Raw genomic sequence first — 109,809 nt, forward strand, 5'->3', positions numbered from 1 at the left:
CTAGTAAAAGCGCACTGTTAGCATTAGCATCTCCACCACACAGCACAACTCCTCCAGGCTTGTTATTTGTAGAGATAAAACAACGCTGCAGAGCAAACAGTCAGTGGTAGTCATGTTGCTGTTATCCAATCAGAAGAGATGTACAAATATCAGGAAATAAGATTCCAGATCCTGTCCTGCTTCGCTCAGCACTGATCTGGCTCCTCTTTCATTCCTGGAACAAGCACACCGGAGGGAAGCTACAGTATTTCTTTTAGCGGTAGGCCTATATATAATAGTAGTAGGTTGTTTAGTTTAGTTTTAACTATTTGGTTTTAAAAAGTAGCCAAAAGTTATTTTCTCCCAAAAGTTAGAGTGAAGTCGACCATCCCTAAAAACGAACATCCTCGTGGGTAACCTGAACACCAAAGTAATATCTAATTTAAATGATTATGGAGTCAATGACAGGACAATTTCTATTGTGTTTTAATAACTGAGGCTAAAACAGGAAAAAGTTTTGTCCTGATATAAACTCAAACTTCGCCCAGAACCCCCAAACTCTAGTCTAGTAACATAAAATAGATTCTGCAACATACTTGTGTGACTAAAAAACCCAGAATGTAATAGTTGTCCTCAGTCAGCAGGAATCATCCGGAAAGCTTCTCTGCTCTGAGGGAATCCTGATTTCAGACACCCGTGCTCCGGCTCTGCTCCGATTTCCTGGAGTGCACTGGGATGGAGGAGCAGATGGGAGGTCTTTCTGTGCAAACCCGTTAATTCAAGGTGTGAAGGTTCTTACATCAGTGTTATTTATGTGAGCTCACACGTGTCCCTGCTGCTAAATCTGGGAACAAAAAAACATGTTTGAGTCAAATAAAGAGTAAAACACCAGAAAAATCCTTTCATTTCAGTTAATTCATGTTTTCTGGCTCTAAATACAAGATGGTTAATATAAATTCAACCTTTTATGGATGGAATCAGTGGAAAATGTTGAATTTGAATAGAAATAAAATGATTAGGATTTTCAGAACTCCTTTTACAGAATGGTAACTTTTCCTGTTTAAAGTTCAGCTGAGAGGACTCAACCAGCTGTGAAATAAAGGACAAAACCCAACACCAGTACTCAAAGGTTTCAGACATTTCTGCTGAATATAACCATGCCTGCATTTTTATTAATGTTTAAGCTGTAAATGAAGTTGAATAAAGTGACCGTATATGGCTTAGTTCCTGTCTGTAGGTAAAATCAGTTCCGTTTTTATTTTCATGAGTTTTTATGAGAAAATATAAGGAAAAATACAGATGAAAAACTGAAGCTCTTCAATTGTTGAAGTTACCAAATATAATAAATATGTAAATAAAGAGTTAAAGTTATTTCTGCACCTGAATCCGTTTCAGTGGGTGACTCAGAGTTTGATGTCTAAACAAACCAGCATCAGAACAGAGGAAACGAGCAGTTTCTGTCCAACGGCAGGCACACATCCATCTGCTGCACATCAACATTACGCCGCAAACCTTCCTCACATCACTCACATGTATTTATGCGTTTATATTGATGTTATTTACACATGTTTGTTGTCTCCTGCACCAAACACCAAAACAAATTCCATGAGTGGAACGAAGGACCTGGTGATAAACCTGAATCTGAAAATATTTTATAATGATTTTACATGTAAACATAGTCCCTTTAACAGCCTGTGTCTGTGGGATGAACCTGGTAAACACAGTGGCTTCAGGCATGGAGCTCTGTGAATTATGAGATTGTAATCCCACCAGATTACACTGTTCCAGCTTTGTTCAGGGATGAAAGAATCCCCAAAGTCAGTTAGGAAAGGGGAAGCAAGCGTGGAAAATCGTGTGTGTGTGTGTGTGTGTGTGTGTGTGTGTGTGTGTGTGTGTGTGTACTTCTCATTGATCTCTAGCGCCACCTACTGTTTAAACCAAAGTTGTGCAATAATCATCTCATGACTTCTTGTTGACTGAACGTTTGTCATAATCAAGAACTTGGTTTACATGTTTACATTTAGGATTCTGATTTCCAATAGAGCAACAAAGGTGGAAACACACAAGTTATTTTAGCTGGACTTTATCTGAAGTACTGATGGACGTTATTTCCTTATTTGTCTTTGTTGTTCCAGCTGAAGATAATATAAAGTCTCATTCATTAAGCTGTTTGCTCGGGGTGGAAGAATCAAACATGTGTTCAGTTCCCCTGCTGCAGAGCAAACACAGAAATATTTAGCAGTTAGGTGTCTGACTTCAAAGAACACTTTCTACCTGGTGACACGCTCACTAGCAGAGAAAACATCACTTCATGTTCATGCAGAGATTTTTACACATGTGTGAAATGACCAGTGAAACTGGAACTGGACCCATTTTAAAGGTTTAACCCCTAAAGGTAAAATTATCAAATGTGTTTTTTTCTGCCACTATAAAGAGGATTTTAAAGATGTTCCTGCATAATTAAACTCGGTTACATTTTTAAAGGATTTTAAGTTCTTAAATGAATCCTGGATCTTATTTACACTCGTTATCAATCTGTTTAGATTATTTATTCCGTCAAAAAGAAAAATCCAACAGCTTACACACAGAATTGACAGTTTTCACTCAAACTTATTAATTTCAACCTCGGATGAAGAAAGGTTGATAAAATAAAAACAATTTAAATGCTGAAAAATTAATTCACAGTAATCGATTTAAACCAATATTTTAGTGAAATTCAAAAAAGATGTTTTTTGTTGGGAAATACATTCAAACAACAACCGGCAGCGTTTTTCAGACGGAAAATCACAAAGGATCCAAAATCACCCAGATTCGAAACTGAAATATAAGACTACTTCACTAGCAGGCTGTCGTTAAGTAGATTTACTCACAAATAATTGTCTTTCAAGAGCAAGTCACCCCCCTAGAAGAACCTTACTCCACTCCCACTTCATGTGTGAAAACTGCATCAAACGCTGTTGCCGGGCAGATGGAGAGGGCGGAGCCGCTGACAAATACAAATAGGCTCACAACAGCAATAGGCTCTTTTCAGACCAAGGAACCTTCTGTAAAACCTTCCCGGGAACTAGCCCCCTTTTGCACGTGTTCGGTCAGATAGGAACCGTAGGAACCTTTTAGCTCCTACTCTGAGGCCGGGACTTCCTGTGGCTCCTATGGAACTAACGTGACGTCGGCGCTTGGTGAGCTTCACCCCTTGTTTGATTTCTACATCTTTTCTGTTCTGAACCGTGTTTGTTTATTTAAAAACAGACTGGACTGCATCCCGGATACTTCTGCTGCCACCAGCACACCACGCCAAAACCGAACCAGACAAACTAAACAGTCCTAATGCATTTATGAATGTTTCGTCCCTTCTCTTGATATAACGGAAGGAAATTGTTCATTTTGGGATTAAATTTCTGCGCGAAAGCCGCCGATAGCGAGCATGTGTTTGTACCAAATTAATAAGTAGTCATTTAGCTTTCTTTTCAGTGAATGTCAGCTTTGTTCTTGATCTTTGCCCATGTGAACCACGTGTGCGAACACATACAACACAAACACACACACACAGTTAAATATTGTGTGCATTAATCTTATAGTATAAACAGAACAGAGTTGCTATCATCTATATTACGTTTTTATGGTGGGCTTGTTTGATTAATATGTGTGGTTTATAACTTATCTGAGTCAATGAGTTAGTTTAGGACACTGTGTGTTACTGATAAAGGTACTTTTATAACTTGTTTTATTCTGAAATGTTCATCCATCCAGCTGCTACACCAGAACCAGCATCTAGAGGCATCAGCTTCTTTCAGCCAGCTGCTGGCAGCCTCTGCCACCCTACACCAGGTACAGAACTGTCTTATTGCAAATGTGCAATCTCTGTGGTCATTAAAATGGTTTAATTCTAAAATATTTATTCCTTCAGCATCTACACTGCACCTACACCCTATTACCCACCAGCAGCGCTGCCACCCCAAACCTGGAACACACATCTCATTCCACAGAATTGGAATTTAGTGTATTATTTGGCACTTGTGTGTCATTTCCATCTCCACACTCCATGTATTTTCCAGGAAGGAGAAAAAGGGGTGACACGTCTGGCTACTGTGCTGGAGATGCTCGGGTCAGAGGCCGAACAGGAGGCAGAGAGATGAACGGTTTAAGACTGTGATGCAGTTCTCCTGTGAGCTGACAGAGAGGGAGTCTAAAAACATCTAGCTCAGCAGGACAAAGCAACCACCAGCAGAAGCTCACAGAGGGTCTCTTGTCTGCAGATAAAAAGAAGTGAACTTGTGACTCCACATGCACAAAGCATATCATGCATGTGTGAACAGTTATTTTTACACTGAAATACTTGAGTTTGTATCAGGCATGTTTTTAGTAAATGACTAAGAGTCAGAAGTACTCTTTGTCTCTGAGTGATGTCAGTTAGATGTAGTTTGGTCACTCTAAATATGAACTATTAGCTCACATTAAGCCTTATCCTCAGGTGAGTAATCTACTCCAGGTACGCAGCTCTATAATAGCCCAGGTTACAGCAGGAAGTGAATGACATGTAACAAAGGTCACACATTCAGAGATTTTTGGCAGCTTGAAACACACACACACACACACACACCACTTTCTACATTTTAACCTCACATGTGACACATTATAGAATGTCTCATCCTTTTTCTAACCCATCAGTCACAGACAACACCTTCCGTGATGCTCTGTCACCTTAGGAGCTTGCTGCAGATTTCCTAGTGACTTCAATATTCACACAAAGCTTAGTCAGGTAAAGGGATATTTATTTAGCATGTGAACATCACTTTAAACAGTGTGACAACCAACAAAAGAACATTTAGTCTTTAATAGTGTGAAATGATGTCTACACGCATGTTCTCTCTGTCAAACGTCCAACGTGGCTGTGGCTGTTGGTTGTTTTCACTCTTGTCTGGACTCTCGCTGAGGTTAGGAAGCACACAGCAGTTGTTTTTAAACTACAGCAGAGATACGTTGTGTCCATTCTCTCCAGGGCAGGCTTCAGGAAGACGTATAAGGTCTGTCTGGACATACGGAAATTCTCCTTCAGTCATCAGTAAAACTTGGAAAAACCTTTTCCCACCAGTCATCAGCTTTGTTCTGGACCCAGATGGACCTTGAAGTCCGTCATCGCAATCACCTAAAATGCAAACAGAACGCGAGTTAAAATATAATCCGAGATATTCACTTATTGGTAATCTGCTGAATAAAAATGAGAATACAGTTAAAATGTAAAACCATACAGACACATACAATCAGAGTGTTTAATGGGGTAACTTACACATGGTGTCGTTTATCTACGGCGCTGTTTTCCTTTCTTTCTCCATTACGGTGCATCACTCTCGCTGGATTCTTCATCTCCCGACTCTGCGTGCTCTAGCAGCCTTGATGTGATACCTGTTATCAGAGGTGTGGACTCGAGTCACATGACTTGGACTCGAGTCAGACTTGAGTCACTATTTTAATAACTTCTGACTTGACTTGATAAAATCTATTAAGACTTGCGACTTGAATCGACTTGCATCTATTGACTTGATGATGACTTGAGCATATTTGATATTTTAGCACTAAAGTGGCACGACGTGGACAAAAATCATAAATCATTCTTCGTTCTGGGTTTGATTTACTGCTAAACGCAGCAGCACTTGGTTTATAATCAGTTTCAGTTGCACTTCCTGCTTGTTTGAGCAAATTAATGAAGCTTTAATTCTGGAATTTATTTATAATCATTATCATTGAATTGAAGTTGAACAGATTACTTGATTATGACTTAAAAATTCAAAGTTAAGGACTTGGACTTGACTTGGACTTCCACATCATTGACTTTGGACTCGACTTGGACTTGACTCGAGACTCGACTGGAAAAACTTGTGACTTACTCGTGACTTGCAAAGCAGTGACTTGGTCACACCTCTGCCTGTCATTTGATCGCTCATCAAAAGTATTCTCGCAAAGCAGGTAATGAGCACTGTCGTCTCCTGAGTCCCATTAGGTTAGCCGTGAGCTTAGCTTCGTGGTATTGTTATTCCGGCACTTAATTAACTCGTTACACTGTTGCAGGCGGTTTCATCATGCCCACCTCCAAAAGGTTCCTGAGCGCTGTGCAAACGCAATCTGAAAAGGTTCCTATGGGAAGGATAGTTCTAGGAACTAAAATCAAGGAGGATGGTTTTAGTAACTTAGTTCCTAGATCTATGCAGTCCAAAAGCACCTATTGTGACATAATGTACCAGCTAACGTCACTGTGTACATTTTAGCCAGTAGCGATGGTTGATTTAAATTCTAATGTTTCGCAGTTTTTACCTGACGACGGCGCAACACTGACAGTTGTAGGCAGCGTATTTAAATTTTTAACTAAGATGCACTAAAGTACCAAACTATTGACTACACATGTCTACAGCACAATTAGACTCTCATTTATATAGTTTATCAGCAAAAAAAAGCTGATTTGGGGTGACTTGCACTTTAAGAACCCTGCTGATCACACGGGTCTCTAAACATCTGATAAAAACCAACAAGAAAAGAGAGATGACTTTAAACAAGACAATCGCAGCATACTGTTATCAACATTTACTTAAAATCTCAAACGTAAACATTTTTATTAAACATTCAGACGTGAGTAAAAATAATAATAAGATACATAAACTAAATTTGGTCAAAATTATGTCAACGCAGAGCTGCCACCCACTCAAAATAAAGTTAGAGCAATATTCCGTACAGGGATAGATTAGTTTTTCACATTCTTACAATATGCATGTGTGTCACATTCATACAATAAAATAATATTGTACAAAGTGACTTGTATGTACATTGTTAGAATGATATTTTTTAAGGTTAGGGTGAAAATGTGAAAGAACAATAAAATTAACCTGTTTTAAAATGTTGCTCAAATTTTATTTCGCTTGGGTGACTGCTCTACGCCTTCATACAATATCACTCTTAGTAAACGTTATTTATCAGAAACATTTACAGTGTTAAAAACATTTTACTACCTCTCAGTTTCAGTTCTGGTACCAAGAGCTCCGTCTTTGAGTCACATTTAAAGAAAAAGATGAAAAACAAATAACTAAACGAAGAACACCAGTCAGCAGCGGCTTTTAAAGCTGCAATGGCAAATCTGCAAAACAAGCTAGCTTTTAAACACACAGTAACCCCTCCAGTCAGCTACCATTGCTAGGCCACGCCCCCGATACCAGAACCCACATTGACAGAGGAAACTAAGATAGTGCTAAACATCAGTCACTGTTTGTAAGTCGTATTTAGCTGCCCGTGACTTCAAATTATGCTTTGGTTTTTGGGATAAAAAGTGAGCGTGTCATGAATGGAGGACCCAGGGAAGTGCGGCGGTTCAGTGAGACCGACAACCGGTTGGTCCAATTGTTGGTTTCGGGCACAGCTGCGTTACTGGCGGAAGTTTTTAGACAAATGCATAAGAACCACTTAATTCAATTTTTTTATTTCGCTTTAATCTGCACAAAATATTTATAGCTATACTAAGATGGAATATTAGGAGGCATGAAAATTATATTGTAAGCTAGCTTGTTTTCCAGATTTGCTATTGTAGCTTTGAAGCTCTCGTTCGCTCTTTTTTCAGTTAATCTGCTGTGATCTCTGGTGGTAATAAAGGCCTTTTGAGTCATTTTCTGTGAGGAAAAAAAACTCGTGAACGTTTTCACATTCAGCATGCATAAACGACTCGGACTGATGGGTCTCATTTTGAAAAGAACAAGTATCACAGTTTCTCAGTGAATGAGGCCTTTAAATGTCACTAAGAGGGACCAACTTTCCAGGGTCACCTCGGGTCACATTTGTACAGGTACGTGTGCTTTAATTATTTATATTTAATTATAAAGTTCATAATTGGTCAGAGCTAAATAAGTATTTTTAAAAATAGAGAAAAAAGCATAACCTATTTTAGCTGAACTTTAAAGATGTGGCGGTAAAATAAACTGATTTCTTTCTAGTCTAGAAGTCCTACTCCTCAGATCCGGTTGGACATCATCCTTGTGTTCATTTTCAGAAAGAAGGATTTCAGTTTGCACAGTCGGCATTGATTCTTCTTTTTTTTGCTCTTTCCTTTCTTATAAACACCATGATATTTTTCCTCTTCGTCGTCATTGGCCCAGGGAACCCAGGCTCCCCCGTGTCTGCTCGGATCAGCCCGCGGGTCATCCGGTGGGAAGTAGACCGGCACAGTAGTTTGATTGTAATAGGCGAGGCGGTCCAGCAGTTGTTTGACCACATCTGTCCGTTGGTCTGCCAGGTCATACCTCTCGTAAGGATCACCTGTGATGTTGAAGAGCCAGACCGTTTTTTTGTGGGTCAAGGATTTGTTGTCAAACGATAAGGATCGCTCGAGGTTCCACCAGCGACCCGGAAGGCTGGGAAGCATCTAGAGAATAAGAGTTTAGGGTTATTTCAGCTAATTTAAACCAGAACATTTAAAAAAAATGTAGCTGTACCTGAAGTGGGACCCAGTCTCCGTGTCCGGGATCTCCTGTCAGCAGCTTCCAGTCTCCGACTCGGATCGCAGCTTGCACCGACGTGTCCCACACTGGAGATGATTTAAACCCAGATTTGGCTTGAAGTGTTTCTGTTTGGGACGTGGTTTTGTACTGGCCTATCTGTCTGGACTTTGACTGTAACTGTTTAAGCAGCTTTTTTGATTTGTTCTGAGTTTGTCTGGACTGAGACAGGTTCTGGTTCTGTGATGTAGTCCGCTTGGATTTGGATTTGTGATGGGATGTACTTGATACAGACGGAGAACTACTCGAGTGAATCTTTGAATGTGGTCTGTAATGGAGCTGGGACTGCTGCTGGGATTGGACTTTGGTTTTGGGCTTGGGCTTTGGAGCGGGCTTCAGCTTAATTTTGGGAGGGGTCTTGGGCTGTTTGGACTTAGCAGCAGAACGTGGAAACATCTGAGGTCTCTTTGTGGTCTTTAACTTGAACGTTGATTTTTTATTCAGTTTCTGTTTCAGAACTTTCTTCTTCTTTGGTATTTTGAATGCTGCTCCTTTTGATTTGCTTGTTACTAAAAAAAAAAAGTACAAAGAAATGAGCCAAAACATTACAACCACTGACATGTCCTGCAGGTAAACTTAGATTCTTGGGTTGTAGGTTTGGACCCAGTCAATCCCTCAGGTCAGGATCAGTAATAATTTGGTAATTGGTGGTTTGATAGAGAATAAAAAGTCCAACCAACATTGAATAGAAAAGGAAGTCTCACCCTCTCATGTTTAACTCTCTGAAACAGATCCATGTACAGTTTCACTGGAAACTTTCAGAACACCAACGATCCCGCGCCTCGTTTCTACTGCGTGGCACGGTTTGAATCATTACATTATTTTCTCTGTTTCCATGGTAAAGCAACTCAGACAACTGACCGTTCGCCCGTCTGACATCCAGCCAACAAACACAGTCCCAAGCATTAGGGGCAGCAGTAGCTCAAGAGGTAGAGCGGGTTGTCCAGTAATTAGAAGGTTGCGGGGTCTATCATGACTCCCGCCAGAGAATGCTGCTGTGTCCTTGGGCAAGGCACTCAACTTGACTTGCCTGCTGCTGGTGGTTGGAGGGACTGGTGGTGCCGGTGTTCAAAAGTCTCCCTTCCGTCCGTGCACCCCAAGGCAGCTGTGGCTACATTGTAGCTCATTATTACCAGTGTGTGTGAATGGTTGGATGACTGATTGTGTTTTGAAGTGCCTTGGGGGTTGGAAAAACCTTAAAAATACAGATCATTTACCAGCCTGTCCTCTGTCTTCCTTTTGGTCTCGTCCCAGTTGGAAGTGCTCGGAAAACCTCACTAGGAAGGCATCCTGACCAGATGCCTGAGCCACCTCAGTTGGCTCCTCTCGATGTGGAGGAGCAGCGGATCTACTCTGAGCCCCTCCCAGATGACCGAGCTTCTCACCCTATCTCTAAGGGAGAGCCCAGACACCATGCTCTAAGTTCCCTCTGGGTTCTCTAATTTCCCTCTGGGATTAATAAAGTATCTTTGATTTGATGCAGAGAATACTCATTTTGGGAGCTTGAATCCACAATCTCAGTCTTTTGGTCACTACCCAAAACCTGTGGCCATAGGTGAAGGTAGGATCGTAGCTCGACCGGTAAATCGAGAGCTTCGCCTCCCAGCTCAGCTCTCTCTTCACCACGACAGGCCGGTACAATGCCTGCATCACTGCAGATGCAGCACCAATTCAACACATAATGTGACAACCCCTGAGCCCCCTTCAGTTGTTCAATTGTCTGGTTAGGGCAGAGCTACGGGTGTCACACAACACAGTCCATCGATTGTGGGACATAAAACATGACTGCTTGCGACAAACACGAGATAAAACCATAGTGATGATGATTCACGTCACGCCATTGTACACAAATGTGTGAGCTCCTTTGTTGGTAGATTACTTACTTTGCCACGGTACGCTTTTAGGTGTAACCTAGTCTGCTCAGTGAGAGCTCTTTAAAAACTCGTTAGAAACTCTCTCCTGAACATGCCAGAAAAATGGCGTACCAACCTGTGCCGTTTCACTTGGAGAAAGGATGCATAAACTACCTTCAGGAAGGAAACTAGCTTGTATTAACAAAGTTCCCATTCCAATTTAAAGGTCTGGTCCTCCATGTTTCTCTGTGGGAACTGAGTAAGCTCCCCAGATTTATTTGGTGTCATCAAGGACAAAAAGCTGTGCAGTTACACTTTTCCTCTGGTGTTTAACCTTAATTCCAATCAGGTACAACACCAACGCCATTCCACACATTAGTGAGGATTAGCTGTTTCATTTCCTCTTTTAGGAGTGAAACAATGCCCAAAGCAGAGCAAAAACCTGCGGTAATTCTAGAAAAATATTGGTAAAGAATTCATTAGTTATACACTGCAGCTGCTGAAGTATGGTGAGGTACATTTTTCTGTCTGCAGGTTTTACCAGAAGATTTCTTGGTGGTGGTGGTGGTGTCATCCCAGCTCATGGTGGCTGTAGGGGATCTGAACAGAGGGTCGATGTTGTGAAGGATCTCCTGTCGAGGAGACTCCTTCCCCTCGCTGATGGTGGGCCAGACATCAAAACCGTCCAGGCCTTGGCTCTGAGCCACAGACAAACACAGACACGTAAATCCTGCATGGCCTAATGAAAGGTTGTTTATGGGAACCGTTAAGTATTACAACAGTTTTGCCAAGAAAAATATTCCTAAATTTACCTGAAAGGATAAATAATGTTTTCCTGTGCGTTTATAAATCTTTGCTTAAGCAAAGGAAATGTGCTGGCATAATTAAAAAATACTTCTGAGTAAAAGAACGTTTTTATATTGGAATAAAATCAGTAACACGCTAAATAAATTACTTTAGGTGGGTCATTTCAAACTTTATCATCCTTCTTTTAGACAATTAGATGTTAGAAATATATGTAATAAATCTTTCTGAAGTACTAAAATTGGTATCAAACATTCCTAAAAACAGGAATCCTGACCTGGCTTAGGTTCCCACCGCCCAGTCGCACCAGTGTAGGGAACCAGTCGGTGATGTGGAGGAGGGCTTTAGAGACCCGTCTCCTTCTTTTCAGCAGCGGGCTGTGCACAAACGCCACTCCACGGACTCCGCCCTCCCAGTAGGTGCCCTGAAACAGAAGCAGTATATTTAACTCCTAGCAGCTCTGAAAATGTTAAAGAAACAATGTTCTGTCCGTCCGTCTGTCCGACAGACGCTCGGACGGACGTTTATAACTTTTCAACAGAAACACACTTTTAGAAGAAGAAAGAAAGAAAATATCATTTCCATAGCGCCTCTCAAGATAAAAATCACGAGGCGCTTCACAAAAACAAAAAAAAGTAAAAATATAAAAAAGCATTTAGAAAATGTTTAAAAATGTATTTAAAATGAGCAAAAATAGGCAATTGGGATTTAAAAGAAAAAATGTTAAGACAGAGAGTGAATAGGAAAGAGGGAAATCAGTGGATCCTGAGGAAGGTGGAATAGGTGGGGAGAGCAGAATAAAGAGAGAGTGGTTGAAGAAGGTCATACAAAAGCCAGCTTGAACAAGTGAGTCTTCAGCTGCTTTTTAAAGGAGTCCACTGAGTCCACTGATCTCAGGCTCAGGGGGAGAGAGTTCCAGAGTCTGGGGACCACAGCAGCAAATGATCTGTCACCTTTGGTCTTTAGCCTGGTGCTGCACAACCAGTAGGCTTTGGTCACTGGACCTCAGGGACCTGCTGGGGGTGTAGGGACTAAGAAGATCACCAATGTATGATGGTGCTTGTCCATGTAAGGCCCTATAGACCAGAACCAGGATCTTGAAATGAACCCTGAAGTTGACTGGCAGCCAGTGAAGCTGGAGGAGAAGCGGGGTGATGTGGGTGTGTTTGGAGGACTTGGTCAGAAGCCGAGCACAGGCATTCTGAACCACCTGTAGACGGTTCAGGGAGGTTCTGCTCAGACACGTGAAAAGAGAGTTACAGTAGTCTAAGCGTGAGGAGATGAAGGTGTGGAGAACTGTCTCATGTTCAGAGAGTTCAGAGTTTTAAAATGTCTTCTATTATTTCATTTGGTTGTACCTTTCGACCTCGTAGAGGCCAGTTGCTACCGCCTGTAAAGGGCTGAGCTCCGTTGTCAGTGGAGTAGATGATCACGCTATTCTTGTAGTATCCGTACTTTCTGAGAGCATAGGTGACGTTTCGAACCGCCTCGTCTACGGTCGAAACCATGGCTGCAAATTTCCTTCTGGCAACATTGGTCATGTCCCGGTAGGGGTAGATGTAGGACTTAGGGGGCTGTAGAGGAGTGTGGACTGCCTGTTGGAAATTATTTAACAAACTCACTTTAGAGGATAAGGATAGACCCAACCCAAACTCTTCCTTCTGATATCGAACCTGAAGGGAAAGCAGCAAGAAGAGTGGCCGCTTTGTCGGGTTATGGCTCTCTAGGATTTTGCGAGCTCTCTGTGTGAAAAGCATGGTGGAGTATTTTCCTTCATGACCCCAGGCAACGCTCTCATTGTCCTGGAGATCGTACCCGCACAGCGCAGGACCATCACAAGACCCATAACTGGGCAAAAACAAAGAAGAAACAAAACATAAACAGGAATTCATCCCCAGCCTCCACCCAAAATAAATAAATAAACACTTAATTTACCTGTAATAATCTACACTTCCTGTTAGGGAACCAAAGAATGAGTCGAAACCCTTTCTGGTGGGCAGACACGTTCTCCTAGAGAACAAGTCAAACAGCCTGTAAATATCTGAAACTAGACTCGGCAAGTTCAATAGTTAAAAAAGATGTCTGTACTTCCACATTAATGCTTCAGAAACTTCTGGTGAGCACACGTTCACCTGTGGAGGCTCACCTGTAGAAGCCCAGGTGCCATTTGCCCACCATGTGTGTGGCGTAGCCAGCCTCATGGAGCCTCTCGGGAAGAGTGTCCATGTGTGAGGGCAAACAGCTGGGCTGTCTGGGTCTGATGATGGAGTGCTGCAGACCTGTGTGGATCTGATACCTCAAAGGAAAAGCAACCGGCGGTAAACCCTAAAACCAGCACCAGGGACTGTTTCTCTGCACAGTTGTTAGACATATCCGTACCTGCCGGTCATCAGCTGGCTGCGTGACGGAGTACAGATGGGCTGAACGTAGTAGTTTTCCAGTATCACTCCTTCTGCTGCCAGTTTGTCTAGCGTTGGTGTCTTGATGGTCGGGTTGTGGTAGCCGATGTCGTTGAATCCCTGTTACACAACGCCAAAGAGCTCTTTGTTCTGTCCATTGTGCTGTCGTCACATTTTCATGTTTTGTTCAACTGTCTGTAGTTTTACAGTATATCATTTTTTTAATAGGGGTCCACAGATGCTGCGAGCCTTTATTTATGCCCACAGTTCAGATTTAAGTCCTAAAAAACGTTTTGATAGATAATAAAGATTTTCTGATCCAAGTTTCTGAAAAAATAAATAAATAAATAAAAATAAATAAACAATTCCATGTCTGAGCCAGCTCTTTTGAATGAACTCGGTTTGGAGAAGTAGAGATTAGTTCTGATTGAATTGATAAATCAACAGCTGGTCACAAAAGCTATTTTTACTAAACTGCTGTTAATTTGCTACAACGCTGTGGCGCCATCAGGGACACTTAGGTCGTTTATAAGTGGTCAGACCGTGGCAGTAATGTGACATAATCATGTCCTTTTATAAAAATTTAGGCGATGGCGTTTCGATTATCTTGGACATAACTCGCTTTTTATTGCGATTGAAGCTGCGATCCTTAAAAAAACATCACAAGCCGCTCCTAAAGGTGTCTGTCCCCATCAGTCCCTGTGCCGTCTCTGATGATCTGAGCTTCAATTCAATTTAATTCAATTCAAAAATACTTTATTAATCCCAGAGGGAAATTGATAAGCTTCAGCTCTAACGGAGAGTTGCGGCGCTCCAGTTTGCCGTCTCAGTTGATTTTGTACAAAAAGCAAAACATATTGCCCATTTACTTTCATTTTCAATATATTTGCCGGCCGGAGCTCGGCATCAACTCCCCACGTCATCATGACACCTCCCTCTGTTGCACCACGGCGCAATAGCCGTTTATAAGACAGACCGTTACCGCAATACCACTACCAAGCGAGGTGGAACAAATGCAACAGAAGTCATGCAACGCCATGCCAGCATGGCACGTTTATAAGACACACCGTTACGGTAATATTACGGCGATTTGCCAGCATGGTGTGTCTTATCAAAAGGGCTAGAGAAGCCAAAAAAAAAAAAAAAACACCTTAAAACAGCTCTAAGCAGCAGGGGTGGGTGGGGACATGGCAGAGCAGTAATGGAACCAAAACACGGCGGCATGTTGGATGCCAGCTTTTAATGAGCATTCACATTTGTTCTTCTTTCAGCATTTTTTCCCTCTGGTTGGTGGCTACAGCCAGTGGGATTTATGCATGCACATACTGGGTACCCCTAACTTCAACACTCAATGTCACATTCATACTAGCTGTTAGCCTGTCGATCCAGTCCAGAACTCATCTTTGTTTCTACACCAGCTAAAAATGCATTTTCGTAGCCCAACTTCAGAGAATCTGAACCTCAACAGGACTCAGGAGTGTTTCACAAACTCACCTGATCATCAGTCAGAATAAATATGATGTGTGGCTGATTCTTCTTATTCTGTCCTTTTTCACTAATTTGAACTTCTCTGTCCATCAAGTCTGATTTGGACTGACGAGCTGACAGGAAGTCCAGACTGAGGAATGTAATCAGGACAGTCAAAGCAGCAGACACAGCCTTCATTGTTACAGCACGACTCCTGCAAGACACCCAAAAATGTTAGAAGAGGACAAGGACAGGGGAAGTAGGCATTGTTTCACTCAAATACACAGCTGGAGGACTGATCGCAGATCATAAAACCACATTTGAGACGGACTGGCCAAGTTGGCTGCAGATGTGAGCTGAAACACATCCATGTGGTGGAGTGAGAGCTAAACCTCGGAGGAGGACTTCTTAACCGTTTACGATGGCTGAAACTGAGTCACTCCAATAAAAAGTGATGAAAATATTAGGTGGGACTGTGAGCTGAAACCGGAGAGTCTGAATGTGCAGAGTGAGGAGTTCAAACCATGTCTTTGATCATTACCCTGCAGGAATGTGAAATCCTTTTAAGGATTTATACAAGTCGACTTTTAGCGGTGGATATAGGAAATCTGAGGGGGGAGGGGGTGCTAAAGGTCTAGGTGTTCCACAAAATATGTACAGAAAAAATAGTAAAAGTCAGAAAAAGTATTTAGATTCCAAGACTGATTAAATTTTAAGAGAGCGTAGAGAACATTTTTAATGACATAAAAGTAGGGGGGGGGGGCATCTTGGTGGGGGGAAAGGCTCTGCAGGAGAGGGGCGGTTACCACCACTTTCCCTCTACTGTAGAACAGCCCCTGGTAAATATAAAGTGTATGAAGCCCTTGCTACAACAGTGTTAACATTTCACTGCAACTGTAGTTTTATAAAAATACAAGGTTGTAAAAATACAATGTTTTAGTTGCATTCTATAGTTTTGAATAAACTTCTAATTATGCAAAATCTTATTTTAGGAAATGATTTTAAACATTCTTGCTGTCATCAGGTGATTTTGTTTATTGAAAAAGAAAGTATGTAAAATCAATTTTAACCTAAAAATCTCAACAAAGAGAAAAATGCATTTTATAAGAAGTGACATTAAAACCCGTTTGTAGAGAGTAGGGGGGAAGCGATCTGACTTGTTTAAAGAGTCCGAGCAGGATGTGAAGTTGATTTTATACACAAAACATGATGAAAAGCAGCTGCTGGTGAGATACTGGTGGACAATGGGACAGCTCACGTCCCATGTAGGACAGACCAGGAGGAGAAGCCAGAGCTGGTTTATGCATCATGGGAGTAAAAATCACACCATTGACACAAACGAGAACACAATTATCATCAGCGGTTGTTTTTGAGGCAGGCCTGGATCAATACCTTGGTAAAGGATCGATGGATGTGATCGGCTCTCCCCCTCCGCTCCGCTCCTCTCCTCCTCCTCCTCGCTTTAGTCCATTCTCCTCCTCGTTCCTCTTTTCAGCTCTGGTCGGAGGTCAGTTTGGAAGAGACGCCGCATGTCCTGAACTTTTCACCGAACCTTCCTTCTTCCAGCCTGCGCGTCTTCGCTGCCGAGTAACCGGAGCGACGATGAGCTGGAGACAAAATCACACACAACACCGGGGCGGCCTTTCGAAATAAAAGACTCTAGCGCCTCAGACCACTCCATCAGTGTAATCCAGCCCTCAGTGTGCCAACTGTAGTTTATTGTCTCCACACACAATAATGTGTTAAAGGTGTTATTTTTAATACAATGTTTTATAAATAAATAAATAAATATTTAATTGTATTTAGCAAAAATCAGACATGGTTTAACAATTTTCAGCAACAGTTGCGGCAAACAAGCATTGACTATCCTGCAGCCCATTTGTTTCTTACAAAAATTGGATTTATTATGCAGTGATGACAAAACTGTTGGCTTACAACTTATTTCAAATTGTTCTATATTTAATAACATATTTATTCATTTATTATTTTTAAGCTCTTATCTATGCCATTAATTCTCAACACAGTCAGTTATATTCTATAATATTATATAGCCTATTTGGAGTTGCTGTAGTTTTATTTATATTGTAAGAATGAAGTGCAGTTGAAAACTGTTAATGTGGAAAAATAATTATTTGTAAAAAAGTATTTTGTATTAAAATATTCTTGAAGATGTAGCACCCCAAACATCACCATTATCGTTATCTGTTATAACGTATAAAGTAATGTTGACTTGAAAGAAAAAAAATCATTTATTTGTCATAGCACAAAAGCGTAAAGTTTTCATATTTTTAGTTTTATTTTGAAATTTGAATTACTCAACATCCGGTATCCTCACGCAACTTAACAGGGGAAACGCTAATAAAACTACAGCAGAGTTCACTCGACGCTAATTAAGAAGCGCTTTTATCTGCGGAGGTCCGCAGCGCGGCTCCCCGTCGGAGGCAGCGGGACCGCGGACGGAACACCAGCCGAGTTCGAGTCGGTGCTAGCAAGCTTGGGCTGCTCCAGGAGAGCCAGCTGGCGCTCCGGAGGAAACCAGGAATGTCTGCTGCTGGCAGCTGACTGCACAGATGCAAAAACATCCCAGAGCACTCAGGATGAGGCAGAAGATGTGAGATTAAGCAGGGAAAACACGCGCAGAACTTCAGGATAGGCGAGTAAGTTATAGCAATAAAAATAACAAAGATGCTCGTGAATAAACATGAGCAGAAATAGTTGGAAGTGGTGTTTTATTTTAATGTTTTAACTGATGCATGAGTGGAGAAATGTTTCAAAAATAAAAGTCTTGAAGGGATTTTTGTCTGGTTTTGTTTAATTGGTCCACACATATAAATGCCTTGGTGTCTGGCTCCATGACTCCCTCTCCTTTAAGCCCTATGTAGATACTCTTGTGAAGAAACGCAAACTCAGGGTTTCTTTCTTTTTTTTTTTTTAGAAATAAACTGTTTTTCTTTTTAAGCAAAAAACGACTACAGTTACATTTCTGTTTATTCTGGATTATGGAGCCTCAGCGCAGTGTCTTGGTAAGATTGATGTGGTTTATCACGCCTCGCTGAGGTTAATTACCAACTGTAGACCACTGACCCATCATTGTGAGTTGTATTCTCCAGTGGGATGGCCTTCTTTGGCCACCAGGAGGTTGGGACATTTGGTACACCTTCATTTTTAAAGCCATGCTTGGATTACTACCCACCTCTGTAACTAATTTTACAGAGAAGTGTAACTTCTCACAGCCTGCGTACAAATGATCAGCTGTTACGTTGTGTTTCGTTTGCTCACACCGAATGGGGCAAAGGGGCTTTCGTTCACTCTGCCCCTTCTGCATGGAACCGGCTGCAGGAAAACTGGACATTAACCGAGTTAATCTCCTTGATTACCTTTAAAACCAGACTGAGAGCCCTTGAGACGGACTCCCTGTGTCGTAACTGCCTTCTGTAATTTTTGTACATAACAGTATGTGTAACTGAAACATTAGTAGCTGTAACTTCTGCTGCCTCTTGGCCAGGACTCCCTAGAAAATGAGGTTTTTAACCTCCATGGTACCTTCCTGGTTGAATAAATAAATCATTCCAACACTTTGTGCTCTAAGGGTCTGGCTGTGTTTAATCTGATTGTCTGAGCTGCTGTAGGATCTGCTAGAGGTCCCACTGGCAGGGAGCAGGAACGTTGTCATGGTTCCCTACGTCGTTTCCTGACGTTCTGGTTCAGAATGGGGCTGTTTTTAGGAGGATGAGCCTCTTTGGTCTGCATTTGTCTGTTGAGGTTTTATTACCAAACAAGTCTCTCTAATTTGTCATCTTAATCTTACAAGCAAGGGCGTCAGTTTGTTTTCAGAATTGCTGGGGACAATAACCATACACTTGAGTGGGGTTTAAAAATTGCTGGGGACAATATAGGCTAGCACAGGGGTCGGCGGCTCTGTAGCCGCATGCGGCTCTTCCATCCATCTGATGCGGCTCTCTGTGCTTGTAAAATAATGAATGGATATTTAAATAAAAACCCAGCGCTTTGGGCTTCCTGACAGGGTTGCGGAAGGCGCTTTATAAATAAAGCTTTGATTGATTGATTGATTGATTAAAAAAGCTTTATATTTTACTTCATTAATTTTACAGCTGCATGCTAATTCTAAATGTAAGGATTGTCTGCGTAAACCTGAACAGTTCCAACCCGGTCTTACTGTGAGACCAGGTTGACGCGTCACGCTTGTGCGTAATCATATGCGCTTCCTGAGCTGGAGGATGTCAGATTCTGGGATTCTCCTCAGACGGCTCCTGGATGCGTCGCCACATTGGAGACAGGAACAAGCACTATTCAGCCAAAGTTTCATAATCAGGGAACATTTTCTAAGTGACAAGTCTCTGAGAGACAGGGTTTGGAAAACACTCGCTTCAGTGGGAGGAACCTTCTCACATGCGCTCTGGTTCTGAGAGCCTGGATTTGTATTCTGAACAGTCTAAACATGTTTTTAAAAGAAACGTATGACAAAAGTGGCACCTGCTCAGTAAAACCACCAACAGGGTGAAAAATGTCAAAATATCGTAGGCAGAGACGGGCTACAACTTCTGGATCATCTTTATATAAATCGTTTTATTGATTATCTTCTTATGAAAGATAACTTTGACGTACACCAGCGACCAGGCGCGTTGCAAGATTTTCAAAAGTGTGGGAGATGTTGTCTGTGCCTAAAATAATTTGATGTTGTTCATCTTGTTAGTTTAATTTCCATAATAGCGGAGCAGGTGCGAATTTTAGACGCGTCACTCATGTCTCCGTTTTAAACATGTTTAAACTGTTCAGAATACAAATTCAGGCTCTGTCTCGTTAGATTGGTGTAACTAAAGGTTGTACTGAATGAAACTACATTAAACCATGTTGAAAAGAAAAGGATCCCATTAAATCATTTCCCCTCATTTACAGTCACGACGTACAGCGCAGTGCGCGTGGCTCTGGGGTTAATCAAGTTTAGTTGTTTCTCTTTGCAACAATCTTCACAAGAAGGCAAAACAGTTAAATGGCAGCTTACAGATATTTCCATTTGACTGTATTTTGATGGATAAACTCAAGGATGCTGGCTGTTTTGAAAGAATTACCCCGACGCACACTGATGCGCATGGATGAGCTTGGAAAAATGTTCTTTTTATGAAATTATTCAACTTTGGCTGAACAGCGCTTTTTCCCGTCTCTAATATGGAGATGCATGACGCATCCAGTCTGAGGCAGAATAGCAGCTCAGAAAGCACCTGTAGAGACATTTGATTACGCACAAAGTTTATGTGGAGCAGAAGCGGTCGGGCCACGGCAGGTGAAATGTTCCTAGCCTACATGAAGTGAAACTGTTTAATTGTAACATTAATATGTTACTGGACATGCTGGTCTGGTTGGTTAGACCAGTGTTGGAAGTGGAAAACACACACACACACACACACACACACCAATTAAAATAATGCTGATAGCATGGACTAGAAGACAGGTGATGGTTTTATTTAAATGATGATCAGGCTGCTGTAAAATGTAATCTCCATCCACATCCAGACAGAATGATCCTCTATTCTATTTGCTCTGCTCTTGTCTGGACTGATGTAGCTGATGGTGCGCGCGGCGCGCCTAACGGCTGTGGTGCGCATTTTACGCATTTGGAGAGGTGGGCTGGATGCTTTGCTTTTACTGGAAGATGGTCCACTTAACGCACGGGTGTAGACTACATATTAATGACAAATGAATGAAAATTAAATTGGGAGTTTTTACTTCATATTTTAGAAATAAAAATGACGGGGTAAAACATTTATGACATATTTTTAAACGAAAATTTCTAGAGCGACCTGCCTGCTTCACTTAAGTCACTGCTTATTAAGGTTCGTCCAATATTACCGTGGCCCACCCAAAAATGAAAACCTGGCACCGCGCCTGTTATAAACCTCTGCAAATGGTTGTTCTTCACTTTATCAAACTCAGACTTTGTACAGCTAATGTCAAGATGTAAAATTATGAATTCAGTCGAGCTCTTCCGTCCCTCCCTCTCCTGCTCTCCTGGAAACCCGACATTGGCTGTCAGAAGCGGGAGGTGAAGAAGGAGATGAGGCAAACAGAGTGAGTATGCGGCGGCATAAAGAAACCAGACTGGTGTGGAGGTGAGCAAAACAGCTGGAAAAGTGTGGGTGTTGAATCCCCACGGTGCGATGTCCATGCGAGCGACCGGTACCTGCTGCTGTCACCTGGTTGTGAGCAGCTCTCTGCTGTCTGAGGGTAGGCTCCGCCCACAACGCTGCGGCTACTGCTGTGTTTTCTTTACTGTGGGAAACGGGTAATAATGGCTCTTTGATGGGAATAGGTTGCCGACCCCTGGTATAAGATCTGAGCTGGTAAAACAAAAATCCTCATCAGCAGGCTTTTTTGAAAGTGGGGGGGACACAGCTGCCAATCACAAATTTTGCCGGGGACATGTCCCCGGCGTCCCCGGTTAAAATGACGCCTATGCTTACAAGTCCTCTCAAACGGAGTCCTGTGTTTCCTCTTGTGTTTGTTCTGTAGTTAAAAACTTATATTTTCTAAGATTTTGTCCCAATTTTTATCATCTATGTCATCCTGCTGGATTTTGGCCACGGTCCTCATAGATCTACAGTCTTAGATCTTTTGTTTAGAAGCTCCCAAGTGTTGTGCTCTGATTGGTCACCTTGGTTTTTAGGGTGTTGTTTTGGGACTCTGACCAACTTAACCCTGACCCTGGTCCTGTCTCACTTTGGGTTTATTCTTCTTAAATCATCTACTGTGTATTTATTATTGTGTCTGTTGGAGCTATTTATACTTTATTAGTGTTATTTTTGTGTATTTTCTTTAAATTTGTGATTAGTTCACTTTATATTTTTGAAGCATTTATAAAGTTTATTTGTAGATTAATATTTGTTTATTTTTGTAGTTCATTTTGTTGTTTACCTTTGTTAGTCAGCCAGGAAAAATCACCGGGTCATTTTGTACAAGTAGGCACTGGTATAGGACCAGCATGCACTGGGGTGGGTGTAGTTTTTTTTTTTTTTTTTTTTACCAGAGCAGGAGAAGCAGCAGGAAACAATGGAAAACAGGATCTGTGTTTTATTGCTTGCCAACCTGGAAAATTAACCTTGAAGAAAACGCAGCTTTCAAGTTTGGACATTGAACTTCTTCTGCCTGCATACAAAACGTTACCACAGCGCAGCAGTGGCTTTTGAAGCTGGAAAATATGAAGTGAGTTGACAAACAAAGGAACTGCCACTACATAAAGTAAAAAAAAACCCAGCCCGTGGAACAGAAGGAATGTTTCCTCCCTGATGGACATGTTGCAAAGGTGGATCTTGAGGATCGTCATCAAACAAAAGATTGGATCTGATCCTTTTTGAGGAATTCAATTAAGACTTCCTGCTTCAGGCCTGGGTCATCATGTCGCTGACTCATCAAAGCTGGTGAGTGAAAAATGTTGTTTAAACCGTAAAGGAAAACGGTAAAAGAAGATTAAAGACAATATTTTACTACAAACAAAGACTGATGATGTGCCAAGCCGATGCATAATTGGATGTTTGAAAGGTGACAACGCCCTTTGTGGAAATGTTTGCTTGCTGCAATCTACACAATCCTAGACAAAGAAAAGCATCTGTGCTTTATGCTAAGGATTCTCTGAGTTCTGTACAGTTTTAAGTGACAGAAATAATTAATAAAACTGCTAAAATGTCTGATGTCAAAAGTAAACAAGAGGATGACACTCAAATGCTGAAAGAGAAAAGAAATATAAAATTCACACCAAAAGGTTTGGAGCTTTACTTTAAAACATGCCAAGAAAAACAGTTCAATATGTAAACAAAGCGCAAAGTACATGGAGAAAATATCCAATTTAATGACGTCACATGAAAATGTTGAAGTGTCATCTGATTTTGCCAAATTTATTAAATGCTATCAAGACGCAGCAGATGTGCATGAATCATTTTAAGTTTGCCATTGTCAGAAGAGGAACTGAAAAGACAAGCTGTGTACTTCAAACCCAAGGTGAAAGCGTTCTCTGAATTTAAAGAGCAAGTCACCCCTACCAGATTCTCACTCAACTCCCACTTCCTGTTTGAAAAATGCAACAAATGCTGTTGCCTAGCAGACTGAGAGGGTGGAGCCGCTAACAAATACACACACTCACGACATTGTGACATCATAATGTACCATCTAACATCATAGTGTACCTCTTAGCCAATAGCGACGGCAGATTTAAATTCAAATGCAGAGCTGAGTTTTTACCTGACGACGGTGCAACACCGACAGTTTTAGGCAGAATATTTAAATTTTAACTAAGATGCACTTAAGTGCCGAATTATTGACTGCACGTGTCTGTAGCACGATCAGACACTCATTTATATAGTTTATCAGCAAAAAAAAAGTTAATTTGGAGTGACTTGCTCTTTAAGGACACAGTAAAGGTTTGGTTGCAGGAAGCAGGCAATCCCTTCAGAACAAAACAGATGTTTCTGTTGATCAAGTTGCTGAAAGTCCAGATGAAATAAACCCCGAAGACAGTGTCTCCAATATTTCAAGTGTAAAACTTCGATCAAAAGCCTCTTCTCAATCCAGAAGATCATCTACGTCTTCTGCATGCATCAAGGCTGCAGCTGATCAGGCAGCGAGTAGCTGCGTTAAAGAAAAAACATTTGATTGAAGATTAAGAGGAAAGGCTGAGAAAGAAAACAGAGAAATTAGCTTTGGAAACAGAGTTGGCAGCAACCAATGCAAAGCTTCACATTTTGGAAATAAACTCAGTTTGCGGTTCAAAACGATCGGATGGAATGAACTCTTATTTTGAAGGAGGCCACATACAGAAGCTGACTCAGCTAAATCCTAATGCAGACACATTTACTCCAAAAGAACAAGATCATTCTGTTATAAATCCTGCTTTTTAACCATGAGTAGTCCAACCCAAACAAAAACAACATCAACCTCAAGTGGAAGTAAAAATGAAAAAGGTTGATGCTCCAGCTCAAGCAACGCAGCAAACTTTGCGTCCATGTTCACCTTTGGCCGAAGACTGTCAGAAGGATATCGTGAACATAATGCAGAAGCAAAATGATGATGATGCAGTTTTTTCTATTGTTGCAGTTCAAGTTAAGAGTCAAAAGAGCAAAACATTGTACAAACGTGTGCATTTCTGGATCCTGGAAGTTCAGGTACATTTTGCACAGAAACTAAGGCAACATTGTACAAGGTAAAAGGACAAATATTCTGCTGAGAACAATGAGTCAAAATAAAATCATTAATGCACAAGTTGTATCTGGTTTGGAAGTGTCTGGGTTGGAGGTAAAGGAGTTCATTGAGTTACCAGATGTTTTGACTCAAAAGTCCATGCCAGTTTCCACAGTGAATATTCCCAAACAGGAAGATATTGATCAGTGGCCTCATCTGAAACTCTTCAAGCTCCATCACATTGATGCAGATGTGGAGCTACTGATTGAACTGATGCTTCAAATGCTCTACAGCCATGGGAGCTGATCAACAGTGTGGATGGTGGACCTTATGCTGTAAAGACCAAAGTTGGTTGGGTCATGGATGGTCTTTTGCGCATTGGAGTTAACAGCAGAAACAAAAATGAGTGCACTGTTACAACGGCCAATAGGATCTGTGTGGAGCATCTTAAAGAAATGCTGGTTCAGCAATACAATCATGATTTTAATGAACGATCCTCAGAGGAGCAGACTGAAATGTCCAGAGAAGATCTGCATTTCATGGACATTGTTAGTAGCTCAATAAAGCTGATTGAAAATCATTGCCACATGCATTTACCTTTCAAGAAAAAAGGTCCTAACTTGCCAAATAACCTCTGTGTTGCACATCAGCGTTTTCAGAGCCTAAAAAGGAATTTCGAAAAGGATGCTGTCTACATGAAGGATTGCGCTGCATGTGTGAAAACCATGCTAGAAAAGGAACATGCTGAAGCTGTGCCGGCAGATGAGCTGCAGAAAAGTGATGGAAATGTGTGGTACATTCCTCATCATGGAGTGTACCATCCCACAAAAGGCAAGCAGAGTTGTATTTGACTGTGGAACAACTTACAAAGGAGCATCATTGAACTGTCAGCTTCTACAGGGGCCTGACCTCACAAACTCATTGGTGGGGTTTCTCCTTCAATTTAGGCTTGAACCTGTTGCAATAATGGCTGACATCAACACCATGCTTTACCAAGTATATGTCTCAGGAAAGCATGTTGACTTTCTAAGATTCCTCTGGTAGCCTCAAGGTGACACTGCAGAGCCTGCACAGGAGTACAGGATGAAGGTGCACCTGTTTGGAGCAGTATCTTCACCCAGCTGTGCAAACTATGCACTGCAGAGGTCTGCAGATGACAATGCACAGCAGTATCCAGCTGAAGTGGTCAAAACAGTCAAAAGGAATGTTTATGTGGATGACTGTTTAAAATCTGTTGCTTCAGAGGAAGATGCAATGCAGATAGTGAAGCAACTGACTGATATTTGCATTAAAGGAGGATTCCAGCTTTCCAAATGGATCAGCAGCAGTCACACTGTGCTCATGTCAATCCCAGAGGAAAGAAAAGCAACTGAAGTTGAGAATCTGGACTTGGACAACAATCAACTTCCAGTTGAGAGAGCACTAGGCTTACAGTGGTGCACAGAAACAGATCAGTTCAAGCTCAGAACCTCTGTGCAGGATCGTCCACAAACCAGAAGAGGCATGTTGTCTGTGGTTAGCTCTCTTCACGATCCGTTGGGAATCTTGGCTCCCATCATTATGCCAGCTAAGCTGCTGCTTCAAGAACTTTGTCAACAGAATTTGAAGTAGGATGAAGCTGTTCCCCACTTTCTCTCCAAGCGATGGCGTAATTGGCTGGGCGATTTTCAGCTGATTTCAACCTTTGAAGTGGAACATTGCATCAAACCAAGTTCCATTGGAAAACCAGACAAAGCTCAACTTCATTAAATTTTCAGATGCAAGTCAAGACGGATATGGAACAGTGTCCTATTTAAGACTGGAAAAGGATAACATCTCACATGTGGCCTTTATTCTGGGAAAAGCTAGAGTTGCTCCTCTGAAGCAAACTACAATCCCCAGGATGGAGTTTGCTGCAGTTCTTGCAGCCCGAGTAAACAAATTGCTGCAAAAGGAGCTGGAAATACAGCTGGAGAAATCTCTTTTCTGGACTGATAGTACCACTGTACTGAAGTACAACTCCAATGAAACCAGAAGATTTAACACCTTTGTTGCAAACAGAATTTCTGTTATTAGAGAAGCAACAGATGTGAACCGATGGAGATAATTTCCTCAGAGGAAAACCCTGCAGATGACGGATCCAGAGGCCTGAGAGCGGAGGACTTCCTTAAAGGTGGAAGATGGATACATGGTCCAGAATTTCTCTACAAGTCAGAGGACGAATGGCCTAAACGGGATGTCGATCACAGTGCAATTTCTGTAGATGACCCTGAGGTCAAAAAAGACCTGACTATGAGTGTTATTGAAGAAGCTGCAAACCAACTGATTCATTACTTCTCATCTTGGACAAAACTTAAAACCTCTGTGGCCTGGATTTTAAAGCTGAAAAGGATCCTGCTGCTGTTGGGACGGAAGAGAAAGGAGTTTGTTGCTGTTGCTACCGACATAAATAAAGCCAGTCTGGAGACTCAAAAGACAGAGGTAGAAAAGAACATGGAAAGATTTAAGTCCACTCTGAAGCAAGAAAATCTAACTCCAGAAGATTTGGACAAGGCAAAACAGCAAAGGTCTTAAGCGTGAACCAAGACACAAAAGGATTGGTCCGTTCGGTGCGACTACAAACGAAGACCAGCATTTTGGAAAGACCTGTTGCAAAACTTGTTTTGCTACTGGAAGCATCTTCCTGAAAACCAAGATATCAGCAAGGTCTAAGAGCATGTTTTGAGGAAAAAGCTCCTTATTTTGAGAACTTTAATTGTGATTCCATGCACAATTAGGGGCCGGAGTGTTGGAGCTATTTATTTGTGTTATTTTTGTGTATTTTCTTTAAATTTGTGATTAGTTCACTTTATATGTTTGAAGCATTTTATATGTTTGAAGCATTTATGAAGTTTTTTTGTAGATTGATATTTGTTTATTTTTGTAGTTTGTTTTGTTGTTTACCTTTGTTAGTCAGCCAGGAAAAATCATCGGGTCATTTTGTACGAGTAGGCACTGGTATAGGACCAGCATACACTGGGGTGGGCGTATGTTTTTTTTTTTTTTTTTTTTTTTTACCAGAGCAGGAGAAGCAGCAGGAAACAATGGAAAACAGGATCTGTGTTTTATTGCTTGCCAACCTGGAAAATAAACCTTGAAGAAAACGCAGCTTTCAAGTTTGGACATTGAACTTCTTCTGCCTGCGTACAAAACGTTACCACAGTGCAGCAGTGGCTTTTGAAGCTGGAAAATATGAAGTGAGTTGACAATGGAACTGCCACTACAGTGTCCAAACATCAACTGTTGTATTTCTAATCAATTAGCTAAAAATGTTATTGTTCAAAGACAACAGGCAGTAATTTATGTTGTTTAGAAATAAAACTTAAAGAGCAAGTCAACCTCTACCAGAGTCTAACTCCACTCTCAATTCATGTTTGAAAAATGCAACAAACGCTGTTGCCTGGCAAACCGAGAAGGTGGAGCTGCTAACAAATACACACACACAGGCTCACGACAGCATTGTGAGATCATAATGTACCAGTTTACATCATAGCATACCTCTTAGCCAATAGCAGTGGCAGATTTAAATTAAATAAAATACAGTGCAGAGTTTTTACCTGACAATGGCACAACACTACCAGTTTTAGGTAGAATATTTAAATTTTAACTAAGATGCACTGAAGTGCCAAATTATTGACTACACGTGTCTGCAGCACGATTAGACACTCGTTTATTTAGTTTATCAGCAAAAAAAAAGTTTATTTGGGGGTGACTTGCTCTTTAAATGAACTGAAAAAGAAAGATAATGTTATTTAAAAGACACAACATCCAGATTAATCTATTAATTTAATTAACTAAAAGCTTGCTTTGATTGTTGAACAGTGACTGATTTATATTCACCCAGATGTTTAAAAATATATTAATTATATTTACATAAAAATACAAAATAGCTGATGAAGTGTGTTTAAAAGACTAAATCTGTGGTCAGTTAGTTTAAAGTTGGCCTTTAATCAACAACAAAAGATGTTTGTTTTTGTCGAACATAACTTTTAGCTCAGGTTGAGGCTTTTGTGATGTTTAGAAGTAAACTCCACCTCCCATGATGCATTTCGTGTGTGTTTATGTCGATGGTACCACCTCTGCACGTGCGCCCGCTGCTGCTGGATAGCGAGCGTGAAGCGGACTGTGACTAACTGGGATAATTTCGTGTTTCTGCAGCCGGTTTTCCACTCGGTGCAGCGGGACGACATGGCCTCGGAGGACGACGACGCGCTTCTGTTTTTAATCTACCAACACCTGAAGGTTAACGGCTACCGGAGAGCCGCCAAGGCGCTGGAAAAACACGTGACTCAGGTGAGAAGTTTGCTGTGGGAAGCCCACTGGTACCATTGGTCTGACTTAGGGAAGTTTTAATTTAGTTTGATGATTTTACACTAAAATTCGAAGGTTTTACAGATTATATAATCCCATGAATTAAGCAGGAAGGAGCTTGATGTTTGACATCAGCTGCTTCAGGTGTTCTGAGACCAGAAGAAATGTTCCAGGAGCTGCTTGGTCATTAAAACCAGCAGGTCTGCTGCTACAGACCAACATAGTAAAATACATATAAACGTATTTGTCAGGCTGCTTAAAGATCACCTTAATCTCAGGGTGTTTTTTTGTTCCCCACATGTGGTTATTTATTTTTAGAGATGCATCGCTTTAGTTTACAAGAGCCGATACCAGTTTCTGATACAGTTCCAGCTCTGACATGTTCTATATCTGTTCTAATTCATCTCAAAGATCTATAATTAATAGAGTACTTAAATTAAAAATAATCAGACGAGCTAGAAAAATGTTATTCTGAAGTAAAAGCACCCGTCCATATGGATGATTCGTTGTTGTTGGCATCAAAGAGCAGTGAAGGTGAGTCCACAGACTGGGAAAATTGGCCTGTTTCCTCTAAGGTAACTTACGGGTAATTTTATCAGACCTTCGGTTATTTTAGAAATGTGCCCAAAATGGTCGCTGGGCGGGAGTTGCCGTTACCCCATGCTGATTGGTTGCAACTCGGTAGGAAAGGATGTCACTAAACAACCAACATTTGTAAAATGTTCTGGTGCTGGTAAAATATCAGAGATCCCTCCACAACGTCTCTTTACATCACACCGTTTCTCTTTTAACATGTCCTCTGAACAACGTAAAGTATGGTGAACTTTGACCATTTCAATGTCATTAATGTTTCTGTGATGTAACAGTCGCCGTATATTCTTTAAAGGGTTTTTGTTGTACGTTTAAGAGGACAGAGCCATCGTATCTCACCTTTACCTCTACCAGAAACGTCCCTGAACTCGCCTACCAAAAAACACAAATGGTTCGGCAACCACCCCCCCCCCCCCAAAAATAACGATTCAAAATAAAATGTTGCACCCAAAATTAAAAGTTTTTTTTTAACTTTCATGATTGATTTGGTTCAATAGCTTCTGACCCACACAGAACTACCAACGTGGGAAATAGTCTGAACTGCAAAGTTAAATGAACAAACTCCTGTCTGTTTACAGCCTTTTAGTTTGAACTTTGACATAAAATCTAGTGGAACTTCTTTTTATCAGGGATTTTTAAATTTACTTAAATAATCAAAACCCCCAAAATGAGTGTTTTCATAACTCCAACTTTTATTGTTGGTGTGCAGATGCAACACTCGTCTTTAAACCATGAGTCCTGCTTCATTCTTCTTGCACACACACGTTGAAAGAATGTGATGAATAAGTATTTTAGTTTTGCCCCGAGGAACCTTCAACTCCAGTCAACCAAGATTCAGCCATTCATAAATGTGTCCTCATTAAAAGGTTCTGACAGAATCACAGCAGCATCACTAACCTATATAACCAAACCTGTCTGACTGCTGCTGTGAGCTCCTTACACACACACACACACACACACACACACACACACACACACACACACACACACACACACACACACACACACACACACACACACACACACACACACACACACACACACACACCCTGTTGTGTGTGTGTTATGTAAGGAGTCACATCTGGTGTCGTAGAAGCGGCACTCATGGGGCACATAGAGCTTCTCTCTGTTTATGTAATACTTGGGTTACATAAATGTTAGTATTTGATTTAATTATTTATATACACTCACTGCCTACTTTATTAGGTACACCTGTCCAACTGCTCATTAATACAACTTACTAATCAGCCAATCACATGATGGCTCTCATGCATTTCGGCATGTTGACCTGGTCAAGACGATCCGCTGTAGTTCAAACCGAGCTTCAGAACAGGGAAGAAAGGTGATTTAAGTGACTTTGAACGTGGTATGGTTGTTGGTGCCAGACGGGCTACAAACTTCTGATCTTCTGGGAGTGTCCCACACAACCATCTCTAGGGTTTACAGAGAATGGTCCGAAAAAGAGAAAGCATCCAGTGAGCGGCGGTTCTGTGGGTGAAAATGCCTTGTTGATGTCAGAGGAGAATGTCCAGACTGGTTGGAGCAACAGTAACTCACATAACCACTCGTTACAACCAAGGTAAGCAGAAGAGCATCTCTGAATGCACAACACATGGAACCTTGGGGCAGATGGTCTACAGCAGCAGAAGACCACACCAGGCACCACTCCTATCAGCGAAGAACAGGAAACTGAGGCTACAATTACACAGGCTCACCAAGATTGGACAATAGAGGATTGGAAAAATGTTGCCTGGTCTGAGTCTCAATATCTGCTGCGACATTTGGATAGTAGGGTCAGAATTATCAACAACACAAAAGCACAGATCCATCCTGCCTTGTTTCAATGGTTCAGGCTGGTGGTGGTGGTGTAATGGTGTGGGGGACATTTTCTTGGCACACTTTAAGCCCCTTAGCACTAACCGATCATCATTGCAACGCCACAGCCTACCTGAGTATTGTTGCTGACCATGTCCATCCCTTTATGACCACAGTGCACCCATCTTCTGATGGCTACTTCCACCACGTCATAAAGCTCCAATCAGCTCAGACTGGTTTCTTGAACATAACAATGAGTTCACTGTACTCAAATGTCCTCCACAATCACCAGATCTCAGTCCAATAGAGCACCTTTGGGATGTGGTGGAATGGGAGATTCACATCATGGATGTGCATCCAACACATCCGCAGCAACTGTGTAATGCTATTATGTCAACATGGACCAAAATCTCTGAGGAACATTTCCAGTAGGTTGTTGAATCTTTGTCACGAAGGATTAAGGCAGTTCTGAAGGCATAAGGGGGTCCAACCCGGTACTAGCGAGGTGTACCCAATAAAGTGGCCAGTGAGTGTGTGTAATATAATATTTATTCAGGTGAGTTTAAAAGGGAAATATGGAAATAAATAACAGAATGGTAATGTTGAAAGCTGCTGTGTGTTTTTTTTAGTCGGAGACAGAGGAGAGTACCAACCTGCATGACATGTACGCTGGATGGATGAAGTAAGTCAGATGAGCTAACCGTACCGATCTGAGCACACAGGAACTTTCTAGTATTTCACAGTATGGATTGTGTTGTCAGACCGAAGCTCGAGTTAACATAAAGAGCCCGTCTGTGAAGCCAAAATAAATAAAAACAGACCCAGACAGCTCAGGCTGGATAAACTGTGTCTGAGCAGCAGTGAGAGTCCTCTGGTGAACCAAACCTAGCCCCCCAGTGCATTCTGGGATTGACCTACACTCCAGTCATCCTGGGGATTAAACAGGCAGCGATAAATGACATCAGTCTTGTTAAAATTAAGTTTCTCTGTGAATTGAGATAAAATATTTTTATAGGCCTGAAGATGTGATTTAAAAGGTCCTTTCTGAATTAACTTTGAAGTATATTAATATTCCTCAATAAATATTACAGTATTCATCATTTAATTATAGAAAACCAGCTGTTAACACTCATCAGAGGGAATTAAAACGTGTTTGTTTTGTAGGACTCAGGAGTCAGAAGAAACAGAAGATTTAAAGAAAAGGAGCATCAAGCAGGAAGCTGTTGGCGGCGAAGACGAGTCTGCAGAAACCAAACGGATCACCGTGACAGAAGACGCAGACATCAAGCCTCTGATTGGTGTGTATCGCTGGATCCCTTACATCTTTATTCATCCTTATTGGTCTGAGCTCCGTTACTCGGATTAAAACATTAATTTCTTCTTCCAGAATGTCAGACGGGTGATGTTGAGTCATCCAGTCAAACCGATGCTGCTAATGAAACCCAAAAAGAGACGACTGACAGCGAGAAGATCGACTCTTCTGTCGATGACGTTGAAGAAGAGAAGGAAGAGATGAACTCAGAGAAAGAGGTGAGATCTTTTATACAGAATGAGTCTGGAGGATCAAACAACACAGGCCACTGTAGGACCGGTCAAGGCAGACATGTTTGTTTTATTTTGGTGGCTCGAGATTAGAGGTCGACCGATATGTAGGAGACATGGTCAGCTGATGGCCAATGTGTGCTGCTGGTTTTCAGACAAAGATTCATGGCTGATATCCAGACAATTTCCACCTTATTTTCATGCCAAAATCGGACTAATAACATAACTGTTAAATCTGAACTTTGAGCATTGGGGCTGAGGGATCTATCGTTTTTGGACTGAAATTTTAATTGTAAGTCGTTCATGTTCACCATTTTTTATCACAATTGTCCAAAAATGATTTCCTAATCCCTGGATTGTCTGCATCCTGATCACGTGACGCGTGACACACATGGATGGAAATCAACTAGCCGTGATGTTTACTCAAGGTGTGCAAGCTCGTCCCCAGGCCCGCCCTGTAAAAACGCAACCGACAACTTTAGTGATCAGTGGCAGTGAATGAGTTAAGAGAAACTTCATGGGATGGACCGAACCCTGGGTCTTATCAGTATTTAGCACCAAATCAGATAAAAATCTGAGATCTGATTCAAAAACTCAGTAAGGGCCTGGTGGGCGAAACCACAAACGAGTGGTTTTAGAGTTTTGCAATCTGGATTAGGAAAACCAAGAATACAATGTTAAAAAGAACTGTAACTATTAATTGATTAATAGGTCTGAAGGAAAAATGGTCGCTACTCCTCCTCGTCCTGTACTTCGAGCAGTATGATGATTTTAATAATTAGGAGTTGACTTGTTTAAGCTAACATCCTCTTGCTGCAGCCAGGATTATCACAAATCAAGTCATTAACAAACAAAGTCTTTGAAAAAACACTTAAAACACCTAAATTCTTCTTCTGGCACTCGCAGAGTACAGACGCTTCTGCTCTTGCTCCCTTATCTTTTTTCCCAAGGCTCTTTGTCCTGTCTGCCTACAGAGCGCTTCTCTGCATTTCTTCTGGAAGTCCCTATTTTTTGGAAGATGGACTTAATTAACTGGTCATTCAACGCGATTGATAAAATTTTTTCTACGATGAGAACGGAGGAGGGGGCTCCCACTTGCCCTCAAGGGACACACGCAGCGGGGCATTTGCTCGATTCCTGGAAAGAATAGAGGATCGTATGCCTCTCTGTTGTCCATTGAGGATGTCGAAGATATGTGGATGTTTGGCCTGATGATCACTGGATTTCTTCTGATTGTAGTGGGAGGATATCTGGTTTTCCGGAAATTTGGGAAGATGGGAGCGATTGGAGGGCGACCCGCACCCACGGAGAGCACCGCCCGGGCGGATGCCTCACAGACTGGGACGTTACTCGAGGTGAATCGTAAGCTGGACAATGTCCTAGCTGCGTTACCGGTGTTAGTGCACAAAATGAATGTCATCTCGGAGAGGGTCACCGGACGGTGTGGAGATGTTTAAAACCTAAATTGGCTTCACTGGAGGACTTGAATGATCGGTTACAGACTGAAGGTAGAGAGGAAAATTATCTCTGCCTGACCCAAACAAAGTCTTGTTATCCAAATCTGACGCCAAGGCAGCCTTCAAGCTGCTAACAACAACCCCCCACAAAGGAAGGAATGCAGACAGATGCTGTGAAAACTCGTTCCCGCAGAGTGCATGTCTACTCCCGCCCGCAACCGCAAAACTCGGAGAAATTATTACCTCATAATAAAAGAGATGCATTGAGTCCTCAACATGTCATTTTACCAGGGATTGGCAACCCGCGGCTCTCTGTGCTTGTAAAATAATGAATGGATATTTAAATAAAATGCTTTATACTTTACTTAATTAATTTTATATCTGTAAGTCAATTCTATGTAAAGATTGTCTGCGTAAACCTGAACAGTTCCAACCCAGTCTTACTGTGAGACCGGGTTGACGCGTCACGCTTGTGTGTAATCATAGGCGCTTCCTGAGCTGAAGAGGATGTGAGATTCTGGGCTTCTCCTCAGACGGCTCCTGGATGTGTCGCCACATTGGAGACAGGAACAAGCGCTATTCAACCAAAGTTTCATAATCAGGGAACATTTTCTAAGTGACAAGTCTCTCTGAGAGACCGGGTTTGGAAAACACTCGCTTCAGTGGGAGGAACCTTCCCGCATGCGCTCTGGTTCTGCAACGCGCTCCAAGCCCCTCTCCACATCTTCAGCTCGCTGTGCACCGTATGTACGCGCTGACAGCGAGCTGCGCTGGGCAATGTCCAGCTCAGATGTTCAGATGGGAATCTTTTCTTGGGTGTGTCTGCGATGTGCATAACGAATAAAATGTCAGTTCGTCTGCATGCGTCGGGGTAATTCTTTCTATTCTTTCTCCGTCAAAATAAACTGTCAAATACGGGAACTATCCGGTCCACACAACACAAGCCCTGCTTTTAACAGTTTTTCCGTGACGGTAAATGAGGGAAAAACAAATTGATTGGATCCTGCATGTCTTTTAACACATTGGTCAGGATTGACGCACTCTGTTTTCATTTAGTTGGTTAAAAAAAAGTCGGGCTCGGGTCAGGCCAGAGAATCCTGAAAACCTTTTTGGGCCGGGTCGGGCAGGGGCTCCACCCCCTCGGGCCGGGCCGGACACGGGCTCAGATTTTAGGCCCGTGCAGGGCTCTAGTCCAATCATGGCGTTATATAGATTTCATGGGCCAATCGCTACACTAAGTAGGTGGGATGTTTTTGGAAATAAAACAAACGTGACTAGTCGGCGGTCAGCCGCTTGTTTGAAATGGCTTTGACATCAAGTTTAGACTATTATGACTTAAGCTTTTGTTTGAGTCAAGATCAGATAGAAGTACTAACGTTTATTTAGGAAAAGGATGTGTTTTGCATCTTCTTTGACAGAGTTTGGTGGACTGCCTCGTTGACCGACATCTGTAGCGGTGAGTACGTCATGGCTTGCCAGGCTAGAAGAAACTGAATCGATGCCATCACGCAGGTATCTAGGAAATACTCAATACCAACGTTAGATCGATACTGTCGATATTTTAGATCGATCCGCCCAGCCCTAATCCGCAGCGGTGCTCCCAAAAACACTAAAACCACTGCAGACAAAGAAGATCAAAAATTGCTTTTCTCGCTAGTTAGTACATATCTATGGTTGGTTCAATTGACGTCCTGATTTTCCCCCAGACTCTTCCATATCAGAGTAGGGCTGTACAGTACGATGAAAAAAAACAAACAACGTCTGTGTGTGTCTATTTTTAAATGTATAACTGGTGCAACATCTTTGAATTACTATTTTCCCCAGAACTTTTATTGAACAAAAGTAAGTTACGTGTAAGAAAAATGCTTTTTACTGGCGCACAGTGTGGTCATCTGGATGCAGTGGAGGAAAATAAAGGAACTAGCAAATGCAGAACCGGTCCAAAGTTTGGAATCAAAAGTGCAGGTACACACAGATTGGCTAATGCTAAAGCTAACAGGTAGCAGTCTCACGATCAAGTGGCGCACAGAAAAATATATGATGATGGTAAAACTAAGAAAGACTAAACTCTACAAGCGGATGAAAAGTCCCCACCATCCTGTTTATCCTGCATCCTGCAGCGCTACAGATCAGAACCGCTGCAGATACGAGTCACATTTGCAGGAAGTACGGCAAGCCGTTGTAATATAATTCACAAACGCTTCGATCTTTGAACATAATTTAAACTGGATTATTGCCAACCCGTACATAATAGACATGCCATCATTACATTGATAGCAGCAGAAAGTAAATGTTATTAGCATTTCCAATACAAATGCATGTTAATGAAATGCATTATATTTTACTGGATATATTTATGTGTTATTTTGACTAAGATGAGTGTTATTAATACAAACCTAAAATGTTACTGAAATGTAGGTCAAATATTTAAAAATATGTTTACTATACATATCAGATGGGAAAAAGGGAACTAAACACCAATCTAATGCATATTATTGAGCCTTTTATAATAAGTCTGTTATTTCAGCCGGATAATTTTGTTGTTTTATTTCATACTTTTTAGCTTCTAACTGAGATGCGCTCTGCTTTTTCCTTCCTGTGGGCAGTCCCAAGCCAAGGTGGGCGGGGCCATGAATACAAATTTTCCTTATGACGTAGAAGAGACTAGCTTTTTCCTTTCTCTTTCCTTTCTGCAGCTAATGATGGGGTTAGAGAGCATTTTCATAAGTGACTGATCGAACAAATATTTACTTGGACTGCAACACCTTAAACTCCACTGTAGTCTGGATTATTTGGATCTGAATATTGAAGAAATGAGAGAAATGGCAGATTTTTTTTAAAAGCGTCTTTTACACATTGGAGCCTGTAAATCAAGGCTTCAGTAATATTTGTTAAAATATAAAATATATCTTTGTACATTTATTTGGATGCATGTGGAGCTACTGAAACTTCTTTTAAACACATTTCTCCTAGGAGTCCTTTATGGCGCTCACACATTAGCATCGGTACAGCCGGGTACGGTCTCATCATGGAGGACCTCTTAAACGCTGCCCACGGGCTCGGGGATTTCCACATTCCTGCAAAGTCCCTCATGTGGGATATTATTCAGTTTAATTTAATAATTATAATTGTGCGATGTTGATGAGAAGCATTCGAAGCCTTAAAAATCAGGTGGAGACCCACATCAGTTATCGGTACCAAGATCTAAACCGTGATAATGGAAAATAATCCAGAGTTTACAGACTTCAGTAGGAAGTTTATCAGAGCAGCATAAAGCCGTCGTGAATAGAAATGCATAACTGGTGTCCAGTCAGTGTAATAATGTGTCTGTTACACGCACACACACACACACACACACACACACACACACACACACACACACACACACACTGAAGGTCCTGGAGCTGTTGGTCTTCTCTGTTGTTGTTAGATTACGTGTGTGTGTGTGTTTCCATCCACTGATGCCGCTGATAACAGCTTGGTCGTCTGTGTGACAGAACGATAGCCTTCAGAGACGACGTGTGTTTGTGTAACCATGACGTCAGCCTCCAGCAGTTCTTCCCACCACGGCTGGGTACCAGATAACTTTGTTCTCGACAGTTGAAGTTTTAGCAGATTCAAAGATGTTTGCAGAGCTAAATCAGAAGCAGAGATTATTCTCTGGTTGTTTTTTCCAGACGGTTTAATGAAATCTGACCTCCGGGTGATTTGCTGCACATGTTGGACACATTGATCCTAAAAGGAAACAAAAGATGTTTTTGATTTGGTACATGTCTTCATCTCTGCGTGTTTTTAAAAGGAAGATGCGTTCTCTTTAAAGTTGAGACGCTGAGAAAGGCACCAGATGCAGGAAATGAAAACGGAGGTCAGAGAAATCAAATTTTTATTCTGTTACAAAACAGGAAAGGAAGATTTTTGAGTTTCGAGGATTAAGATTGCTTTTGTTTATAAAGGGAAACCTAGAAAAGGACTGAGTCAGCATACATTTGTTTCTGTCTGGGGGTACGTCTCCACAGGGAAACGCCACAACACCGGCTTCACCTTTCAGCAGTGGCAGACCCGCTAATCCAGAGAAATGGGAGACTTCCTAGTGGCCCGGCCGTTGGACGGGCCAGGAAAGGTGGAGCAGAAAAGAGAGATTGAAAGAGAATGAAGCTTTGGCCACAGATGCATGTTCAGTCTGGCCTGTATGTGATCCTGTTAGAACTGGTTTCAGCTGAGTTGTTGGGCCAATTTATTTATTGCTGGGTGCAATGGGGAGGGAGAAACAGCGGTCATCAGGAACTGATCATGATGATCAGATTTTCAGACTCATCATTTTTGGGGACAGAGTTCTTGGGACCGGTTCCAGTACCGCCACCACTTATAACCTTTCAGCTTACCGGCACTTTTTTCTAGGCTACAGTGCATATGGTAAATTTTATGGGTATTCATTTGTCGACATCTTCGAGATTTCTGAAAAATGTCTGTTTGTCCTCAAAAATCAGTTGTCCAGTCTGCCACACGCTCCACGAAGAGCCGCACCGCGTGTCACCAGCTCAGTCAGGATTTAAAAAAAAGTTTTCAGACACCGTGTGCATTCCTGCAGCAGCTGACCAACCAGTGGTTAAATGCTCTGACAGGCAGGTAGATGGAGGAAGAGAGACAAACGGAAATATAGATCATGAGCAAATGCAAGAAATAAAATGTCAAAAGAGGAGTGAAAGTTAACTTTTCTGAAGTCATAAACATCTCAGCTAATAAGTATAACAGCTAATAATAATAATATGTTTATTTATTTAGCAGACGCTTTTATCCAAAGCGACTTACAATTTATAACCTGTAGGGCATGTTGTGATCTGTGGGGGAAACCGGAGTACCCGGAGGAAACCCACGCATGCATGGGGAGAACACGCAACTCCACGCAGAAAGGCCGCAGCCCAGTTTCGAACCTGCAACCTTCTTGCTGCGAGGCAACAGTGCTAACAACTGCACCACCATGCAGCCAATATAATAATAATAATAATAATAATAATAGGGGTTGAAAAGCTACGAACCAAAGACAATTTAAGCCAGAGATTAAGGTTTCTGCATTTAACAAGAAATTCCATAATGAAGGAAATATTCTGGATCAGCACCATGATGGCTGTAGTGTGTGTGTGTGTGCGTGCGCACGCTTGTCTTCATATGTTTAAGTGGACACATTTTAACTTTAACATAACAATTGTGGGGACATTTTGCTGGTCCACACAATGCTAAGCACCCTAAAACCTGCTTTAGAGGTATGGTGTTGATTAACCTTTAGTCTAGGTTAGGATTAGGAGTAGAACCCCATTGCTTATGGTTATGTGAGCTGTCTGTAGTGAGCGCTAAGCTAGTTGGGTTGTACACCTGTGCAATGACTATAAATGATCTTAAATCTTGAACACTGTTCAGTGTGCTCCTGGATGAGTGGCTTTACCAGCTGGTATCGGAACAGGACTCCTTACTGGGAGATGATCAAGAATCAAACCACTTGGATCAAAATATGGTTGTAACATCTGTAGATAAGTCAGCTTTAAAAACTAAAACAATGACTTATGAACTAACATTACCTTCTATTAATTACACTAAATGACATATTTTTCCTGGTTTATATTATGTTGTTTGAACCCAAGGTTCTCAATATCTGAATTTTCAAACTTGTTGGATCATGAATCTGTTTACACATTTTGCTCTCTGTGCCCCTTTTTTAACTTTGAGCACCCGCCCCTTCAGAGGTCTCTGCATGGCCCTGCTGCTGATGGGAAGTGAATTATTTTTTTAATCCTGATTATGTTGGGATTAAAACTACGATGCAGCTCATCGTTTATGTGATTTAGCTAAGTTCCAGTAAAAAATGATTTATTAGTTTTTCTTTAGCAGAATTAAATGCATCTATGTGTTCATGCAGCTGCTAACTCAACTACATCTATGGTTTATGTTGCAGCCAGATCCTCCTGAAGCTCCTGCTGAAGCTCCCAATGATGCTCCTCTTCCTGATGGTGATGCTCCTCCTGATCCTCCTCTTCCTGATGGTGATAATCCTCCTGATCCTCCTCTTCCTGGTGATGCTCCTCCTGATCCTCCTCTTCCTGGTGATGCTCCTCCTGATCCTCCTCTTCCTGATGGTGATACTCCTCCTGATCCTCCTCTTCCTGGTGATGCTCCTCCTGATCCTCGTCTTCCTGGTGATGCTCCTCCTGATCCTCCTCTTCCTGATGATGATACTCCTCCTGACACTTCCAACAAGAAAAAAAGCTCCAGCTTTTCCTCTTCAGACTCGGAGGAAACACCTGAACACCTTCAACATGACTCCAGACCGACTCAGCCCGAGGAGAACCAGAGGCAGGTGAGTTGCTGCAGAATTTACCTCCACTCTGTGTGTGTGTGTGTGTGTGTGTGTGTGTGTGTGTGTGTGTGTGTGTGTGTGTGGTAGGGCTGGGCGATATGACGATTTTAGACGGTTTTACGATCTACACATCTGACGGTCTGTCATTTTTGAGAGACCGTTTTATCACAATTCACAGCTCTGCTGTTGAATTTCTGCCTCTGAATGAAAATGGAACTTACCTCCGGCGAATGACACGCCTTTGTTTGACCCTTAACCAATCAGAGTGAGTCATAGTAATATATTAGTGTCCCGCTTGTTTTCACCTGTGTGTGAACAAACATGGCTTCGGCCGCGGCTGAGCGACAACGAGGTTTTTGTTCCGAAGAGGAACGCCTCGTTCGTTATAAGGAACTGGTTTGGTTTTTCACCAGATGACAAAGAGCAGCGAAACGTCATTTGCAAAGTTTGCAAGGAGAGCGTCAAGGCAAGTGATGGCAACACCACAAACTTGTTTAATCACTTGAAAAGAAAGCATCCCAAACAATACGAGAGCCAGCTGGCAGCTAAAGCTAAAAAGCCTGCGGCTGCAGCTGCAGCGGCTAGTGCTTCTTCCAGGCAGCAAACACTAACAGAAACCCTCACAAAACTCACTCCTTACCACAGAGACAGCAGACGATGGAACAACGTGACAGATGCATTGACGTACCACTTGGTTAAATATTTGTGTCCCGTGCGAACAGTTGGGAGCGGGATTTAAGAAAATGATAAAAACATTGGATCCGCGCTACGAGTTTTCCAGCCGCAAGTATTTTTCGAACACCGCCATTCCGCGCATGTACGCAGAATGCAAAGAGAGAGTTGCAGAAAATATTCAGAATGCGCAGTTTTTTGCTACCACAAGCGATCTCTGGTCCAGCCGCACATCAGAGCTGTATTTAAGCTTAACTATCCACTACATGAGCAACTGGGAGCTACATAGTATTTTGAACAAGTTAATGTTTGCACAATACGTTTGTAATTGACATGTTTGCACTTTAAATATGTTTACGATTTTAATTTATGTTAAGTTACTTGAAAAACGAGAAAAACTGATTTTTGTAATTGTTTCTCTCAGGGCTTTTATCATCTCTGGTGTGAGTTTAAAATATAAGTGTGTTAGCACTGTGCTGATTATCCCTAATATGTATAAATGTTTATTTATTCAATGTTTCTCTTCTTTAATACGCAATTGAAGTTATGCTATTCATGGATAAAAAATCGTGATATTCTATTTTTGCCATATCGCCCAGCCCTAGTGTGTGTGTGTGTGTGTGTGTGTGTGTGTGTGTGTGTGTGTGTGAATGAATGAAAGCAGGAGCCTTTAAAGCAGCCTTGAACAAATTAACCAATATGTTGACAAACAAACTTTTAATTTTTTGGTGGAACGTCGTTTTAATATCTGTACTTCTGTGTTAAGGGTTCTCCACAAATTAAAATCAGTTAAACTGAAAAGTTTCAAAATGCAGATTTTCACAGAATTTTTTCATTTAATGGAAACATTTAAATGTAAATAAGCAACAAAACATTTTTTACCTTTTAATTTCAGCCTGAAAGAACCAGGAAGTGATTATTAAAAATTACAACAACGTAACACCCCCCAGGTAATTTTACATGAAGACCTTAGAGAGCACAACTGAGGTCTTCGACCTGTTAACCATAGAGAACCATGGCTTTAGATCAGTATATGGAGGTTTGTGAATTTGCCATTTGGCTACATAAAATAAAAATGTGGTTTTTCTTCAGGTGGGGTCGGTAGAGAACAACAACATACAGACTGCTGCTACAGTATTAATATCCCTTTTAGAAACAGCGCTGTTTCCAGCTGTTAAATCTACGAAGTACAATAAAGTACATTAGAGAGATGCTTAAACTACGTTAAAGGCAGAAGCTCAGGTGGTAGAGCGGGTTGCCTCATGATCGGAGGGTCATGGGCTCGATTCCTGCTCCCGCCAGGGGTATCCTGCTGTTGTGTCCTTGGGCAAGACACTTCACCCAACTTGCCTGTGTTAGTGGTGGTCAGAGGGGCCGACGGCGCCAAATAGCAGCCTCGCCTCTGTCAGACCTCCCCAGGGCGGCTGTGGCTACAAGTAGCTTACCATCACTAGCAGTGTGTGAATGTGAGTGTGTGAAAAGCATATTTGGGTGTCTTGAAAAGTGCTATCGAAGTTCAATGCATTATTATTATTATTATTATTATTATTTATTAAAGGCTTTATTCTCTTCAGGAGCCAAAATCTGCTGAAAACGTTCTCGTCCTCTCAGATGGAGCTTCTGCCACGACGTTCTGCTCTCAGGAGGTTCTGTCCTCTGAGGAAGACACAGCTGCTGAGGTACGGCAGCAAAAATAAAAACATCTGGATTCAGAGCCCGCCTCCTGCTAACATGTTGATTTGTCCTTCAGGCTCAACCTGTCTATTTAAACCTGATGGCAGGAAGTGAAGCCCCACCTCCTGCAAGTAAGACCAGCCAGTCGTTCAGGGTTCTCATCACGCCGACAGGTGACGATTGGCTCAGATCGTAGTAGTCCTCAGTTCTGGATGCTACTGAAACAATACATGCAACATAAGAATCTGCATAAACTAAACCAGAAGTGTTAATCTGGAGCTCAAACCCAGAGAGACCAGATTAAAAATCCCATAAACTTGACGTTGAGTTAGTTCTATACGATCTAGTTCTATACCCACATAAGTTTAATGAAAGTTGTTGTTATTGTTGGTGTGCATCAGCTTATTTCTTATAAAGATAAAAATCACTAAAGATTTTTATCATTTTCAGACGTTGCAAATCAAGAAGAGGAGACGTTTGAGGTAAATTCAAGTATTTGCAAAGTTGAAACCAGTCATTTAAATTATTTGTTGCTGCATCCTGGCTTCTGTCTCCCCAGAGGACGGAGGACCCAGCTGACCTCGTCATTCTAACAGGTAATGCCTCAGAACCAAAATCATCTGGTTCTGTGGTTTTTAATTACAATAGAAATCTTTTACTTACAATTTGTCTCTACTCAGTTCCAGTTAAACTAACTGGACCAGTATGGTCTGCAGGTGTTTGCCCATAAAAATAATCCAACAAACACAAATGTGGGTTGAATGTTTTAATGCGGAAAGGTAGAAGTGAAGTAACAGAATCTTTCAACTAAATCCTTGCAGAGGCAGAAGACGTCTCCATCATCACGAACACCCAGAACGACGACGGAGGACCAGCTGAGAAGGAGACCTGTGAAGAGGCAAAAACCCCCAAAAGGAAGAAGAAGAAGAAAGGCACAGAGACGCCCAGAGTCACTGATGCACCCTGGGAAACTCCTCTGAGCAGCAAAGCAAAACAAGAAGGGGAGGGTGAAAAAGTAACTCCAGAGAAGAAAAAGAAGACTAAGAAAAGGAAAAGAGAGAAAGGCGATGTAGAAGAGCAAACTGCAGCCACTCCTTTGGAAAAGAAGATTAAAGATGAAGCTGGAGAGAGAGAAGGGGTAGAGGACAGCCCTGGAGAATCAACACGAAGAAAGAAAAAGAGAAAATGGGAAAAGGAGTTGCCGTCTGAAGAAGCACCACTAGAGGGTGGCAGAGATGAGCTATCAGAGGTCACAGGTGAGTTTCACACACCTGTTCCAGAATCCGTGTTTTCATTTTACACAACCTGAACAGCTTGTTTGTTTCTTCTTGCTTAGATGGAAACTCATCAGCGCTCTCCTCGACCAAAAAGAAAAAACGCCTCAGGACCAAGCTCAGCCGGAGGAAGAGATTAAGACTTCAGATGAAAGACAAGATGATGAAAAGGAGGTTTAAGACGAAGAGCAACAGCCAGTCTGCAGGACAGAACCTCACCGGCAGAAAAAAGTCCGTATCTGTTGTTCTGAAGCATCTTCTAGACAACATCTCACTCAACAGAAGCTTCAAACTTGTGTTTCAGACAAAAGCTGATCCAGGAAGAGACGCCCGAAAGAGCCGAGGCTGAGCAGCACGAAACTCTAAAGAGGAGAAAAAAGAAGAAGCCAAAGGTGGGGCATGAAGAAAGTTCATCCAAGGAAAACCACCTTCCAAAGAGATCAGCGGAGGCTCCTGAAGCTGACTCAACTATGACTTCAAAAGAGAAGAAGAAGAAGAGAGGGGCAGAAGACAATCCAACGCCTGCAAAGAAAACAAGTGAGACCTCAAGCTTTTTTCTTCATTAGCAGGTAGAAAAATAACCAAGCATGTTGATGTTTCCAGAGCAGGACAGAAGAAAGTACCAAGTGGAGCCTGATGAAACTCCTCCAGCTGTTTCTGTGGTAAGAATCATCCTTACACTCTTTTAGGATGGAGTCACCTGCTAGCCTGGTTTAGCCGTTCTCTTGTCTGGGTGTGTTTGAAACAAAGACTCAGAGCAGATCGGTTTATCAGATGGTGTCCAACCCCAGTTTCACACTGCAAGCATCAGCGGAATGGAACGGCAGCGAAGCGGCACCGCTTCAAATAGAATCCAATTATACAGGTCATTCTCAAAAATTAGCATATTGTGATAAAGTTCATAATCTGTAATGTACTGATAAACATTAGACTTTCATATATATTAGATTCATTACACACAACTGAAGTAGTTCAAGCCTTTTATTGTTTCTAATATTGATGAGTTTGGCATACAGCTCATGTAAACCCAAAATTCCTATTTAAAAAATTAGCATATAATGAAAAGGTTCTCTAAACGAGCTATTAACCTAATCATCTGAATCCACTAATTAACTCTAAACACCTGCAAAAGATTCCTGAGGTTTTAAAAACTCCCAGCCTGGTTCATTACTCAAAACCGCAATCATGGGTAAGACTGCCGACCTGACTGCTGTCCAGAAGACCATCATTGACACCCTCAAGCAAGAGGGTAAGACACAGAAAGAAATTTCTGAACGAATAGGCTGTTCCCAGGGTGCTGTATCAAGGCACCTCAGTGGGAAGTCTGTGGGAAGGAAAAAGCGTGGCAGAAAATGCTGCACAACGAGAAGAGGTGACCGGATCCTGAGGAAGATAGTGGAGAAGGACTGATTCCAGACCTTGGGGGACCTGCGGAAGTAGTGTACTGAGTCTGGAGTAGAAACATCCAGAGCCACCGTGTACAGGCATGTGCAGGAAATGGGCTACAGGTGCCGCATTCCCCAGGTCAAGCCACTTTTGAACCAGAAACAGCGGCAGAAGCGCCTGACCTGGGCTACAGAGAAGCAGCACTGGACTGTTGCTCAGTGGTCCAAAGTACTTTTTTCGGACGAAAGCAAATTTTGCACATCATTTGGAAATCAAGGTGCCAGAGTCTGGAGGAAGACTGGGCAGAGGGAAATGCCAAAATGCCTGAAGTCCAGTGTCAAGTACTCACAGTCAGTGATGGTCTGGGGTGCCAAGTCAGCTGCTGGTGTTGGTCCACTGTGTTTTATCAAGGGCAGGGTCAATGCAGCTAGCTATCAGGAGATTTTGGAGCACTCCATGCTTCCATCTGCTGAAAACCTTTATGGACATGAAGATTTCATTTTTCAGCACGACCTGGCACCTGCACACAGTACCAAAACCACTGGTAAATGGTTTACTGACCATGGTATTACTGTGCTCAATTGGCCTGCCAACTCTCCTGACCTGAACCCCATAGAGACTCTGTGGGATATTGTGAAGAGAAAGTTGAGAGACGCAAGACCCAACACTCTGGATGAGCTTAAGGCCGCTATCGAAGCATCTGGGCCTCCATAACATCTCAGCAGTGCCACAGGCTGATTGCCTCCATGCCACGCCACATTGAAGCAGTCATTTCTGCAAAAGGATTCCGGACCAAGTATTGAGTGCATAACTGAACATAATTATTTGAAGGTTGACTTTTTTTGTACTAAAAACTTTTCTTTTATTAGTCGGATGAAGTATGCAAATTTTTTTTAGATAGGAATTTTGGGCTTTCATGAGCTGTATGCCAAAATCATCAATATTAAAAACAATAAAATGCTTGAACTACTTCAATTGTGTGTAATGACTCTAATATATATGAAAGTAATGTTTATCAGTACATTACAGACAATAATGAACTTAATCACAATATGCAAATTTTTTGAGAAGGACCTGTAGTCTATGGAGTGTTTCAGAACAGCTGCGACGCAGCAATTTCCAGGAGCGTCCCAGAAGCGGCATGCCACGCCGCTCCGCTAAAGATAGGATCGAGTTCTATTTTTTCAGTGAGCCGCTTTTGGGACACATCAATTTCCACAGTTCACAAAGTGCAAGACAGGAAACCACACACGGTTTCAGTGTAAAATCCCCAGTTATTTTCAAAATAAAATGCAACGTTGCAATGTTATGTATAACTTACGTCAGTACATGTGACCAAACGGCTTTGTTTACCACCAGTTTCTTTCGAGAAGTGCAACGGTGTGATTCCTCGCGGGGGTTGTGATCTCTCGTTGAGGAAGGTGTCGGAAGTCTCGAGAGATTTTAGAATCTCGCGAGGAGTAGCGAGGAAGTCGTGCTGCGGCCAAGACTCCCCCGGTGTGAAAAGGACCGCTTTAAAGTTCACGAGTGAGCCACTCCGCTGCTGTTCCGTTCCGCTGATGCTTGCAGTGCGAAACCGGGTTAATAGCAGCGAGGAGAAACAGAGCAGTTGATCTACTTCAACTGGTTTAATTGGTGATAAGTAAATGAAGTTAATTAGTTTGATCTCAATAACTTGTCACCAATAAAAATAGTTTAGACCAACCGCTCTGTTTCTCTATGCTGCTGTTAGACACAGTTAGAAACCAATCTGCTCTGAGTTTTTGTTTCAAACACACCCAGACAAGAGAGCTGCTCAACCTGGTAATTAAAACTCTATATTACCTGTTTGTAATCCTCTACATGTGTCAGTGATGCTGTTTGGTTTAACTGAACAGCTGTGCCACGAAGGTGTTACAGCCGTTGTGGTTCAGATGTTGTTTGAGTCAAATAGCATAAACAAACTGTCACAGGTAACAAACGTAGAGGTTTATAAACAGGTGATGTATTGTTTAAAACACCAGGAAGTATAACTCCACACAGAAGACCACTTCCTGTGTCCAGGGGCTCAATCATGGTGTTTAAGACATTTGATTGCCTCCACAGAAAAAGAAGTCCTTCAATAAGAAGTAGAACAGACTTGGGTAAGGAGGAGGAGCAGAAGTTTATGATAAGTGACTGTAATTTTTATGTTTTGCCAATTAAATGTCACATATGCCCCCCCCCCCCCCCCCCCCCCCCCGGAGTGACCTGAGGGTGCCCATTAGCATACGCACCGCAGCATTCTGGACCAACTGTAGTCTAAAAAGACAACCCTGACTCACCCCGATATATACACCATTGGAATAGTCAACTCTCGAGGTGATAAATGCATGCTTGAGTCAGTTTTCTTAGATGGAAGGGGAAATGACTGATGCCCCATTAAGAGGTCATTTCAGGCTTGTTCTCATTTATGCTCAGAGAATTGGCAGCCATCCACACTTTGACCTCCTCAAGACACTGTAGAATGCCTGCCACCCTTTTGACTTGAGCATAAATTTGACAATCGTCCGCGTAACAATGAAAGGACAGGCCATATTTTCTACAAACGACACCTAGAGGAATCAATTATAAGCGAAAAAGTAGCTGGCCAAGTCCTGGGGCACACCATATTTGAAAGAAGCCTCCTTGGAGCAGACGTCACCAGTGGCGGTGCCAGGGGGCGCTATAGCTACCCCTGGATTAGTCATTGTGTTGCAAGTTCCCACATGCCAAAGACAGTGGCAAGAAACGGAGTCAACAGGTGGGCCACAGAGATAAGATTGGACCCACACTGCGAGGTTGGACCTCATTTTCCACCTGCGAACGAGTGAAAGGTAGAGCTAGTGTTAAAATGGATCGGTTTTTGTTGCCCAAATTTCCACAGGTCCAAAGGTCAAAAGAGCTCAGAAAGCAACACACCAAGCTGTTTTAAAGATGTCATTTTAGACTTGGTACTACTTTATGACAAAGCACATCTATAAGTCTGCTGAAAGGTACAGGGCAGCCCCAAAGACACCTGCTTCCATAAACACAGATGCACACGTTAGCGAACCGGCATAAAACACTGACAGCAAGAGTAAAAAGTAAGCACATCATGTTTGTGCAGGAGAGATCGGAGCTTGTCCAAGCGATGAAAGGCTTTAAGTTGACAGACTCGGTTTTTAATTTAATGTATTCACAGAATCGCTAAACCTGAGCTGCCTTCTGCAGGAACAGAAACCTACTGAATCTGATCAACACCAAACACCTGATCTTCCAAAGCAAATCGCTTTGAATGACCTTCTTTCCTCCTGCAGCCGTTTAATACTGAAGTCATTCAATCTGCAGTGCATGAACAGGAGGAATTGGGCTTATTAAATGTGTTCAGACCGTAAAAGTTTAAAACATTTAAGAAGATTTAATCAAGTAAAAAAATCTTTCCTCATTCAACATCTCAGGCTGTGGGAGAAACATGCTAACCACTTCTTAAAAAATACTGAAAACCTGGAGGACATTAATAAAACCAGTCCCCACGCCATCTTAGATCAGTTCACCGCATTCTAAGAGAAGTATCGGACCGGCCACCCGGACTTCCTTTTTAAGCAAATAACCAACAAGCTGGATACAATCTGTTGCATTTTACCAACCAAGCAATGGTTCCTTTCAGAATAAAAACTGAACTCACTGACCCTCCGGGTCCATCTGATGCTGTCAACCAACTGTTGCTTTTTACCTGGAGACAATCCAAAGACTAGTCTGTCGTACTGCTGACGCTGTTTCATCGGCTCCGGTACTGAAAGGGGGGTCCGAGGACCTGACATTCTGGATCTGTATGGAGGTCTCATCCTGAAGGGTATGTGTGGAGCGACAACATGGTGTCATGTGTTTATGAAACTCCGATCATAGCTTAAGAGCAAAACATCACAACATCATTCAGACTTGCTTCTCCGGATACGAGAGTTCTGATTACAACATCACTCACACATACACCATTCATCTCACGTCTCATTCACACCAAGATCCATCCATTCACTTAGAATTTAGAGTTAGTCTTGTTTAAAATTGTTTAGAAATAAATCTTCTTAAACATTTTAAAGGTGACTCTCTCTTCTCTTGTCTCAGTTAATACGAAGTGTTACATAATCCCTGCAATAAAAGTTCCAATCTTCTGGTTAAAAGTACCCAAAGATCCATAAGATTGATTTCAAATTTACTATGGAGTCTTATGGTTCATTAAATAGATGTAAAATTAACCCCTTACAAGGTCAAAGGTCATTCTCGTGCACCTGGAACTGATAAGGATCTGAACGATCTTGCAGACTCTCTTGCCAAACAAGGTGCAGCTATTGGTACCCCATGGTCCTTCAACCCCTTGTGGCTCCCTGACGATGTGTCTTCTCGGTCAGACCCACCTCGTGTGTCGTGACCCGAGCTCAGGCAGCTAACGCATCCACCACTCGACCATCTGATGGCTTTGTGTCCGTTCAACCTGTCTTTTCTGATAACGATCTTGGCAGCCACCAGTCCCAGGACCCTGCTATCAGCAGGATGATCCTGTACCTTTCTGATCCGACAGCTCATCTGCCTTCTGCCGAGTTTGACTCCGTTCCTGAGCTTCGAGCTCTCTTTCGGGTTCGTGTCACGCTGAGTATGGTTGAAGGGTTGCTGATGCACGTCTCCAAGCCTCCGTCATCGCCGGTCCTTGTGGCACCACCGCCCCTAAGGGGGGGCATGATCACGCAAGCTCATGACTCTCCTTCTGCCGGACACAAAGGTGTCAAGGCCACGTTCGGTGCCCTAAGCCAGGTTGCTTATTGGACGGGGATGAGTAGAGACATCTCAGACTACGTCCAGAGCTGTCTGGTTTGCTGTCAATTTCAGCCTTCTAATCCCATCCACAAAGCTCCGCTACAGAGCAGGGTACTGTCCACACCGTGGTCAGACCTGCAATTTGATGGGGGGGGGTTTAGGTCCAGCAGAGGTAATAAATACTTCTTGACCGTGACCTGTGCATTCACCAAATGGGTTGAATGTTTTCCGGCACCTAACGACACAGCTCAAACGACAGTGATCCTTTTGATGAATCACATCTTCTCCCGGTTCGGTCTCCCCGAACGTGTTAACTCAGATAGGGGAACTCACTTCACCTCTGGAGTGATGGAACATCTCTGGCAAATGTTGGGTGTCAAGGCCAATTTCCACATTGGTTACTGGCCCCAGTGTTCCGGCCAGGTGTAAAGGATGAACCGGACTGTTGTCAGCATTTTGTGGAAATACGTGTCCTCTAGTCACAGAGACTGGGATGTGAAGCTTCCGTTGGCCCTTATGGCCATATGGGCTACTCCTCATGAGTCTACAGGTGTCTCCCCACTTGAAATGATGACGGGTAGACAAATGACCCAGCCACGTCACCTGCTGTATCAGTCAGTTCAGCCCAGTGCCGCTCCGGCTTACACTAGCGAGCAGTATTTGCAGGACCTGAAAAACCATCTGCCTGCAGTGTTTTCTTTTGCACAGACAAATCTGGAGAAATCAGCTGAGGGCAGGAAATCGGTTTGATAACATTTTTGCTCAAAAAATAAAAGTTGATTTTCTCTCATATATCATAGGGTTATATTCATTTTGTTATTTTTGCAACACTTTTTCCAGAACACGTAGGTTACTGCATTAATTTCCTACGCCTGAACTCCGTTCACATAATTTGCTACATACAGCACATATAGAGTTCACATAATTGACTTGGTTTTGTGAGCACCTGGTTGTGCGAGCTGTCAAGACTGGTGGTTTTAACTGGTTTTAATCCTTTTTGGTTTTATCCGTTTTTTACCACTGTGAGCTTTTTATTTTATTTTTTACTTTTTAAATAACTTTTTGGAGCTCGACTGCTGTGTGTTTTTACCTGCTGTCTACTTCCACCTGCTTCAAGCCTCTCACCTGCAGCCCTGGGTGTGTCGGCTGTGTGAGGCTGAGCCAGAAAGTTGTAGAGCTGGAGAAGAGGATCTCCACACTCCACCAAATCCAGGACCATGAGTGTGACGTGGACACCATTTTCTCTCTGACATTCGCCACCACTGATGGGGCTCAGCTGGCGGATGCCGTGTCATGCCAGCCCGGCGAAACTGCTGGGGCAAATTCCATCTCCGGTTCTCCAAGCAGGCTCGGAGTGCTGGGGGCCTGCACAGCATTTGCGGCGGAGGAGGAGCGCTGGTTCCAGCTGGGGGCAAAGCCGAAAGCCCCCCTCAGCTCCACTCCCTTACTCCAGGGTGCATGGGCCAAGGTTGGATCCGGCCAAGGTGGGGATACGCGGGGCGGCGGCCGCCGATCTCCACCTAGCCTGTCCTTGTCCAAGCGTTTCGGTGCCTTGGAGTTGGATTTTCCTCCTCTGCCAGCCCCTGGCCATGACTTTACAGGACCCTTCCAGCCGCTGCGGGACAAGCTGAAAGGCAGCGGCCCTCCATGTTGCACAACCCCCCCAGACTGAAGTTGGGACCCACCAAGGAGCACTGACTTCTCGTCGCTGCAGTCCTGGGGGAGCTCAACCCATCACTCAGCAGGTCCTGGAAGGGTCCTCTGCCCAGCTTCAACCAGCTGACACACCGCCGCTACCACCACCACCACCAACCACTCATCGTTGGGGACTCCATCATCCGTAATGTTAGGATGAGAGGAGCCCTGACCTTCTGTTAACCCGGAGCTACAGTGTTGGACATTGCAGGACGCATCCCAGACCTCATCCAGAAATACACAACAGTGAGTAGAATCATCATCCACGCTGGTACCAATGACATCCGTAAGTAGCAGTCTTTTAAGATCTATGCACCTGTCTCTTTTTATCTCTGGCCCCACTCCCACCATGGGCAGAGGAATCAGCCATTTTAGCAGACTTTTGTCATTAAACACCTGGCTTTCCTCTGCCACCGTGATCCGTAATGTTAGTTTTGTAGACAGTTTTAACATTTTCTGGGGCAGGAGATGCCGGTTTGGAGCGGATGGGCTTCACCTAAATAGACAGGGGACCTGTACTCTAACAATGAGCCTGGCTTGTCCACGACCCCCCCGTCTACTCCACTGGCCTCATCTGCTCCCACTTCCTGATGTGTAGCTGGTCCATGCTCCTACCAACCCAGCCCTGATTTTAACAGTAAATCACATATCGGACTTGGACCTTGCCATACCTCATTCATACCTGTTATTATCAGCAGAGAGCAGACAAACAATCATAAACCAAACAAAAGCAACCCCAACCAGGGGCGTAGCACCAAATTCTGGGCCCTGGGTACAAGTCTTCTAGGTGGGCCCCCATGCTCAATTACTTAATATCTCTCTTACATATTTTTTGTCATGCTATAAGACAAGATAATAAATATGATCTTAGTTTAACCTCTATATTGAGCAAATACAAATGCCAGCATAATAAAAGTGAAATGCCCAGACTTCACATATAATTACTTTTATTTGCCAACAATGTGTTCAAACAAAATTCCTGGAATTTATTTTCCAATAAATGCCCACTGACGGGTCTTCATGTTAGCAAAATCACTTGTTGAGGGTCTGACCTCATGAGGAAATTACTATGCAGTGATTTTCTCCAAAATGACTGTGCTTAAATTGCTTTGAAAAGCAAATAATCACATCAGCGCCAAGAAACTTCATTTCCCATAATGCTTTGCACACGGAAGCATTGTGATGACGTCACCGCCTAATACCAGAAACACATTCTGTGCATGTGTGGGAGTCACAGAGCTTTCCCGCGAACTCAGACTATAAATCATCAGGAAAGACAAAGGAACCTCGTTCTTTTGCCCAGGATACCTGGCGGTAAAGACACGCTTGTCGAACGCTCCGACTCCCTTGAGCACGCGGAAGCTCTAAGTGCCCAAGTTGAGCCACGGAACTGCTGGAAGACTAAACTGCAAGCCCATCAGATCTGCTAGTTTCTGCTCCCCTCCAGCTGATGTTTGAGGACACAGAACTTCGGAGGAAAACAACAACTCCATCAAGCACGCTGTAAGTTCTAACTCTGCACAGAAAGAAACTTTGCTGTCTCTGTCCAGCCCGTGGAGAAACACTCGTGGGGCCAAAACAACGGAGAAAGCATCAAACCGACGGACGACGCCAAACTGCGGAGAAACTGCGGAGAAACACGGAGAACCGTCAAATCAAAACAGCGGGGGACACCTTGCTGTTCTGGTGATCAGAAAACTCATTTCTCTCTCTCCTTTTCTTCTCCCGTTTCCTCTATAGTCCAGAATAAGCAATAAAACCGCGCTATTGCTTAAAAAGTAGCTTCGTGTTTTCCTCTTTCGTCCCAAACACGTCCGTCGGGTCATTTTGAAAGAATAAACTGCTTATTGATCATTGTTTGGTATCTTTAAATGTTTTCTGCTTGGCCACGTGGTTAAACTAAAAGATATTATTCGTGATTAATCTTTTGTGTTGTTTCATGATCCTTTGAAATGTTTTGAGTGAATTTAAGGTTAAGTTACTTATGATTCTAAGTGCCTTGGAAGTTAAAGTGCAAGTTGCCACCCACACTTTAGCCAGACAAAGGGGTCAGCCATCTTGCATACAGACTCCATTTTAGAAACACACACACACATACATACACACAAAACACCTTGAACATTATTTTGAATATACATCCTTTTATTATATCACATGGTTATTATTCATTTATGCCACTGTTTATTCATTTGACAAATTGTTAATTAAACGTTATAAAACTCAGATTTTCGTCTCCAGTAGCTTTGTTGTTTCGAAGAGAAGTCTCTGCTCCGAGGATTCTACGAACTTCAAGAAAGACTGATAAGAGTTTTGGATTCAATTTTTCCCCGGTTAAAGGGGAATGGTGCCCCGTATATCTAAGAATATCTTAATTAATTAATAAATCAGTAAATATTCCCATATTTACAGAATTTATTGAAGAATCCAAAAGTAAGTTAAAGCTTACGAATTGTTCGCTCCTAATAACCCCAACGTTAATTGGTGCAGCCGTGTGAGGCTTGGATACACAGAGATTTCTATCCAGCACAAACAAACAAATAAATCTTAGCTTGAATTAAAATAATCAGTTGTTCAGCCTTGAACCAGCAACAGAGTGGTGCTGATTTCGCTGAGCAGGAAGCTGCATCGAACTCTCACCAGTAACTCAGTGCTTCTTTAAAGGTGCAACGTGTAAATTAATTCTGGTTGACCTTTTAGGTTAAAAATTCAGTTTTTCCTTAAAGGTGCAACGTGTAATTAATTCTGGCTAACCTTTTAGGTTAAAATTCAGCTTTTCCTTAAAGGTGTAACGTGTAATTAATTCTGGCTAACCTTTTAGGTTAAAATTCAGTTACTCATTAAAGGTGCAGCGTGTAAGTAATTCTGACTAATAGGGCTGCAACAAACGATTATTTGGATAATCGATTAATCGGATGGGGTCTCGACACGATTAATCGATTAATCGGATTACATAGGGACATTTTTAAAAACTGCCAGGGAAACGTTATTTTTCTCCTTCCTTCACTTTATTAAACACAACATTATTAGAAAACAGTTCAATAGCAGAAAAACAACATGCCATCACCTAAATTGTCTTATAAGGTGTATAGACAGAGACCCTAAGCTACATCTATCTGTGACCTAAAATGCTTGGTCCAAATTAAACAGCTTAAAGAGCAAGTCAACCCCTACCAGAGTCTAACTCCACTCCCGCTTCATGTTTGAAAAATGCAACACATGCTGTTGCCTGGCAGACCGAGAGGGCGGAGCCGCTAACAAATACACACACACTCAGGCTCACGACAGCATTGTGACATCATAATGTACCAGTTTACATCATAGCATACTTCTTAGCCAATAGCGGTGGCAGATTTAAATTAAAATACAGTGCAGAGTTTTTACCTGACAACGGCACAACACTGCCAGTTTTAGGCAGAATATTTAAATTTTAACTAAGATGCACTGAAGTGCCAAATTATTGACGACACGTGTCTGCAGCACGATTAGACACTCGTTTATTTAGTTTATCAGCAAAAAAAAGTTTATTTGGGGGTGACTTGCTCTTTAAGGGCAATTCTCATCTGTTTTGTTTGATCTCATCTGTAGACATTTATTATAATTGGGGATGTCAAACAACTAATTTTTAAATGTAATTAAACATAGGCTGTGAATTAATCAAAATTAATCACTATTTCCAAAAATGACTGAAAAATACCAAATAAAACAAAAGTAAATGAATGCCATCCTCCTTGCGATGATGCCCTGGGCAACTGCCATAAAGTCACATCAAGAAATGCTGCTGATCATTCCAATGATCCCAAATAGACTCACATTAGGCCACATGAAAGCAACTGAACCCAAAAATATATTAACCAGTATATAACTGCACTCTCACACAACACGCCTGCAGCAACAGTTAGGACTCCTCCCTCCCTTTTAAAAGCGTTTTTGCTTCTGAGGACATTGTGGTTGAAAAACCACATGCTAGTAGTCTGGCCCCGGTGTGATCAACCAGTTTCTGCGGGAATGTGACGGCGGAACCGGTTCGCAGCGGCGCGAGTCCCCCCCCCCCCCCCCCGACTATCAAATAGCTCGCGCTTACAATTTTATAGACTTTTTTTACGAGCTTAGGGCATGTCTAGCCTGTGTAATAATCTGGGGCTTGGGTGAATCACTTTTGAAAAGTTTTTAACTTACCCGGACACCGAGCTCTCTCCTTCCTCGCTGATGATTCTGACATGCTTGCGTTTAAGACGCTGCATCATCACCGTAGTATCCCCGTGCCATGCTAAGTCTGACCTACAAACGTTGCATGTCTTCGCCTGATTTAACTGAAAATGCTCCCAAACTTTAGAAGTTTTAACTTTTTTGGGGTCTCGCTGCTTCTGCCATGTTCCTCTTACGTTACGGTCTGCGCGCAACGGCGGGCGGGAGGGGAGGTGGCTTTTGGAATAGTTGCGCAACACAACGAATCGATGACGCAATTCGTTGCCAACGCTTTTAGTAATCGATTTTCATCGAATTCATCGATTTGTTGTTGCAGCCCTACTGACTAACCCTTTTAGGCTAAAATTAACTGCTAATTTAGCGACTTTAACTCACAGTGGCTATTATAACTAACTGAAACCTTCACTCAAAGACTGATAACACCCTGTTTGCTAATATTCTGAAGGAATAACTAGCATATTTAACACTGCAAGTGTTGTAAGATGTTGCTACGGCAACGCACCAGCTTTTGCTAAAATACTGAAAGGAATAGTATTTTAAGCGTCAGTCACGTCATTCCGTGCAATCTTAAAACGCTAAAACCTGTGCGCACAAAGGTTAATTTAGTGTTTTTCTGCTACAAAGCTAGCAGTTGCTGCCCAAAAGGTGCAGCTTGAGCTATCTGCAGAAGCTCTACTAGGCTATTTTTGGTTCGGTTGTTAAAATGGAGGGACAGAGTAGTGAACTGACCAACTCCCAGCAACCAGGTGGCGCTGCGGCCCACGACTATGAACCTGGCCTACTTTCTGGACAAATATTGTCCAAACTGGTCGCGGTTGCTCGAGAACCCGACTACCCTTCTAGGGATTTCACTGAAGAACAGCGTAGCGACGAGCTAGAAGCTGTAATTGATCAAATAGAAAACCCGGATGGTACAAAACCAATCCAGGTTCACTTAGCTAAGTTAGCCCTGATCCTCTATCAGAGAGGACAAAAACGTGGTCAGAAGATCATGAACCTCCAGAGTATGCTGGCTGAAAAACAGCGAAATGGAAGGCTGATCGAGGAAGACAACACCAGCACCGATTCTGGGGAAGATGGGGAGGAGACCCCGTCCCCCTCTGCTGATGACAACAGACAGTGGGAAGGGGGGAAACACCATGACTCTCTGGACGGACGCACGCCGCAGGGGAGAGATGAAGCTCATCTGTCCCAACCTTCGGCCCCGTTCCCTACACACACTATAGGGCATTCAGGACCACCTAGGGGCCGAGGGCAGTTCACCCTCGAACCCCAGGTTGGACCACCACCCTCATCTTCACAGCCTTCTCAGTCAGTGAGAAGTCGACCAGCTGAGAGGTACCTCTATTTAGACTGCTCCCCCAGTCCACGAAGGGTGCAAGGTGCCGATTGGGGTTATGCACCCCAACCTGCACCTCAACCATCCACCCATCCTAGCTACTCCGGTATTCGGCATGCCGGTAACCAGCTGCATGACCAAGCATCACACGCCAGTCCGTACCCGGACAGAGCGTATTACGCAGATGCCCCAGTTGAAAGACGCAGGCTGCACTACGCAGACGTGCCCCGGGAGGAGGACCTCCCAGGACACCCACGTGACGTGCCAACAGCCCGCCACAACATGCCGGACCCCGATTTGGGCCCCAGGAGTCAACATTGGGAGCCCAGAGCACACCAGCGATATCCAGCGCACTCTGAGACAGACCGTGGGTCAGAGTCAGAGGATGACGCGCCGTACCGTGAGTCAGGGCTCCGTGTACGTCAAATTGAATCGCTAGCTAAATACATAGAACGCTTTGATCCTAACACCAATGAATCCAATGTCGACGATTATCTCAGGGAGATAGAACGTTGTCTGTTTGATCTTCCAGCACCCTCTTCAAGGGAAAAGCTCAAGCTAATTTGGAAAACCACATCTAGAACGGTGCACGGTTTCATGGAAACTCTACCACCTGACATTCGAGATCGGTACTCCTCGCTCCGCCGAGCGTTGAGGGATGAATACGCCACGTATGCAGACTCCGTGTCAGCTACAATGGGGGCCTTCTCCATCAAACACGGGAGGAACGAACCCCCCAGAGAGTATTATCGCCGACTCAAAAGTGCTTATTTCCAAGGTCGAAACGGTCCTGGGCTCGAGGAAGACCCTGCCTTCAGATCCCTGTTCATTCACAACCTGCACGAGTGTGTTCGATCCGAAGTCTCAATGTATTGTCGGATGAAAAAACTGACAACTCAGGAGATTAGGAGATATGCTCAACAGGCTTGGGAAGCCGGCGGAAAGCCCCAAAAGCCTGACGCACATCACCACGTCATGCACCTAGCTCCCGACGCCGAGCCGCGTTTGGAGCTCGAAGGCACAGAAGCTCCACCCACTAAGCCAAAATCTGCCAAACCTAGACCTGCTAAACCGCGAAAGCAGTCCCAATCTCCTCAACAGGGGAAGGGGGGTGCTGATTGGCCGCCTAGGTCTGGACAATCAGACAGGAAGTGGCCCAACCAAAACCAACGGCAAGCAGGTCGGAACAGTGGAAGGTTTAAGGAGCGCCGCCCACAGGTAGGTCCCGAACGCGAGTCCGCAGTTGAGTACTTGACCAAAGCTGACCTCCAGGAAATGTTTCAGCAGTTCCTAGCTAAACAGAAGGAACAGCTGAGATCTGCAGATGAGACCCCTGCACCAAAGTCTTCTTCTAAGAAGCCAGACCCAGAGCCAACGTCCGCATGACTAGGCGTGGTTCAACCCCCCAGCGTGGCCAGGACCTACCTGATCAGCTGGGGGAACACTACTGGTAGATCACAGGAGTCTCCTGAAATCTACCCCCCAGAGAAACCTGATATTAAATTTCTGAAGTTCCTTGGTGACTTAACAAACCATGATCATGCTCGCCGTTTGTACTGTAGCACCAACGTAGGTGGATGCATACAGGTTGATGCTCTGCTGGATACCGGCTCAGAAATCACCCTGATGTGCTCCACACTGTTCAGTCGTGTGTCTGACACCATGCGGTCGCTCGGGAAACCAGTCCAGGTAGAACCCTGTGACCTGAAAATCACCAGCTACACCCAGACCCGGGAGTGTATCACTCACCGGGCGTGGCTGGACATCACCTTCCAAGACATGACTCTGGTTCACCCGTTTTATGTCTGCCAGCTAGACACTGAACCACTTCTCATTGGTCAGGACCTGCTTGAACGTCTAGCTCCCCTCATCGACTGCCAGAAGGGTCAACTGTGGGCCCAGGTGGACACACCGAAGCCCTGGAACCCAGATAGCAGCCGACCATCCTCCATTCTTGAAGTCAGCATAAGTGAGCAGCAAAGCCCTTGTTCCAAGGTCATGCCCCTCCCTACGGCTCCCACAGACGATGTCCGCCTGCAAAGGCACGAAACCGCTCCTGGAACTCCGCTCCGCACACATTCATCTTTTCTCTGCTCGCTGAAGAACGTCAGCCTGCAGCCATATGCACCACACATAGTTGGTGGTCTTACCATCAACTGCACCCACATCTCAGATGCTCGCCTTGCTCTTTGGTCAGAAAAGTCAGCCATCAGCCAGCAGACGTTTGAACACCTGCGTCAGAAGGACCCCCTTCTGGTCAGTGTGACATGTAGCCATCGGCTCTTGTCACCTACTTGGCCGCAGAGGCTCCTGAAAGCGCCAGAGGTCTGCTCTCCGACTATCCAACTTGGAGCAAGACAGCTCACACATACATTCAGCATCATACCGCAGCTTGATCCACCTGCACTCATTGGAGCAGATCTGCTGGTTCGACTCGGTGCCCAGCGTGACACTTGCAATCAAGTCCTTTGGGCCCGGGCCACACCATCCTCTGAGCCTCGCTCAGAAGGCCCTGAACACTTGCTGTCCGGACAGACCATTCCACAGGCCTGCCGTGCAGTGGTTGAGGCCAGCACGGTTCTGCCCCCACTGGTCAAAGGAGTGCCTGTTCGTCTGACTCTGATGAAGCATCAGAAGCTGCCAGGCACACAGGCCTTCTTCCAGCCATCACCACACTTCTTGGAGCTCAACTTAGCCGTCTGTGGCACGCCACTCTTGGAGCTGAACAATCGTTCTGCCTACTTGTTGGTCGAAAATCCGACCCGGAGTCCTATCCACATGCCGGCAGGAAAGCCCTTGGGCATGCTGATAGATAGCTCATTCCATGACTTCGAACTGATCGGACAACTTCCGTTGTTCTTGAACGACAGACAGGTTGGTGCAGACACATTCAGTACTTTCCCCTCACAAATGATTACCATCAAGCGGCATGAAGCCCTTCCTGAGGAACCCATTTGCAGTGCAACCTTAGATACTGACGGCGGTCAGTGTCTAACGGTTTTTGCAATAAATACTCAACCCTCTGAGTCACCGGTTGAAAGCCCGGAACACCAGAGACCCTCCTCCTCTGAACCTTATGACGGCTTTGAGGCCGAAGTCAGCCAGCAGCTTGACAAAGCGGATGCGCTGGAGTCAGAGGAGCAGAGAGCAGAGCTTAGAAGCCTGTTCTATGAGTTTCAGTCCGTTTTATCCAGGGACTCCCTGGACTGTGGACTCACAAACCTGCATACGGTTCGCATTCCAACGAACCCGAATGCCCCTCCTACTTTTGTACGTCAGTACAAGATTCCCCTCGCTGCTTATGAGTCGATCCAGGAGATCCTCGATCAGCTGAAGGAGAAAAACATTATCAGAGAGTGTAACTCCACTTACAACTCTCCCATCTGGCCGGTTCTGAAACCGACTGGGAAATGGCGTCTCACCATAGACTATCGTGCACTGAACAAACAAGTGCCTCTCTCCAGGTGGCCTATGATCCATTTAGATCAGGAGCTAGCCAGAGTCAGAGATGCTCGTTTCTTCTCTACGGTTGACGTAGCCAACGGCTTCTGGACCATGAAGGTTGAGCCGGCGGACCAGTATAAACTGGCTTTCTCCTTTGGAAATCGCCAATATACTTGGAACCGCTGCCCCTTTGGCTACTCTAACTCACCTGCAGAGTTCAACATCTTCCTCCACAAAGCCATGTCAGATGCTGCTTCCAGAGGGAACCTCATATATGTCGATGACATCTTGATGAGGAGTCGAACCTTCGAGGAGCACCTGGCCGAACTCCGTCACGTGCTGCAAAAGCTCGCTGACGCCGGAGCTAAATTGGCGATTCTCAAGGGACAGTGGTGTCAAACCAAAGTGGAGTATGTTGGACTGCTGGTGGGCCCTAATGGAGTCGAGCCCCAAGCGGGACGCATTAGGGCCATTCAAGACATCAAAGCCCCAGCTAATCTGACCAAACTCAGGAGCTTCCTCGGAGTCTGCAACTACTCCAGGCAGTTCATTGAGGAGTACGCTGAAATAGCGAGGCCCCTCACTGAGCTGCTTCGGAACGACACACCTTTCGTGTGGGACAGACCCCAAGAACTCTCCTTCCAGTTCCTAAAACAGAAGTTGGCGTCCGCACCCTGTCTGGCTTACCCAGACAAGAATAAAGAGTTCTACATAGAGGCTACTTTCTCCTCTCACTGCCTGAGTGCTGCCTTGAAGCAGAAACACGATCAGGACATGAGAGTTGTGGCATACGCCAGCAAGCCTCTGAGCAAGGTGGAACTCCAGTTCTCAGACTGCGAGAGAGCTCTCCTCTCTACTGTCTGGGCCGTCGAACACTTTCGTAGTTACATTGGCGGACAGAAAGTGATCATTGAAACGTGTCATCAGCCTGTCACCTTCCTAAACAGCCAGCGACTGCGCGAAGGAAGAGTGTCAAACAGCCGCATTGCGACATGGATGATGGTGCTCCAAGGATACAACATTGAGGTCAAGTATGGTCAGAACACCAAGCTAGCGCTAGGACAAGGGCTAGCAGGCTGCCAGCACTGTGACTCTGACTCCGTCATGGGCCCCCTGGACACACCTGCCGCAGTCTCCCAACCGCATCCAATCATCGCTACTTTGATGAGAATGTTTGCCAAGGGCTTCCGAAAGTTTACACTGATGGATGCGCCTACCTTCACGAAGGCCAGCTCCGTGCTGGGGTTGGAGTCGTTTGGGTGGACTGTGACACTAAGCAACCCAATCACTACCGGTTGGGCCAAAAGTCTAGTCAGTACGCCGAAATCGCTGCAGTGTTGATAACCCTCCAGCAGGCGGCAGCCTTGGACATCACTCAAATCGTCCTTTGCTCAGATTCAAACTACGCTAGACACAGCTTCATTTCTCACTTCACCATGTGGAAGGAGAACCACATGAAAAACGCCAGGAACAGAGACGTGAAACACTCAGAGTTATTCCTAGCGTGTGATCTGCTCACCACTGAGAAAGGCATAATGGTCTACTGGAAAAAGGTCAAAGGTCACTCCAGGACCCTAGGTCCGGAGAAAGATGGTAATGACGAAGCGGACCGCCTTGCTAAGCTCGGTGCTGACCAGGGAACCTGTTGGGAATTCAAAGACGAGTGGCTTCCACCCAAGGCTGTTCACGAGGTCTGCGCGATTACTCGTCGCCATGCTAAACAGGCAGACGAACCTCGGACCGTTGAGGTACCCGTGTTTCTAGGCAGAAAACCACAGGACGCGGACCTATTCACCATGCAGGAACAAGATCCTGACCTGAAGCTCATCCGCGAGCTTCTCCAAAAGGGCCCGATGTCTGAACAACCGTCACCACCTACTGGCGCAAGCCGAGATTTGGTAACCCTGCATCGTCAACTCGCGCACCTGAAACTACAAAACGATTTGTTAGTTTACATGTGTGACGATCACAGCCCGCCTCGCTGGGTTGTTCCACTCGACCACAGAGGAGTGATGCTTGCCTACGCCCACGACACTCCGGTTGGAGGTCACCGCGGAGCAAAAGCTACCCTCGCGTCACTGACAGAAGTAGCATATTGGCCGTCGATGTCCAAGGACTTACACAGCTATGTCCAAGGCTGCCTCATCTGTGCCCAGTTTCAACCCTCCCAGCCGCTTGCTAGAGCACCACTGCAACGCAGGGGAATAACCTTACATTGGTCCCACCTGCAGATCGACTGGGTTGGACCGGTTCCCAAATCGGCAAGAGGAAACAAATATATGCTAACTGTAACTTGCAGTTTCACGAAGTGGGTGGAGTGCCTTCCAGCGCCAAACGATACAGCCGTCACAACCGCTGTACTGCTGATTAACCACGTTTTCAGTCGATGGGGACTTCCACTCTGCATTGACTCTGACCGGGGAACTCATTTCACATCCAGTGTAATGACGTCCCTGTTTGAACTTCTGGGAGTGGAAGTGAGATTCCACCTCCCCTATCACCCACAGTCATCCGGACAGGTCGAACGGATGAACCGCACGGTCGTCTCCATGCTCAAAAAGTACGTCTGCTCCACTGGGAAGGACTGGGACGTCAAGCTCCCTCTGGTCCTGATGGCCATACGGTCCACTCCCCAGCGATCCACGGGGGTTACGCCCTTTGAGATGATGACCGGCAGACTGATGACTCTACCACTGCACCTCCTGTATCACCCAGAGGAGGTCAGTGTTGCCACTGCCTATACCGCTCATCAGTATGTGGCAGACTTGAAAACACACCTCAGAGCTACGTTCGCGCACGCTCAGAAGAAACTGGAGACCAACGTAGAAGGCGCTAAAGCCTACTACGACCAAAAGGCAACCAGCCGCGAATACGAGGTGGGTGACAAAGTATTCTACTTTTGGTTTGCCCAACCGGCACGCAAAGCTAAGAAGTTCCTGCCCTGCTGGTCAGGACCATTTGAGATCGTGGCAAAACTCTCTCCAGTTGCATACAGGTTACGCATCACCAAAGCAAGACAGGAGCCTGTCTACAAATGGGTGCATGCGAACCAAATCAAACCCTACGTCAAACCATCCCTGCGGGTACAGAGACCAGACTCCCCGCAGGAGGTAGACGTAGTCTCTACATAGTTCTATGCATGGAAATGGAAAGGGGGGGAAGTGCATGTTTAACCCACTAACATGTACTAACCGACAAAGAACCAGCCCCCCCCCCCCCCCGTCCCTTTCACTAACCAAGAGAACCTCCTCCTCCTAGAACGCTAACAGGAAGTACTTACTAAAACCTTACAGGGTACTCTTGTAACTGTCAACCTACATTCTGCTCTGATTAATGAATCTCTACGTGCAATCAAGACTTTGTCTGACACCATACATCAGGATATTGTGTACACACGAGTGGTGAGAGATTTGATGCAGGACCTGCTCAGGGAAGTAAGTTCCACGCTAGACAGCTTGGTTGAAAGTCGTATTTCCCCGTACTTACCCCTCTACTGTGCACCTTTCACAAATCCACCTAGCGTACAGCCTAGGTAGTGCAATTCCCATTCACGTTGATGCAGAAAATTAGAACTCGGTTTCCTGTTACATGTTCCCATAATTGTGACACCTCACATCTATAGGTTTAAGTCGATGCTGAACATTGGTATTTGAAAGGACGGTAGGCATTTCCACTTTGAACTAGAAACCTGGCACTCCATCATCTCAACCTCGAACAGCATGACTCAGAGATTGAGATCATGGCCGCTTTCCAGGGTTATAACTTTGCCTTCGATTTAGAAATTGACCAACAATTACTGATTGAAGGGACCAAACTTGTTAAGTTCACACAAACCCCGCGTGAACTTACTTTGACGCTACATTGACACAGATTATACCACCTTAATCTGCACATTGGTCGCCCTGGGGATGGGATGGCTCATCACGGCCGTGATAGCTTATTCTGCCTACAGGCGTGTTAAGAAACTCCAAGATAAGATGCACTTGCTCACCTACGGTGTGCCTCGTGACCGCGTTTGGGGAGACTCCAAGCGCGAATGTACCACACCTGTTTAAAGGGGGTGAGCAACATTTTCTTTGTTATTCTGTAACCCTAAGAGTAGTTCTCACTTTAGTCTACCTCACATTTTTTATCTGAGTGTTGCATTATGTCACATTCTTTATAAGCTACACACTGAATGTATGACCTAAGAATGTATTTTATGAGCCCTCAAGGTTGCTATGAATTTTCTTGGATGTTATGTTTTTTTTTTTTTTTTGGGTTTTCTGTATATTTTGTTTCTTACTTGGTCACATATTAACTAGTGGTTATGTGCCGGCCCAGCTCAGTCTGTCAATGACTCTGTCTGACGCACCAGCACATTGTAGTACCTCTTAGTTTTATGGTCCTTGTTTTAGCCCAAAGACTGTCCTGATCCACCCTTTGGACCAAAAAGGGGGGAATCTTGGGACCACATAGGTCAATGCGCGTTTGTGAACTATGGACCTCGTACATCACCGCGTGCTCCATAAACTGAACTGTATGGCCGGCGGTGAGATGCCTTTGTGTCCCCTCGTGGAGTTAACCGCCCACCAACCTTCCTCCTTCTACACTACTACCTCTCGCATGGACGACATCATCATTGCGTACCACCTGCGTGAGTGGCTTCTTCTCGTTATGCGCGTTGGGGACTATCCCGTTTCCTATCCTCTTTGTGCCTGACCAGGATCAAAGACCAAAGGCGCCAGGATCCAAGACAAAGACCAAAGACAAAGGCGTCCAAGGAGACCAACGTCCTAAGGGACAAACCCACCTGTGCTTCCGACAATCAAGTCGACCTACGTTCATGAGGAACAAACCCATCTGTGCTTCCGACGATCGAGCTTTGGGCGCGATCCCCGAAACCAAAAGGGGGAATGTTGAGGGTCTGACCTCATGAGGAAATTACTATGCAGTGATTTTCTCCAAAATGACTGTGCTTAAATTGCTTTGAAAAGCAAATAATCACATCAGCGCCAAGAAACTTCATTTCCCATGATGCTTTGCACACGGAAGCATTGTGATGACGTCACCGCCTAATACCAGAAACACATTCTGTGCATGTGTGGGAGTCACAGAGCTTTCCCGCGAACTCAGACTATAAATCATCAGGAAAGACAAAGGAACCTCGTTCTTTTGCCCAGGATACCTGGCGGTAAGGACACGCTTGTCGAACGCTCCGACTCCCTTGAGCACGCGGAAGCTCTAAGTGCCCAAGTTGAGCCACGGAACTGCTGGAAGACTAAACTGCAAGCCCATCAGATCTGCTCGTTTCTGCTCCCCTCCAGCTGATGTTTGAGGACACAGAACTGCGGAGGAAAACAACAACTCCATCAAGCACGCTGTAAGTTCTAACTCTGCACAGAAAGAAACTTTGCTGTCTCTGTCCAGCCCGTGGAGAAACACTCGTGGGGCCAAAACAACGGAGAAAGCATCAAACCGACGGACGACGCCAAACTGCGGAGAAACTGCGGAGAAACACGGAGAACCGTCAAATCAAAACAGCGGGGGACGCCTTGCTGTTCTGGTGATCAGAAAACTCATTTCTCTCTCTCCTTTTCTTCTCCCGTTTCCTCTATAGTCCAGAATAAGCAATAAAACCGCGCTATTGCTTAAAAAGTAGCTTCGTGTTTTCCTCTTTCGTCCCAAACACGTCCGTCGGGTCATTTTGAAAGAATAAACTGCTTATTGATCATTGTTTGGTATCTTTAAATGTTTTCTGCTTGGCCACGTGGTTAAACTAAAATATATTATTCGTGATTAATCTTTTGTGTTGTTTCATGATCCTTTGAAATGTTTTGAGTGAATTTAAGGTTAAGTTACTTATGATTCTAAGTGCCTTGGAAGTTAAAGTGCAAGTTGCCACCCACACTTTAGCCAGACAAAGGGGTCAGCCATCTTGCATACAGACTCCATTTTAGAAACACACACACACATACATACACACAAAACACCTTGAACATTATTTTGAATATACATCCTTTTATTATATCACATGGTTATTATTCATTTATGCCACTGTTTATTCATTTGACAAATTGTTAATTAAACGTTATAAAATTCAGATTTTCGTCTCCAGTAGCTTTGTTGTGTCGAAGAGAAGTCTCTGCTCCGAGGATTCTACGAACTTCAAGAAAGACTGATAAGAGTTTTGGATTCAATTTTTCTCCGGTTAAAGGGGAATGGTGCCCCATATATCTAAGAATATCTTAATTAATTAATAAATCAGTAAATATTCCCATATTTACAGAATTTATTGAAGAATCCAAAAGTAAGTTAAAGCTTACGAATTGTTCGCTCCTAATAACCCCAACACACTTATGAGATCTTTAAAGTCCAATCCTTTGGCTAATTGGCTTTCAATAGAAAGAAAAGCTAGGCTGTTCAGTCTATCCTGGGACATTGTTGATCTCAAATAATTTTTCACCAGTTTCAGTTTGCTAAAAGCCCGTTCACCCCCAGCAACAGTCACAGGTAGTGTGCAAAAAATCCTCAGTCCAATACAAACTTATCCAGAAATGCTCTGTAATTGCATCCTGTATGGCATTAAGCAGCTCAAGAGGAGACCGAATGTGTGGAACTGTGGCACCATATATTGTTCTCAGGTGTAGCATCTCATTCTCAAATTCAGCTGTGAGATCCTTGTAATATTTTCTCATCAGTGCCTGGCATGATATCTTCATCTGCTCTTCAGTCATGTCTGTCCTGTCATGGTTCATGATGTTAAGCTTTGCTAATACTGATATATATTGATATATTAAATACATATGACAAGAAATAAACCAGGTTCTCTCTGTGAATGTAATGTACTCTAAATTTTATAATCCCTGCATTATCAGCCAAATTATAAGATTGTCCGTTTTCAAGATCAAATATAAAGAAATTTAAAATAGGCTTAAAATATCTAACCAAGTCAATAACAATCCTCTAACACCAGTGTCATCATGCTATATGAAAAACAGTGGCAGCTTCTCATTCCTGGGATTACCACGAATCCATCGATACCAAGTTTGTCCTGGTCCATGATTGGGAAGGAGCTGAAATATCCACACAGAGTGAACCTGTTTTTACTGCGAGGTCCGCAAATTAATTGGGGATATATATATATATTTATTAATTAGTGTTTTCACTGATAACACTAATTAATTTATATTTGATCTTGATGGTGAAACTAAAGGCGTTTAACACTGAACACCTAACATGAATGCAGCTTCTGAGAGCTAGCTAATATCAGCTAAAACTGTGTTCTGCTGCTGCTGCTCACCGTCCTTCTACTTGCTTCTGTTCAATTAACTTTCCTCCTTCTTTTCTTTTCTTTTCTTTTCTGGAAGCCAGATTTCCCTTTCTTGGGAAAAGACATGACTGACTCTCCTGCTTCCAGCTCTGGCTGTCGGCATCTGCGATGTCTCATTAGCTGTACATGCGGCCGTGCAGCCCCTGGCCGCTGGTGTGGACTAAACCACTTTGCACATTTTTAAGGGGTGATAGATGCCTCAGAGATTATTCAGTTATTATTTTTAAGGCGAAATTCTGTTTCTTAACCCCTTTATCCAGGTAAAGGGAAGTTTATTAAGACATTAAGTAAGTTGGGGGGAAAAAACAACAACAATAAAACATTTTTATTCAAAGCTGTCTCAGGGCCCCTCCCTGCAGTGGGCCCTGGGTAAACGGTACCCTTTCCCCCCCCCAGTCCGACGCCCCTGACCCCAACAAACAGTTACCAAAAGTCCAACCTTCAGTTAATACAATCACTCCTTCACCAGTTACTATTAATATTGCTCTTTTAAATGTTCGTTCTCTGCTGAACAAAACGTTTTTAATAAATGACCTGATTTTAGATTGTAATCTTCACTGTCTGCTTTTAACAGAAACATGGCTGAGTTCAGATGCACCTGTTTTCACAGAGGTCTCTCCACCAGATTTTAATTTTAATTTTTCAATGAGGAGTAGCAAAAGGGGAGGCAGTATTGCTTTTATTAGTTCATCAATACTTTCTGCCAAACCTGTTTTATTTGATCGTTTTACCACTTTTGAATATACAGCAGCAGTTTTTAGCTCTCCTCAGATTTTATCGGTCTCCTAAGCAGAGTGCCATTTTTATTCAACAATTTTAAGAGTTTTTATCAATCCCGCACAACTCCTTTGAAAGGATCATTTTAGCCGGTGATTTTAATCTACATATAGATAATCCTTCTGATCCTTTTTCAAAGGAGTTTTTAAATATTCTGAGTTATATGGATTTTAGTCAACATGTCACACAGCCAACTCACAACAGAGGACACACCCTGGACTTGGTCATCACGTATGGCCTGTCCACCAGTGTGTCCTCTGTTATTGATTTGGCTGTCTCTGATCACTACTGTGTATTTTTTAGCATCACCAGTTTTATCCAGCTGGAACCCTCTGTGAGAACTGTAAGGAAGCGTCATCTCACCCCTGAAGTGGCTGCAGGTTTTCTTGAAGTCTTTAGAAAGATCCCTCCCACTCCGGTAACTGCCTCTTGTGATTTTACTGTCAATGATTTTAGCAGTAGACTGAAATCCGCTCTCGACCTGCTCGCTCCACTTAAAATCAAAAGTCTATATTCAAAACTTGCTTCATCGTGGAGAAATGAACATCTAAACAAACTAAAGAGAAATTGCAGGTTTGCAGAGCAGAGATGGAGAAAGAACAAAGCAACTATAAATCATCAAATATATACAGAGCTACTTAAATCATATAATAACGCATTGAGAAGTTCAACAAATGCATACCTTTCCAAACTCATTCTAGACAAACACAATCCCAGAATACTTTTTTTCCACCATAAACAACATTTTATACCGTACATCCAATTCACTTCAGAAAACATGCTCAAATGCACTCTGTGAGGAGTTTGCAGCCCACTTCAAAGGGAAGGTAGACACCATCAGACGGAATATTTTATCCTCCATAAGTAATAAGGTCTTAGATAGATCTGGATGTGTGTCTACAGGTGCTGGCCAGTAAATTAGAATATCATCAAAAGGTTGAAAATATTTCAGTAATTCCATTCAAAACGTGAAACTTGTACATTATATTCATGCAATGCACACAGACCAATGTATTTCCGATGTTTATTACATTTAAATTTGATATTTATAGGTGACAACCAATGAAAACATCAAATCTGGTATCTCAGAAAATTAGAATATTCTAAAGGCCAATGAAAAAATGTTTGTTTCTCTAATGTTGGCCAACTGAAAAGAATGAACATGAAAAGAATGTGCATGTATAGCACTCAATACTTAGTCGGGGCTCCTTTTGCCTCAATAACTGCAGTAATGCGGCGTGGCATGGACTCGATCAGTCTGTGGCACTGCTCAGGTGTTATGAGAGCCCAGGCTGCTCTGATAGTCGTCTTCAGCTCCTCTGCATTGTTGGGTCTAGCGTATTGCATCCTCCGCTTCACAATACCCCATAGATTTTCTATGGGGTTAAGGTCAGGCGAGTTTGCTGGCCAATCAAGGACAGGGATACCATGGTCCTTGAACCAGGTGCTGGTGGTTTTGGCACTGTGTGCAGGTGCCAAGTCCTGTTGAAAGGTGAAGTCTGCATCCCCATAAAGTTGGTCAGCAGCAGGAAGCATGAAGTGCTCTAAAACTTCCTGGTAGACGGCTGCATTGACCCTGGACCTCAGGAAACAGAGTGGGCCAACACCGGCAGATGACATGGCACCCCACACCATCACTGACGGTGGAAACTTTACACTGGACCTCATGCAACGTGGATTCTGTGCTTCTCCGCTCTTCCTCCAGACTCTGGGTCCTTGATTTCCAAAGGAAATGCAGAACTTGCTTTCATCAGAAAACATAACTTTGGACCACTCAGCATCAGTCCAGTCCTTTTTGTCCTTGGCCCAGGCGAGACGCTTCTTGCGCTGTTTCTTGTTCAAGAGTGGCTTGACACACGGAATGCGACACCTGAATCCCATGTCTTTCATGAGTCTCCTCGTGGTGGTTCTTGAAGCGCTGACTCCAGCTGCAGTCCACTCTTTGTGGATCTCCCCCACATTTTTGAATGGGTTTGTCGTCACAATTCTCTGCAGGGTGCGGTTATCCCTAGAGCTTGTACACTTTTTTCTACCACATTTTTTCCGTCCCTTCGCCTGTCTGTTAATGTGCTTGGACACAGAGCTCTGCGAACAGCCAGCTTCTTTAGCAATCACCTTTTGTGTCTTGCCCTCCTTGTGCAAGGTGTCAATGATTGTCTTTTGGACAGCTGTTAAGTCAGAAGTCTTCCCCATGATTGTGGTGCCTTCAAAACAAGACTGAGGGACCTTTTAAAGGCCTTTGCAGGTGTTTTGAGTAAATCAGCTGATTAGAGTGGCAGCAGGTGTCTTCTATATTCAGCCTTTTCAGAATATTCTAATTTTTTGAGATACCAAATTTGGAGTTTTCATTAGTTGTCACTTATGAATATCAAATTTAAATGTAATGAACATTGGAAATACATTGGTCTGTGTGCATTGCATGAATATAATGTACATGTTTCACGTTTTGAATGGAATTACTGAAATATTTTCAACCTTTTGATGATATTCTAATTTACTGGCCAGCACCTGTATACCAGAGGAAACACTGGACAGCTTTGTCCTGGTAGAAGCTGAGACTCAATAAAGTTTTCTCCTCAGTGAGACCCACCACATGTGTTCTGGACCCAATTCCAACTTCGTTCTTTAAACAATTTTATGGATCTTTTAGTGATGAGATTTTAACCCTGATGAATTGCTCCCTTCAGATGGGGGTCTTTCCTGCTGCCTTTAAAAGGGCGGTGGTGAGGCCCCTGTTGAAGAAGAGCAATTTAGATTTTAATGAATTAAACAATTATCGACCGGTATCCAACTTACCATTTTTAATCAAAATTTTAGAAAAGTTGGTTTTAAATCAACTAAATGATTTTATAAACACTAATAATGTCCTAGAGAAATTTCATTCTGGTTTTAGGGTGAACCACAGCACCGAGACGGCCCTTCTGAAGATTTTAAATGATTTTAGAGTAAATTATGATAAACAGAAGTTGACAGTATTGGTCCTACTGGATCTAAGTGCTGCCTTCGATACAGTAGACCACACTATTCTTTTAACTCGTTTAAAACAGATCGGCCTCTCTGGTGCTGTACATAGATGGTTCACATCCTACCTCACAGACAGGACTTTCATGGTGAGTTTGGATACCTGTTCCTCTAGGGTCCATGGGATTACATGTGGTGTGCCCCAGGGTTCAATTTTAGGCCCAGTGCTTTTTAATCTTTATATGCTCCCTCTTAGCGGTGTCATCATGAGACACACGGTCAACTTTCACAGTTATGCTGATGATACACAGTTGTACATCTCCGTGTCTCCTGATGACTCTCGGCCAATGGATGCACTTTTTAACTGTATTTTAGACATAAAATCCTGGATGGCAGAGAACTTTCTCCAGCTCAACCGGGCAAAACTGAAGTTTTAGTCATTGGTCCTGAGGCCCAGAGAGAGAAGCTTTTACCGAAATTACAATCTCTGTCTTTTAATCCATCTGAACAAGGTAAGAACCTGGGTGTGATTTTTCACTCTGAGCTGACATTTATCCCACACATTAAAAATATCACAAAAATATTTTTTTATCATCTAAAGAACATCGCCAAAGTCCGCCCCATTCTCTCTCGGGCCAATACGGAGATGCTGATGCATGCTTTTATCACCAGTAGGATAGATTACTGTAATGCCCTGCTTTCTGGTCTTCCCAAAAAGAGCATCTCAGGCTTACAACTTCTACAAAATTCGGCAGCACATGTCCTGATGAAGACCAGGAGGTGGGAGCACATTACACCAGTTTTAGAATCATTTCATGGGCTCCCCGTATGTTTCAGGGTCCATTTTAAGGTTCTTCTAATGGATTTTAAGTGTCTTAACGGTCTTGGGCCTTCTTATCTCTCAGAACTGTTTTCACCATATGAACCCTCATGGCCTCTGCGCTCCTCTGGCAGGCGTCTCCTGGTCATCCCTAAAGTCAGGACACACACTCACGGCGAGGCGTCCTTCCAATGTTATGGCCCTCGCCTTTGGAACGATCTGCCAGAGGAACTCAAGGCCGTAGAGAACGTTCATGTTTTTAAGTCCAGGGTCAAGATCCACCTATTTAGGTTAGCTTTTATCTAAATATTTACTACAGTTTTATCTCTCGTTTTACATGATTATACTTTATTGCTTCCTTTGCATGTTTTATATGATTATATTTTAGCATTGTTTTCATTATTTAATATTATAATTTTACTGTCTATATGATTTTACTTATTACTTATTTTCTAACTTTTGCCCCTTATATTAGCTCTTCTATTATATTTTTACTCATTTTAATCCAGTGTTTCCTCTGTAGAGGCCCTCTGCCCCGGGAGCGGTGGTCGACTGTAGCTTCCTGGGCGCTCTATAGGAAGTGTTTAAGTGGAGGTGGGGGTCTATGCTCCCCCTCCACTGAGCGCCCTGACTTAGTGTGGAAGACCTGATGCTGCCGGGGCAGATGGCTCCTCTGATGGCGTTTCCTTGCCTTTCCTTACTTGGCTCATCTGGACTCAGCCAAATATAATTTTTACTTGTGTGTGTGTGTGCGTGCGTGTGTGTGCTTGCATATGTCTGTTAATGTTTTTAACCTGTTATGGGAATCTGGGGTCATTTTGTAAAGCACTTTGAGTAGCACTTTGTTTGAAAAGCGCTTCATAAATAAATCTGATTGATTGATTGATTGATTGATTGATTGACTTCACATAGCACATATAGTGCTAGGTTTATTTTTGTTTGTTGTTTTGCATCGACGTCTATCCGTGTGTGTTTACTTTGAAGTGCCCTGTGTCTGCTCTTCTTCTCTTCTGAGTTTCACCATTGGTCTTTGCTTCCTGGGAGGACCTCTCTACTCCATTGCCTGATTCGCCTGCCTGCTGCCTGAGGGTCCGGTTCGTTTGGGTCTGGACATCCTATGGTTCCTGCCGTGGTTGCGGGAGCTCTCCGGTTAGCCTGAGGCCTGGTCCTGTCCCTACTCTTCAGCACGCTGTGTGGGATCACAGTGCTCATTTATCGTTTTTGAAATATTAACTTCAAGGACTTACCAGTGACAAGATTTTATGACTAATAATCACTAAATATTGCCATGTATAAATGATTAAATGTTTTATGAATCTGTTTCAATGATACTGTTTACTGGATTAGGTCATCACACTTGCAGACAGAGTAAGGCTAAGATAAAGACATGACACATAAGTAACCTTGTCCCACATTTCAGAGTTCGGAATCAGAGACTGTGTTCTGAGATGCTTGGCAACTTCTGAGATAACACCAGGCCTTAAAAAGAGCTTCACTCTCAGTCTCAGAAAGTCAGACAGACAGAGAGAGAGAAGCTCAGAACGGCCATCTGAGCAAGCCTCTTTCACCAGAAGGATTTTGACATAGTCAAAACCTTAAGCTTTTGCGCCTGCGAAGCTGAGGACAAGATATTTTTCCTGCAGAACAAAGCTGATTTTACGACACTCCTTCAGAGTTGTTTTGAGACGCTTGGTTCCATCTAGTTCACCTGTTACCTGGAAGCGGTCCTGGACTGACCTGGTCGTACTAGGAGTTAGTCAACGGACTTCTGTACTCGGGGTCTCCAACCCCCCCTGACATTTCAGACCCGCAAGGGCGCCTCCACTTGGGTACGTAGAACACAGTGAGATAGCGTCTGTATGCAGTTTGATAAATAACAGCTTGCAGCTTACTTGCAAACCAAATTTCCTCCATCCAGGATTCAGCTTTCTCATGATACCGACTACCGACTCTGAAATTGTATATTCACACCTAGTTCCAGACACCCATCTCTTAGTTCGCATCCACTCACAGTAAATAATAGTTTAAACCATTTGTCAAGTCTTAAATTGTTTGTAAAATAAATTATTTGGTTACAAACCCTGATTCGTTCTTGAATCATAAACGAAGTGATGACAGTCCCTGAATAAACAAAGAATCTTAGAATCTTCTGCCTAATCATCTTAAAGACCAAGCAGGTGACATTCTATAATTAATAGATTATCACAGCTATGGGTCACAAGTAATGACAATAAAAATAAATAGCTCTTAAGCAATTTATTTAATTCAATTTACCCTCTTATTGACTTCATTACACTAAATAAGGAACCCAGCAGGTTGCATCGAGTCACTGACTAGTGTCAGAGTCTTTACAGCAATCCTCATACTAAGCAAGCATGCAGCGACTGGAGAGAAAAACTCCCTTTTAACAGGAAGAAACCTCCAGAGGATCCTGGCTCAGTATAAGCAGCCATTCGCCACGACTCACTGCGGATGGAGAAGAGAGCACGCACACACACGCACACACACACACACACACACACACACACACACGCACACACACACACACACACACACACACACACACACACACACACACACACACACACACACACACACACACACACACACACACACACACGCACGCACGCACACAGGAGAGCCTTGGGATTCCCCTGGAGGAGCTGGCCCAAGTGGCTGGGGAGAGGGAAGTCTGGGCCTCTGGGCTTAGGCTGCTATCCCCGCGACCCAACTTCAGATAAGCGGTTGAAAATGGATGAATGGATGGATAAACCCTGTTTAGTTTATGTGCAGTAATTCATTCAACCCTTCAGCTTCCGATGAACAAATTTTCACTTGTGCCAAAACAAAACCAAAACTGCCCGACTCTCACCCCCAAGTCTCTAAAACAGATGATTCGTGAGGAGCCCTGAACGTCTCTGCCGTAAATTACCACTAAGCTTCATTAGAGTGCAAATCTATGTCATCTAACAGTTACATTTCTCACTAGACAAATCAGAAATTATCCATCTGAACGATTTTTAGTTTGCAAAAATGATTGTGTTATTAGAGGAAAACAATAAAAGTCAGATGGAGCAGCCTCTGAGCCAGAAAAAGCTTCAGATCAGCAACAGCAGACATGTTTATGCTTCCATAAAAACACCCAGAGGTGGTGGAGATCCTGCTGCTCTCACAATGCACCCTTTTGTCTGAAGCTAACTACGTACAGTGAGGGTTACGTTGGTGTAAATTATTTCCTCACAATTCATCAGTTTTCTGGTGGCCTTGATGACAGAATACCACTTTAACCTGTGCTTAAATAGAAACCACACTGGATTAGATTACTTCACAAAAACTTAGTTTTATAGTAAAAATATCTGAATCTGCAGATTGTTTTTTTTTTGCTTTTCAGAAGTAAAGGGTTTTATTAGTGCCTTTACGTTTCCATGGTAACTGACACACCTGCAAAGAGCAAGATGTTTCCAGATGTTCAAACAACAATCATTACACAAATGCTTGTCCCCTGGAGTAGAGCATGACAGCTTTTTTAGTTCTTAAACACAAATCTGCCCATCATAAAGCCTCTACAGCCTTTATCTGGTCTGTTTGAAGCCAAATCATAATAAATGATCTGATTACATAGCAGGTGTGTGTGTGTGTGTGTGTGTGTTGAATAAAGTAAAAATAGTGAGATCAGCAGCATCCCTCACCTTAAAGATGACACTTGGTCCTAATCCTGCAGACGGCTCACCAACTCTCTTTCTGCATCTTTTACCTGTAAAACAGACAGAACACAGGTACGTTTGCGGAATTTACCTGGTTTTTCTCCCCAGATTGATGCAACGGTGTTCCAACTACAGCCTGAAAGAGGATGGCTTTAGCTCAAATCTTTTGGTAACTAGAGAACAAATTTAAAAGGAGTTTTAAACGTTTCTGTTTGAAACTATTACTACTGTAACTAAATTTTTACATCCTACAGGACTAATGAGCTAACGGTTAGTCTGAGTACATCTAGGACCACAGTGTGTGAGACCATCTTCACACCAGTTCTTTATAAATGAAACACCCGTTTCACTGACACACTCATTCACAAGCATGAACATCACCAGATTTGGGGTCAAAATAAACAGGATTTTCCTTGAGAAACTTGTGAGTGAGTGGAGCTGTTTTAAAGCCCAGGGGCCTCATTTATCAAGCTTGCTTACACACAAAATGGGGTCAGAAAACCCCAGTTTGCAACTTTCCACGCAAACTTTGGGAAAAATGTGCGCAACTTTAACCCTCTGATGCATGAATTATGAGATCTTCAACCATGATTTTTTTAAACATTTTTTTTCATTCATCTTTAGGTGTGAATTAAACAAATTTCAACAAATATTCTTTGTAACATTTTGTTAATTTACAAATACTTTATTACATGTCCATCTCAGTGGACAGCGTGCATTCTGAACATGAAATATGTTGGCTTGCCTTACTGAAGTCCAACTGGAGAGGCTCACATGCAATAAAGTCTTCAACAGCTGTGCTTAATAGCAAAAATAAATAAATAACTATTTTGAGTACCTGTCCACTGTAGTGACCATTATGCATCAAAGGGTTATGTTGACTAAGGACCTTGCTAATGCACATTTTGGACATGGAGAGCACCTGCAGTGCTGCTGCTGAGAAGGATAAAATTATGAAATCCTGCAACATTATCACTTGTACTGCTTCGTTTTCACACAGAACAAGACCCCCCACACGCACACGCACACACACACACACACACACACACACACACACACACACACACACACACACACACACACACACACACACACACACACACACACAGCCTGAAGCGCAGAATACAGAATACGGACAGGGGGACAGATTGAGACAGAATGTCATGCGTCTGTGACAGTGTGTGTCCTGTCACTGTGACTCGATTGATCATGCGCTCTGGCTACTTGGACAAGGGAGATCTCTGTTTGGGTGACTGGTTAGCTCGCGTGACTTTCACGGGGGAGTCTGGGGATCAAATCCTGATTGGTTAACTTTTTTTAAATATCCGCCACAGATCTCAACGAAGAACTCAGCATTGACGGCTTCAGCAACGCTGTGCCACTCCGTGGATTTTCTCTGATTTGTTTTGCAAAAGCACTTCCTTTCATTTCTCCACCTCACTCACAAGTACCTCAATTTCTGCTTGTGAAATTGGGCCTCCTTGATCTGCCTTGATCTACGGTCATGATCAAAATGCTGCAACAAGCCGGCTTACCGCTTATGTATATGCATGAGGTCCACAAGGCACTTTGCATCGACCATTTATGGCAGAAAGTAGGCGTGTTGAGGGCGGGATGTGACTAAAAAGCAGCTGAGAACCTTTCTAGATAGTTTCTGATTTATGAAGCGGAGGTGCGTGACGCTGTGCGTACTCCATATTTGATAGATCACAAACATACTTGGTGTAAGTACATTTTTTTTGCTGAGCTTAAGTACGGTTTTAATAAGGATTCTACGCAATGTTTGATAAATGAGACCCCTGGACACACTGTGCTTTTTTCAGCCATCCTAGACAGAACGTGAGGATGATCTGCAGGTCTGTGACCGGCCCAGCTTATTGAGTACTCTCACTATCAAATCCAACATCCAACAGTATTCAAGCGTGATGTGCTTTTTGGTGAGTACGTTCATGACTTTAGCGTTAGAGGTGGGAATCGAAAACTGGTTCTTGTTAAGAACTAGTTTCCATTGTTTCAATTCCTAGGAATTGTTCGCCACCTTTGCAAATGATTACCATTATCAATTCCAGTTTGCGCACATGACGTCACCATGCACGTTGTATTGCTAGCGGAAGCAAGAAACATGGCGTCTAAATGGTAGATATTTCTTCAAGGGGAGGAAATACATACGGATATGTAAAAGCATCTGGGCAAAAAATATGCGATAACGTAAAGTTAGTCATGTTTTTGACCCGCTCCAGACTAATGAATTTCAATGTCAGTTATAATGCAGGAGGTAGTGTGAAATTTGTTTTTTGCCACCCACTCAAATACTGGAATTGATAATGAAATGTATCAATAGACAGAATCGACAGTGGCACTGATATTGATAAAACATATCAATTCCCGTCCCGTTAGTGTTTCCTGCTAGAGCGAGACATCGTGCAGTTTGGCTCATTAAGATCTTTAGGTACCACCTCTCTATTAGGATTTTTAGAAAGCACGACTCAGCATGACTCGGGTGCGGTTTCGTCTGGGCACTTTTTCCAACAGCACGGTTCAGTATTTTCTCCTACTTTCCGATCCCTGCTCCATTGTGGTTCCAGCGGCTGAGCCGTGCCTGCTTCACGACTGTCATTGGTGATTGGCTAGGGGGCGGAGTCAATGGTTGCTCTGAATCTTTTGGCTGTAGCCTGCAGCCACTTCCTGGTTCAGAGTCTGACAAAAAGCCAGCATAAGGTTCAACAACCCAAACACAATTTTTGCACTGAGTTGTTTGTGTTTAGCATAGGGAGCCTAAGTCACATGCATTTACTTCTGAACCACGAGTCCCCGGAAGAAGAAAAAAATTTATGCAAGCCATTGGGGCTAAAAACAGTATTTTCTAATCCCGCTTGTTATGTGCCATGGATTTCACATATGATGTCTGTGAATGTTAAAGATGCATTTCGATACGGAACTAAAGTTAATTTAGGTTATGTGTGAAAATACGCCCAGGACCACGAATCATTAAATGAATGTCATCGCACCAGCCGTGGTGAAAAGCAGAGGAAAAATGGCTGTAAGCTTAGCAAACTTCAAATCATTCCATCAGGAGGGAAGAATCTCCATAAATCTGCCCATGTGGTAAGTAGCAGCTACGCTAGGGGAAAGGAAATTATGTGGTGACGTCATATATGCAACATTCTGATGTCTGATTTGTAGTCACGCTAATTATGAACTTTTACAAGCTGATAAATCTCAAAGTACGTGACTGGCGTGGTCAAAACACACATTACTTTTCATTTAAGTGGAAGTGCAATGCATGTGCAATCCAGGGCATAAGGCAAAGCGGATTAGAAAATAGCTCTTTTAGCCCCTTGAGACTTGAGCCAATTTTATTCTTCCGGGGACCCATGAGCCTACGGGAAAGGGAGGAGTCTTAGGCTGCCTATAGAGATCAGCTCATGCTATTTTTGTCTCGAGTAGACACCTCCCCCAGACACACTATGAGGGGTGCAGGCACTTTCTGTCACAGAGTCATTGGGGAAAACCAGCTACTCTTAGCTAAGTTAACCCATGCTGTACTGAGCTTTTTTAGGCTGAGTGGTGCTGTTGGACAAGGCCTGTAAAATTCTAATGATGTGACATGAAGCTGATTTTTGTGACAGCCAAATAAAATGCACAGAGCGCGGCCTTGGCTTAAGATTGTAACATCACAGTTTGGTGTCTGCTGCACTCAGACTAGCCATTAGCTCATCGATCATCTCAGTTCTAACAGAGGCTCTTCAGGAAGCCATCTACAAGAGGTAAGACAGTCATTCATTTAAAACTTTCAGACAAAAATGCCTAAACCTTTTTAAGTTTGTAAAACTCATCTACTATTAATATCAAGAATAAAAACGGTAGGCTGTGGTGTTTTACAAGAGTAAAAAGCAACTAATTTTTATCCTTTCAATGAAAATTGAAAACAGAGGCTTTCCAATAAACAGAAAAGTTCTCTAAACAAACCAACCATACCAAAAACATTTCCGTTGACCCGTTTAGCACAAATGTAGAACAAACCGGTTCAAGGATCCTTTCAGGTGTTCTGTTGAATAAGAACTAATTCTGGACACCGACACCAAACGATAACATGCCTCTAAATCCCAAATGGATCCACTCAAGATGTGAAACATCAGTCAGATCAAGCTGAATTAAATCCTAAAGCAGGTTTAGCCAGCAGCCACCAGCAGGGGGCAGTGGTAGCCCGCGTTAGCCAGCAGCTGAGGGTTGTCGGTGATTTGTTTGTCCTGCTGAATGAATTTGCAGCGTGTCGTTAAAGCAGCAGCCATGCAGAGAGGAACAGTTTTTCTATCACCAGCTCTGGTGAGGCTGCTCTGAGATCAGCTAGCTCCTCTCTGTCTGTCCTCGTTTCTGCTCGCCTCGTGCATCACAATCTCTCATTTTAAACTGCCGGCGTCATGCTGATGGAGTCGTCAAGCTGCTCATAAACATCTGAAGCTTATTCATGATTACCAGTGACAGAGAGAGAGGATCCATTGTGATGAAGCTTAGTTTCTGCAGCAGAGGATTTAAATGTCCTGCAGAAGTAAATTACCTGGTTCAGATTATGAGCTGTTCTGTGTCCCAACATCATCAGAGATGAAAAAGCTTTCACTAGAACAACAATCAACACCTGCAGACCAGAACAACCTTCAGGAGAGGGGATCCAGCTCGCATTACTAAAGTTTTGCCTATTGTTTAGATGCTGTTTCTCTGAACCGAGAAAAGCTCCCTGGATGAAATGTCTTCAAAAGAAATGACTGAGTCCAGTCACCTTTAACTGCGGTCTAACTAAACAGATGTCAAGTAGCAGATACCATTTCAAAGTGGTCATTAACTCTTCCTGAGCTGGATTAAATCCGACTGCATCTGATTGTGCAGAATTTAGGGATCCAATCACGTGATTGGAAATCGGTCCTGATCACATGATATTCAAAGTCAAGTCAAATTTATATAGCACAGCCTGACAGCCGGACAAAGAGCTGAATGAGAGCATCTAATAAGACAGAACAGCAAGACTAAAAGCATAACGGACAAATAATTAAACAGGTGCCTAGAAAATAACAGTGACACACAAAACACTAAAAGCAGGATGTAGTCATCGTACAAGGTTAGTGGGTCAATATTAGGGATGCACGTTTTCCCAACTTTTCCACCTACATTTTTAACATAATTCTGATGCAGAACCAAAGTCTCACGCTTGTTACAACCATTGACAAAAAGAAAATTACAACATTCATAAACTAAAAACGACGTTTGTAGGATGAGAGCTGAATGCCCGTCAGGACCTGTTGCGTAACGCAGCGCTGCTTAGCGCATTCTGGAGGCCGCACTTAAAAAAAATACACTTTAGTTTTCTTACTTTGAACTAAATAATTACACTAATGTTTCTTTACTTTATTAAACAAACTAAAGGAGGCAGACACCAAGCTGTTGTCAAGCAGGAGTCACAGCAGAGTAACCCGTTGCTGGTCTCGTTTCTTTTTGCTGCGTAGCTTCAATTCAATTCAATTCATCCATCCATCCACTGTCTGAACCCATTTGTCCATGTAGGGTCGTGGGGGTGCTGGTGCCTATCTCCAGCGGTCAATGGGCAACCAGGTGGGGTACACCCTGGACACAGAGCCAGGGACAGCAACCAATACCATTCGCTCATGCATACTGGTTATTTAACATGGGGAGAAAAGGCGAAGCTGCATGATTTGCCGCCTTCAAAACAAACTAATTTCTCATTCGGCTTTTCCTTTCAGGCGTTGTCGCCACAGCAAATCACCAATCTTTATTAGACCTAGTTTAGAAATAACACTCCAAGTTCACTGCAGTAACTCGGAGAAAAACCATGGAGCCGGCCAAAGAGAAAGATACTCTAATAAACAAAGAGAAATTACCAATGGACAACAAAACGTCACAGTTTCTCAGTGGCCTGCAGCACCTGAGCTGAGCTTGGTAGCAACAGGTGTTGTGCACAGAAAGATAGCCTGTCAGCCGTGGCATTGCATGCCTGCTCCGTCATGGGACCATGCATCAATCAGTACAGTCGCAGAATGAGAATGTTAAAAACATAAGTAGCAAGGCTACTTTTAAAATATATTAACACCTTTCTTACCAATATACTTCCTGAACAAGTAATGTTTTCTGGCTAATAAACTAAGGAAATTACGTAAGAAAAATTTTATTTTCTTCTTATTTAACACTAGAACTCCCAAGACAGTCATTTTGACTGTTTTCATATTTTGACATGTAATAACTTTAGTTAGATGGATGTCCTGTTGTCCTGGCTTCCTGGCTTGTCCTATTTTTATATGTCCTTTATTTTTGCTTTATAATTTCCATAAAATAATGTATCAAAAAAGAAATATATGGCTTGTATTTGATATAGTGCCTTCTAGAGTTCTGGAACCCCCAAGGCACTTTACAACACATTCACCCATTCACACACACATTCACACACTGGTGGGGATGAGCTACGATGTAGCCATAGCTGCCCTGGGGCACACTGACAGAGGCGAGGCTGCCGAGCACTGGTGCCACCGGTCCCTCCGACCACCACCAGCAGCCAACGTGGGTTAAGTGTCTTACCCAAGGACACAATGACAGCAACAGACTGAGCGGGGCTCGAACCTGCAACCTTCCGATTACGGGGCGAGCACTTAACTCCTATGCCACCGTCGTCCTATATAGCTGTATATGTCTGTGTCTCCCACAAGCTGTCAATTTGACGGCTCTAATGTTTACATGATAACACTTTCCCGCTGATTACGGACAGCGTCACCATTGCTAAGCAACCAACTTTCCAGCTCGTGCACTCCCTCTTCGTCAATACTGAGTGTGAAATAGTGGCTGAAACAGCTTTCAGAAGAACATTCTCAGTGAAACAAACATGAGAAATGAGTCTGCTTCAGGCGGAGAGGGGAAACTGATGAAAACTGGTCAGTAGGAAGCGGCAGAGACTCTGACAGCATGGCAGAAGACGATCTGGGACCCCTCGCCCCCACCCACGGAGAAGATCTGTGTCGGTCACCCAGCGAACAATAGAGAGACTTCTTTTCAAGGTTTGGATTAAAATCATATTTTCTTACCGTTTTATCCATAACGAGTTCATCAATAATGCACTTGAAACATTTTGCTCCACAACATCATCGTCAGCCTACATTTAATGGCTAAAATGACAGCCGTCAAACTGACGGTTCCTGGGAGTTCAAGTGGAGTTAGAATTCTGGGAATTCTAGTGTTAAAGGTGTTGCTGAAAGATCAGATTAGTACTCGGTTTTCAGCCGCTTATCCGAGTCGGGTCGCAGGGGCAACAGACTAAGCCGAGAGGCCCAGACTTCACTTTCCCAAGCCACTTGGGCCAGCTCTTCTGAGGGAATCCCAAGGTGTTGCCTGGCCAGCCAAGAGACAAAGTCCCTTCAGCGTCTCCTGGGTTTTCCCTTGGGTTTCCTCCCAGCTGGACATGCCCGGAAAACCTCACCAGGGAGGCGGCCAGGAGAGATTTGATCAGATGCCTGGACCACCTTAACTGGCTCCTCTCGACGTATTAACAGAAACTCAACATTCCAACGACTCAGACTGGGAGCAGTAATTGTAATCAGAACATCCCTAACAGAATCTACTGGTGATTATATACGTTTTGAGCTGATACAGCCAGTAAATAATCAGAACTATTAGGAGCTGATGCAACAAGACCTGTGCTCCAGCAGCAGGGATCCAGGAGAGTCTTTTAGTCTTGTGCCTGTCTGTTTGTGTTCTGGTGATTTAGTCGTGTTTTGAAGGAATCAGCACAGCCAGTATTCCGATGTGCAGGGAGCAGAGGTGCCGTATCAACACACAGCACTCCCCTGAGCCTGTCACAGATTGCTCATGCTGTTTTGGGAATGTGTTTTCCCGTTTCATGCGTACACTTTCAACTTAGACTATATGCGTTTTATTACCTTTATCAGAATCTTCCAGCTCCCCTCGTATCCCATTTTTAGTATATGTGGATCAGTGACAGCCTAGTCTATAATAAACCTGTTTATTTCGGAATAATCCCCGAGCTGCAGCTCTCCCGACAGTTGGCTGTGAAGCGTCTCCTCCACCGTACATCTCCAAAGTAATGGCCCTTTCTGTTTGGGACGAGATGAGATGGGGGAATGGGTCCGCCTCGGCAAGCTAATCAAGCTGTCAATCTGATTGTGCGTTTGCATTGTTATTGTTCAGCAGAGACTGAAATCAATTTTACATCAACTGCTGCAGGACGCTGAAAGCAGCAGCTGTAGATTGTCCTGAGCCCAACATCTGAGGGAAAGAACAGTTCAAAATCAAAGTAATCAGCAAGATACTTTCCCTGTTCTGGAAGCATTGGATGGTGTGAAACACGCAGCGAAGAGCAACGATACAAATGCATCAGGATAAAGACCTGCCCGAGACACCATCACACAGAAGGTAATTTACCTTTAAACGGAGAAAGCATTTGCAGCGTGTTTCCTTTTACCAGTCACACATTCCTTTGAACCAGGACTTTGAATTTAGGAGCTAAAATGAGAGATTTTTTACGCTTCAAAATGATTTAAAGCATTTTTTATTCATGCACTTTATAAGCATGCATTTGAAGAAACTGCTTATTTTCTCCTAAATGTTGTCAAACGGAGACACGGTGTTGGAAACTTTGAGCTCAGGAGCAAACAAAAGAGAGATTTGTTGCCTTTATGAGGGCTCCTTCTGCAAACTTTAGTAAAATAAAATGTATTTTTGCATGTGAAAATTATGTTAAACGTGTTTAATTTGAAACTCTAGCCACATAAAATTTGCATTAAACATTAGACTATTGTTGAGATTTAGAGAATTAAAGTGGCATTTAACCGAGTTTAAACCCAAAACCCAGTATCCCACTGGGCTAAGATGGCTGGTGTTTGAATTATACCAAAACATGCACACTGCAACTGTTTGCTTTTGATTTATCCTCATTTTTTCTCCAACCTGGAAGCCAACCTCTCCCAAACCCATCTCACAGTTTCTGATTCATAAAAACCAAATCGAGAAAGATTTGAGACAAGTTCCGGATACCTGTGGAAAATCTAGGACTAATTTGAGAGGAAATTTGTCGTGCAAATTTTCTAAGATGTTCCTGACTCAAGCAACACAGGAAGATGCCTCTGCAACTCAGAAAAATGGAATTCTCATCAAAGATTCCAAAAATTTAGGAAACATCCTCGCAAACTCTATCCAGCAAATGCAGTCAACACTTGCTGCCTGGTATGAAACAAGCCAGACGAGAAGCACATTTGAGTCTGATTCATTTAATAGTCTGACAACACCTCACAATTCGATTAGGCTACACTCACACTGCAGGCAAACGCACATTAAATCTGCTTTTTCCCCCACATGCGAGCCATTTCTGAATTTTTTATGGCAGTCTGAATGCACAGATTTAAAAAAAAATGCGTGTCACTTGAATATGTAGTACTGATTCCGACACATATCTGATGATTTTGAAAGCGACTGCAGTCTGAACGGTCATGTCGCATCAGGGCCGGATTTAGCCAGCCCTACAAAGGGGTGCAGGTAGAATATCGGGGGGGCAGGTCTGGGAAATAATTTTTCCGGTGTCACATACCTCCAAATCCCTAAAATGCATAGAAAACTATGCTATCATCATTACAGTTCTTCTATCCATCTATCTTTCTATCCTTCTATCTTTTCTTTTGATCAATTCCTTACACTACCCTCTGCTTTTACCCGGGCTTGGGACCGGCACAAATGGGAACCTAGCATGTTCCCTATTGAGGCTGCATTAATCTTTTTCTATCTATCTATCTATCTATCTATCTATCCATCCATCTATCCATCTATCTTTCTTTTAATTTTTTAAGGTTTTTATCTTTTTTATGTCTTTAATCTATTTTATCCATCTTATCTGTCTATCCTTCCATTTTTAATTTTATTTGAATTTTTGTTGTTTTTATTTCTTTATGGCTTCTATCAGTCATTACAGCATCAGCCGTCTGCTTTTCTGTGCTAACGTCCTAACAAATATATCCATATCTAGGCCTGTTGTTATGGCCTTCTCGTGAGCCGGAATGACTAAATTTCTGTTTCTCTCATGTAGCGTAGTACGGCGGAACGGGGTAAGAACACGAGACAAGGTGGAGAAAGAGCTCTCGCATGATGCTGCTGATATTCCAATAACAAGGGAGGTCACTTACATGCGATGGAGCTGAGGAAAGGCATTCTTATACCCATGTAGATATTTGCAAACAGTGGAGAGGTCTACCAACTCTTCGCTGTTCTCATCATCAGTCTTTTTGAACTCTTTCTCCAACATTATTTTTGCAACAAGAATCTCATTGGAAAGTTTGTCATTGTCACTTCCTGTCATTTTCTGCAGAGGACTTAACATGTCAGGATCCAGAAAAGATGGAGACTGAGGGTGAAGGCAGTGAACTGCTTTCATGAGATCAAGACTGCTTTTGGAGAATCTTGTCTCCATCTCTACAATGACTATGTCCAAAATGTTGAGAAGAGCTCTCTTCAGAGCCTGGCTAGGAGTCGTGGAGTCTTCTGCGTGGCCCACAGTGGACATTACAACACTACCTGTTAGCAGTGAGCTTGTTTTTCTTTGTCTTTTAGCAGCTGGTGCAGGTGTGCTAGTTACAGTTTTTCTCAGTCGCTTTGGTGCGTTTCTCAGAACACTATTAACATTTGCACAGCAGTTAGTGCATTTCTCAAAACAATTAGTGCAAACTGCAAAACCTAGTGGATAGCCTGCAAAAGCACGTCACATGCTCAAAATTGATAATCCATTCCTCAAAAGCAAGTATTCATGTCAATGAAACTGTCGGTGCCATCAAAATGAAAAGTCTTGACACCATCTTTATGAACAAGATAGTCACATGGCTTTGTCATGTTTTCACTGTGACAGTTTATAATTTCAGTGTTTTCCATTGCAAGAATATTTGGTGACACCAGCTGATGCTCAAGACAGCACTATGCCCTACTGGTTCAGCCATTTGAAATGTGCAGTAAAGTTACTGGAGATGTTATGGGAGTTTTAGGAGTAACTGAGACACTAAATACGTACGTTTTACATTTTTACTGTATAGAAGTGTTTGTAATTCTACAGCATTGTGCAAAAGGAAAATATGCTACAGTCACTTGTTTACTGTAGAATACATGTAAACAAAAAAATCACCCTTTTGGTAGAGCTGTGCACAAATGTGAACATATACAGTACATGTAACAGTACATACAGTATTGCACAGTACTGTAACATACAGGTACAGTAAATCATTCTGGCACATCCAGACGTTGCTGTCTGTCTGGCCACATATTTTCATCTACATCACAACAGATGTCATCCCTCGCAATGCAGCGAGGAAAGTATCTCCTGGAGTGGAGAAGTATGCAGAAGTATAGAAATGGTACACACTATCTCCTGCTCAGTTCATATATGCTTGCCAATTGAGGATTCACCTCCTCATGAGTGACAGATGAAATTCACCTGTGATCAATTGTTCAATTTAGGAGACATTTCCAGAATAAAATGATAAAGAAAGGTATAGAAATTGCTTGACAGATGACTGATATTTGACATTTGATAACTAGTTCAACAATTTTGTGTGTAATGACTCAAGCAATGAAAGTAAGACTATTAGTTTTATTGAGAGTGACAATTCAGCATCCATAAGTATAATTCATTTTGACTGACATGACATAAGCAAATGGAAATGTCAAAAAACAGCAGAGAAATGTATGAAAGCAACTGATACATGTCCAAAATCATTTGCAGTTTGTTCAGAGAAAGGAGAAATTGCTACTATGATGTGCACAAATGACTAAATGTTGTGGAGGTTGAACTAATAGTTATGAGAATTTTAATTCTGATCTGAGAAACGCACCAAAGCGACTGAGAAAAACTGTAATGTCTCACTTTCCTCATCTCTCATCTGCTTCAAAGCCTGCAGAGATGCACTGACTACTTCTGAAGCACAGCACAGGTCAACAGAGTGAGACTGCAGCATAGAATTTGCAGACTTCAAGGAACCCAGAACTTTTAGGAGGAATTTTCCTATTTCAAAGAAATTGTGCCTCCTTAACATCATCAACAGTCCTGATGCCTCTGTACAGATATCAACAGCAGCAGCTCTGTCCTCTGTAACCTCTGACAGGATACTCATAATAGCATCCTGATTTTCCACAAGGCACTTGGCCACATCATGGTGGCTTGTCCACCTGATCTCCAACAGTCGTTTCAGGGAGGGAACGTCATAGTTCTGTGAAACATAATGACGGTGGAAAAATGAGTGTAGAGATCCTGAAAGATCAAAAAAGGTTTTTGCACATGGCTCTGGCTGCACTGCATGGACCACTGCCAAGTGCAGCTGGTGGTTGTAGCAGTGGATGTAGGGAATATCCTTCCCTACCTTCTTCTGCAGTAAGGCCTGAACCCCACCCCTGACCCCACTCATGACAGAAGCTCCATCATAGCACTGACTGATAATTTCAGCTGCACTATAGCCTGAGTTAGAGAGGTGCTCAAGAATTTGGGTGGTAATGAATTCAACATTTAACTGACTGGTCAAGCAGACCAATCAGGTGTTCTTCTGGAATGCCATTACAGACAAATCAAACCATGACTGACGGATTCTCCACATTGCATCTGTCCCTAGTTCCATCACTTTTAATGCAAAACCCAGCATAATCTGCTTTGTCATAATTATCTTAGATCTTTTTTAATACTATTTTTGACAGTATTGCAATAATTTCGTTTTGTATGTTGTGAGATGTGTATTTAGCATTTTCTGGGATGTGTTTGTTTATTTCATTAAATTTGGAGTCTTTGGCCGGTGTGTAGTCAACCATTTTTAAGAACAGTCCTGCAGAGAAATCATCACCGCGTTCCACACTGCCATGAAGTGGCAGTTCATTTACTGCTAGGAACTGAACTACTTCTCCAATAGTTTTTACATAGTATCTGATTTTTTTCAATTTGTGTGGGACTTATTAAATTACCCATTGTTTCCCCTGTGGCCACTCTTTGGCACATTTCAGACCAGGCTTTTTCATTTTCATGTGGCATTGACTTGATGCATGCTTTGGGAATCCCTTGTCCTTTTCCAGTGCTGTTTTCCAATGATTAAATCCCTGTTTTGTGAAAGCCAAATCCCTATCATTGTTCCCTCCAAACTTACGACATGGAAACAAATGCACGCATCCAGCTTTACTGAATATTCCAGCCATGGTCTCTCACGATATCAGGCAGGGCAAAATGAGCGCATGTTCTTCCCAAAATGGCGCTTGGGGAAAACAAGAGCTGTGGGTTGGGACGATGCGCTACTGTTCAGGCCTGTGTCACCCACAGCGGCGGCTGGGTTGGTAGCGACGGGGACAGCAGGAGGGGCTGCGGTGCTTGTGCAACTGGTTGTGGCGAGTTGAGAAGCAGCAGCCGACGAGCAGGCTTCTGCCGCTAGTGCCTTGGCACTGTTGCTAGATTTAGAAACCAGAAACCTGCGCATTGTCGACTTGGTTCACTTCAAAAACTATTTAAAGAAGACAATGAGGCAAACTAAAACCTTGAGAAAGAGTACCAAATAATTCCAGTGACCGAAAGAAGAAAACTTCAATCAGTGGCTGAGCTCAGATAACGATAGCTGTTGTGTGAAGCAGCGAGTGAGAAAGAAGTACAGTGGCTGGCCACACCCTCACTATGCATCTACCAATCAGCAGCGAGAGAGAGAGAGAGAGAGAGAGAGAGAGAGAGAGAGAGAGAGAGAGAGAGAGAGAGAGAGAGAGAAAGAGAGAGAGAGAGAGAGAGAGAGAGAGAGAGAGAGAGAGAGAGAGAACTCTGACCCTTTTTCATCAGATCTTTTCAAATTTGGGATTCCTACATGTCATCGCATTTGGGGGGCAGTTACTGTTTTTAGGGGGCATTGTCCCTCCTTGCCCATGGCTACATCCGGGCCCGTGTCGCATTAAATCCGTGTCCTACGTCACTGAGTCAGTGGAGGTGTGCGTCGTGTGTGGATGTTCCTGAGGAGAAGCGCTGACAGAACGGTTCAGGAGTCTGTGTGGACATCCTGTTTTAGGTTTAGGAATTAAAGATACAAGAAATAATGTGTACGGGAGCTGGAGGTGCTGCTGGAGCGAAGCGTCTCACCTGTCTCCGGGGGGGGGGGGGGGGGGGGGGGGGTTCTGTGAGAGGGGGATTCTCCAAGAATGATTTAATACATTTTCGGTGAATAATAATTCAGGGAAGCATTGGGAACAAGGAGTAGAATAGTTTACAGTTTTTCAAAACAGCTTCCAGCCCAAAACGGAAGAATTAACAGGTGTGAAAGCTTTCACTGATAGTTTAACCACAGGATCAGGATTATGTCACAACTCCGTCGCTCCTGGTTTCGGCTCCACTGAGTGTGACTTCTTGTCTTCTGTGCATGTGGGTCACTTTGGTGCCGTGGAGCATTCACACTGGAGAGTTTGATATCCCATTTTAGTCATAGCGTGAACGGCCACACAAAAAAATCTGATTTACTCAAAAAATCGAAATTCAGCATCAAGGCCTGCAGTGTGAACGTAGCCTTAGATTCCGATTCTCGGGGTGAAGCCTCGATTCAAAATTGATTCCCAATATTGATTTGATACTCTTAGTAACAAAAAGTGTCATTTTCAAGATGAACTACTTCTACAAGTTCGAAACTTACCAGGTGTTAAAGGGGACTAGGCCGTTTAGGCTTGCTTTTAGCACCCCCTAGTGTCTGTTTGTAGTCAATGTGCATTTGTCTTTTGAACACCTTTACCTAATAGCTGAAATGTCTCCCCAGCCTGTCTATAAGAGTGATTCATCTATAAGATAAACAAATCAGCTATGACTGAAATGATTCCTCGAGTACCTCTAATAATTCGAGTACAAAAAGCCTCGAGTCAAATTCTCAGCCTCGAGGCTTCGTTTAATTCATGTTTAATTAATTCATGGCTTTGCAATCGCCCGGGGTCATGTTTCACCCGGACCGAAATAAGTGACACACCTACACACTGCACTGAATGTACACACGAGTAGCAAATAACAGATTAACAAATTAACTTTCTCTTAAGCCATGGCGGACAACGTGGACCCCGGTGGAGTGCGAAAAAGACAGAAAATGTCAAAGGTGTGGGACCATTTTTCACTTCGAAAGGCGGAGAATGTAGTCCAGTGTAAATACTGTAAAATAGATTTAGCCTTTCACATCACCAGGAGGACACAGTTATTTATGAGTGGCGGAGAAAACGAAATAAAGTAAATAAATGTTTTGTGATCAGTATAATTCGACATAACCACGGCAAACATGCTTTCTCAACAATCCTTGTTATTGTGTGAGAAAAAAAGTGTAGAAATTAAAACGGACGTGTGTTAATAGGGAAATAGCTGGCGAGCCATGTTGGCGTATGCGCCGTGAGCGGTTCTGGTGCTGTTTGGGCCGCAGCCGCTTGCAGCGCTACTTCAACAGTTACCGCCTAGTTTTTGTCTGGCTTGCCAGGCTAGTAGATTCTTGCACGAGGGGAAAATCGGCTCAGGTAGTTTACTTATTTTTTGCACTGTGAAGTGAAATTGAAGTGCTGAAGTTTTGAAAATTAATTTTGAATAAAACTTGAAGAATAACTGGCAATTGCTTGCTCATTTTAAGAGGTCTTTCATATTTTATAACATGCTATTTGATCTAATGGTTTACAAACACAAAAGGGTAATTTATTAGAGTACTCAATTAAGCAATAAAAGATCTAATAGAGTACTCAATTACACAAATATTCAATAGCTGCAGCCCTAAAATCAGCTATGTCCGTGATCTAAAACATGCAGGAATTCAGCGATTATGATTTAATTACCTTAGAAAATCATAAATTAGAGAACAAAAATTATTTTTATGGAAATGGGTTTCAAGTAATATGTCAGGGGACGAGTTTTTATAGAAATATATTTAAATAAAAACGCTGACCAGTTTCCAAGTCTGTGTGCATTTTAAAGTTCCCACGCTCCCAGCAGCTCTTCTTTCACCATTTAGATTATTATCACTGTTTTGCCTGTTCCCATCAACTCTTGCTGCTGGCTCAAAACTGTGCATCACCAGTATTTACCATGAATGTATGTTCGTATTCAGAATCTGAAACTTCGTGCTGCTGCTACAAATCCTTTTTTTAATGAGCTAAGGATGGTTTTCCTTTAGCAATGCCACTTCCCGTAAACAGCAAAAGGCGTTGTTTTTGGATGAATGAGGAAGGAGAGCCTGGTTGGAACAATACAATACTTGCGCTTATCCAGAGTCGGGTTGCGGGGGCAGCAGCCTTAAGTCTGATTTAGACTTCTCAGTGAGCTCCGCAATGGAGAGACGTACACGGAGTGTCGGAAAGGTTTTCACATTTGAACTTCTGTTCAGGCAGCGGAGTGTTGCAAAGCAATTCCCCGCCAGGACAACAGAGGGCATAGCGCTTTTCTGTGGTATCCTGCTACCATAACACTCATGTATCTCATCCCTGATAGTGTATTTACTAATGTGTTTATATATTTCATAGACTTTATAACATGGACAAACCTGTCCTTCATTCTCCTCCACATCTTCATGCGGCCGCCACCTCCAAACCCACATTTCCCGTAGTCTCTGTCCACGATTGCTCCGTATTTTGTACTCCTTCACGGGTGAATAAATGTTACTATTTTTGGACTTTTTCCACAATGCGTTCTTCAACCTGTTCTGGGTCTTCCGGCTCTCGGAGGGTGCAGATGCTTTTTTCCTCCTTTCCGTATCTTATCCTCAAGGCCTTTGTCTGTCTCTGTGTGCTGGGTGCACGGCTGCTTCTGCATTTTTCCTGGAACCTGGAAACTGAAATTCACTAAAATGGACCTTGTCAGTTGGTCACTCAATGTGATTACTTAGCTTCCCTACATTGGCTACCTGTTAAATTCAGAATAGATTTTAAGATCCTTCTTCTCACATATAAAGCTCTTAACAATCAAGCTCCATCATACATCAGTGATCTGATTGTTCCATACGTTCCTAACCGAGCACTTCGCTCTCAGACTGCAGGTTTACTGGTGGTTCCCAGAATATCTAAAATTAGGATGGGAGGCAGATCTTTTAGTTATCAGGCACCTCTCCTGTGGAACCAGCTCCCATCCTTAGTCCGTGAGGCAGACACTTTGTCTACTTTTAAGACTAGGCTTAAAACATTTTTATTTGATAGGGCCTATGGTTAAAATCTGATGTTAGCCTAAATCTGGACAAGTGGGGGAGTACAGGGAGGTGGAGTGTACAGTCGGTAAAGACGGCTCTCCCTTGCCCTGCCTCCAACATGCCTCCATCTAAATAAGATAGATTATCCAGAGTTATCTCTGTAGTTATGCTGCTATAGGCTTAGACTGCTGGAAGATACACTGACCACTTTTCACACTCTACTACTTTCTTCTACAATCTGCTCTTTAACTGTATTACTTTCTGCAATTTCAGCTGTTAACTTTATTTTCTCTGTAAGTGTTTTTCTCCCCAGAAGAAGCTACAACGACGTTCTGCTGAGCTGTGGTGGCCTCATGGAGGGGGCCATCGTCTAGCACACTGCTGCTAACCACTTAAACATTCTCCCTCTCCTGATAATAACTTTTTGCTTTCCTTGACGTTGGATGTGCTACTACTCGTTTACCCGTTTAATTATAGATTCACTAGGATAAATACAATAAAGTTTATCTCACCAAATAGAATATTTACTAAGACATCACAATAGAACTATAGACACGTGTGTGTGTGTGTGTGTGTGTGTGTGTGTGTGTGCGTGCGTGCGTGCGTGCGTGCGTGCGTGTGTGTGTGTGTGTGTGTGTCCTCTGTCTTCTTGATCCCCAGTGAGTCGTGGAGGATGGCTGCTTATACTGAGCCAGGATTCTCTGGAGGTTTCTTCCTGTTAAAAGGGAGTTTTCCTCTCCACTGTCGCTGCATGCTTGCTTAGTATGAGGATTGCTGTATAGTCACTGACACTCGTCAGTGACTTGATGCAATTTACTGGGTTCCTTAATTAGGAAACATTATTTCTGATTGGCTTAATGAACTGTGAATTGGAATGTTTATTATGTGAAGTGCCTTGAGACGACTCTTGTCGTGATTTGGCGCTATATAAATAAACTTGAATTGAATTGAAATTGAATTCTTGGAACACAATAAGCCTCACATCAGTATGCTGAGCCTGGGTTGTTTCTGCTTAACTGGCAATTAACAGTGAAAGGAGCTGGCCCAAGTGGCAAGGGAGAGGGAAGTCTTGGCCTATCGCCTAAAGGTTGGTTTATGCTTGACGCGTCCGCGAGGTCCGCACGGCTCCGCGCGGAAAAGTTGCGTCATTTTGCGTCATTTTAACAACCACGCCCCTCCACTGCGTCTCCGCACGGCCCAAGATTTCCGCAAGGCGCACCTCGGAAAATTTCTAACCACGCGGACGGTCGGACGCGGAAAAACATGGCGGACCGGCACGGCAGAGGTTCGTAAATACAGACATTTGTATGATTCAGCTCTCAGAGATCACCGTGATCAACATGTTGTTAATAATTCTTGGAGAGAAATAGCTCACACTGTCGGAAAAGACGAGAACGCTGTTAAAAATGCTGAAATGCCATGTTGTAAACAGTGATTTCTACTTCTACTATGGTGTAGTGCTGGATGCATGCTGTAGAGCTCCATGCTGCCCCGTTCAGTTTGGGAGAATATTGGCTCACCGCAGAGACGAGCCGCACAAACCATAAACGCTGCGAGTTGTGAAGCGCGTTCCAGCCGCGAGCCGCATCACCGCGCGGAAAGTGAATGCGTCAAGCATAAACCAAGCTTTAGGCTACTGCCCCGCGACCCGACTCTGGATAAGCGGATGAAAATGGATGGTTGGATGGATGGGGCGTCAATTATCGGTTAAAGAAATTTTGGAAAACATGAATCCCTAACCGCAGCAATTTCCTAATGTTGCGATTTCTCGTACCAATGGCAATAAACCCCTTCTGATTCTGATTCTAATCACCTGCTGAAACCAGGTGTTAAAGCAAGGGAAAACAGTAAAACATACTGGATAGCGGCCCTCGAGGAATGGTGGTGGGAATCACTGCTACAAGATTTTTGATGCAAGCCAGGGCCTTAATGCAATCTGCTGCATTTACTTACGTAGAAAACCTTTTACTAATAGGCACAACAAACTGAATTCAATTAGAATATTTACTTTTTACTTTGAGGTGACTCGTGATTTGGCGCTAGGAGAACTCCAAGTGCTGCTGTTAGCAAGCCTGCCAACACAGAGCTAACGCGTCTCCTCAGGAGCTAAAATATCTGCAGCTTGGTGGTGTTTTAAACCGGGCAGCAAAGGCAGAGCTACAGACACGTGTAATGTGTGCATAATGAGCATTCAACATGCAGGAAACATCTCCATGATTCACTGCCTTCAAACAAGCGACTTTCGCTGTCGGTTTTTCCCTTCGGGCATCAACAAAGCAAATCACCGGTCTCCATTATTCCTAGTTTACCTGTAACTGTCACAGTTCATAGTGAAGTCAGACAAAAACACGGAGCCAGCCGACAGAGAAAGTTACGCTAATAAACAAAAAGAAATTGCCAACAGGCTGCAATACATCGGGGTTTCCAGTAGGGATGCACCGATGGATCGGCATTTGATCGTAATCGGCCGATAGCGCCCCTATCGGTTTTGATCGGAGTTTTCAAAATGGATCAAAGCAGACCGATCAGCGTAGGGTTGTCACGGTAACCAGTGTAGCGGTAAACCCCGGTAAAAAAAAAAAGTTGACAATAATAATAACAGTCTTGTTTAAAAAAAAAAAAAAACTATATTATCTTGGTGGGTTTACCGTGGCTGCGGTGTAGGCGCGGTGACCCTTACCAGCCACCGTATCATCTGCTGAAGTTGCGCGCTTCGTTGTTTACAACCAAAACTTTCTTGAAGCTAAAGCTGAAATAATGGCCAAAGGAGGAGACGGCAACGCTCAGGAGGACATTTTTTATCCCTAAAAGAAGACAAAGTCTGAAGTACGGGCATATTTTAGATATCTGAAGAATGCCGAGGGAGTTTATAGAAGATGGCGATCCTGTTTGCAGCACGTGCAGAAAAGGTGTCTGTGAAAGGCAGCAACACTTCAAATCTCATGACACATCTGCGTGACCATCACCCACAACTCTACAGTCAACACAAGGCAAGTTAGCGTTAGCATTTTAGCTAAAATGCGTGATCCGAGGATTTGGGTTGAGGGAGAATGCAACGAGTCTCTATATAAAGCAGCTGCAGCGCCGCTACCTGCATATAAACCGTGTCACGGACACCCCCATGTTGAAATGACGCTATGCATTACGGGGCTCCCAGGGGCAGATAAGAGTTGGTCTCTCTCCAAGAATTATGAATTTAACAATGATTACTGCCTGATGACATTTTCCCACATCTGCAAAGCTCACTGGAAGGACACAAACCGAGGACAATATTTTCCTGATATACGGTTTATTATTCAAGTAAGGGTAAAAAATGTATCTGATTAGAAGGCTACTCGAGTACTGAGTATCATCTGATCTAATATTTTTAAAATGATGACATCAAACAGACAAACAATAAGAAGTTATGGGCAAATATTGGTATTTTAAAGACTAAAGGGGAAAATGTAAACAAATAAATAACATAATTACAAAATAACACATTTTAGACAAAATTTAGACACAAACTGAGGACAATATTTCCTGAGCAAAAAACCTGATCGGTGCATCCCTAGTTTCCAGTTCTCCTGCACTGGTGCTCAATACGCCCAGTGGCTGGCTGGACCCTGCACCTAGTGCTGCCGATGGAACTACAGGTGTTATCCAGAGAAAAGTTACCCTGACTGCTCTGTCACGTGAGCACGGTTCACCGCTGCATATTGAGGGAGTCAACAACTTGAAGTAAGAGCAACAATGCTACTTTTAAGTATATTCACAATATAAACTATTTAATCGGTGTACTTCCTTAAAAAATAAAAGTGAAACATAAGGGACAATTTGGATGTGTTTTCTCCTTATTTTAATGCTTTTTTGACCCCCCCCCCCCCACACACACACACACACACATTTTTTTCCTTCTTATTTTAACGCTTTGCTAAAAATTATTTATTTTTTTATTCTTATTTAAATGCTTTTCTGAAAAGTATCACATTGGGGCTCGATATCAGCAGATTCTCAAAATCAAAAGACTCGGAATCAGATCAGGAGCAAAGAAGCGTGATCGGAACATCCCTACCTTCAATGCCAGACAAATAAATATTTAAGAATTAACAATTTTGCAAGATATATTACAGGGCTGGACAATATTAAAAAAAAGCTTACAGATAAAAAATAAATCATATTGATCAATATCAATTACTATTGAAAATTATATGAAAAATGTCAAAAGTATATTTGAAGTGCAGCCCCGGCCATCTTAGGCAATTACTTTGAAACAAAGTTGGTTGCATTACCAGACTTGTTTGTATTAATTCTGTTGCAAACCACCGTTGTTTGTTTTTTGTCAGATTTGTAGGAATGAAAATATTGTCACACTGGTGAAGTATTGTAACCTTTTTTCAGGACAGTGTCTTCCACCTCTCTTTGCTGCAGCATCTGGTTTAAGTCACATAGCTCTGTTTAGGTTTGAGAGGGGAGGGCTTGTTGACGGAGCAGGCCTGATTCTGTGTTTTTGATTGGTTGGGTTTAAGTAATGACTCTAGTATGAAGCGAAACAATGAGCTATAATGGAAAAACAAAACTTTTATTGAAGTTTTTATTGATCAATTTTTTCCTATTTAACCACACATCCGTTGATCCATATATCATTATTGAATTATTGTCCAGCCCTAATATATAGTATTTTTCAACCTTTGCACAAGAAAAAGAGTAGGACTGAAAAAGAAAGTCAAGAATGGAAGGAACTTGTAGATTTCTTCTCTGTAGTGTTTGATAATACTGAATCACTTCAAAGAGTTTAGAGGAACTTTGGCACAGAAGGGGAAAGAGCAAAAGCCCAAATTGGATTAGTGATGGGATTCCTTTAGGGAACCATTTCCAAGTATAATATGGAGACATTCACAGATGCCACTTTAAACTTTACTTTACAAAAGAAGCCTTGTGTTAACTTTGTCCAGAGGCAGCATCATCATCTCTGAGCTCTGAGGCATCTGGGAAATGTGTCAGAAGAATCAATTTTTTTGGTCTCTCAAGGAAGAAACGGACCCCGAAGATAAAAAGAACCATCCAAATTATTCTCAGCAACAAGTCCAAACACGTGCTCCATAAGGAGATGTGTTATTGCCTTTGGTTAGACTCATTTACACTTCTGTAATGCAGCAGAAAAGTACATTAAAGTTTTAAGCTGCACATGACGCCTCTCAGAGGTGTTTTCATGGAGCTTTCGTGCATTTTTCAACAAGACTAAACATTGCATTCATTCTGTCTGCAATTTGAAGGTCAAAGAAAGAATAAAGCACTCTCCATTACAATGCAATGGTCTTAATGAATTTCAAGGAAGCAGCTTAAAAATACCTTTCATAGAACATCTTACTATATAACCAAACACGGGACAGACTGGCTACATAAATAAAACGATATGCTTGTTACGATCCCTGAGTTCCCCAGCGCCCGGCTTCTACTCCGCTCCTAGACCAGGTTGGGGTCGTAACAATGCTGATATAAAAACCACTAACAACCTGCTCTGTGGACATTTTGGTACAAGAGCAAAAGCTTCACAGCAAAAAATTCAGGGCTGCACAAAAAAACAACAGGAAGAAATATTAAAAACTATAATGTCCAGGTTTTATTTCTTGAGAGAAAATCTCAGAATGATGGAGTAGCATTTTCCCACCAACCAGCTCTGATCTCTGAGATAACAACCATCAATAAACATATAAAACGTAGTGTTTCTGTGTCTCTGAAACAGTCAGTATACAACAAAAACAGCTGATTCTTTTGGACACATAACTATGTTTTCTGACATCTCTGACATTTTTAGATTTCTTATTTTAGCAGCTGGATACAATCTGTAACCTGTGAGTTTTCCCAGCATCATTGAGCAAAACTGGTCAACTTAATAGCAGAACATCAAAGGCTCACTGAGCTCCGTAATTCACTTCTTTTATACTCCATTTCCCATCTCCTCATGTCTGTCTACCTCCTTTGTGTGGGAATTATTCAATTAATCAGATTATTCTCTTGTGACCAGAAGCTGTGTTTTGTTTTTCAAGGAAGTAGGCGATTACTGAGAAACCCTGACACTGACTTTTATCAACTTGGGAGCATATGGAAAACAAAATCTCAGATTAAACTGTTACTCACCACAACAGCCGTGAAACTTTCAAAAACTCCCCCAAAAGTTTGTTCTTCACTCCCGCGGGTTTTTCTTATTCCTGCAAGGCAACAATTAGAAACTAGAGCAAAAACAACAAAAAATCTGGACATGAATGTGAGAAATATAGTGATCTTGATACTAACTTTTTTCTTTAAATTATACGTTTTTATGGCCTGATTGTTTATAACTAGTCAGCGACCTACACTGCTACATTTGAACCAATCATTTAGGACGATATTTTGAAGCGGATAAACAGATAGACATAAGGAGGTATGATGGCCACATCCATGTCCACACAACGGTGAACGTTAGTACACTCTTGCACTTTTATGATTGCAGTTTGTATGTTTATATTTCTTGAGCTTTATTGTTTATATGGCTTAAATGCATTAGTTCTAAGTGTAAGCGCGCACATTTAGTTAACTGCTGTATTTTATGCCTTTCATTTGTTCAATTTAAGTTGATTTGTTGTCTCTTACCGGTGCTGAGAGGTTCTCCACTTCCTGCTTCCTGAGATGGGACAGGCAAACAGGGTTGAAGGGGTTCTGTCAGCTAAATACAGGAGGAGCTGATGGGGCCAAACCAATAGCTCCCTGAAGAGGGGACTGAAGAATTTCCTTTAGTTTATTATTTTGTCATTTGTTAATTAATTTAAGTTTGAAGTTAAATAGTTAGGTTTATGGTTTAGGGTGTTTAGGTTTATTAACAATCTGACTGTACTGATTTGTGGTTTTAGTTTTAGTTAGTAAATGTTTGTCTAGTAATCCCTATTGTTCATATGGTCTGATCAGCCAGTGTGTATATATACCCTCTCTCCTCGCTCTGACTCACACTCCTGCACAGTAGGTGGCGGTAATGCACCTTAAGTTGGTTGCCACCCGCCATTTAACCGGAAAGGAAGAAGAAGAAGAAGAAGAAGAAGAAGTAGTAGTATATACGATATATACCCTTGTGTGTCTTTGTTTGAGAGCTCGGTTATGGTTTCAGCCAGTCAGTATGCTAAGTTAGAAGTTTATTGAGTTTCAGTTAGTTTGTTTGACCTCTTTTATGAGCTCGAGCTGTTTTTGTGAGAATATTTTAAAACAAAAAGGAAATTAAAGAGTCTCTATTTTTGGAAATTGCCTGTGTTCCTCCACTCATTTGGCTTGATCCCTCACAGGAGGGAACAAATTTTACTTTTGGGTTCAAACACTTTGAGCTGGACTCAGTCTTAGGTGGATGAGTTGGAAAAGAGCATTAAATGACAATTTCCTTGCACAAATGAGATTATAGTCATTATTCTCAAACAGTTTTGAATATTCTGCTTTTATTTTAGAATATTCCTAACAGTTTAAGTAACTTTTTAACTAGAGATGATCAAAAATGGTCCAGACGAAAACAATAAAAGGAAACTGCCCTTTAGCCAACCGCCGAATCAGAGAGAGGGTGCTTGTTGCAAAACTACAAAGGCGGAGCTGCACCAGAGTCAGCCCCGCTCATTCGCGCAAACTCAGCCTAGCCCACTGACTTCTTCTGTTTTTGTTTTTTAACTTTATCGCTAACTAACCTGACCGACATGAATTATGGCTGTTACTAGTTTACAGTTAATGCTATGTTTTATGCTCCAATTAAACAAGATAAATATAACTTGCTACATGACCAAGCCTGAATATATCCCGAAACGAAAGGTTTCTTTTAGCAAATATCAGCCCACAACCGCTCCAACAAAAGCGGCCTACAATAGCATTTAAGGCTTATTGTTGCGTGGGTTCTGGTAGTCAAGTAGCATGATCGTTTGACTTGAGTTTTGCTTTCCCCTCTGCTGATGCTGGTTCGACTCTCGGTGGGCTCAGTCAAATACCCCTGATTGCAGTACGCAGATCAGGGCGGCGCACAACGTGGCACAATGTTGGTGCAGGCGCAGTGTTGAAAGCACCCATGTAGAGGCCGGCCGCCATTTTAGATAGGTCTCCTTTGCCCCCAGTGCATTCATTTCTACAGTAGAACAAGCTCACACAACTAAAAAACACATTTTATCAATGTTTTTCACAAAATCAGATACGGTATGCATAATTAAAATATAAATATAATTAAACTAAATAAATTAAAATGTAAAATTCTATCATTTGCTCATTCTGCATTGACTATGGAGAGTGAGGAGACCCATCTGATATGGCGGAGATGCTCTTGTCATGTGCCGGGGTGAGTGCTCTCATTTTTGTTCCATCTTTGAGCTGCTGTGTTTCAGGAGAGGGAGGCTGCAGCTGCAGCTCATTAACAATCAGCGGGTCCAGCTATAAGAGGAGGAGGAGAACATATCTCGATGCCGGATGATTAACTACAACTTGGTAGTTCCAGCCCTTTGTGTCTCCTGGTTAAACTCTAGTGATTTTTGGAATTTTTGAGTCTCTGTGGATTAACCCTGCTTACCTGTTCCTAGGATTTTTGGATCGTTGTGGACCTTACCTTGACTCCTCAGGATACTCTTTGGACTTCTGAAGCTCCTCTGGTTCTCCTGTCTCTAAAAGTTCTTTGAATTTGGTCGTTCCTAAACAGCATTTTAGTTGAAACTCTGCTCACAAATGGACTCACACTGGCTAAATAAACAAATAAATAAAAAAAAAACACATTGGTCATTATATTTTAAACGGTATACCAATAAATTGTTGTAAACATAGTACTGGCAAGTGTAGCTAGAAAGGAAGAAAAAAGTTAATGCTGCAACTGGAAGACGAACCTGCACAAAACTGCATGCCAGTCTGACTCCATAACCACCTCACCACTACATCGAGAAACAAGCAAGTGGCGTCACATGTAATTCTGCCATCCAGTGTGTCTTTGTAGATGGGATGTATGGTTTTTCAGGTGGTGTTTTTGGCGGTGTCTCAGTTGTATGGAAGCATATGTGGAAATGAATTTTTTTCCACATATGCTTCCATACACTTGAAGTCATTTCAGAATTTTTTTTTCAGAATATTCAGATATGAGAACCAAGACCAGACCCGCTTCAGGGGGAGGGGACCAAACTGAAGCTGAGATGGGAGGAAAATGCGTGAATGAGGCCAAAAATGGCTTTGGCGTATTTCTTATGAGGAAATGACAATATAACATGGTAAAAAGTTCCAAAAGTTAGATTTTTAATTATATAGAACCTTTACAAAACCTGTTCAATTTACCTCTCAACTCCGTCCTCAATCTTGCATTTTAGATGATATTATCTATAACACCCTGTTTGGTTCCAGAATGCTATCAAGTCTGACAACTGGAAGGAATTGGACTGACTCTGATGGAATGGGCGGGACTGACTCTGATGGAATGGGCGGGACTGACTCTGATGGAATGGGCGGGACTGACTCTGATGGAATGGGCGGGACTGACTCTGATGGAATGGGCGGGACTGACTCTGATGGAAAGGAATCCTTCGTGTTGCCCCCCCTTAACACAAATCTTATGAATATTAGAAATTAATATCGTCCAGTATTTTTAAAAAGAGTAATATGTTTGAGAGGGGATGTGTTAATGCGGCCATCTTGCGCAGTTAGCTGGAGTCTCTTTCCGGTTTACGCACAAAACAGGTAAAAACCCGCTGTGATGGAAAATAACTTTTCAAATGCATCTTTCCCTTCTATTTTTGACAAAAATACTTAAAATACACACATTTTTGTATTTCGAGGGTTTAAAACTGTCAACAATTATAAATGTTTATGAGCACAAAGGTGCCACAAAACATCTGAAAATCATCACAAACTACACATTTCTATCAAATAAAATACTGAATAAATTACTCCGTCAAATTTACACTGTACCAAATGAACAAATATCTGACTTTTTTCAACTACATACAAAACCAAGGTTTTCCATGTCTATGTTTAGGTTCTAATTCAGGTCAACGTACAAATAAACACACACACACACTCACACACTCACTCACACACTCACTCACACACACTCTCACTCACACACACTCTCACACACACACTCTCTCACACACACTCTCACTCACACACACTCTCTCACTCTCACTCACTCTCACTCACACTCTCACTCACTCTCACTCACTCTCACTCACACTCTCACTCACACTCTCACTCACTCTCACTCACTCTCACTCACACTCTCACTCACTCTCACTCACTCTCACTCACACACACTCTCTCACTCTCACTCACTCTCACTCACACTCTCACTCACTCTCACTCACTCTCACTCACTCACTCACTCACTCACTCACTCACTCACTCACTCACTCACTCACTCACTCACACACTCACTCACTCACTCACACACACACACACACACACACACACACACACACACACACACACACACACACACACACACACACACACACACACACACACACACACACACACACACACTGTCATGGTTCTGCCTTCTCTCTGCTTCTGCTGCTATTTTCCCTTCATTGTTTGCAGGTGAGTGTGTTGGGGAGCAGCAGCAGCAGCAGCAGCTGCACCTAATTACCATCAGCCTGGCCAGAGGATTTAAGGAGCGGTGCTGCCACACCTCAACGCCGGTTGATACTCTACTGTTGGGTAGATCTAGCCATGTCCTTATCTGTGCCTTGACTTTAAGAACTTGTTTACCTTAACTAACCCAGCTCTGCATTCTTGTCTGTACCAGCCCTGGATTCCCTCCACCTGCCTGAGGTGTGATTTTTATCACAGCGTCGTTCAGCTTCCCTGGCCTCCTGCTCTCCACCGCTCACCTGCCTTCCTGGATCCAGCATCACCTCCAGCGACCATCTCCTCCCTGCATCAACCTGACTTGCCTCTCCCTCCTGCCCCTCGTCCTGCTCAACTCAGTAAGCCTGTTCCTCTCATGATTATTCATCTCCTGGTTCTCAGTTTCTAATCACACTCACCGTTGTTCTTCTTAGAGTCGGAGTTGCCTCGTTTCCTGTCCCGTTTGGATCAGCGCCCTCAGTTTTCGCCTTGTTTTCTTAATAAAATAAAGATTTTATTATCATCTCTTACCTTATCCCTGAGTGATTCTTCATGTGGGTTAAGAAATTACCACCCATCATGACACACACACATCCTGTAATATAAACGGAGTCAAATCTGTTTTGGTTATTTGAAAAATGGTTTTTGTATTAACTATTGTGATTAAACACTGTTTAGTAAACTATAAATCGATTAAAATGTGTATTTCTGGTTTTTGGCTAAAATAATATTGCCAAACCCCATTAGGCATACAAAAAAATCGATACATTTTTGGTAATTGATTTTTCTTGTTTTTTCTAGCTTCAGCTGTCCACATCTAGACCAAAATTAAACTATAGATATGGAAAATCTTTGATCAACTCAGAATTTCTCACTGAAATGTCCTGTTCAGTGAAATAAACTTTATTTTTTCAACAGATTTCTGGAAAACCTGACTTATATAGATTAGTAGCACATATCAAACAGAATCAGAAAATAACTTATCAAACTCCCGTTCATTTCTTTTGGCAGTTGGGCAGCCATGGACTGAAATGAGTGCGACAAAGGGCAAACATGCCCCGTTTCTTTTCAATCTGAAACCTAAAGATCATTAAAGTTTGCCGGAAACAGCTGTTACCCAAAGTGTTACACACACACACACGCACGCACGAGTTTTACTCAGCTTGATCTTTATGATCTTCATATCTAACCTTTCAAGGACATTTTAGGTCTTCCCAAATCATTGCTGGCATAAAGGTTTACCCTTTGTCCCACTCTGATCCTGTCTTCAGCATCCTTTTGCGGCCCTTGCCACAATAAAAACCCTGCTTCTTCACCCTTTTCAGCCTCTTAAATTAGTCTGAGCACCGTATCTCACTTTTACCATCAGTCACCAGCAGAGTTGCCGTTGTGGATCCTGCAGACCGGACACTCCACTTTCCACCTCAGGCAGCAAAACTAATTAATGTCTGACAGTTACCACAGAGCTGCGTTTCAACTTTGTAAGCTCACTTTTTTTTCCGTCTTCCCTTGACCACAAAACAATCATGCTTGTTGACCTGTGTCAGCCCAGGTCAGACGGTAGAGAGTTGCTGCAGGATCCCTCAACGCCGCGGAGATTCATGGGTCTCCAGTCTGTCCAAATCAGATTGTGTTTGTTCTCGTTTGTGCCCACAAAAAGGCCCTGTGGAGGCCCTGATGTGGTTCATCTTCACCCCAAGGGCAGCTTTTGCATTCATTAACACACACACACACACACACACAGGAATGTAAGGATCCAAGCAGTGTTTGTGGGAAATTCTCAAACTGAGAAGTGACCAGATAGCCTAGTGAACTAGACCAAATTCTTGCTTTGCAAAGTTTGTCTGGCTTGCCAAGCTAGTGACCAGACACAGGTGGTGGCAGTGTTGATTTTCTTCAACAGCATGAGTTTGTTCTATTTGATTATAAAAGCTGCTTTCTTGTTCCCTGGGGAAACATTTGGCTCTCTGGTGTGTAGAAAACCCACATTTTCATATCTGACTCTAGACACAACAGGGAGGAGACAATACGAGAACATGTTTGTGTCCGCACATTATTGAACTGTCCCTTTTGAGGTAATTTTTTTGGTTTTCATTATTTATTCCAATGGATTTAACCCTTTATAGACTGTCATCATCACACTTCTGGATCATATTAACACCTTCATCTGAAACACACCATCATCAGCCCTTTAAAGCAGGAATCCAGAGTTTTACCCCTTGTATGAATTATGTGTGATTTGTTTTAGAAATCCAGTCTTACCTTGCATTGTGATATAATGAAGGCGATACATCACTGTTTCTTTTGCAGAGTCCACCCACATCCCATACAGCCACATGTAATTTGAAATGAGCGCTGCTCAGCATTAGCCAATAGCGTCAGACATCTGCTTACATACAGATGTCAATCACAGACATGGACGTAATTTTGGGGGGGACAGGGGGGACATGTCCCCCCCACTTTCTCCAAAGTCAAGTTTTCACCCCTGCACTTTTTACCAATACTTTATATTAAATTGGCACTGGTTGAGCTCTAGGACCAAGCAGAAAACAACCATTTGTGTTGAAGCCTGTTTCCCATTAGAACATACTGTAAAGACCCCCCCCCCCCCCCCCCCCCCCCACACACACGTGTCCCCCCCACTTCTAAAGTGAAAATTACGTCCATGATCACAGAGCACGCACATGGGTCCCAAACCTACTGAGACTGATGCAGAGTTGGTAAAATTTCCTGGGGACAGGTCTTTAAAAAATGAATGTGTGTGTGTGTGTGTGTATAACCCACATAACGTGAGAATAATAAATGTAAAGCAGTGTTTTAGCCCTGTTAGCCAGCTGGGTGTGCGTTCAAGAACAAGAGTTGCTTTGTTGCCATGGAAGCACTTGAGGTGCAATAATTTTTTCTGCCTCCAGATGGTGGCCTCTTGCAGTAAACTCCAGATTTTTTTTATTTTATTTTTTTTATTATCTTTATTTCATTCAATAAAAAAATAACACAACAGATACTAAACAATATTCAAAAAACACAATGTATATTTGAATGAAAGGGAGCAGATAGAAGAACAATCTTATTATTTCTGCCCCCTTTTTAAACTTAAATATCAATTTATATTTGTGCAGTCCCTCATCAATTCTTTCAGTCCCGTAACTGTTCACATTTGCTAATTATTATGTCCACATCAATTGTCCGTTGTCATATCCACTCAACACACGTGATTTAATGTGTAGACTGAACACTTTTAGAGTTCTTGACTCTTTCCATTCTCTGTCCAGGCAATTCCACAACTTCACACCATTCACAGATATGCTCATTTCCTTCATTCTTGTTCTAAATTTAGGTTTTTTGAAGATTTCAAATCCCTTCAACGAATAACTGCTATCTCTCTTTTCAAATATATGCTGAATATTCTTTGGCAATGTATCTTTATTTGCTTTATACATTATATGCAATATTCTCCAGTTGACCAAATCATGAAATTTAATTACTTTATATTTTATAAATAATGGGTTAGATGGAGCTGTACTATGAGTGTTGTCTATAATTCTCATTGCTCTTTTCTGCAAAACAAACAAAGGTTGTGTATACGTTCTATATGCAGTTCCCCAGATTTCTACACAATAATTTAAGTATGGCAGAATCAGTGCACTGTATAGTAATAACAATCCTTCACTATTAAGTAGAAACTTTATGCTATATAATACTGCAATGGCTTTGGCCATTTTACCTTTTATATAGCCTATATGTGATTTCCAGCTTAGAGCTTCATCAATCATTACTCCCAAAAATTTGATTTCTTTTACCCTTTGAATTTCCATGTTATCTATTTCTAATATTACGTCTATATTTTCTTTGTCATTAAATAGAATGAAATTAGTTTTTTTAAGATTAAGTGTTAATTTATTTACATCAAACCAGTTTTTAACTTTTATCAGTTCAATATTTATCACATTAGTTACTTCATTTGTATCAGACCCTGAATAAAACAATGTTGTATCATCTGCAAACAAAACAGAACCTAGTTTGTCAGACACATTTACCAAATCATTGATATACAGGTTGAACAATTTTGGTCCAAGGACCGACCCTTGTGGCACTCCATAAGCAATATTTCGTAGCTCTGATGTAATGCCATTTATCTGAACATATTGCTTTCTATTATCTAAATAACTTCTAACCCATTGATGAGCAACCCCTCGTATTCCATACTGATATAATTTTTGCAGTAACCTTGAATGATCGATAACGTCAAAAGCTTTCTTTAAGTCAATAAAAACACTAATAAAGTATTCTCTATTGTCTATCGCTTCAGATATTTTCTCTGTTAAATCCATTATTGCCATTGTTGTTGAATGTTGGGTCCTGAATCCATACTGTTCATTATGTAAAATCATATTTTTTTCAATAAATTTATCCAACCGTGATGCAAAGACTTTTTCAAGTATTTTGGAAAACTGTGGAAGTAGTGACACTGGCCTATAATTTGTGAAATTATGTTTATCACCATTCTTAAACAGTGGAACCACTTTTGCTATTTTCATAGCATCAGGGAAGACTCCAGTAGAAAGTGACAAATTACATATATAAGTAAAAGGATCAATAACAGATTCTATTATGGTCTTTACAGTCATCATGTCCAAATCCTCACAATCAGTTGATCGCTTATTTCCACAGTTTTTTACAATTTCTCGTATTTCCTCTTTTTCTACTTTGCCAAGGAAAATACTACTGACATTATTTACTACTGTATTCAAATTGTCTTCAATTAAAGTGTCATGACCCATCAAACTCCTCCCTACATTTACAAAAAAATCATTGAATTCATTAGAGATTTCTTTTACATCATAAATGTCTACATTGTCCTTGACAAAGTAATTTGGTACCTTAGATCTAGTTTTATTTCTGTTCGTCACACTATTTATTATTCCCCATGTAGCCTTTGTATTAGCCTTATTCTTTTCCAATAATTCGCCATAATAATCTTTTTTCCTTTTCCTAATTATTGCTATTAATTTATTTTTATATTTTTTATATCGGTCTTCTGCTACTCTTGTCTGTGATTTTAAAAAATTCCTATACAGCTGGTTTTTTTTGCACATGCATTTCTTATTCCTTTAGTCATCCATGGTTGATCTACCCTTTTACCACTACTTTTGAATAATTTACAATTATTATTATATAATTTCATCAATTTTTTCATGAAGGACTTATATGCAATGTTGACATCCCTTACATATACTTCCTCCCAATTCTGCATTTCAAGATCCTTCTTTAGCGCTTCCCATGCTCTAAATGATCTATCTCGTTTGTAATTTAACGAGGTTTCTTGCTTTATCAATTGTTTATTTTTCAGTACTGCAAAGACAGGCAGATGATCACTAATATCGGCTATCAATACCCCACTCCTCAATACATCATCTTTTTTATTTGTAAATATATTATCAATTATAGTAGCACTATGTGCTGTGATCCTGGTTGGTTTGGTGATTAACGGAAATAATCCTAAACTGTACATAGAATTGATGAAATCATTTGTTTTCTGTCCAGCAGGCTGCTCTATATTAATATTAAAGTCTCCACACAAGAGCAAGGTTTTGTTCTTTATGATTATTTCAGTGAATTCTTAATACACCACCAGGTGCTCTATAAACACAACCAACCAGATATTTTTTGATGTATTATTATTAATTTCCA

The 109,809-nt window shown here is 42.6% G+C and overlaps 2 protein-coding genes and 1 long non-coding RNA gene across 6 annotated transcripts; 2 read left to right on the forward strand and 1 right to left on the reverse strand.

The window, feature by feature from the left end:
• Positions 1-6,540: 6,540 nt before the first annotated feature.
• On the reverse strand, positions 6,541-100,222 carry LOC107383443 (arylsulfatase I). 2 transcript variants are annotated; one of them, XM_070541542.1, is made up of 14 exons: positions 100,153-100,222; positions 99,661-99,731; positions 76,340-76,404; positions 16,426-16,640; positions 15,061-15,247; positions 13,547-13,686; positions 13,314-13,463; positions 13,103-13,177; positions 12,841-13,015; positions 12,526-12,762; positions 11,445-11,591; positions 10,905-11,061; positions 8,448-9,019; positions 6,541-8,377 (listed from the first exon to the last, which is right to left on the reverse strand). In XM_070541542.1, exons 5-14 carry the CDS (start codon positions 15,229-15,231, stop codon positions 7,967-7,969), a joined length of 2,235 nt encoding a protein of 744 aa, XP_070397643.1. In that variant the 5' UTR covers positions 15,232-15,247; positions 16,426-16,640; positions 76,340-76,404; positions 99,661-99,731; positions 100,153-100,222; the 3' UTR covers positions 6,541-7,966. The 2 variants fall into 2 exon arrangements, with proteins under 2 accessions (XP_070397643.1, XP_054599343.2); XM_054743368.2 differs by lacking the exons at positions 15,061-15,247; positions 16,426-16,640; positions 76,340-76,404; positions 99,661-99,731; positions 100,153-100,222 and having other exon boundaries at positions 13,262-13,463.
• On the forward strand, positions 22,083-47,431 carry LOC107383444 (neurofilament heavy polypeptide). Of its 3 annotated transcripts, XM_015956053.3 has the most exons (15): positions 22,083-22,466; positions 28,396-28,530; positions 31,584-31,636; positions 32,119-32,252; positions 32,342-32,484; positions 39,901-40,302; positions 42,549-42,653; positions 42,725-42,821; positions 43,099-43,130; positions 43,208-43,244; positions 43,470-43,904; positions 43,985-44,153; positions 44,227-44,459; positions 44,526-44,584; positions 47,394-47,431. In XM_015956053.3, the coding sequence occupies exons 2-15, from the start codon at positions 28,426-28,428 to the stop codon at positions 47,418-47,420; spliced, it is 2,031 nt and encodes a 676-aa protein (XP_015811539.1). In that variant the 5' UTR covers positions 22,083-22,466; positions 28,396-28,425; the 3' UTR covers positions 47,421-47,431. The 3 variants fall into 3 exon arrangements, with proteins under 3 accessions (XP_015811539.1, XP_070397644.1, XP_015811540.1); XM_070541543.1 differs by lacking the exon at positions 22,083-22,466 and having other exon boundaries at positions 28,081-28,530; XM_015956054.3 differs by lacking the exon at positions 22,083-22,466 and having other exon boundaries at positions 28,081-28,530; positions 42,725-42,779.
• Positions 100,223-104,085: 3,863 nt separating the features above from the next.
• On the forward strand, positions 104,086-104,653 carry LOC129157468 (uncharacterized). The gene is made up of 3 exons (XR_008560672.2): positions 104,086-104,208; positions 104,297-104,477; positions 104,553-104,653. It is a non-coding gene; the product is annotated as an uncharacterized lncRNA (long non-coding RNA).
• The last annotated feature ends 5,156 nt before the right edge of the window (positions 104,654-109,809 follow it).

The sequence above is a fragment of the Nothobranchius furzeri genome, chromosome 11, assembly GCF_043380555.1.
Source record: "Nothobranchius furzeri strain GRZ-AD chromosome 11, NfurGRZ-RIMD1, whole genome shotgun sequence".
NCBI lineage: Eukaryota > Metazoa > Chordata > Actinopteri > Cyprinodontiformes > Nothobranchiidae > Nothobranchius > Nothobranchius furzeri.

Coding starts and splice junctions, on each gene's coding strand:
- LOC107383443 (XM_070541542.1), bottom strand. CDS start 15,231: ATGAAGGCTGTGTCTGCTGCTTTGACTGTCCTGATTACATTCCTCAGT. Junction 13,687..15,060: donor TTATTCTGACTGATGATCAG/GTGAGTTTGTGA, acceptor GTTGTGTAACAG/GGATTCAACGACATCGGCTA. Junction 11,062..11,444: donor GCGGTGGGAACCTAAGCCAG/GTCAGGATTCCT, acceptor TCTGTGGCTCAG/AGCCAAGGCCTGGACGGTTT.
- LOC107383444 (XM_015956053.3), top strand. CDS start 28,426: ATGGCCTCGGAGGACGACGACGCGCTTCTGTTTTTAATCTACCAACAC. Junction 32,485..39,900: donor AGATGAACTCAGAGAAAGAG/GTGAGATCTTTT, acceptor TTTATGTTGCAG/CCAGATCCTCCTGAAGCTCC. Junction 40,303..42,548: donor CCGAGGAGAACCAGAGGCAG/GTGAGTTGCTGC, acceptor TATTCTCTTCAG/GAGCCAAAATCTGCTGAAAA.